This window comes from Girardinichthys multiradiatus, chromosome 22, assembly GCF_021462225.1.
Source record: "Girardinichthys multiradiatus isolate DD_20200921_A chromosome 22, DD_fGirMul_XY1, whole genome shotgun sequence".
Lineage (NCBI taxonomy): Eukaryota > Metazoa > Chordata > Actinopteri > Cyprinodontiformes > Goodeidae > Girardinichthys > Girardinichthys multiradiatus.
Genome location: NC_061814.1, coordinates 266,766 through 410,944, shown reverse-complemented (window position 1 = coordinate 410,944; position 144,179 = coordinate 266,766). Strand labels below are relative to the sequence as shown.

At 41.6% G+C, this 144,179-nt stretch overlaps 1 protein-coding gene and 1 long non-coding RNA gene across 6 annotated transcripts; one reads left to right on the top strand and one right to left on the bottom strand.

Annotated features, from left to right (window-relative positions):
• Positions 1-24,100: 24,100 nt before the first annotated feature.
• Positions 24,101-35,108, bottom strand: LOC124859419. Of its 2 annotated transcripts, none has more exons than XR_007036085.1 (5): positions 35,061-35,108; positions 25,520-25,593; positions 25,034-25,065; positions 24,836-24,935; positions 24,101-24,736 (listed from the first exon to the last, which is right to left on the bottom strand). It is a non-coding gene; the product is annotated as an uncharacterized LOC124859419 (long non-coding RNA). The 2 variants fall into 2 exon arrangements; XR_007036086.1 differs by having other exon boundaries at positions 25,052-25,065; positions 35,061-35,090.
• Positions 35,109-57,061: 21,953 nt separating this feature from the next.
• slc2a15a (solute carrier family 2 member 15a) lies at positions 57,062-130,426 on the top strand. Of its 4 annotated transcripts, XR_007036098.1 has the most exons (13): positions 57,137-57,814; positions 66,270-66,368; positions 76,442-76,602; positions 86,010-86,134; positions 91,756-91,901; positions 101,621-101,753; positions 102,736-102,923; positions 103,975-104,085; positions 104,625-104,726; positions 106,818-106,893; positions 108,328-108,455; positions 110,947-111,481; positions 130,410-130,426. XR_007036098.1 is itself a non-coding variant. In XM_047352209.1 (12 exons), the coding sequence occupies exons 1-12, from the start codon at positions 57,770-57,772 to the stop codon at positions 111,199-111,201; spliced, it is 1,569 nt and encodes a 522-aa protein (XP_047208165.1). In that variant the 5' UTR covers positions 57,137-57,769; the 3' UTR covers positions 111,202-111,842. The 4 variants fall into 4 exon arrangements, 3 of the variants coding, with proteins under 3 accessions (XP_047208168.1, XP_047208165.1, XP_047208167.1); XM_047352209.1 differs by lacking the exon at positions 130,410-130,426 and having other exon boundaries at positions 110,947-111,842; XM_047352212.1 differs by lacking the exons at positions 108,328-108,455; positions 110,947-111,481; positions 130,410-130,426 and adding an exon at positions 108,456-109,000 and having other exon boundaries at positions 57,062-57,814.
• Positions 130,427-144,179: the final 13,753 nt, after the last annotated feature.

Sequence of the window (144,179 nt, the reverse complement as noted above, 5' to 3'; positions counted from 1 at the left end):
TTTAACCTCATTTTTACACAACTGAAGTTTCTTTTTACTGACTTTGTGTCCCTCTTCGGCTAAATGTTTTAATAATGCTATTGTGTCATTTTTACAGGTCTCCTCATTAGGAGATGCTAATAGCACATCATCAACATATAATAAACCCTGACTACCTCCTGGAGGGTTAAACTTGGCCATACTTGCACTCATTTCCTGAAAGTATATAGTTGGACTTTCACAGTAGCCTTGAGGTAGTCTGGTATAAGTATATCTTTGTCCCTCAAAGGTAAATGCAAACCAGAACTGCCTCTCATTCCTGTTGATGGAGCTTGTTTTTTTAATTGGAAAAATGGGGGTGTTACATGGTGAATCCTCACATTTTATTATCACCCCTGCAGTTATTAAATCCTTTATTACTGGTTTTATTCCTTCACGAGCATCATATTTCAAAGTGTATTATTTTACTCTGGGCCTGTATTCTGTTTTTGATCTAATTTGAACAGGTAACACTCCTTTTATTAAACCCACATCAGTAGGGTCTGTTGACCATAACTTATCAGGGACTTCATTCAAAAACTGTTTCTCCTGTTCAGTAAGGAATATTTCTCATTGTTGTTTTGTATGCAAATGTATCCCTTCCTGCACTGTCACTGTCCAAAATAATAATTTTCTAATTAATCCTGTGGATGCACTAGTTTCTGTATTCATTGTTGTTACAAACCAGTCTGTGGCATCTTTTCCCCTCTGCACTATTCTTCCTATATCATGCCACTTGAGTTATTTATCCTTGAATAAAGATATGTGTGGAGGTGTCCACATGTTGCGGAGCTTCCTAGTGTCTTCCTCTAACACTATTTCAGCAACTGACGTACTCTTCCTATCTGTATAAACATAAGTTATCATGACTTTTATAGGGGTTACTTTAGTTAATTCTTCTTCATAAGTTTTATCTGGTCCAGGAGTATTTTTATACCACATGGTAATATGTAGATCATCTGGTGTCATCTGATCTTGTAGTCGAGTTATGACATTTCTTCCTTCTGTTAATAAAGCTGTCCCTACGTCTAGGGGTGGCTTATTCGGAACATCCAGTGAATAGTGGTAATATGGTGGTCTCACTCCTTTCAACACGAAATAATCTCCTTGGCTGAGTTCTGCTTTTCTCTTTACTACAAAATGTCCTTCTGAGGTCGGAATTAATGCTAACCCCAGATGTAATAATCCATCTCGTCCCAATAGATTCACCGGACACTCAGGGAACATTAGAATAGATAGCTGACATGACTGTCCATTGGGATCTCTTATCCAAACTGGTTCAGACTCACAGACTTGTGTCAATTTCCCACTAGCTGACCTTACTGTTATTTGCTGATCACTAAGTCTGTAATTTGGGATTGTTTCTCTACAGGTGGTCCTGCATGCTCCGGTATCACAAAGAAAAGTAATTGATTTTCCATTCAATAGTAAGGTAACTTCAGGTTTAATGCTATCTAGGGAGAGAAGGTCCTGGAAATTTAGGAGGACATCCTGCCCCTGTGTTTTTGTATTTTTGATTTTATCATTGTCTGAGGTACTAGGAACAATTTCACTTGTTTTCTGTCCAAGTCATGCTGAATTATTATTTCTTCGTTCAGGACAGTCTCTGGCCAGATGTCCTTCTCTCCCACAACACCAACACCCTGAGGTGTATTGTCGGTAATTTCCTCTACTCATTCCTCCTCTCTGACCCCAGCGGTTTTGTCCTCTGCCTCTAAATCTTCCTCTTCCTCTGTTGTTCTGATAATAAATCTGTTCTTCTTCTTCTTGCTGGAAAAAGGTGTTGACTATCTTTTTTTTGTTTTTTATCCTTCATAACCTTTTCTGCATGGAGGGCATGATTAACATAGTCTTCTAGATTTGCTGTGGGGAACCCTATAAAATGTCTCCCAGGTATTAATTGCATCCCTGGAACCAGCATGTAGTGCATTTTTTACCTGCTGTCAATAAGCTCCTTGCTCGTCTTCATCTTCTTGTAGACCACTATGTATGTTAAACACTTTTGTCAGTCTAATTCTATATTCTTCAAAAGGTTATTCCTCTTTTTGTTTCACTCTGGCTATTTCTGTGTAGTCAGCTCTGCGTCTGAACCTGACTCTAAGCCTATTGATTAATCCCCTCACTCTGTTTGTTAGTTCCTGATCATTATGTGCAAGTACTGCGTCATTGTGTATAGGGTTCCAATTTCCCTTAACGTGATGCCAGTCAGTACCTGTGACTGTCATCCATACTTGTTGAACTTCCTCACCATTCAAATGATAAGATCTCCTAAGACTCTCTAAATCTTCTCCACACTGGATGGGATCCTCTCTGGGGGAAGTTACTCCCTCCACAGCCTTTTTAACATCCTCCATTGTCCATGTTCTATATACCAAAATGGCAGGAGGTTGATTATCTCCAACGTTTGGATTGGCCACCTGTATCATGGGATATGTTTCTGCTAGACGAGGGTTTTTGTCATGAGATAATTTAGGAGCTGTGGGGACTACTCTTGGGAGTGAGTAAAGTTGGAGAAAAGGTTCTCCCATGCTGTCTAGACCATCTTAGGGAGATCTTATTTGATCTAGTCTGCGGTGGAGTGGGGTATTCAGGTGGTGGATCTTGTAGGGGCAAACCTGGATAAGTAGATGAGGTTACAGCTGTTGCATGTACCTGTGGTTGCTCATCTATCTGTTCATCCTGCTCTTGTGCTCCTTGTGGTTGTATAGCTGCATTTCCTGGTTGTCCCCGTCGAGCCCCAATACACCCAGTCTCATTATCTTCTGCTCTATGAAACAATAATTGTTTCCTACAATTTTCTTCTTCCTTTTCTTTCTCTTCCTCCTTACGCTTCTTTACTCCTTCCTCTCTCCTTTTAGCTAATTTTAACCAATAATCTACATCCTCATAACCTTCTTTTTCAATTTTTCTTGGGTCACGTTTTGTTCTTTTAATTATTGCATCCTGTAGATTGACAAATGTTTGAGAGTTTAATCGACCATCATAATTATATGTGGTTATCCATTTATCTAAATATTTTAATTTACTCGGATCTTGTGCTTCTATGAACTTCCAATCTTTGCATTGTAGTTCGTTTTTCAATTTATATTTACTCGCCCTTTTCCCATGTTTTTTTTTTTTTTTTTTTTAATTTGGTCCAGCATATAAATACCTAGGGTATTCTAAATACTGGATTTTTCTCTTCAGTAGGGTGACAGAAAAATCTCCGTTTGTGGTAATTCTCACTTCAACTCTTTCGAGTGGAGAATTCTTGCCTTTGCTTCCACAAAAGTTAGTCACTTACAATCCTACTGCTTTGGTATGAGGCAAAACCTAGTGGTTTAAATCCTCCATTTATTTCTCACATGCACACATTTAAAACGCGGAATATTCTTAGTATTTTTGTTGTTTAAAATACTTAAATGCGGACTCCGCCGTCCTGGAAACACGGAATTTTCAGTATTACACCTTAATACTTTAAGCAGAACTCCGGCGCACTGCTGTTACCTGTTAGTGCCTAAGAAATACAGGGTTTTGTTTTATTTCATGCAATTACCCCCAGTCATTCGTCACACTTTTGTTTTAAATCCAGATTCAACTCACCACTTTGTCCTCTCCTCTCTCTCAGAGTTCCGTCAGCCGTCAGATCCCAGCGGGCGGGCCGAAATCCAGCCCCGGAAAGGGTCTGTGTGTCTGTTGAAGACAGCCGTGCGCACGGTCTTTTCCTGGAGTCTACCGACCCGCTGGAACCATCAGGCGTAGTTGGAATCCGGCTCTCGAAGGACCAAATTAATGTCAGGTTTAAACAACCTAAAATACTTATAACATCACAAAAAGAAGAGAGAGAGACAAAGAATTAATTATATACTCGAGTCGAGGAGAACGGTCAAGATGTGTTCAGTTACAAATCTCGCACCGCTCTGAACAGCATCTGCCTGTACCTCTCTTTTTATTATCTTTGGGGGTCCCTATTTACAAAAACATTGTTCTCTAAAGGATGGGAAACAACAGCTGCATCGTAAACAGGTCATACATTCCTTTATCTTTTAACAACTCACTTCCACAGTCTCTCCATCTTCCAGGATCAGTGCATCTTCTGTTCAGCACAATCAGCCTTCATCTTTATGACCTCCTCAACTGGACCGCTTCCTTCCCGGCTCCATTTATGACCTTTGCCTGCAGACAACTCACACATCCTCACACAAACATCATGAATGGTTATAAAATCAAATAGTCAAATGAAAGAAAAGGAAAAGAATATAAGATAAAAATAAAAACAATATACAATTTTTCCAACACTAACGTTAATTTCAAAGACGAACATTTGCCATTTGCTACAACTCCATTTCCTAACAAAGTCATCACTAACAGTGTGGCAAGCATAGAATTCGAGACAGAAAGTAACCAAAACAATTTCTTAAATTAAATGAACTAAATCAAAATTATTTTTAAGAGAAATTTTGCTCTGCTTTCTTTAGCCATGGTTTTTTAGACCTCAGAAATGCCCTTTTTATCCCTTCTCCTGTAAACGCTATCCAGCATTTCTTGAAATTGTTTAGCCACACTTCTGTTTGTGACTGGAGAAAGTTGTAAGAGAAGCCCATATTCCATAATTTTTTCACAAAACAAGTTGGAGAACACACAGCTGGCTTTGCTCCTTTACTCCCTTCGAAAGACTATTAGCTTCAAAATTATTTTTTTGTCTCAACTGACAAATAATACATGATGAGCAGCTTTAGAGTTATACAATTGATTGTTTCCTTCCATTACTCCTTAAGTTTACATTGGATACATAAACAGGGAAAGCCTAAATAATTATTTCGAAAATTATTTTTTACCAACCTGCATCGGGCCAGAGTTGTTGTTCATTTACAATAACTACTAAACACAGATTCAGATACATAATATTTTCAGGAAAAATTTCATTTTGTAGAATAAAAATAACAAACAAACAGATAATCAGTTGGCAGGTACAGGGAATTGATACAATTACTGTCTAATCAAAAGCAAATATTTATAGAATGTAAACGAAAATGATGAGACTATGGCAGGACATGACGATGAAGAGGATCACTGGCTTTTGGAAAACCAAATCCAAAACTGGAACTGTGGTCTCCCCTCCTGCAGAGCTGTCTGCATAAAACCATGAAAAATAGAAAATTATAGAGTTCACACTACACTAAATAAGATTTCCATGAAAAGGCAATCTTAGGAAAATGTGTATGTTTTATATATAAGGAAAATTGAAGGGGTACTCTATTAAAATACTTTTCTCAATATAAATTTACATACAAAAAAGTGTTTACAAAGGCAATTAAAATTAATTTTAATTGGAAAAACTGTGGCGACACAGTTTATAAAATACCTACTTTTATCACGTTCTGGGTTTGGATCGGACCAAAGTGCAGATAAGAGCTTGGCAGCCGCATGATGAGAGGAAGACTTTTCTTTAATTAAAGGTCTCCAAAATGTAACATAATCCAACAAGTACAAACATGAGTCGAGCCAAAAAAACAGAGTTCAGGCGGGCGACCGGACCTGCACCACAGAGTTCTGCGGCGAAGTAGCTAGCGAAGAGGCCGATGATCAGGAGGCCAGCGGCGGAGAAGCCAGCAACGAAGAAGTTGAAGGTCAGGAGTTCGGCGACGTGGCCAGAGGAACCCAAGACGTGAGGTCTTCAGAGGTCTGCGGCGAGGATGCAGACGCCTCGGAGGTCTGCGGCGAGGATGCAGGCTGCCTGGAGGCCGGCAGCAGAGATGCCCGGAAGCCCACGAAGCGAGGCGTCAGGCGGTCTGTGACGTGGCGAGATCCTCAGAAACTTGAACCTGGCGTCCGGTGTGGACCCAGGCTTAGAGTCGTCAGGTGCATTGTCAGGTGCATTGTCAGGCGTACGGTCAGTCAAAAAGTCAGTCATCACATAGTCGGGCTGTGGTGTATCAGGCAAAGGGTCAGGCCCTGAGTCAGTTGTGGTGTCAGACTGCCCAGGAGCACAGTCGGTGAGTCCTAGAGCCAAGATCTGAGGCAGTCCGTCCTCAGACCCCTCAGGAAACCCAGGAACTAGGATGAGAGGCGGTCCGTCCTCAGACCCCTCAGGAAACTCAGAAACTAGGATCTGAGGCTCTGTGGACCCGGCGGCGGCCGGCTGAGGCTCTGTAGACTCGGCGGCAGCCGGCTGAGGCTCTGTAGACCCGGCTGCATGCTGTGAGTCCAGCGGCTTGGCTGCATGATGAGAGGAAGACTTTTTTTTAATTAAAGGTCTCCAAAACGTAACATAATCCAGCAAGTACAAACGAGCCAAAAACTTACATGTGTACATAGTTCTGTAACGTAGCAAAACTGAGCATAAACAGGGGTAGTGAACGAGGAATAGTGACGGAGGAACCAGCAGGGAACAAAGAACACAGACCAACTAATATACAGGGAGAAAACAAAGGCAGGTAATCACAGGAACTAAGAACAGGTGTGGCAAGGAGACATGGAGGCATAAGGGACAGGTAGAACTAATTAACAATAAAGGAAAACATAGACCTAAGCACAGTTAACACAAAAACACAAACCAAGTCCAAGGATGTCATACCATGACAACTTTAAATGAAAATGTCAAACATTTCAGGAGAAAAATGTAATGATCTGGTTGCAGTTGTTCACCACTTCTGCTAAGCACTTTATATCCACTTTCAGCTGCCCAAAACAGCAAGTAGCGTAAAATGACAATGTGAAATGCTGAGATCAGGCTCCGGTTAGAGAGGAAAACACACCCCCACAGCATGCTAAGCCTGTAATCGAGCGAAGCACTCCTGCTCCAAAAACTCCGTAGTACATTTTAAAATGTAGGCACATTCTTGATTAACTGACTGCATAGATTAAGTTTTGAGGCCTACTTTCTAACTTCCTTAAAGACATCTTAAACTACTTTTTGTGAGAAATTAATTTAACATTTTAACCATATTCTAGGAATATCAGCACAGAAATGCAAAAGCGACTTATATTAAGTCACAGATATATGAATATGTGATTACTTCTGAATAGTAGTAATCCTGTAATCTGTTTATGTTTCTGAATTTGGCATTTGACTTTGATCCAAAGCAACTTACAAATGAGTACATAGCAATGCAGTAAATTTCAAAGCTAACCATGAGTTACTAGAAAGACCACTTCTCAGGTTCTATCAGAGGTGACTGTACAAATAGAAGGGAAATAGAGGGAAGGGCAGTAGAGGGGTTAGGAAAGGTCAGGGTAGGTTTTAGGGTAGGAAAATTACTTTAGAAATAGTGGTACCTTTTGACTGTTTGATTAGACTTAATCCAATATATTTGTCTTCAAATTACATTTTTGTAAGCAATTGGGATGCACAATAGTGGTTTTATTGTCTAAATTCTATAAAATCTGATCCAAACCCTGTTTAAAACCATGGACAGAGTCAGAGAAGGACACAGAGGTTACCTGTTTTTTTTCTTCTTACACTGCTCTGCAGGCTTTTTGATGCACAAAATGGATTCATGAACAAAAAAAGCAAGATATGAACACAAAGTTCTAAAAACACAATGGCAGAGAAACTGAAATACACGTAGCTCTCAGCCAGCTTCTGATCATCCTCTGACCTTCTAAACTTTGGGTGAATTCATATCTTCTCTTCTTCTGCCTTTGTTTTGGGAGATGCTTCAAAGACAAGAAAAGTATGAAGTGGCAGACAGGCCTTACACCCTACGGAAGTTGAAAGGGAAGTGTATGCTTCTGTCCATACATCTATAAATGTGCCATTTTCACTTTATTTATGTCTGACAAAACCACCTTCTCTTACTCACTCATCTGTGCACCACCAATTCATTGTTACTATGAGCCAGCGTGAGCTCCCATGGTAGTAACTTAGCAACCCAAGTCTTTGTTGTTTTCTGGCAGTTTGCATACAACTATGTTGTATTACTTCCACAAGCTGGCTTGGAATTTGGACCAGAATGTAGCTGACTCACATAGCTTCCTGTCGGGTCTGTTCAAAAGTCAGACTCCGGCAACCAGCAGGAATAAAATGTCTATAGCGACATAATAAATAAGAAAATACTTTGCGGTCCGGAAAAATGCTCTCTGGGTCTGGAATTGGACTGCAGTCCGGGGTTTGGGGACTCCTGATCTAATGGATTGCACATCTTCAGTTTTAAAATTACAGGCCTGAAGCAGACCCACGGTGGACCGTTGAAGCAGAGCAGAGCTGTGGGTCCACAGTTACCTAATATTTATTCCCATTGTTATTATAAGCCTGATTATGATTCCACATTTGCGGCTAATGATTTTACTACTAAACAGAAGAGGGAAGGAGGGATCATTTCATGGCTTTGCCTTTTAGTAGCTGATGGTTATATTTCTGCGTTAATTCATACCCACAGTAGAATGGAGCATTGGGCTGTGCGAACTGCAAAATGATGGGGGAGTACAGATTAAAAACACCATTGCGATGAGGTTATCTACAAGTAACTAATAATTAAGCCAATAATGTTAGTTTATGTTGTGTGAGAGGTTTACTACTTAACGTTTGCAGATACAGGAGCTTTACTGACCGTTTTAGGTTGCTCTCATACATCAGATGTTTTGGTCATGAGCATTAGCACAGCTAACTTCTAGTGTCCTTCTGCATTTCGGCTTTTCCTGCTCATCAACCTTATAGGCAGAGTACCTCCCAACATTTGCATTTGCCTCAGAAAAAGGTCTCAGAGGCTCTACTTTCTATGTTAGCAAACTTTTAAACTTCCTGCTGCAGCTCACTGTTTTATACTCAACCATGAATGTTCAAGTGAGCTGCTGCAGGTAAGGGAGTAGCTATGTGTCTTTTATTGCAGGGCTGCTGTCTAAAGAAGGGTGTTGGGACCCCAGCCATGAATTACAACATGGATGAACATGGACTCTGAATTATACAAAAAGTGGCAGTATGAACATTTCTACACTTTTCAGTATCACACTTACCTATGCCTAACCCAGCCCAGTAAGAGGAGGAGACATAGCTGGACTTTCTGTGACATCAGTCTAAAATAAAAGAGCCTTGTTCCAACATGGCTGCCTCAATCTGGTTGCAGCCCCGAAGCTAATAGAGAGAAACGCATCAGCTGAAGGTGTTTAACCTCTCAGGCGAGTATAAGACTTCTACTTTGCAAAATCCTTGGATCCAATGTAACTGCAATCCAACAGTCAAATACCCGCCGATTGGAAGCAACTGCAAAGTTAAGGATTGATCTGGTGCTCACACAATCCAGCGTTCATACGAAAAGGGAGTGAATAATACAAGCAATGCTTGACTTCTCTTCTAAGTCCTATAGAAGTAACCTGTGTCCAGAGAGCTCTTGGCAGAGACCCTTTCTAATTGAAGCGGTTTTTTCCCCCACGGCCTGGAGAAGAAAGCATTGGGACCGCAGGATCACATGCCTCCCTACATGCATGTCCAGTTAGAGTAAGCTACCCACATAGCTGCTACGAAGCAGCCGTAAAAGTCTGCGGTTCAGTCCACACTTGAAAGACCGGGACAACTTCGCTCCTCAAACCGCTAACGTAAGAGGTGGTGTTTTGGGCAGAGAAATTAGTTTAGGATGAAATAATCTGAATAATGTTTATGTTTGTGTTGAGAAAACACAGCTATCTAAGTGCTAGCAGGCTATCTGCTCAGCTAATGTGAACAGGCCTCTCAAGAGTCCATAGGCTTCCTCATCACCAAGTGAGGGCCATTAACAATCATTTATCCAGAAAGGTAGTTAGTTTTCAAACTAGAAAATAATATTTCCCTAAATATTTTACTAAATGTGATAGCTAATTAAACACCATTAGGAATCATTTATCCAAAATGATTCCTAATGCCATTCAAAACAATATTTCCTTAAATGTCATTTTACTTAGACTACTAATTAAACAATACTACGAAGTTATCCAGAAGGTTGGGTTTTATTCAGCAAATCATTCTTTGAAATATTATTTTATTAAAATGTTTTATCTGATGTTGCATTATGATTGGTGGTTTGAAGGTATAACAATTATTGTTTAACTTTGTTCTAAGATTAACGCAACCTCATTTCTAGATTCCTCAAGATAATCCTTGCTTCTCAAACACGAATAACATTCAATGGTAATGTTGCATCACTCTATTGGCCATGGTTTTTAACCCTCTTTGATTCCCTTGTTCATATTGTATATAGTTCATGGTTTTCCTTATTCTTTCATTTTGCTTGGTAGTGTTGGTTGAATTGTTGGCGGTCTGTTGTGGTGAAGAAAAAGCTGAGCCGAAATAAAAAGTGAAGCCTACCCTGGGAGGTGTTCCAGGCACATCCCATCAGAAGGAGTCCCAGGGTACAGCCCAGGACACGCTGGAGGGACTATATCTCTTGGCTGGCCTGGGAATGCCTTGGGCTCCCCTGGAGAAGCTGGAAGCGGTGTCTGGTGAGAGGAAAGTCTGGGCGTCTCTACTAAGTCTGCTGCCCCCACGATAAAGTGGAAGATGACGAGTACGAGTACAAGCCTTGAAGTAACAAATGCATGGTATAGTTTTTCGGCCTCAGTCCTGGACAGGATAATTCTAATTTTGGTAATATTCTGGAGGTGAATGAAGGAAATCATAGAAACCTGTTTGATATGGGATTTAAATGACATGTTAAATGACATACTACCAGAGGCCAATTTAATGCCATCCAGATTAATTGATTGACTAAGCAGTTTCTTTTTCAAAGACTCTGGTCTAAAGACAACAATTCCTGTGTTTTTTTAATTTAAAAGCAGAAAATTTAATGTCATGTTCTGGACATCCCTGTAATCAACCTAACTAGTTGGATTAATCAGGTTCTATGGATAAATATAGCTGAGTATCATCAGCAGGTGACAATGGCTTCCATGCCAAGAAGAAGCATGTTGAGTCCCTCAAACTTTTAATTTACGTAAAAGGCTTGTTTTAAAAATTGACAGCATGGCCCTTAATTTTGACCCTATTGTCTTGTGAACAAAACAGAGGAACAAAAACAGAAATAATATACTGCTGAGCTGGAATTAGCTGGAAGGCCTATAAAACTGACAAACTAGTGTGAAACCAGAGGCTACATTTGGGCAGTGTACAGTGCAAACACTTTTATAATGGACAGCACAGAATTTGCTGTAGACAACACTACAGGTGTCAAAGACTGCACCACATGATGTCTGAAAACAGGAAAAACAATCATACAAGTCACATCAGTCAAGCCATTAATAATTGTTTGTTCATTTCTAAGCATGTGTGTGAGTGTATGTGCATCACATGTGACCATTTACAACAGGGTGTGTGCTCCAGGGTGTTAATTTCAAATGACTGGATGAGTCCTTGGCATCCCATCGTGATTCATATTAAAAGTCAATTGGCCTTAAAATTTGGCCGGACCCCCGAAGCCTGAGGCAGCAAGAAATATTTGTCAGATAATGGTGGAGCAGCACACAGTCATACTGGCTGAAATTGAATCTGACCACAGAGGCCAATGAACCAGAGACAGAGTATCACAATAACTGACCATTAGGCTGATGACAACATCTCTGCTAACTGACTCATAGTTTCAGTTTGGCCTCTCCAAGTACGTGCACACTATGAGTCTGTATCCATGTGTTAGATCTTAACTCTTTGTATAGTAATGATATAAGAATGTGCCTGCATAATGTACGAAGACTGTGTTTCTTAACTTTAGCAACAGCTATCAAAGATTCCTCACACTTCATTTCTCGCCTGTGTGCTTGTGTGGTGAGGTATGTCAGTGCTGACTGGGAAACAGAAAGAGAAGATGGAAGGAGGCCATCACCCTCCTGCTGCTGCTTTGATTTAACTGACACTATAATTACTACACACACTTTAGGTTCCAGCACCAAACTTTAACGCTTAGGACTAAAACGACAATTACTGTTTCTTTTGAGTTCTGGATAAAACAAAGTGTATGTTTCCCAAACTTTAAACCCACCATGATTTGATTTTAAATAATTAAATGGAAGTTAAAGAAACTATGGTCTTTACTAAAGATATTATCGTCTGTATTTCTAATACAGACGATAATATGCCCTCCCAATCTCGAGTCTTAATACCACCGCCATATTGGGCTGGTATTACCAGGACAATACATGATAGACCGAATGGTTAATTAAATAATAAATAATACAAGCATCCTGATAGCACAAAAGTTTGTCGAAAAGCACAGACTCATGAGGCTCCCTGATGATTGAAACGAGCCCACTGGGGTCTCCGTAGCCCACTCCCATGTCCTGTAAACATTGGACCCCAGAAGAGGCAGCTTAAAGTGGTCCTGGCGGGCATGATCAATACTTTGCATTGGGGACTTCTTGAATGACTTATCTTTTTTGTTTTCATTTCACGCAAAAACATTTGTCATATGAAAGCTTGGTACCGTTGAAAAGGTTTCGACTGAGATTGAAATGAGCCCACCTTTTGTAGCCCACTCCTATATCCCACAAACAATCAGAAAGTGCCCCCAGGGTTGTTACGATTAGAGCAAAAAGTGGGAGCGGATGGGCACCTCCAATACCTTTGTATGGAGAGTCATGAGGGGAAAGAAGGCCTATTGAATCAATGCCCTTAATTTTACAGGTTCTTCCCAGTGGAGCATTCTCACTAAATTAACAGAGGCACATCTCCTGGTCGTTCTTAACAAAACCCTGTCGACAGGTGAACACTTGCAATGTTGCTGAAATTAAGAAGTAAATGAAGTGGTTTTCCCTAAATACCACTTTATGCCCTTCCACTTGGTGTTCGTTAGGTGCCAGTTCATGCCCCCTGATGGACAAAGAGTGGTACCTAAGGGGTATGAAGTGGAAAGGCATAAAGTGGTATTGAGGGGCACAACCAATTCTTTGCATTGGTTTTCCCTCAGGTGAAGGAAAAACCAATGTAAAGTATTGTCGATATCTCTCCTGATCCAGGAGAGGGAGCAGCAACCTGACACAAAAACAGGCACACACAGTCACAATCACACATTCCAGGCCTCATGCGTACACATAAAAGCACTCACACCCACACACCCAACGTAAAGACACACAACAATGGATGTCGTACACTCACTCACACTCCTCATACATACTCTATACTCCCAGGTCCAGGTGCCAATAACCCATAGGGGCAACCAGCTTCCTGACCCAGGAGGTGGTCCTCTTCCATCCGGGGTGAAGACAGGCAGACTGCCCCAGCACCAGCCCAGACTAGTGCTGGCCCCGCCCAAACCCGAGCGACCCTGGCCCGAATCCCAGTCCCCAACAACTCCCATCCCCGTCCGGAGAGGGGGCCATGTACAAAAGAGTGGTCTGCCTGGTGCAAAGCAGCCCACTAACCAGAGATGCCACAGGATAAAACAGTCCCAACCCACCAACGAATTCCGATCTAAACCCCATGAGCCCCCCAACCCCATGAACCCAGCCATGAATTTCCTCACAGGGCCACCCGTAACCAGGACACAGATTCCGAACACATGCCCCTGAACCCAAACGCCACGAATCCCTTCCTCACAGGGGCAAACCCCCACAGATGAGCTCCATCCCTGAAAAGCCAACAAAGATACACCCACACAGCGCAAGCTCCACACAGACCTGCTTCAAGTACCCTCGCCACATCCTACCCTCCACCACACAGCGCGCCGCAATGGCAAGGCAAGGGCCCTGTGCATTGCCACCCCAGAGAAGGCACCACCGAGCACTGTGCTCACAATGGAACTGTTGAAGCACCCCCTCCGAGAGGTCTTCGGCGTGTTCGTTTATTCACCGTGAGCTGAAAGAATTCACACCCATTGAAATAATACACTCAGACACCGTTGTATTGAAGTCAAAGTACCTGGCCCAGGAGAAGCTCTCATGTGATCTGACCACACACCAAGACGACTTCGGAGCTTCTCACTGGGCTCATTGCTTTTATTAAAACACACATGAAAATGGGCTGCGCCCTGTTTACAGTTTTTTCTCACATATAGTCACGTACACACTTTTCCTGCCTACCATATTAGGACATGTTCCTGTCTCCCAGCTGCATCCCGTATCTACTGATATAAGCAGGGAGTAAGTCAGTCTCTACTTTTTCACACACTCCTTCAGCTCTCAGTATTTTCTGCTTCATCACACTCAAGGCCAGGTTTGTGCAATAACAATTCTGCAGGCCACAATGTCTTATACTAACACGGGTTATACATTTTATTTCCCACACTGGTTATGAACATAATAATAATAATGATGCACACACATAATATATCTCCACAATTTCCCCCTTTTTGAAGTCTCCTAAGACTGCACCACTAATTGGAGATACTGCGTAAAAGATTTGAACAGTCATTACAACCTGTGGAGCAGAAGGAAATGTTTGTCATCATGCTTTTTGACCCTGCCTCCAATGCCACGCCATGTGCCCAGGGACTATTTGCCTGTCCGGCCTTTGTAGTCCCAAGGATGCTTACAACCTTCTAAGTCTTGACAGGGAGTATTGACCCCTCTAACTGGAGGGTGTCTATCCGTAATTTATTCCATAGTCTGTCCAAATATGCCAATATAATATTCTACCAACCTTCTGCTCCCTAGACAGCAATACATATCAGATGCCCTGCCCTGTAAATTACACTTACGGGTTAATCTTCATCCTCCTCCTCGTTAGCATCCACCGCAAGCAAAGGCGGGGAGGAGGTGCGGTTTTCCCTTCAATGGTAATCAACCCTTTCCAGTGTACTGGAAGTTCACAAAACAATCCAAAAATCAATGTAACAATGAAGAATGCTAAAACACCTATACCTACCATGACCCAACCCTTAAGGGGCCTGGGTCCTAGATTTTCACCTCCCATTCGTTTCGAAGGTACCTGCAAAGGAAGATGAGGATTAACAATATGGTGAAACACAAAATACCTTTTTTTTTTTTTAAGTTCAGAGTGTTCAGTTCAGTTCTCGGTGGGAGAGCAGCTACGACCACCAGTGAAAGAGAGGAAAACTCAGTCACATCCGCCTCTTCTGTGTGATGTCCTGGTCTTCACTCACAGGTATAGACTGACCTGGAGCAAAGTGGTCTCACCAGGGGATTATTCTGCCCCTATTGGTGGGACCACTGATCTGACAGTGCACCTAAGATGTAGACTAACCTTTAGGTGTAAATGAACGCTTTCTCACCCTAGGGGATTATTCTGCCCCTTGAATTGGGTGAGAAGGTCTTCTGGTGGGCTGGTGTTGTCCCTCAGGTTCTGCTGGACCTCTGGCAGCGATCTCAGTGGTGCCTCTGCTGCTGCACACTGGCTCCAATGATACCACGTGTCTCCTTTGCCCTTGACCCTCACCGCATGTGAGGTTCTCTCTGTGACCTGGAATGGACCCGTCCACCTGGGCTCTGACCACTTCCGTTTGATGACTTTCAGAAGGATCCACTCAGCTTCGGACGTGGTTGGCTGAGGTCCCTCAGTTGGTTTCTCTGGAACCTGTTTTGAGAACTCTGTAACCAAAATTAAGTTGGTGACTGAGGTGTCCTGCCAGTCCCCAGCTGCCAGAGAGCGCTTTACCACTCCTCTCAATTCCTTAGCTTGATACTCGGGATGCAAAGAAAGAGAAACATGAGGAACAGCTTCATCTGACAATAAATACCATTCTGCTTCGTCAGGTGTTAAATCAACTGTTGCAGCCACAGCCTCAGGAGCCACATAAATATTTTTGGATGAAATAAACCATGTCCTACCTTCTACTGTTTCATTAAACAAATCTGGTACCATTCAGTGTGACAACGGTCGTAGAACAGAGTGACACGGGGCGGGTCAGGCGGAGAAGTGCAGGGGCAGAGACTTTGAATCCAGGATTTCCACAGCTGATACACCGAGAAGATGCTGCTTGGAGGTTTGGTCAACAGTGTCCAGTAGATGTCAGCATATTCCTCTTTAACTGGCTGTAAAAATATTGTCCATGCTGAAGCATTTGTCCACATGCCAAAGAGGAACCATCTGGAAAAGTTACCGTTAACCCATCAGTACCACACAACACTGATGCTCCCAGCTTCACTAATAAGTCTCTGCCCAGCAAATGAACAGGTGTGCTGGGTGAACACACAAAAGGGTGAGTTATTCTCTGAGTCCCAATCTGAACAGGAAGAATTTATGCAGCCCCTGAGAAGCCCATCACAGAAACAGTCTTGGTAGAGAGCAGTGGTTTAGGAGGTTGCTGTGTTATGGTGGAATAAGTAGCTCCAGTGTCCACTAAAAAAATTCAGACAGTTCTCTCCCACCTTTGCAGGCAACATGGGATCTGCTGTGCCCACGCTGCACAGTTGTAGCACACATCTCCCAGTGCCCTGCTGGCTCCACCCCTTCCTCTGGGTGCTCCACACCATTCACCACGACCAGCCGACCACCAACATGCCATCCGCCTCCACGACCGGGGACATTGTACCTGTAATTATTAAAATAAATAGGGTGGAGGAGGGAGTACCCCCCTTCTTGCCACTGATCAGTCATAGACATAGGGGTGTGTGCTGCTGGAGGAACAGGTTGAGCTGCAGCTAACATTACATTTTCAGTTAAATCATTTTTCTCTTATTTAATTTGTCTTTGGCCTCTTGCAGCTGTAATTTAAGGAGCTGATTCTGTAGCTGCTCTTTCTCCTCTTTTCTTTTTCTCTGCCTCCTGAGCTGTATGTAAAAGGTGAATCAAATGTTTTTCCCACTTTGTGAAGTCTGTTCCCTGCAAATCAGGATTATTTTTCATCTTTTGACACATGTCAACAGGAACTCCTTTTAATATGGCTTTTTAAACAGCTGTCCCATTCCTGTTGTGCTTTCTCTATTTCATTCATGTCAGAGGGCAGAGAAAACGGTCTGCCATGTACTATTTCTTTGAGAATACGAAGTTACATCAGTGACTTGGTGTCACGTGATCTCAGACTCAGAATATAGTGGGTGGAGTTATACAATGATGTACAGTAGGTGGCAAATGGAGTAAGACCAGTTTGATTTGGAGTTATTCTCATCCATAATTAACCAGGGATAGGCATTCAGGCCATGGCCTCCCTGTTTCTTCCATTGTTTTCCTTAATCTTTAACTGAAACCCTAATGCTCTAGAACTTAGTTCTATTAATTTATTTATAAAATGAGTTACATTATCTGACCTTATAATCTGTGGGATACCATATGTGGGGAAGAAATGTGTCACTAGGTTCATCTATTACAACTAGGCAATATTTCTTCCCCCGTGTTTGCAACAAATTATGCATGATCTGCAAAAATGATTTGCATTTATAGTGTAGGATTAATGTTTTACCAGATGTGACATATTCCCCCCTTTGACACATGGGTCTTCCCAATGTGTCACTGTAGCCGCTGTCCTTATTACATTTAAAAATGAGATCACTATTTTTGGTAGTTGCTATTATTATAAATAATGCTTGGTTTAGTTCTTATTAAAAATAAAAAATAAAAACTCACTCACTGATGAACACAAAAAATGAAGGGCATATTATATCTTATAATCTTAGTTTATCTTACCCAGTTTTATAGATACAACATACAGTTTCAGTCAGCTTTGTATTTAGTTCAAGTAACTAAAGTCTGTTTCAATTAACTCAAGTTTTCTCTATTTCAGTCCAGTCCAGTAATTATGTTAAGGTTCATTTCATCTTATGTTAAGTTTGAGTCTAATCTGATCATTTTGAACCTGACTGGAAAAAGTCTAAACGTCTGTTAAAATCTTTTTATTTTACCATAGAGAACTGACCTAATATTATTATGGTAATGTTGAGGACTCTAATTTTTACATAACATGAAACAGACATTTATTTCACAAAAACAGAAAGTCAAACACAGACATTTGGCCACATGAACGTTTAAATAACCTGTTTGTAAAAGAATTAGGAAAAATTGAAGACGGATCTATGAACTTTCTTATGGTTATCAGTATTTTTAATACAGGTAGAACCTTTTCTATCTTTATAGGATTTTTCAGAAAAGATTCTGGAAACCTTATTAAGATATAAATTTGGCAAAGATCATCAGAACATCAGACCTTTATTAGCGCTTTTAAAGTCCCTCAAAGATGCATTACAATGAAATCAGTCATTCCCATTCACACACATTCACACACTACTTACTTATTTCTCTGTCAGAGTCATTTTATTTGCAAAAATTTGAACATAATTTGACTTCTATTATTCTTAAAATGCACATTGTTTCCTCATAACCCCTTTTGTTTCCACTAGGTCTGTTTTGAACGCTTCAATTCTTTTTTATTCACCAAGAATCAATAAGGTGGTCTTAGTGGGTCCACCTTAAAGGTGTTATCTGTTGGGTGTCATGTTATCATTGTCAGGTCAGTGAGGTTCATAAGTCAGTCAGAACCTTGGTCATTTGGTCTGTGCTCATAATGTTTCATAGATCCAGCCTATGATTAGTCAGCAAAACCTCCACCTATAGGAGAAAAATTGATTGTTAATGAATGAGCTGCATTTCCTAGGAACACTGTCTTCCTCCTGGATGAGCATCACCTGTTGAAAAACTTTCATCATTGTTTGTTTCACATATTCAATCAGATCTTTATATTATACCAGTAGGTGAAGTTGTTAGTATCTCATGTAGACTGACATATACTGTTGCATTTGGAGAAGATCTCAGATTAAATAAACATAGTTAGAGCTTCAATCCAGGTTCATTTTGTGTCTGCAGACTTTAGCCAATTTTTCTTTTTTTTTTTTTATACATAAAGATCAAGATTCAAAACATTTTCAAAAGGCAGATTGTGGCAGAATGTAGACAAAACTGCTTATTGATTGACAAAATAACATTCAAGCACACAATCACCATATTAAAAGGCTCTACTTCTAGAGAATCACTAAACTTCTGGGGTCCGGTTTTGGCCCGCGGACCTTGAGTTTGACACATGCAGGGTAGAGTTACAATCCCCATCTCTCAGCAGAGACAGGCTTCTGCCTTTTGTGCAGAAGTTTTATCTCTGTTCTCAGGCAGCTGCATCTCTTTGTCAAGGTCGCCTCACAGAGCTGAAATTTAACTTCTCTCAAAGAGGAAAAATCAAGAATGCACAAAATCTGAGCCAAATATGGAAATATTTCTCTGTAAAATGAATCTTTTGCATTTTATCTTGGTGTTGTTGGTAGTATAACATTTAGCACCCTAAAGAATTTTCACACCTTACAAAAGTATTCACACTTTCAAACGTTTTCGCACCCAAACAAGTTTTCACACTCAAAAAAGTATTGGCATATCTTGAACTGTCAGTTAGTTTAATGGCACCAGGGAAAACTTTCAATCTAATAAATCACCGATGATTCTGTATGTAAAACTAATTCTTCAAACCAGTTTAAACTATTTCATTAACCTTTTAATAGTAAAACACATAAATCTAAAAGTCATGCTACATCCTTAATTATTATACAAAAAACATGTTATTAAGGCAACAATCACTACAAGCATTTTGATTCTATTGTCTCTTAAACAGTGTTAGAACTCAGGAAGGGAGGTACTGAGCGTTACCATGACAACAAAGGCATGAACCAACCTGGTAGGTGGGCGGAGTCAGGCAGAACTAACCTCTGATTGACAGCCTATGGGCGGACCCACAGTTTCTTCATTCCAACCCATCTTAATGAACCTTAAACTACAAAACTGTTAACATGAACCTACCTCAGAAACAAGCTGCTTCTTAACTCTCCTGAAAACTCAAAGTTTTAATCAATCTAGGATTTAGAAACATTATTCTAAACATGGATTATTGTTTCATGCAACATATAAACAAACATTCATTCCAACAAAACAAAGACAAAACATCAAAGACAAACAAATGGCCAAATTTGAAGCTTCAAGGATTAAAATAAATTTTTAACAATCTCTTTTCAGAATATGTTTTCTCAGCCATATCTTTTAATGCTGTAATTGATCAATGTTGTTATGACAATCTTCAGGATGCTTTTTAAGATGAGTGCACATAGTCCAAAAAGATCTCAAAGTATTTAGAAGCACAGCAACAGTTTTCTCTTAAATGAATCCAAATTCAATTATGCTGAAACCTTTTGCTAATTCTTTGTACTGGAACTCTGTAATAATAATTACTACAGTTATTGTTATAATTCTCTTTTTGTTTTGCTCAATTTGATCACAGCTGCATTCAAGAATTTCTCTGCTCAGGTTAAATGTAAAGAAGTATTTTAAACCGGCGTTGACATTTTTATGGTATATCCAAACTAAACAAAAACTGCAGTGTTTGACTTAATCAGAAATTAAAATAAGAAACTTGACTCCAAACTGGACTTTTTTCCACATGTTTTAAAAGGAAGACACATAATTTTCCTTAATTTGGCTATTTAAATTTTGAGAGTTGGGGAGAAAATCATTACTAACTAATATTACTAACTCCTCTTTAATAATCTAAACGCTGATAAATGTTCCAATATTTTATGATTTAGTAATCTGAAATTACCTTGTGTACCTTTCTACTCCTATGTATTCTTTTAATCTTTAAACCTTAAGAAATCAAACAAGGAGACTGGAGTTTGAGACGACCATCCTCTTTAGTATTGAGAGAGCCTTTATTTCTTTTTCTTTTCCTAAAATGAACAATGATGTTAACTTTCTGCAGATTGAAGAGAGGATTGGCTAAATATATTGTTTCTGCTTGGACAATAATCAGATTTAAAATTATTAGTTCACAGCTCCTAATTTACCTCAGATCATATTTGCTCCTAACCCAGTTCATAAGAAGCTTCAGACAAACATTATGCTAAAAAAACAAGAACAAAACAAAAACACAGATCTGTTTTAAAATAAAGAAAAAGCATGCTTAAAAACTTGGTACTGTGGTGGAAAATAACTACGGTTCTGAAGGCCTTTTCATGCAGAGTCTTTTAGGGAACATGAGATTAGTTTAATTTTTGTGTGGTACCACTGTCCAATCAGATTCTTTCTTACCTTCAAAAATAACCCAATTTGTCCAGTAAAGGTTTGTTTTGCCAAGGTAAATGTGTTTGACAAAACCAATTACTCTCAAACGTTTTAAAAGTTTTTCAAATCTGTATTTTATTTTATTTTTCTATCGTTTACATATTTCTTCGGCCCCCTTCACAGAATTTTCCATAAACTTCACATCTTCTTTTAAATCAGAGCTTTTGCTCGGTCCCTTCCATGTTGTTTAAAATACTGTGAAATAAATGTTCAATGAACTCTTCACAATATGCGCACAAAATCCGCTTATCACTGTATTGTCTTTGTTAACAACACAGTGCATTTATTCATCCGCAATGGTAAAGCTGCTCTCCGCTGGCTTTACCCACACACACACACACATACGCAGTCAGCGTTTTCCCACAGTCACTACTGTTTAATATCAGCAAAAACACTTAATATTCACATTTATTCTATAATCCGCCACACAGATAGTTATATCTAGTACTTTGTCTTTTTATTTTACCCCAAATAATCATCCAGCGTCAGTCGGAAACACACACATTCCAGCTCGTATTTCCTCAATACAACACAACAGTCAGTGACAGACACTCGCACACAGGAAATATGCACAAATATGCGGAAACAACAAGGAAGTAAAATAAAAAATAACTCTATGTTTGCAGACAGTTGGGCACAGATATGTCTGCTGTAAGGAAAGTGCTGGTATTATAAAAATAATGATAATTTTTTTTGCAAAAAGCCACTTCACCCTATATTCAATAAATGCATTTCATTTTTGCTCAAGTAATTAAAAATCCAACTGCATTTTTAAGTCAGAATGTGTGTTCAAAGATTTATATTCGACTGCACTCCCAGTCAGTTGTGTAATTCCTCTGTGTGACCACTAGATGGGAATCTAACCCTTTAGAACAGCCTCTAACTCTTTTCTGTGAGGACGTTTAACCTCTCAGTTTTTATAAACTTTATAGCTTGCCAAACTATAGGACCTGAACCTAGCTTTTCTTATTAATTCGTCAATTAATAAGTGGAGACGCCACGCTCAGCAATATAAGGACTTTAACCTTATTAAAGGACTTTACCCTTTGACCTTTGACCTAAAAGGACTTTAACCTTTGGCCTTTGACCTAAAAGGACTTTAACCTTTGGCCTTATTTCAGCTTTTCATATCTGACTCCATTTAAACACGTTCACTTAATGCACACTCTTTTACAGTTTTGCAGAGTAATAACATTCAGAACCACTGACATCCTAAAGATAATTTGGCCTATACATAAATTCAATCGGCAGAATTTAATACAATAGGCTCTGCATTCCTTTTTGATGTGGGCGCCCCTGGATGTCAGGAGGTTCGTCTGTCACACTCTCTCTTTGTCCGAATTCCCTGAATCAGCCATGAATCACGTCGGAGGTCACCAATTGTTGAAGCACCCCCTCCGAGAGGTCTTCGGCATGTTCGTTTATTCACCGTGAGCTGAAAGAATTCACACCCATTGAAATAATACACTCAGACACCGTTGTATTGAAGTCAAAGTACCTGGCCCAGGAGAAGCTCTCATGTGATCTGACCACACACCAAGACGACTTCGGAGCTTCTCACTGGGCTCATTGCTTTTATTAAAACACACATGAAAATGGGCAGCGCCCTGTTTACAGTTTTTTCTCACATATAGTCACGTACACACTTTTCCTGCCTACCATATTAGGACATGTTCCTGTCTCCCAGCTGCATCCCGTATCTACTGATATAAGCACGGAGTAAGTCAGTCTCTACTTTTTCACACACTCCTTCAGCTCTCAGTATTTTCTGCTTCATCACACTCAAGGCCAGGTTTGTGCAATAACAATTCTGCAGGCCACAATGTCTTATACTAACACGGGTTATACATTTTATTTCCCACACTGGTTATGAACATAATAATAATAATGATGCACACACATAATATATCTCCACAGAACCCGACCCCCCAACCCCAAACCAAGATGGGACAAACTCACCTAGCAAGAGATCCTGGGCCAATGGCATGCACCACTGCCCCGCAACCTCACAAACACACCAACAAGCACAACACGCCAGCCGCACCAGTGCAGGCACAAAACATGCTCCACCGCCCCACCCACTCGACCGCCGCTGAGTGCCTGGCCATGAGCCAGATCCACAGAAAGAAGCATCAGAGGAAGGCCACCACAACACGTAAAAGACCAGGTACCCTGCCAATCCCACCCCCAACCCCAGACGTGCCCAAGTCCCAAGACCCAAGTCCTTAAATTTAAATTTACGACCACCCAAGATTTCACTTGAGGATATGATATTTACTGGAACTCATCATGAATCCAATACTTTGGGGATATGTATACCAAGGGACCTTTCCTGTCTTTTTGCTGGCAACTGTAACCACTCTATCGCAGTTACTGCAGTTTATTCCAGGCAAAGAGCTTCTGCTTTCCCTTTTTAATTTTTAATAAGATACTACAATTCCATAAGTAAGTTTGAATTATTTTATGTAATTAGAGTAGAAAAATAGTACAACCCAGTCCTTCTCCTCTTGTGGATTAAGTAGGTGGAAACCCAAAACAACGAACATTCTTCATTATATACTCTAGGTTCAATTTAGATTTTGTTTGGGCAGTGCTTCTATTTTATAACAAAAGTAATCGCAATATAGCTATTTTAAACATTAGAGCAAAGCCGTCCAGAGTGCACCACTGTTTAAACAGTGTGGCTATTTCACTCTCCTGCTATTTCTTCAACTATATCCTTCAGGTGCTTCTGATATCTTTTAGGTTTCTATCTGTGGGAGGTTTTCCTTTCCTACAGTGTGATTTGTGTCAATATCCACTGACCTTTTTCAGCGCGTCATCCAGCTACACTCTCAGTCCGTAGGTAGTGGAACTTACCACTTTAAAGGGACCTATCTACCTTGGTTCATTCCACATCCGATGGAACAACTAACTGGAAATGCATTCTCCTTGGTTCTTTTATAATGAGGTCCTGAATATTATGGGACAAAACCTTCACAGCAGACTGGAACTGTTGAATATAATCTGACATCTCCTCTCTTTGCGAGTCGAAAGTAGGCTTGCAACTACTAAGTCGAGCAGCGAATGGACAGGGCATTCTCCTTCCTGTCAGTAGTTCATGTGGGGTCAAACCTATTTGTTCATTTGGTGAGGACCAAATAAAGAGCATCACCAAGGGCAGAGCATCTATCCATTTTATTTTTGTTTGTTCACAAACTTTAGCCAGCTGCTGTTTAATGGTACTATTTGCCCTCTCCAGAAGGCCCTGCAAAGCAGGGTGATAGGCTGCCCCTAACCAATGTTTGATCTTAAACCCACTGCGCAAAGAGACGTCGAAACGACATCCCTCCCAAGTCATTTTTGCACATCCCATTTTGGTTCCCTGAAGGTGTGGAATGTGACGCCAGACGACTTCTTTTACTAACGTTTACTGGACATCTAGTTTTAAGTCCACAGGACTTGGTTTCATCTTCAAAGGCTGAAACAAGGACACAAGGTTATTTTATTTTCACATGAATAGAGATCCTGTGTAGAGTGCAGTGAAATTACATGGAAAACATGAATCTGTAACTATCATGTTGTGTACACAGAACATACCACCATGTCTCATAAGTACAAACATTGTGTAATATGTTGGTGTCGTGAATGGATTGAAGCTTTTTTGGTGCTGCAGGGTAGTTGGTCAGCTTGACAGGTAATTTAAAGTAACAATAAGCATTTGTCAAAAAAGTGATCATATAAAGAATTTGATTACTTATCAAATTGTTGAAAACCCATTACCCCTGATGCTCTCTTCGTCATCCAGAGATGTTAATTCTGCAACAAAAGTTCACAAACATTTATGTCTAAGATCTGAGGCCCTATTTCTGCTACTAGAGTACAAATGCATGAATTACTTGAGAGTGACAAACATACCACTTCTTACAAAACCCTCCGGTGTTCCTTTTAGATCTAGTCGCCACATAGAACTCTGCCTGACTGGTCAGGTTGTAGTTCTCGCATTCACGAGGCTTAGCTAAAATTTTAGACAATTCAGCTTTACAAACAACATTTCAACCATATTTTGACTTGAGTATGCATTTAATTTTCAAAATAAACTGTCAGGAACTTCACCCTCCTCCTCCGGTTCACCTTCTTTCCTGGATCTGGAAAGGACAGCATATACATGTTTCTTTATGACAACTGCTTAAATAGACAATCATATGCAAATGTGCAATAGCAAAAAATGAAAAACCATTTTAAACAAATCACCAATTAACAAGTTAGAAGAGGAAACTAGTTGTAGGTGGCAGAAATGATTGTGACAACTCTAATTAGCTGTTACAAGATCATTAATGACTACATTAGAAGGTCAGCCCAAGTTAAATTGCGGGAATAAAGCTAGTTAGTTGAGATTGAGGAGTTTAGGATATGTGCAAAAGGAGGATGAGGGTTTCATTGGGAGAAGTATATTGTATTAAGATGGAAAGACCAAGGAATGTTTATGTATGCAATAAGAAAGGATATGCAGGTGGTGTGACACACCTAGAAAGATGCAGAAATAAAATTAATGGGAAAGGGTTCTGCTAGGATCTAACTGAAAGAATAAAAAACCCCAACCTTTATTTATGTTCCAGACCATAGCGAAGGGGCATGAGGACAGAACCACCAGTTTCTTGTGGGAGGCAGGCCACCTTGCAGAACAGATCCCTTTAGTTAGTTAGTTATGGTTAGTTAAATAATGGTGAAGTGTGATGCTGGTGCAAGATTTCGCAAGCAAAGGTAGCGTCAGCATTTTTATATTTGATTTCTGACAACGCCTGGTTACTTGTTCATGGGATTCTCCCATTTCTCACGTGTTTCTTGATTTGCAGCGCAGCACATGACAGTGTTTCATTTATTCTTGAGCATATTGGAGGTAGGCATTTCAAATCTTATTATCTGACTCCAGCATTATCGACATGGCTACTGTCAAGGACAAGAAATGTTTGTATCTCTCAGGGGATAACACACTTTTTAATACCACATGTTCTTTGTATAGCAAAAACTGGTGCAGTTCAATGGCTTTCCACCTGTCCATTTCATGCAAACCCCGTGGTTACCGTGAAAATTTGCTTGGCATCTTCCCTTTCAGTCTAATCCATTTTTTGGAAATTGCATCCTTTTGCCTCACAGATAAGTGACAGATTTTTGGGCCATAGGTCAGGAAAAACAACAAGATGCAACTATTCCCAACCAGACAATATGCATATAATCTAATGCAAAAGAGCTAACACAAGGAATTCCTACAGCATTTAAGGGGCTTACATCAGTTTGGTGGTCCCTGTTCTCCACTCATGGAGAAATTGTCATCTGTTCGAGAAGTGCACTCCTGCTCACTGAAAAATAGTCTTCCCTCAACACAAACTCTGATTAGACAGCTTTTACAGCTCTCTTAGGAAGTATGTTAATACATTTTAGATATGCCCTTGCTGGCGCCTCACAGATCAGAGCATTAATATTCACAGTGTAAGTCTGCCCTTTGTAAATTATACCATTCTCTCTGATATGTTTGTACGTGGCCACAAAGTAATTGAGATACTCCTCGAGAGGATTTGGTTTACTTTGTAAGGGATAATAATTATTGATTATATCAAAAAATATAATTTAAAATCTTAATTTAAAAGACATAAAGTCTAACCAAAAATCATTTCTAATGAATCTAAAGATAAGAAATATACTCTGGTGGTGTGACTACTGGACTTACAGCATTTAATAATTACAATTAGTTCATTAATAATTGATACTTATTAACCAAACCCGCACCAAATAGCACTGTGTTATCAACCGTTATCAACACTAACCTTATTTTGACAGATAATCACACTTACACAAAATAAACACAGAATGCTGTCTCTTTATCAATGTGAAAATTTATTAAACCAATTGTCCCTCTTACAACCAACTATTCTGGTCAACAACTTCCACCTAAATAACCAAACACTATTTTCCAAAGGGGTACATTAATAATCAAAAATGAGGATGTGTGCTGAGCAGAGATGGAGATCAAACCAGCAGTTTATGGGCAAATGAGAATAACACAAAAATTTGAATTAACTTGGAAAGACAAACAGAACCACTATGCTGTGAAGCTTTCCTGTGTCACGACAGGGTCTGTCAGCTGGTAAACGGTAGGGCCATGCCCCAGACATAGAGCATCTAGCTGCCGGCCCCTTAGCCACTAACAGCTAATAGCCCAAATCTCGAACAAAGGGTAGTAAAACTCTGAGGCAGGAGCTCAGTGGAAAAACCCCAAGGGTAATAAAATGATGGAACAAACAATGAAGTGGCCAGGCCACGAGGTCCAGACTGCAGACTGTAGTCTGCTTTGAATGGAGAACTTCTAAAAGTTCAACTTTAACTCCTGGCTGATTCGCAATCAGCAGGATGAAAAACGCAGTTCAACAGTATTCAGACAGCAAATCAAAACAGTTCAGCATAAAACACCTCAACCAATATTTCATGCAACAAGTTAATACCTTGGATTAACTAATGGTGATCCTAATTCACCTTAACAACACCTCACACTGACCAGATCTCTAAATGAGTGTCACGTGCCTTTGGTCAGCTCAAAAGGGTCAACTTCTCTTCTGTCCAAAATGGGGAAAATATGATGAACCGTTGCAGTCTACTGAAAAACAAGGAGGAAACTTGTCTCCTTGGAAACAAAACCTCTCTGGGTTTCACCTGCGCCTGGGTCACGTCTGATATGGCCGGGATATGGATCTTCTGATCTTCTTGTATCAGACAGATTTCCAGCTTTCAAGCTTTTCCGGGAATGGCCAGTGTGGAGAAAAAGTAAACCCGCCCGCGAACTTCTATTTCTCACTAGGTGCCTCTGAATGTAGTCACGTGACAGACACTATGGCTAGAAAGCAGTTAAACGTTTGTTTCCCTGGCTTTTTATAAGCTCTGATGACGTCAGAGCTGTGACGCCTGTTGAGCTGCGACGTCCGTTGCTGCGACGCATGCTGAGCCATGTAGAGCAGTCGTTTACCTGACCAAAATGACGGGTGACCCAACAACTTCGTCCACTAAACATAGCAACAATAAATATATCCCAGTGGCCACACTTCACCAGTATTGGCCAGAATTGGACACCACTACTCTTGAAAAGTGGGACACCATCAATGTTTACACTAAGGTGCATATCATTGCTCTTTATCTGACCTAAATAATGACAGATTCCCCTTTGTGGCCTATAGTACATGTACTGCCCACCACATTTAGTCTATGTGATGTTAAATTGTGGTGTAGCAAGGAGTGTCCGGCAATCCACGGGCAATATGTGCCCTTGCTTTCTTAATATGAGCAATAAACCGCTCTGTGTGTCAATTTGTGCTCTGAGACCCACCGTCTCAGGTCACCTCAGTATCATCATTTTCTTCCTCTTCTGAGTCAGTGGACCAATAGTCCACACCAGTTTCAAAACTATCTAAAGTACCAGTAACACTGTCACTGATAAAACTATGTGGCGTCACAGGCACATTTTCACTGCTACAACTACTACTTTTATTATTATTTTCATTGCATCGATGTTCATCCTCTCTGTGAGAGGAAAGTAGACTGAGGTCTCTTTTATCATGAGAAGCCGGTAGTGTTGGGGAGGCATGGTACTCCTCTCAGTGCTAACCAGAACTCTGATAATGATTCCACCCCGAAACGTCTTGAAGTCGTGTGGGAAACAATTCTTAATTAAATGAAGTATTGTATCTCTGTTTATTTGATGTTGTTGCTGGGGAGACATCCACAGATAGAATGATTGTGTATGTAACTGGAAAAAGGTGCTGCACAACAACGTGGGGTATATGACGGAGTGAAGTGCAGCCCTAGTCAGACAACACACAGAGGTTTCCAGGTAGCAGTGTAAGTGTGATGTCTCCCTCTTTGAATTCAGATTGGTTTTAATAAACTTGTGGAAACTACAACTGATCTCTGACTGAGGATTGTCCTTTGGGGTGCCAAATAAAAAGAGTCGATGAGAGGTGAGGAGTAATGTGAGAGTTAACGGACGGGACGGCCAGTAAAAGTTTCCTACCTCGACAACTGATGACCTCTTTTATGGGCATCTTCACATATTAATATCAAAAGATTCGGTGAGGCCACAACTCTACTGTCATGTGACCTCATCATTCCACATTGCATTTTGTATCCCCTTTTTCTATCCAAGTTTGCTTTTGATGGGGTGTGGCTGCTGCCTGCATATCCATAAGTTCAGAATTTGCTTTGTCCTGTTGCCTGTCCTCAGGGGGGGAACCCATTACTTTTTGCATTATTTGGTATGCATTAGTTTCTTTACATTGATACCCTGCTACCTTTTTTGTAGCCTTATCAGCAGCATTGTTCTCCAAAGCTATTTTTCCTGTACCTGTTTGATAAGGTAAGGTAAGGTAAGTTTATTTATATAGCGCTTTTCAGTAACAAGACATTCAAAGCGCTGTACATGAGGAAGAAAAACAAATCAAATGACACTCATAATCCTTGGGAGTAATAATAATTAATAATCCTTCCAAGTTTACTGGTAGAAATTGGTTCCAAGCCACTCTTGATAATAAAGCATCTTATGCTAAAAAAAGATGATAATATTGATAGTCTCATCATTCCACTGAATTCTAACTAGTGAAGCTGAGACACTGATACAAAACAGCTTTAATCCACATTTTCAGGTGCTAATGATATATTGCTTTTACTGGTACGGAAGTTGAACTAAGTAATAACAGTCCATTGTAGTCTAACTAAGAAAGCTGGGTCATTGGTGTAAGAGCAGCTAAAGTCCAAATTATTAATAATAATTGGCTTTTGCTGGTAATCCTTCTGAGAAATATGAAAATCTATGAAAAGTAATAAAATCACACATTTAGATAAAGTAAGAGGAGGAAAAAAAAATCATATTTCAGACTCGATTCTGAGCAGAATCGAGTCTGAAATACTACAAAAAACCTCAGCAGGGGTAAACAACACACACATAAGTAAAGATTTAGCAAGGGTACGGTGGAATCTTGAGGGTACGAAAATATATAAGTCTGAGTGTGTTTGCAAGAATTAGATTATCAACACTGATAGAAGCGCCATGGTCCTTGAGAAGAGAGGTGGACGTTTTATTAATCGGCCGCATAGTCCTATCAGCACACAGCTGGTAGGGGAGTGCTGGGGAAGAGCGTCGTTTTCATATAACATCCAGGAAATATTTTGTCGATAGCCAGTTAGCAGAAGTTGCCAAGGCCACATTGGGGCGCCAGATTTAGAAAAACAATAAATGTTGTGGTTCAGGCAGTTGTGAATTTCCAACTACCTTAAGAGTTTTACTGGTATGTGTCACGGTTCTGTCACGGTTTACTTGGAATTGGACCCCAGAATGCAGACGAGCAGGCAGCGTGATGGTGAGAAAAAAAAAGGTTTAACAACAAAACCTCACACTCAGCAGGAGGCAGGAACAAAACAAACGGGCAGGCAAGACAGGCATGGCATGATCAAAAAAAAACAAGACTTGGTTTTAGAACAAGACATGAGAGCTAGACATGAGCATGAGAGTGAAAGATGTTTCCGCGCTGATTAACTGAACAGGTGTGTATAAATGGAGCATGGTACAGGTGGAGCAAGGAGACAGATTAACTTGGACAGGTGAACCGAATAAACTTAATTGAAAGGCAGAACAAAACGTGGCTGCGGCAAAAACAGAGACTCTAATAAACAAACTAGAAAAAGAATGAAGCTAAAGCATAACCAGGAAAATAATTTAAAAGTTTGGAGGATATGCAATGCGAGGCTCTGAGAAAAATACAGACAAAAAGCAGAAGCAAGGATCAGCAGGAAGGGAGGGAGAGAAAACGCGTGTCTTCCACCGAGAGCAAGAGAAAAGATTTGCTTGATGTCCAGAACATTGAAGTATACAGGTTTAGTGAGAGCATCTTTTAATTTTACCATTTGGGACATGTGTTTAACAGGTTTGCCAGTGGTTGTTAGGAAATCTGTTCTACCCCAATATTTTAGATCAACATGCACTGCTTTTACAGCATAAGCTGAGTCTGTGTAAATATTATTTTTTCTCCCTCGTGTAGTTCACAAGCTCTGTTAATAGCAGTTATTTCAGCCAATTGTGCAGACGCTGGAGGTGGTATTATGACAGCCTCTAGAGTTTCCTAGACATTTTTTACTATGGGGCTAGGTTTCCTATGCTCCACATCATACGATGCTATTATCTTCCTCCTGGGATGGCATGACTGTGGCCATCAGTGAAAATATCCTTCGCATATTTATGGGTTCAGTTTGGACATTTAGGAAAACATTTAATTTCTTCTCTGACTAAAGCCTCACATTCATGTTGAGTGTCACTAGCTATTGGTGCCATTTTAGTGTCTGTGCTGGTGTAATGAACATTAGGTTGTAGCAGGATTTCTTGCAGTTTATAAGTTCTTCGTTTACTAAGGGTAAATTTATTACTGCAGATGTAACTAGCCACAGCATAATTGGTATGCCCATCTACATCTTGACCTTAATGCTTTTGTGCAGGTTGGGTGCCCTTTTCTACAGGTTCTAGATGGTACAATAGTAACATACTCTTCTCCCTAGTGCCCCTGGGACTATTTTTCTTTAACATCTAATTGGAACATTTCTCTTAAGTCTGGTGAGGCTAATTCAGATGCTTGATTTAACAACAGTTTTACAGATATGAATGCTTCTGCTTCTGTAGTCCATTGTAAATTTTCTATGTGACTATGTCCTGCTTCTGTAACTTAACTTCCTGAGGGGGCACAATATCAGTGTAGTCAGGTAAATAGTTTTTAGTAATTTGCCATGCCCAGGAAAGACTTTATTTCTTGTACTGTCATGGGTTTGGGATGACTTGAAATACTTTGTGGTTTTCTATTATTACCACACTTTTTGCTGTGATAACGTTTCCTAGAAATACCACTCTGGGTCTGCAACATTGGAGTTAATCTTTAAAGACCTTTAAACATTTTTCATTGTAAGATTGTTTACAGGGCTGCACGGTGGTGCAGTTGGTAGCACTGTTGCCTTGCAGCAAGAAGGTCCTGGGTTCAATTCCTGACCAGGGGTCTTTCTGCATGGAGTCTGTGGGTTCTCACTGGGTACTATAGCTTCCTCCCACAGTCCAAAGACATGCCTATTAGGTTAATTGGTCACTCTAAATTGCCCTTAGGGGAATGAGTGTGTGTGTGGTTGTTTGTGTGTTGCCCTGCAATGGACTGGCAACCTGTCCAGGGTGTATCTTGCCCATAGACTGCTGGAGATAGGCACCAGCTCCCCCATGACCCACTATGGAATAAGCAGTAGAAAATGACTGACTGAAGATTGTTTGCATCAGCTTGAACAATGAGTATGTCATCAACATACTGGAGCATACAACATCTCTCCAATAGTTGACTTTTAAAGGATTTCATCAATGTTGGTACCCAGCCATGAATTTCAACTTTAAACTCCGGTACGAACTCTTCTGGAACTTTTCAAAATAAAGTGCATTAACCTTCTTCCAGCACAGCCAGGAAACGGGATAACTGCAGACCTCCTGTGACGCCACTACCCAAATAAAAGCACAGCTGTTGTTACATCCGCCCTCTTCCACACCGGTGTTCATCGGGATAGGAGGGGTACAAAGCGCGCTAATGTCTTTTGCTGGCAAAAAGACATAAACTCTTCAAACTGGATCCAAGAGTGTCATAAGATAACGCGATCATATGCACAGGTTAAGTATGAGTGAAGCACTGTTTGTGTACCCGTTGATTTTATTCATAAAGAAGGAAAATTAAGGTATGAGCATTGCTTGGCTTTCTCTCCGAGCCCTGCAGAAGCAAACGGTGTTCCAGAGAAGCCCCTGCAAAGACGCGGTCTCCCAGTCTGGAAGGAAAACATCAGAGACCGCATCATCATGTTAACCCATGTGGTCAGCGGACAGGCTGCCCAGCTACAGCTCCGGAGCTAACCCTTTTGTTCACAGAGCGAATGCACCTTCAATGCCCCGCGAAGATACCGAGGTAACCGCTTGTTGACTGTGGACGTTTCTTCAAACTTTGCCCCTTGGACAACATTTCCTCACCATGGTCAGAGGTTAGGTCTGGGCAGATTAACAGTTTGGATGAAATGATCTGAACGTTTTCATTCTATGAAGTTTGGTTTTGTTTGTTTGAAACTCAACTATCTTAGTGCTAGCAGGCTATCTGCAGCACACATGCCCTGTTTGTGTTCTGTGTTTGTGTGTTTTTAAGTTAAATCAAACTTTACTTGAAGGGTGATTTTAAACACAGAAGATTGATCATAACATCCGCGCTTATGTATTTTAACCCTTTTATCAATGGTATTTTTAAAGGTGTGTGTTTGATTCTGGTGCTAAATAATATTTATCCAGAAAGTTACTTCAGAGCTCTGGCAGTGCTCCTCCTGTTCCTCCTTGCACAAAGGTGGAAGTAGCGGTCCTGCTGCTGGGTTGTTGCCCTCCTACGGCCTCCTCCACATCTCCTGGTGTACCGGCCTGTCTCCTGGTAGCGCCTCCAGGCTCTGGACACTACGCTGACAGACACAGCAAACCTTCTTGCCACAGCTCGCATTGATGTGCCATCCTGGATGAGCTGCACTACCTGAGCCACTTGTGTGGGTTGTAGAGTCCGTCTCATGCTACCACGAGTGTGAAAGCACCACCAACATTCAAAAGTGACCAAAACATCAGTCAGAAAGCATCGGTACTGAGAAGTGGTCTGTGGTCCCCACCTGCAGAACCACTCCTTTATTGAGTGTCTTGCTAATCGCCAAAGATTTCATCCTGTTGTCTTTTCCATTTGAACAACAAGATGTGAAATTGATTGTCAATCAGTGTTTCTTCCTAAGTGGACAGTTTGATTTCACAGAGGTTTGATTTATTTGGAGTTATATTGTGTTGTTTAAGTGTTCCCTTTATTTATTTTCAGCAGTGTATATATATATATATATATACACCACCAGAACATGACTACTGTATGCAGGCGAGTATAATATTATAGATGTGATTAATGTTTGAGGGGTATAACTAATTGTCATATTTTGTGAGCACCATCTTCTTTTCTGCATATTCCTGATTACATTCCTGATTACTGATGTGGTCCAGCCAGTCCTTTAAACTTGATGACGTGGAAAGAGGCATCACAAACATCTGCAGACCACCTGTGTGATGCTTCGCTCACCATCCAGAAAGACTAACCACAGGTCTCAGTTGCAGCATCCATCCAAGTCTCTGACCTTGTGAGAGATTTAGCCACATCTCCAGAGACTTTCTGTTCAGAAAGACATCAGCCTCTTTGTTCTGTTGAAGAGGTTTTTCCAGGAACTGGTCACTCAGGTTGATCCTGCTGCCTCCATTGTAAATATTTATACATAGTTTTATTTTATGCCTTTTGTCTTGTAATCTTGATCTGTTTGAACGTTTTTTTCCACATTCTGTTTAAAATGTTATTTGTAATTTTCAAAATAAACTGTTTAGAAATTTAAATGAAGTTGATGTATTTTTGGATCAAATGGAAATAAAATACATTGGTGACAAAAACAATATTGAAATTTATTAGAACAACTTAAAACTTTAAGAAACTATCTGAACAAAACTTAATATTATTTCTTATATAGCACCTTATTTCAGTACCATTCTTTCTAAGATGGAAAACAGTCTGTCCATTCTCTGTAGCCTCATGTCCTCCCTGATCAACTCCATCATATCTGTCCCTCTTTCTTTTCTGACTCCTTCCTGATGGCTCTCTGTCTTCCTTCATCTGGTTGTCCACCGCTCCGCTTGGCCCTGGAGTGTCCTCAGGGATGGAGGCAATTAGGACAGGAGGTGTTGTGGAAGACCTCTGTCCCACCATCTCATCCATAAGGACAAACCAGGGCCAAGTAGCAGCAGTGGGCTTTTCACTGACTCCCTCTCCTGACCCTGGATACTTACAATCCTAAAGTTAGAAGGTGGGAGCAGTTACTACGGTGGGAGCGGAAAACTCCGAACACGTCGGAGCACGTTTGAAATTAAGCGATGTCTTGATGAATCAAGCAGATTTTTCACGTCTACATAGTTATATTCCCGCACTAAAACATTGTAAAAGTTCATTTGTGTCACAGAAAGTGTAATTTTTCACAGTTTACTCACAGCTTTTGCCAGTGTGGTCCGCCATGGCTGCCCCTGTTTGACCAAAACGCTTTGACCCGCAATGAATCATGGGAAAAGATGGACCGCGAAGGATACTCACAAGTCATCCTTCAAATCGGGCAAAAGAAGAACACATTTGTCGGCAGCATCTGACAGACCTTACGCGCCGCGCTTTGATGTAATCAGCCCACAACTACGCACTTGGAAGGATCCAGCCCCTGAATTGGGACACACCCTCGGCCTGCACATGGATCCTCCTCCTTCCTGTATATTGACCAATAGGAGAGGAGCTGGAGAGAAGAAGGCAGACCTCCTCATTTGCATAATGAAGCAGAAATGCATATGGCTTAAAACTTTAAGAAACTATCTGAACAAAACTTAATATTATTTCTTATATAGCACCTTATTTCAGTACCATTCTTTCTAAGATGGAAAACAGTCTGTCCATTCTCTGTGCCCTCATGTCCTCCCTGATCAACTCCATCATCTCTGTCCCTCTTTCTTTTCTGACCCCTTCCTGCTGGCTCACTGTCTTCCTTCTCCATCTGGTTGACCACCGCTCCGCTTGGCCCTGGAGTGTCCTCAGGGATGGAGACAATTAGGACAGGAGGTGTTGTGGAAGACCTCTGTCCCAACATCTCATCCATAAGGACAAACCAGGGCCAAGTAGCAGCAGTGGGCTTTTCACTGACTCCCTCTCCTGACCCTGGATACTTACAATCCTAAAGTTAGAGGGAATAAAAAAAAAGAGTTGACTAAACAGAGAAACCAACAAGACTTTTAGAAATATTTTTTATTTGTGTGTGACATGAGAACTTCTGAACAAACTTTATATTTCTTTTTCATATTGTCCCACTTTTTCTTTGGCCTGCAAGGGGGTGACCTTCCCCTGTTGGACCATCTTCTCCAGAATTGTCCTAAACAAGCAAAAAGAAAGAGGGAAAACCAAAAGAAGTATGTTAATCACTGGATGGATATTTATGAAAGTTAGAAAGATAGAAGTTATTGAAACTGGACAGAAACTGATTGCAAAGAATGTAGTTATTGTACCTCCAAGCCACGGTGGCTGAGTTTTTAGCTCCAGTAAAAAGGTGGTGGTTCTCACCCCTGAGTTTAATAAACTGTCCCATCTGCTCCTCTGTCCCTAAATAACAAAATCAACAAAAAAAACCATCTTAGTGTAAAACAAGTCTTTTTTTTAATTTTACATTTGTCTTAAATTGCAGAACATATTAAAATATTTCTATGCAAATGCCTAAAAGAAGCTCTTTCAAACTTTTCACTTCTTTACTGAGATTTGCTTGCATATTTCTCTTCAGCTGTACCTGGAATCACGAATTATAATGCTAGCTGGATTATAAATATACTTTTCACCTGTAATGTCAAATCGACTTACATGAACAAATGACACAATACATTAAAATAATAATAACATATACTGTTAGAAATCACTTGAGTTTAACGTTCACTGTGATGACTGGCAGCAGGAGCTCAGTGCCGATAGTCCGGTCAGATCTCTACCGGGTCTAGCTCGCCCCACCGCCGGTAGGGCTGGCGAGGCAAGCCGGCAGTTACTACGGTGGGAGCGGAAAACTCCGAACACGTCGGAGCACGTTTGAAATTAAGCGATGTCTTGATAAATCAAGCAGATTTTTCACGTCTACATAGTTATATTCCCGCACTAAAAACATTGTAAAAGTTCATTTGTGTCACAGAAAGTGTAATTTTTCACAGTTTACTCACAGCTTTTGCTGCTGTGGTCCGCCATGGCTGTCCCTGTTTGACCAAAACGCTTCTACCCGCAATGAATCATGGGAAAAGATGGACCATGAAGGATACTCACAAGTCATCCTTCAAATCGGTCAAAAGAAGGACACATCTGACAGACCTTACGCGCCGCGCTTTGACGTAATTAGCCCACAAGTACGCACTTGGAAGGATCCAGCCCCTGAATTGGGACACACCCTCGGCCTGCACATGGATCCTCCTCCTTCCTGTATATTGACCAATAGGAGAGGAGCTGGAGAGAAGAAGGCAGACCTCCTCATTTGCATAATGAAGCAGAAATGCATACGGTAAAAGAAAAAGAGAGGCGAGGAAATGTCAAAAGAACAAAGGCATGTGTAAGGAAAAGGAAAAACAAAATATATATATTTCTGCTTTTATTTTTAATTTTGTCAGGATCGGTCCTCCATATTACAGAACATCCCAAGGTAAACTTGTGATTACTCTCTGCCGCACATGTGCTGAAATAAATAACCAGTCAGGTCCCTCCAGGCATAATAATGAGGACAGAGCTCTGACAGGTGTGTGGGTGAGTGTAGAGTTTTGTAAAGCGTTGCAGTGTGGTTATCGCCTCGCCAAAATCACTGAAGGCATTTTGAGAAGACCAGTGACACAATCTTTAAAGGTTACATTCACTGCTTTTTAAAGGGTAAGCAGGAGGCTTCAAGCTACCCTTCTGAAGCGGTGGATGAGGAGAGCAGGTCTAAGTATGTAGCAGACTACAAACTTCACCAGGGTATCCAATTAGACGCAGGCAAAATCGAGGTGAACCCTGCCAAAAGACAGGTAGCAAAACTGTGCTTAAACAGCTTTTGGGGAAAGCTTGCGCAGCGAAGTGATCTGTCTCAGACCACAGTCATCACTAACCCTGATGTGTTTTTCAGCCTCATGTTCTCGAATAAATACAGGGTTAACTACTTCCATTTCTTCAACCCTGAAATGTGTGTAGTGCAGCGGAACCACAGCAAACGTGTCATCTCTCCTCCAAGCAAGGTAAACAATGGGTTTATTGCTGCATTCACCACCGCTTATGCACGTTTAAAACTTCTCAGCAGCATGGAGCAATTGCAGGACAGTTTGATTTATGTGAGAAAAAGTGGTGAAGCTCCCTTAGAACTGGGGAATTATCTGGGTGATCTTACAGACAAGCTAGGGGGAGACAGCATTTTGGAGTTTGCATCAACATGACCCAAGAGCTATGCATATCATACCAGAAACTAGAAAAAGCTAGTGATACGTGCTAAAGGTATCACTCAGATGCATGAATGCAGCGAGAGGGTCAATTTGGACAGCATCAAAGGGCTGGTCCAGGGCTACTTACAGAGGTCAACTGAGGGTGTCATTGAAATTCCTCAGCACACAATCAGGAGGGATGAAAAGAGATTCCTCTTAAGAAATGCTGCATTTGTTAAAAGGTTTCGGTTGGTGTATGACAAGAGATGCCTTTTTTCTGACGGGACAACTCTGCCTTTTGGTTATTAGAGCATAAGAAGAAGAAGAAGAAAGATTTAAAAAAATAAAAAAAAATTTTTACATTCCATGGATTTACAGGTAATTGATTTTGATCCAAGATTTAGAACGCCTTTCTCGTGTATGATAATAGGACCCTGCAGGTTTAAATTCCATAACAATCCTGAAACATCTCCAAGGAGCATGCACTGTGAGTGAAAAGTGTAGAACTTTGATTAATTACACATTTCTGGTATTTTTTTACAAAGTTAGATACCATTAAATCATTCTTAAACACATCTCCGGTGTATTTAGACAACACTTGCTGCAGTGATAGACCGCATGCTCTATGACAGGTAATAAATGCAATGGTGACCGCACACTTTGGACAGAGTGTTTTGAAGCTGGTTATTCTGATACAATATTTTTGATGATCTGTCTTTTATAAATGTTACGATGCTTGACGGGTAGAAATAAAAATTCGGAGGGAACCCATAAGAGTCAAAAAAGCTGGATTGACCATTCTCTTCCAGAGTCAGAGCTAACCAGTGTTCTCCAGGCATGTGTGAAGGATGTATGTTCACAATAAAGTATGCGGGCCCTGTGAATGTGTCAGCAAGCAGCGGTAGCTGGTCGCACGGCCACACACCGTAAAACAAATCTCCCAGCAGTTGATACAGTAGATCCTCAATTTCATGATTATTCATGTCTGATTAGATTAATAATAATCCACCAGCACACGCCTCTTTGAATCAATCTCTGAAATAGAGTCATAACAAGCGAAGATGATCAGCGTGGTGGTATGAGGCAACAGGTTTCTGAAGCGCATTTCCAATCTTAAATTCCCATTGGAAACTGGAGATAGAGCATCTGTGTCCTCGCCCGGGTTAAGATTAAATGTGAATAGAGAGTATCCTTGATTAAATTCCTGACGTGTTATACTCAGCGGAAGATCTCTTAGATGTCGTCCTGTAGCCGTAAACAAGTTGTAATATTCTCTCACTGAATGACCTTGGTTAAAATTGGGCTGGAAGGCCTTAGCTGGAATTCGTCTGCCGTCCTTACACAAAGCTAAATATTCCATATCAAAATGATTAAAGTCAAACGGATTGAGATCGCGTGTTCCTGTAAAAGCGTCATGATCCAGTAACGCAATCACCACATACTTGGGAAAGACGCCTAAGAAAAGATTCTCTTGGTTGCATACCCTTGAATTTTCAGGGATGTAATATGTTTTTACATTCACACATGAAAGTGGATAGAGAACATTTGCTTTCATTAAAGCTGAAGCGTGCCCCAGTCGTACAGCTGGAGAGACAGTAACTTTTTTGATGAAAAGAGATGCTCCTAATATCCTGAGTTTGTAAGTGGAGTCTCTTGCTGCCATGAGACAAAAGGCATCGTTGGCTCTTGTAAGTTTAATTTTAAGGTCAACAGAGTTTAAAAGAAGTCTCTCGCAGAAAAATATGTCTGCATGCAGGGGGCCTAGGAGATGTACCTCCCTGGAATTTTCCGTAAAGCCTGCTCTGCTGTTAAGACCTTGGTTAGGGCCGTTAGTTGTAACAATAGAGTTCAGAGCCCCTGCAGTGTCTTTATAAAAAAGACCAGAGCTAAACTGGGTTTTTAAAGAATCCTCAGAAAAGTTTAACAATGTCTCAATCATGGCTCTATATGGATGTGTAGCGCTGGATTGTGAAATCATTCGATCTCCAAGAGTGACGTCACACTGACTGAAGATGGTGTTTAACAGGTAGTTGATGAGCCCTACAGGTGCATCATCTGGCAGGTTTGTTCCATCCTCGTTAGTAATTTTCCCTCTGAGATGCAACAGCGTATCGTTGAGATCTAGATACTTTTCTCCGTCTCCCGGAATGAAAAACTTGATCGGGCCTCCATCAGTGATTGCTGATAAAGGCTGGATCTCGGTGTAAATTTTATCTTCGATCGATAGCTGCGTCATCGGGGCAGAAAATAAGTCCAACTCTGCCAGTGTGCACTCTGATGATTTGTTATGTAAAAGAGCCATTATTTAAATATATCAAAACTTGCGGATGACTTCCTTCCTCTTCGTTTGTCAGCTCCAACTGATCTCCTTTTTCGCGTTTGTCGTTGTTTTTTAACTGTCCTTAAACGATCACCAGGGGGTCTTGTTCTGGGTCTTTTGGATAAAACCATAATTCCTGAACCTTCTTGACCTTCGGTGTGTGTAGAACCACTCATTTTACTCACGGCTCTACCGATGACATCCGAAGCGATATTTGATGCAGCCGTTTTAAGATGGGGTTTTGCAATAGCAAATCTTTTTTTAACCAGAGGGGATACGAGGGGCCCCATAAAACCCTGACAGATTACGGCCTGATTGACTTACATAGTAATTTATAAAGCGATTTGGATCACGCCTCAGACTTAGATGTGCCATGTTCTCTCTTGCCTGCTTGATGCAGTGTTGAATGACCAGCGTAATATGAAGGATAATCAATCAGTCTTAGAGGTTATATATATCTCTGTTTATACAAATAAAATTTATCTCAGGCTACGTTGTGATATCACCGGTTTGAAGTGTAGTCTTACGATGGTCTTTCCATAGACGGAATTTACAGGAACATTTGGTCCGATTTAATTTCTATATGAATATTTTCAATATCTCTTCTGGAAACTGGAAGGTAGTGGGCAGGGTTAAACGTCAGAGTAACCATATCACTGAAGTTGCCTTGTACTTTGACGGTCCGCAGTACAGGTGCAAAAGTGTCGCCTACTATTTGCGGGCTGACCACGTTGCTGTAACAGTATAGGTGATAGAAACCAGCCTTTATATCTGCCGGAAAAGGAGCCAGTTTTGGTTCAGATACATGAATCCATTCCCCTGGTTTCACGCCCATCATATAAGCTAGTGTTGAAGAAGCGTATTTCATACGGACCGCTTGCTTGAAATGCAAATCTCTTTTGAACTTTGCTGAATTTAATGCGGATACCCGAGTTCATTTTTTTGAAAAGCAGTTCCATCTCTGTCTCGAGTTGAATAACGCTGTTATAGTAGCCACTTCTGATCCTTTATTTTATACGTTTTGTAGTTCATCAAACTTGATCCAACTGTTGAATTTCTCAGGCCAATTTTTCCAGCGTACAAAAACCTGTTTGACACCCTTGACGGTGCGTTGATTTAATATTTTCTCCACTTGATACATCTTGTCATTAAATATTTTTACTTTTTGAAGTTCCTCAGCGTAAAAAGAACCCTCAATAGGTTCTCCATCCAAATCTTTGAGTTTGTATACAGGAGGAGATCGGGGTATCCGCTCATACACTGTAAACACTTCATCTGTAAAACTCTGTTTGTATTTTTTGTCAAACACTCCACGTACCTTGGATATTCTGACAAGATCCCCCTGTTTAAACATTGTCACTGAGGCCCTGCAATATCTGTTGGAGGTAACATCGTGCAGATTCTGAAACACTTGAAAGGCATTTTCTGAGGTCACTTCCATTGGGCTCATCTTAATGCTGGTGTGGTAGGTATGGTTGTAGCTTCTAGTTAAATTTTGCAGGACGTCAATGTACCGCCGGGTGTTGTTAGCAGTAAAATATCTCCACATCCTTGTTTTTAACATGCGGTTACTCAACCACAGAGGCTTTTGCTTCACTCATTGTGGCAAAATGTTCAATACCGTGTTTCTCCATTAGAAGCTTAAATTTCTTGTTAAAAAATTCTTTACCTGCATCAGTCTGAAGTTTTTTTTGGGACCTGACTTTCTTTAAAAACTGATTCAAAAGCCTTTAGCACCTCTGCAGCAGTTTTCCTCTTCAAAACACGTACATATGACCTCTTTGAAAATATATCAATGACTGTTAATAAATAATTGTAACCGTCATTTTCCTTGGCCAGAGCTTGCATGTCACAGAGATCGGCTTGGAACTGTCTCAATGGTCTGGTGACAAAAACTCTGTTTCTCGGGAACTTTATTCTTGCAGGTTTATGTAGAGTATAGGTATCTTCTCCCGATAAAAAATCTTTAACTTTTTCAACCGCTACCTTCTTCCCCGTTTCATCTTGTATAACCCTCCTCAACCTTTCTAAACTCCCTAAACTTCCCGGGTTTGATGGGTTGTAATATACATTTTTCATGATCCTTCTTTCAGACATCCCAGTTTTATGCTCACTCTGACGACTACTTGTTAAATAATGAATAAAACAAAACACCTGAGGGTATATTTATACTTCTTTTTTTATTTTGTACCCGTATTTAATAGAGAAACAGAAAAAAAAAACACATTCAGATAATAAAGATCAATTCAAACACTGCAATCTTTAAAAAACAAAACTGTTATATATATGTATACCAGTAGAAAGCCGAGAGAGAATACAGAAAAGACAAAACAAGTCATCAATCATCTGAGATCGGATCGTAGCACTCTGAGACAGAGTTAAGCTGCTTGAGACAGTCATTACCGCTCATCTTATCGTACATATCAGTGATTGCACTATGGAAGCCTTGTACCGATTTCAGTTCATATAAAACCGTCTCTGCAATCGTTTTCACTCTGAAGTCATCTGCTTGTATGCGTCGAAGTGTCAGAAGTTTCCGAATAGCAGGAAGGAGATTGGGGTTTATGAGTCGTTGCACGATACGTTGAAAGTTGATTTGGTAATACTCCTCCTCCAATATCTCCAGGCATTGATGCTTTCGTTGACTCGGGTGGTTCGTTATGCACCCGTAACAGGTTTCTTTGACATAGTTCAAACAGGTTATGTTGAATAAATGAAGTATCACTGTTTTCACCGTATTGATGAGAGCGGTTGAGATCCAGCTGCAATTTCATCACCCTGATTACTCTCCTCCTCCTCCGGTGAAGGCTGAGGGGCAGGTATCGGGTCTGGAGTTGGTGGGGAGGGTGAGTAGCTGATGGTTGCCTCGTCCTCCACGATCACCCTCTTGTCTTCAGGTTGGATATCTGTGTGTACAGACTCAGCCACGCATAGCGGTGAATAGAGGTCGGGAGAAAGCGGATGATACGATCTGAGGTTGTATCCTGTCGGTGTCCCTGGACTGAATAGGGACTCAAAGAGCTGCGACGATGAGGTGGCTGGTGAGTAGAGGTCTGAAGAAGGTGGATGATATGGTGTTGAAGCTTTCATCATGCTCAGGAGAGAAGAGGGTCTCTTCTTGCTGGTTGTAGAGGTCCCTGTATGGTGTTTTCCCATACACCATACATTCTCAAGGTTTGCTGCCCTCCGTTGTGAAGAAGAGTCTGTGAGCTCGCAGTTAAACCTTGATATATAGCATAGGAAGAGGGGGGGTCCTCAAAAAGGGGGGTGGGTCCTCAAAAGAGGGTGGACTTTAGATCCACAACAGGGAACGTCAGCATTTTTTTCACTGACATAACATCCATCCAGCAGTGTGAGTTTCGGAAAAGGTTGGAAAGACGCTGTCCAATTTCATTCATCTTCTCAACCCAAGCATCATATGGTAGAGCCAGCACAGTCTTGAATACACCGCAGTTCTGATTGAATGCCTCCAACACAAACAGATCTGAGGGGATCGTCTGGTTGTTCTTGCGTTGGCTTGCCTGAAAAGACCATTGACCATTTGCTGTGGTTTTTGATACCATACCATACCAACTTTTTTTATAAAGCACTTCATACACCAACAGGACCATAGTGCTGTACACAATCATAAAAACAATGCAAAATGGAAAAAGATTGAATATAAAATATATATTAATGTACAGACACAATAAAACAAGTAAAAACATCTCAGATTTTGCCAAATGTCAAAGAAAAAAGATGGGTCTTAACATCGGAAGGATGAGGACACATTCTCATTCTTTTTGCTGGTCGAGGAGAGGGTTCATCTTCATCCTCCCTCACGTACACTGAGACTGATTCAGGGTTATCATTCAGGCGTGGGATTGCCAGCCGTAACACAGCCCAGTCGTTGTGGGTGAGAGTACACAGAGCCAATGATCCATTAAATACCTCGTCTTGATCCAATTGATACAGGCAGAGCTCTCCTATTTCGTACATGAAAATATATCCCCAGCTACCTCTCAGTCCATATGGTTCCAAAGACCACTCTTCCTGCAGAGTGTCGAACGGAGGCCTTTGTACCTTGCATAGGTAATATGTTGATTTCTTCGGGGCATCCATTTCACGGCACGTATGCCTGTAGACGGTTACTGGGGTTTCACACAGAAGAGACATACGTCTTAGCAGAACTGAGTCCTGTTTTTCATCCATTGTTGTTGGTGAAGTTGGATCATCATCTGCAGAGTATGTTACGATAGGAATTCCGATAGGTATCTCAGACAAGGAAATAGGTGATGTAGATGGTTGTTCATCATCTAGGCATGCCTTGCTTTTCTCCCCGGTTTGATGAAAAACTCTCTTAATTCTAAACATTGTTCAATGAGTGTTCTTTTCTAGCGAATGTTGCAAGTAAATTGCAGCGTTTTCTGCTAGTATTTAAAACAAACACTGAAGCATGCCCCTCTGTTTTTAATTCATTGATTCTAGATTCGCCCCCCTAATGACGACATATGCAGCTGATTCTTGTGGATTGTCTGAGACAATGCTCGACACTCTGGGCCAGGAAGGAGCACGGTCGTTTTAATTACTTTGACTACAGTCGGTGTGAAGACTTTGTCTGAGACAATCCACAATAAACAGTGACATGTCTGAGAACTTTTTAACTTTTTTTTTATTTTTCAGTTTCTTGTGATGTTTAACATAGACCACACCTACAGGATACAACCTCCGCCTCCCATGTTGGATGAGAAGAAGACTTTGAATCAGAAGGACGAGGCAGCAGTTACAGGATGACTGTTTTCTTGAAATCCTCAATAACTATTGCTCTAAGATGAAAAAAGAAAAGCGTAAGGTAACTAAAACTATCATCCATTTTACCAAATGGAGTCTTTCATGATTCCAAACAAAGACCTTTAGCTGTAGAATACATTTTAGGATCCGTCACCTCGTGATGACAACATCCGGTTAATGACGATATCTCGTTACGCCACCGGACGTCCCGCCACCGGAAGTTCCGCCCACCTGTCAACATTTTCACACCTCGTTTGATTGAAGGATGTCCATTTAGTCTCTTCTCTCAAACCACCTGTCATTCATGGCAGCTGGACCCTCACACTGAGCCTGGTTCTGCATGTTTTGCTTTTCAAATATATAAATTATTTATACACTGCTCAAAAAAATAAAGGGAACACTCAAATAACACATCCTAGATCTGAATAAATGAAATATTCTCATTGAATACTTTGTTCTGTACAAAGTTGAATGTGCTGACAACAAAATCACACAAAAATCATCAATGGAAATCAAATTTATTAACCAATGGAGGCCTGGATTTACAGTCGCACACAAAATTAAAGTGGAAAAACACACTACAGGCTGATCCAACTTTGATGTAATGTCCTTAAAACAAGTCAAAATGAGGCTCAGTATTGTGTGTGGCCTCCATGTGCCTGTATGACCTCCCTACAACGCCTGGGCATGCTCCTGATGAGATGGCGGATGGTCTCCTGAGGGATCTCCTCCAAGACCTGGACTAAAGCATCCGTCAACTCCTGGACAGTCTGTGGTGCAACGTGACGTTGGTGGATGGAGCGAGACATGATGTTCCAGATGTGCTCAATCAGATTCAGGTCTGGGGAATGGGCGGGCCAGTCCATAGCTTCAATGTCTTCATCTTGCAGGAACTGCTGACACACTCCAGCCACATGAGGTCTAGCATTGTCCTGCATTAGGAGGAACCCAGGGCCAACCGCACCAGCATATGGTCTCACAAGGGGTCTGAGGATCTCATCTCGGTACCTAATGGCAGTCAGGCTACCTCTGGCGAGTACATGGAGGGCTTTGCAGCCCTCCAAAGAAATGCCATCCCACACCATTACTGACCCACTGCCAAACCAGTCATGCTGAAGGATGTTGCAGGCAGCAGATCTCTCTCCACGGTGTCTCCAGACTCTGTCACGTCTGTCACATGTGCTCAGTGTGAACCTGCTTTCATCTGTGAAGACCACAAGGTGCCAGTGGCAAATTTGCCAATCCTGGTGTTCTCTGGCAAACGCCAAGCTTCCTGCACGGTGTTGGGCTGTGAGCACAACCCCCATTTGTGGACGTCGGGCCCTCATACCATCCTCATGGAGTCGGTTTCTAACCGTTTGTGCAGACACATGCACATTTGTGGCCTGCTGGAGGTCATTTTGCGGGGCTCTGGCAGTGCACCTCCTGTTCCTCCTTGCACAAAGATGGAGGTAGCGGTCCTGCTGCTGGGTTGTTGCCCTCCTACGGCCTCCTCCACGTCTCCTGGTGTACTGGCCTGTCTCCTGGTAGCGCCTCCAGGCTCTGGACACTACGCTGACAGACACAGCAAACCTTCTTACTACAGCTTGCATTGATGTGCCATCCTGGATGAGCTGCACTACCTGAGCCACTTGTGTGGGTTGTAGAGTCCGTCTCATGCTACCACGAGTGTGAAAGCACCACCAAAACATCAAGTGACCAAAACATCAGCCAGAAAGCATAGGTACTGAGAAGTTGTTGGACCACTTGTTTGCTTAATATTGGACCATTTGCACGTTGCTGGACGTCACCAGGCCTCCTGGCGTTTTCGGCCATTTTGTATCCATGACAGTCTGTGCCTACAGATCCCGTCGGACATTGCGACTGATATGACGAGGCGCCCCAAGTCTGACGTCACAGGACGCTATATAGGAAGACGCCCATTTTGACCATTCTCCTTCAGCTGGAGACCGTGACACGGTTACCATTTAAACATGCAATTTGTATATTACAAATTTGCATGTGGAAAAACAATAAAGACAAAAAGAACCACAGCACTCTTTGGCATGAAAGTGTCAGGCTTAAACTACAACAATGAAGCATTGCAAGCATTGTTGTAAACCAAAATATTTTGGGTGACCCACCTGCTTGACATGAAGGGGTGTAGAGGATATTTTCACATATATTTTTTATATGTTTTGTTTTATATTTTTTTTCATAACACTTTCACAACAACTTCAGGGAAGACATCACAGTTGCTCTTTATCTAAGAGCATTTTGTGCAGAGTTCATCACCCAATTAGGCTACAGTCCGGAATATGCTTTTATCTACCTTTAAAAAAACATCGAATTGAATGGGGCCATGCAGAATGCTTGCGATTCTCCGTGGCAGCGCCTCCGATAATCCGACCAAAATAAACCTGACACCCTTCTTACAAAGACAACAGCCGGAAGAAAAAAAGCATGAATGAAGATAGCACAAGTTTTGGGAATTAGTGTTAAATGTTATTTAGATGGTCATTATCATTATTCACTCAAGTGAATACTTGATTTCGCGAATCTTGTGGTTCGCCGACAGACCCTCTAGTCAGATCCCATATGTTTTAAAGAAATCTAATCAGAGTGTGGAGTCAGTCTCAAGCTGTGTTTTTGGGGTGACCCTGACATAAGAGAACAAACCAAAAGGGACAGAGGAAAGAACACAAGAAATAAGTAAGAAATTAAACACAAAGGAATTAAACTTTATGGCAAAACATTACTGACAATGACAACTTTATATGGCAAGACCTAATCGGCAATAATTAACCCAAAACTGTTTAGAAAGGAAAAAACCAAAACACAAACAACCGTGGCAGGGTTAAGGTTATACACCCTATGTCGCCAGTCCATCACAAGGATACACAGAGACACAGAATTTACAACCATGCACACACACACACACACACACACACACACACTCATATTTGAGAGCAATTTAAAGAGACCAACTGATCAACAATGAATGTTTTTGGACTTCAGCAGCAAGCTAGATTGCCCAGAGAGAACCCATGCCTACATGGGAAGAACATATAAACTACAGCTGGGATCTGAATCTGGGACCTTCTTGCTGCAAGGAAACAGTGCTAGCAATGTTATATCACACTGTTTTAAAAGTGGTTTACATGTCAAATTGAACTAAATCATACTTGACGTTTTTGTCCTTATACTGTATATTTTAGGCAAATTAATAATAGGAATACAATTCCATTATTAGCTCAGATTGATTTTCTCAGGGGTTTTGGATGACATCTCCTCATGACTGATTGATAATAAGAATAATACAGGAAACTCCATGTGTTTTTTAATGTTATATTAGAATCGGTCAATAGTAGGTTGAGAAATTGTCACTTCAATTAATTTTGATTGATGGGTTGTACGATAATATGATTCAAAGCTGTGTTATTATCTGTCACATTAAAACCCTAACACCGGTAAAACACACGATGCCTGGAGTACTATCACTGTGCCTAAAACCCACTCTGTAGATAAAATGCTGATTATATGATATGATGATAATAGTCTATGTCCTTTTTGCTAATATCCCTGTTATTAGAAAATGTTTATATGCTCTTTGTCATTGTCTGAAAATTGCAGGGATACTGTGAAGCCACCATGGAGCTTTGCAGCCTCTTATTAACTCACACATACACAGACGGCCTCCCAGCATAACTAATGGGAATGTTCCGTGGTGATGACAGCTAGCGGCTTGTGTGTGTTTGTCTGAGCATTATGGCTGTGGGGAAAATAATGAGAACAAATGAGAGTCATCTATTTCCTGCCTGGCTTCTCATTGGTCCTGATGGCGAGGATGACACTGGTTAATCCATCTTCAAGCTCCTCCCTTAAACAAGTGCCTGGCTTCCCTCTGGGAGAGCTTTAGCCATTGGACCTAGGAGGTTATGAAGCCAATTCAAGCAGAGCTTGGGGCAAGTATGAGCATATTTTAGGAAAATTACAAATATCTATGAATATTATCACAAAGCTATTATAGATAGAAATACAACCAGTGTAAATTTCATTATTTAAATCTCAATTATCTATCACTATTATCTTAGTTTTAAAACATGATGTATATATATAGATATATATATATATCTATATATATACAGGGGTTGGACAATGAAACTGAAACACCTGGTTTTAGACCACAATAATTTATTAGTATGGTGTAGGGCCTCCTTTTGCGGCCAATGCAGCGTCAATTCATCTGGGGAATGACATATACAGGTCCTTCTCAAAAAATTTGCATATTGTGATAAAGTTCATTATTTTCCATAATGTCATGATGAAAATTTAACATTCATATATTTTAGATTCATTGCACACTAACTGAAATATTTCAGGTCTTTTATTGTCTTAATACGGATGATTTTGGCATACAGCTCATGAAAACCCAAAATTCCTATCTCACAAAATTAGCATATCATTAAAAGGGTCTCTAAATGAGCTATGAACCTAATCATCTGAATCAATGAGTTAACTCTAAACACCTGCAAAAGATTCCTGAGGCCTTTAAAACTCCCAGCCTGGTTCATCACTCAAAACCCCAATCATGGGTAAGACTGCCGACCTGACTGCTGTCCAGAAGGACACTATTGACACCCTCAAGCAAGAGGGTAAGACACAGAAAGACATTTCTGAACAAATAGGCTGTTCCCAGAGTGCTGTATCAAGGCACCTCAGTGGGAAGTCTGTGGGAAGGAAAAAGTGTGGCAGAAAACGCTGCACAACGAGAAGAGGTGACTGGACCCTGAGGAAGATTGTGGAGAAGGGCCGATTCCAGACCTTGGGGGACCTGCGGAAGCAGTGGACTGAGTCTGGAGTAGAAACATCCAGAGCCACCGTGCACAGGCGTGTGCAGGAAATGGGCTACAGGTGCCGCATTCCCCAGACCTGGGCTACAGAGAAGCAGCACTGGACTGTTGCTCAGTCGTCCAAAGTACTTTTTTCGGATGAAAGCAAATTCTGCATGTCATTCGGAAATCAAGGTGCCAGAGTCTGGAGGAAGACTGGGGAGAAGGAAATGCCAAAATGCCAGAAGTCCAGTGTCAAGTACCCACAGTCAGTGATGGTCTGGGGTGCCGTGTCAGCTGCTGGTGTTGGTCCACTGTGTTTTATCAAGGGCAGGGTCAATGCAGCTAGCTATCAGGAGATTTTGGAGCACTTCATGCTTCCATCGGCTGAAAAGCTTTATGGAGATGAAGATTTCATTTTTCAGCACGACCTGGCACCTGCTCACAGTGCCAAAACCACTGGTAAATGGTTTACTGACCATGGTATCACTGTGCTCAATTGGCCTGCCAACTCTCCTGACCTGAACCCCATAGAGAATCTGTGGGATATTGTGAAGAGAACATTGAGAGACTCAAGACCCAACACTTCGGATGAGCTAAAGGCCGCTATCGAAGCATCCTGGGCCTCCATAAGACCTCAGCAGTGCCACAGGCTGATTGCCTCCATGCCACGCTGCATTGAAGCAGTCATTTCTGCAAAAGGATTCCCGACCAAGTATTGAGTGCATAACTGTACATGATTATTTGAAGATTGACGTTTTTTGTATTAAAAACACTTTTCTTTTATTGGTCGGATGAAATATGCTAATTTTGTGAGACAGTAATTTTGGGTTTTCATGAGCTGTATGCCAAAATCATCCGTATTAAGACAATAAAGGACCTGAAATATTTCAGTTAATGTGCAATGAATCTAAAATATATGAATATTAAATTGTCATCATTACATTATAGAAAATAATGAACTTTATCACAATATGCTAATTTTTTGAGAAGGACCTGTACAAGTCCTGCACAGTGGTCAGAGGGATTTTAAGCCATTCTTCTTGCAGGATAGTGGCCAGGTCACTACGTGATACTGGTGGAGGAAAACGTTTCCTGACTCGCTCCTCCAAAACACCCCAAAGTGGCTCAATAATATTTAGATCTGGTGACTGTGCAGGCCATGGGAGATGTTCAACTTCACTTTCATGTTCATCAAACCAATCTTTCACCAGTCTTGCTGTGTGTATTGGTGCATTGTCATCCTGATACACGGCACCGCCTTCAGGATACAATGTTTGAACCATTGGATGCACATGGTCCTCAAGAATGGTTCGGTAGTCCTTGGCAGTGACGCGCCCATCTAGCACAAGTATTGGGCCAAGGGAATGCCATGATATGGCAGCCCAAACCATCACTGAGCCACCCCCATGCTTCACTCTGGGCATGCAACAGTCTGGGTGGTACGCTTCCTTGGGGCTTCTCCACACCGTAACTCTCCCGGATGTGGGGAAAACAGTAAAGGTGGACTCATCAGAGAACAATACATGTTTCACATTGTCCACAGCCCAAGATTTGCGCTCCTTGCACCATTGAAACCAACGTTTGGCATTGGCATGAGTGACCAAAGGTTTGGCTATAGCAGCCCGGCCGTGTATATTGACCCTGTGGAGCTCCCGACGGACAGTTCTGGTGGAAACAGGAGAGTTGAGGTGCACATTTAATTCTGCCATGATTTTGGCAGCCGTGGTTTTATGTTTTTTGGATACAATCCGGGTTAACACCCGAACATCCCTTTCAGACAGCTTCCTCTTGCGTCCACAGTTAATCCTGTTGGATGTGGTTCGTCCTTCTTGGTGGTATGCTGACATTACCCTGGATACCGTGGCTCTTCATACATCACAAAGACTTGCTGTCTTGGTCACAGATGCGCCAGCAAGACGTGCACCAACAATTTGTCCTCTTTTGAACTCTGGTATGTCACCCATAATGTTGTGTGCATTTCAATATTTTGAGCAAAACTGTGCTCTTACCCTGCTAATTGAACCTCCACACTCTGCTCTTACTGGTGCAATGTGCAATCAATGAAGACTGGCTACCAGGCTGGTCCAATTTAGCCATGAAACCTCCTACACTAAAATGACAGGTGTTTCAGTTTCATTGTCCAACCCCTGTACATAGTACCACATAGCAGTTAGAGTTTATAACTTAAATCACCAGGTTTTGTCAACCACTTTTCTACCAAAGGAAGCTTAAAGCCAGCATTTACAAAACATTCAGTTCAGTTTGTAGCAGGCCTGGAGGTAGCGCACGTGCGTTTGCTTTTTCCCTTACCCGAGGAACATCCCTTGAAATGGATATCCAAACCCTGACAGCATCGGCAGAAATCCTCTTCACAGCAACCAGTCCAGTTCTGTCAAACTTCCTCCCTCCAGGTCCGTTAATCCGTGCCTCAGACCTTGTCTACACGTAGGTGGATATCTGGGAAAACTAATAACTTTTTATGCGTTTTGGCCTTTCATCCACTCATTCAATTCAATTCAATTCAATTCAAAGATACTTTATTGATTCCCGAGGGGAAATTAGAACATTCATAAACTCCGTTTTACATCAATAAAAACGAATAATTCTGAAAACTCCAGCCAAAGTGGAGATTTATAAAAGCTCAGTTTTTGAGCCTAGTGTGTATATAATCAAACTGACTTTTATGGTTCAGTGCTTCACTGTTTGCGACAAATATTGCGGTGCTGACATCAAACGTGCAACCATTGTTTATAGACTCAGCCGTACAGTGGAGTAAAAATGAATGATGAACGATTCCCAATCGACACGATCTTGTGTTTTATCAGCTTTATATTCTAAAACTGTGTTTAAAAGAAGTTCAACTTGTTTTTCTGTCCACACAAACGAACCTCCTGTTATAACTGTTTAATTATTGTGGGAGACTTCAACATTCACATGGACAATCCTGAAGACAGAAGTCCAATAGATCTATGTGACACTCTTAGAAATGTTGGTTTGACTCAACATGTTAAACAGCAAACACACAAACAGGGACATATTTTGGACTTGATCATCACTAAGGGTCTAAACATTTCCAAGGTGTCTGTAACTGATGTTGCTCTATCTGACCACTTTTCTGTTATTTTTGAAAGCATCATCTGCAATGACTCAGTTTGTCAAAGAGACATGATAAGAAAACACATCTTTAAGGACGGTGCTGCTGAAACCTTTAACCAGATTTACTCTTCTACCTCCACTTTGCCCTGTAACACTGTAGATGAGCTGGTAGATAACTTTCATTCTAAAATCTCAGACATCATTGATTCAATTGCTCCAATTAAAGTGAAAGTCGTTTCTGGGAAGAAAATGTCTCCATGGAGAAGTGCTCCACCAGTCAGAAGTGAATAAAATGAGTGTCGAAAAGCTGAACGCAGGTGGAGAAAGACTGGACTCCAGGTTTACTATATTATCTATCAAGAGAGACTATAACCTACAACTGAAAAATGCAAGGGAATCCTTCTTTTCTGAGATCATCAGCAAAAACATTAACAATGCTGGTGCATTATTTGCCACGGTCGACAGGTTAACAAACCCTCCTGTAACTGTAGCATCTGAACTCCACTCTACCAGGGCCTGCAATGAATTTGCTAACTTCTTCATTGAAAAAACCCAAAAGATCAGAGGGGCAGTCAGCACATCCACATCAACTCCAGTACCAAAGTTGTCTCCAACTAGAACTGATTTTGACAAAATTTCCCAATTTCACCAAATAAACTGCAAAATCTTAGAAGAAATCGTACAGCAACTAAGCTCTTCTTCCTGCTGTCTCGATCTTTTACCCACAACTTTCCTTAACAAAGCTTTGCCTGTAATAACATCTGATTTAACACAAATAATAAACACATCCCTTTGTCGGAGGAGGATCTTGGGTCGGACCAAAACACAGACAAGAGCTCGGTAGCCGCATCATAGTTTATTCTTAAAAAAGGTTGAAACGTAACAAAAGCACTGCAGGTATGAATCCAGAGACAAAATCCAAAACTTTCAAAACACTGCAGGTACTTTGGCAAAACGTAGCATAAGTGAAGCATAAGCGAAGCAAAAACAAAACATAGTCATGGTAGGGAAAGGGGTAATCAACAGAATAACAGAATGAACCAGCCTGGAACAGAGACACCAAACCAACTAATATACTGGGGAAATAACAAAAGCAGATAATCAACGGAACAGGGAACAGGTGCGACAAAGGGGCAGGGAAGGAGCAGGAACAGGTGAAACAAATACAAAGGCTGAGGAAGAGTGAAAGGACAGAAAACACAAACTAAGCAAGAGAATGAATCAGAGGAGGAAATAAAGAACTAGAATAACTTTGAACTAAAGTAAACAGAGAAACTAGAGGGGAACATAGAAACAATAACCTAAGCAATAAACAAAGAGCCATAAGGAAAATCTAAATTACAAAATAAACCATCAAAGAACCCACAAAGTCCTAAATGTCACTCCATGACACCCTTTTGTCAGGTGTTTTCCTCCAGGCCCTAAAAATAGCAATTATCAAACCTCTATTGAAAAAGAGCAACTTGGACAAGCTGCTACTACAGACCTACAGGCCTATATCAAACCTCCCCTTCATCAGTAAGATTATTGAAAACAGTTAAACAACTTCCTAACAATGACCAACCACTTCGATGTCTTCCAGTCAGGCTTCCTGCTCACCACAGTACAGAGACTGCTCTTGTCAAGGTGTTCAATGACATCCGTATAAATGCAGACTGTGGAAGAACCACAGTGCTGGTATTATTGGACCTTAGTGCAGCATTCGGCACTGTTGATCACTCCATTTTATTAGAGCGCCTGGAAAACTGGGTCAGCCTTTCTGGTACAGCACTCAACTGGTTTAAATCCTACTTGAAGAACAGGGACGTTTTTGTGTCAGTAGCCAACTTTACATCAGAGACACAAAAATCCCATGTGGCGTTCCCCAAGGGTCCATCTTAGGGCCCTTCCTATTCAATATCTACATGCTCCCCCTAACTCAGATTTTAATAAACAACAACGTAAGTTATCATAACTATGCAGACGACACACAGCTATACGTTACGATGTCACCAGGTGACCATGAACCCATTCAAGCTCTGGGTAAATGCTTAGAAGAAATCAATGCATGGATGGGCTAGAATCTTCTTCTGCTGAATCAAAACAAAACTGAAGTAATAATCTTTGGACCAAAGGAAGAGCGTTTAAAAGTTAGCACACAGCTTCAGTTAATACAGCTAGAAACCACCAGTCAGGCTCCAAACCTGGGTGTAGTGATGGACTCAGACCTGAACCTTCAGAGGAACATAAAGACAGTAACAAGGTCGGCCTTCTATCATCTAAAGAACATCTCCAGAATTAAAGGACTAATGTCTCAGCAGGACCTTGAAAAACTAATTCATGCGTTCATCTTTAGTAGAATTGATTACTGCAACGGTGTCTTCACAGGTCTGCCTAAAAAGTCAATCAGACAGCTGCAGTTGATCCAGAACGCTGCTGCCCACGTCCTCACTAGAACTAAGAACGTGGAGCACATCGGCCCGGTTCTAAAGTCCCTACACTGGCTCCCTGTAGCTCAGAGAATAGACTTTAAAATACTTCTGTTAGTCTATAAATCACTGAATGGCTTAGCACCAAAATACATTACAGACTTGTTGTCAGTGGATCAACCACCCAGACCTCTCAGGTCTTCTGGCTCAAATCTACTCTGCAGAACCAGAACCAGAACCAAACATGGAGAAGCAGCTTTTAGTTCTTATGCTCCACTAATCTGGAATAAACTGCCAGAAAACTGTAAAAGCGCCGAAACCCTAAGTTGCTTTAAATCAAGATTAAAAACTTATTTGTTTAGAGTGGCCTTTGACTGGGCCATTTAGGCATGATTAGTTGCGTTTTCAGTCCAATTTAAATCCTTTAAATCTCTTTTTATTCGCCAAATAAACTAATTTTTTTTCTTTTTTTACCTATTTATTCTTCTTAACCTATTTATTGATAACCAACTATGAACCATTAGAATTATAAATCCCAAATTCCAAGGGGTTACATGTCCTTAATTGTTGCCTGCACAAGGATCTCAAACCTAACCAACATCACACCCTTTAGAGGTTTATCAGGCACATCCTACTTGTGAAGAACCTGATGTAAACCCAGAAGCTGCAGTCTCTAGCTGGGGAGGTCTTGATTCTCTGCAAGAGAGGTGAGAGCAAGTAAAGAGTTGTTGGGGAGAACCCAATCTTGTGGGACAGACTCTTGTTATGTAGGTCATAGAAATGTTGATCAGATGAAACTAGACACAGGACATGCACACCATTTATGGGCCTTATTTTTTGTCTGTTGCTCATTCTTATGTTGTTGATAACTATCTGACATTATTCCACACTGACACATTGTGTGGTACAGTAAAACCCATCCATGACCACCCAGACAGAAACTTGCAGCACTCCTACAACAGGGAGGTTTACGTTTAATTTAGAAAATTCTAGTTGGTGTTTCATCTTTGAGCCTTTGAGCCGTCTTACCCAAACAATATTACCTGCATAATGTCATCGGTTTTCAGTTCAGCTGGTGGAATCTACAAATATCTAGGTGTGGAATAAGTGAAGATAATGTTTGTGCCGAAGAACAAGATTAAACGAACAAAACCAGCCTTTCATGCTGAAGCACTTAAAGTAAGTCATAGGATTAGGAAGTGCATAATGCCAGGCGGGTGGTTCTAACTCAGTGACCAGCCACAACAAACACAGCTACTTCTCTATCAACTGTAACTAAAATTATGAGCACATGACAACTGAAAGGGGGTGACTATAAAGCAATTTCAAATTAAACTCACATTGTATATGTTGAAACCAGACTTTCTGAAAAATAGAAACAAGATGTTTAATCAGGTCAAAGTACAAATCAAGCAACAAGCATATGATAAAATAGATTTATTATTTATTGTCCTTCCAACTGCATCAGCAGCAAAGTGGAAAGGCAACGGGTGGGAGGGCAACAAGCAATATTAATAATAATAATAATAAGACAAGGAAACCACATTATGTGAAACATACAACCACATAAAACTACACAGATAAGAAAACTAGCAGATGCATTTTCCAGGTAATGTGCAAGTTACACATACACATATACGTTTGTGTGTGAGTGATGATTCAAATGCATCAGAATTTAACAATTTAAAACAAAGCAAAGATTTCCAGGCATTTGAACAGTCCTGTTACTTGGTGAGTTCCACATTTGGTTCAGTCCTAATCTCCTCTAATATCTGCTCTTTTGCTCCATTTTTCACTTTCATCTTCTGTTTCTTTGTTGCTGTGTTAATTCTTCAAACTCTTCTCTTTAGACCGTCCTTTCCTCACATGTACTTGTTTGGTTTCTCTTTTCCTTGGAGCTGATCTCTCCTTTATTTCACTTTCTTTTTTCTGCCCCACCACAGTTTTCTCTTTGACTTTCTCCTTTTGTATCACTTTTTCAGCTCAAACTTTAACTTCGAATTTTTTCACTTTTACTTCTTATTCTTATCCCTCGGTCTTTCTCTTTACCCTCTATGCATCTTGTATCCCCTAACCTCTAAACTTTTGTTAGAGCTAATTGCTCTCAGCAGGCTTTTCTCTTCATCCGTCACGCTGCTCTCTATCATGTGATGAAACTGTGGGAGCTTGTTATTAAGGGCATGTGGACTACTGCTCAACACACTGCACACTAACTATTCCCACCTCCTAAATGTAATATTTTGTAGCCAGTGTGATCATGCCTGCTACTACAGTTATGACTGTCCTGTAGACTGGATCTTTTTTTACTGTTTGCTGCTTTGCACCTGATACCAGAGCTCTTAAATGGCTGAAGAGATTTTAGTTCCATCATCAGGGAAAATCACTTCGGTAAGTTCAGGATTCAGGTCATTTGAGAAGCCTAGATAAATAGTTTACTGATGTTGTTTTAGACCGCCTCAGGTCTAAGTAGACTGTGGAACAAGATTAAAGCTCTGTCCTTGAGAAAAAACATGCCAGTTTGTGTCTTTGGATGGATTTAATTTAAGAAAAAACTGTTGGATAGCATCAACTATGAATTGATGTGGGAAACAACCTGTTGGTCTGATAGCATTAGAGCACAAAAATAGAGCACAAAAATACATACAGTAAGTCAGAGGGATTCTCACAGTAGTTTTTATATGAATGCCTTGTGGACAATGAATCATTTGATTGTAAATGTCCCATGGTTGATCACTTTGGACCGGTATCGCCATTTCTTTAAGATAGCAGTTGCCAAATTTAAATGAAATCTTATAGAATAGAATAAACAGAAAAGCTACTGAGAAAAGAATTTCGGGAGGGTGGATTTCTTATCAATACATTCTGCTTTCTATTGCCTACACAACATATTGGACTGTCTCCGGAAACGTTGGAAATTTTAAAAGCTTCCTTCAGTGTGAATGCAGTCATAACTATCTTAGGACACTTTCACGCCACAGCTGTTTGGTAGTTTAAACAGATCAGCGTTTATTTGCTCTGACAGTCTGCTTCCTTTGGGCAGGTCTGAAAGCTCATCAGAACTATCCAAATATTTGCTCATCTGCATTCACATACATGAACTTTAGTGTTATCCCATTTTAAACCACAGTGTTTAGAATGACATCTATCTGCCATTTGCTGCAATAACAGCTTAAACTCTTCTGGGAAGGCTTTCCACAAAGTATAGGAGTGTTTTTGAAAATGTTTTGGCCATTCTTCAGAATTGCAGTTTTGAGGTCAGACACTGATGTTAGACATATCACAGTCTCCACTATAATTAATCTGCCGACCAGCAGGTCCTAAACGTGCAAAAAACTAAACGTAAACTTAGAGTTATGGTTGTCACGATACTAAAATTTCAAGCTCAATATCAATTCCCTGGAGAATATTCGATAATTTATATCATTTTCGATACCATGGGGATAAAAAAATGACAAATAATTAAAGGCATAAAAAACATTTTTATTAACTTGAAAACTCACCTTTTTCAATCTTAAAATGGAACTGTTGGGATCTGCCATTTGTTCTTTGTTTTTGTTTACTTTGCTGTTAAAGGTTTTCCTTATTCCTTTGATTACTTGTTTACTTGGTTTGGTTAATATTTGCTTAGACTGTTGTGCTTGTTTACATGTCCTTAGATTTAGTTTTTCTAGAGTTACTATTTATGTTTAGCTTATGTTTAGTGTTTCTATTGGTTTAATAGCTATGTTTATTGATTCCTTCTGTTTACTTTGTTCTGCCTTTCCTCTTTGTGGTTCCCCTAGTAGTTCTTCCTCTTGTCCTTAGATCCCCTTCAGTTATTATTTACTCAGTGTTCATTTCCCTTTTATATTAGTAGTTCACCTCATCCTTATTTCTATTATAGTTCTCTGTATTAGTCTCTACTGTTTAAGTTCCTTCCAACAGGTTATAGTTTATAATTATTTGTTTCCTCACTAGACTTAGTTCCACTAACTGTTTACGTTTTAGTTTATAGTAATTCTAGGTCTTCGCTTCCCTGCTCTTCCTTATCAGATAGTTTTATCCTTAGATTCTAGTTTCCCTTTGGTTTTCTTATAGTTTAGTTCCCTTGTGTCCCTGTGTTTCCTAGTTCTTGTCACCATAGTAACCATTTATTCCCTCAGTCTCCACAGCCAGTTCCTGCACTTGTTTCCACTTCTCCTCTGATTAACCTCGTGTCTCCCTCATTGGTCTACTCTCCTTCTCTCCCTGTTTATATACCCGGTTCCTCTAATTATTCTTCGCTGGTTCCTCATTTCATGCTTGTCATGTTGTCACATCTGTCATTTTGGTTGTGCTACCTGAGATATCCTACCTGTGAATGTCCTATGACTTTGTAAGTGCTTTTCATTAAGCCTGAATTAAAGAGATCTGTTTTCAATATGCTGAGCCCAAGCGACTGTTTGCATCTTGGTCCAAAACAAACTCAGACTGTGACAGGAATATGCTTTCTCAACAGAATCACAGATACTAGTTACAAAATGGGCAAATAAATGCCACATAAATAACCCAAATATAACACAATTTGACAATATTTTAAGGTTGTCTGAGGCATTATTCTTTTAATCTGCAAATAATCCAGAAATCTAAAATTAATAATAGCAAAACTATGCAAACAACACTTGTCTGAGGTAGTGCAAACTGCAAGAACAAAATTAGCAACAATGAGAACATTTTTGATTGTCTGAGGTAACAACACACAAAATAAACCACAATTAAAACAATATTTTGAGATATTAAACAGGTAGACAACAACCAGTTAAAATAAACATCACGCAATTGAAATGCTGTTTTCTCAGCTACATTTAAAAGGACTGAAATTGAAAAGTGCACGAGTCAGTGACTTGTAGCAGTCAATCCTCCAGGATGAGCATGTAGCATTGACTTTGCAGCAATCCCTCATACTGAGCATGCATGTTGCGACAGTGGAGAGGAAAAACTCCCTTTTAACAGGAAGAAACCTCCAGCAGAACCAGAACCAGGCTCAGTGTGAGCGGCCATCTGCTACGACCGACTGGGGGTTTGAGAGAACAGAGCAGAGACACAAAGAGAACAAAGAAGCACTGATCCAGGAGTACTTTCTATGGGAAGGGAAAGTAAATGTTAATAGATGTACAGTAGCTCCTTTAGTGGTTTTATCTAGGAAGAAAAAATAGATGAACTCTGAGCCAGTTTTCAAGTTTAGAGTATGAGAGAGAGCACATACAGTTAGTCACAGTAAAAGCTCAGTCAGTAGCTATGTCTAGGAGAAAAATAGGGTTAAACACTGAAAGACAGGGCCAAGTGTATCATCGGTAGAAGGTGAGCATTAAGTTGTTGGCAACAGAAGCTTGGACAATGCCCCCCTCCAGGAAGGTGTCACAGGTAGATACAGAGTCAGGCCAGGTGTAGCTTCTAGGAAGCAAAAAGAGAGAGAACAAAGTTAAAGCTGAAATAACAGCAAATATTGCAAAATTGGAGAGTAGTATGAGAATTTAGCAGAGGGAGTGAAAGTGGTCATTATGTCCTCCAGCAGCCTAAGCCTATAGCAGCATAACTACAGAGATAGCTCAGGATAAACTAAGCCACTCTAACTATAAGCTTTATCAAAAAGGAAAGTTTTAAGCCTAGCCTTAAAAGTAGACAGGGTGTCTGCCTCACGGACTAAAACTGGGAGCTGGTTCCACAGGAGAGGAGCCTGATAACTAAATGATCTGCTTCCCATTCTACTTCTAGAGTAATATATATCATCTCCATGTTTTTTTTTTCTCTCCCTGAATGTTTGACAAAAGTCCCTTTAGATCTGTTTTTGATCTCTTTGAAGGCTGGGTTGAAGGTGATGTTTGCAAACAATTCAATTCAATTCAAAAATACTTTATTAATCCCAAAGGGAAATTAAATAAACCTGGGACTCTGAGTCTGCAGACTCTGTGCATTGTCCACAAGATGTTTGCTATTTATCAATTTAGTTACTTTCAATTAGCTTTACCACAATTAGTTTCAAATATGTTTTACCACGCATTTTACCACACATTTTTACAGTGATGATATGTTGGTATTTATCATTGTATACAGCCAATATAAAGCATATTTAATGAATCCCACTAATAGGAAGGATATTATTCCTATTTTTCAATCAGCTGCCAAAAAGGATGAACCCATATACCCTCTAAAACTGGTTGCTAAACGCTCTCCACTACCATACGGTGGTGGAGAGCATGTATGGTATGAGGTATGAGGTGTTTGTGCTATAATGTGTGTCGGTTTCTCTAAACATGATGCTGTGCAATATGCTGAAATGTCTCTACTTTGTTCTCATCTGACCAAAGGACATTATTTCACAAGTCTTGCGTTTACTAAAGATGCAGCTTTGCAAAACCTGCTGCCATACTGTTTATAAAGAAAGCAGACATTTTCCTGTCAACCCTTCCAAACAGCCATACTTGCTCAGATGCTTCATAATACTATTGCAGTTACCTTGAATTACCATGTTAACTGAAGCATGTAGAGTCTGAGGTGTAATAATATCTCAGAGTATTAAGTGGTCTTACTTTGAGGGGAATTTACTGAGATCTCCACTCTTGGAAACTGTCCTAAATGTTTTGCACCCATGAATCTTTCTCATGGTAGCATGAATTCTAGAATTGCGCCGCTCAAGGTGGCAGCAGGTTGGAGTAGCTCTGTTACTTTTGATTCTGATTTATTCTTTGTTGGGAACTATTCCAGTGTTGGATGCTGTGCAGCTAGGAGGATGTTTCTTAATACTTTCTATTTTTGGACATTTGTTATGATGCATTGCCATGGCAACGGGGTTGTTTCTTACAACTGGGAGGGGGTGATTAATATCTCAAAAGCTCAAATAATACTTCAGCTACAACTCCAAATCCCTGATGAGTTGAAAAGGAGACGCCGTGGATGCAGAGCAGGAGCTAAGAGAAGAGAGAGAAGGAGGAAGTTCAAACCATCTCTTCCATCGATTTTGATGGGCAATGTGAGATCGTTGGAAAACAAGTTGGATGAACTCCAAGCCCTACAAAGGACCCAGCCAGAGTACCAGGCATGCAGTATCATGTGTTTTACTGAGACATGGCTGCAGGATCATATCCCCAACTCCAGCGTCTCTCTGCCGGGCTTTTTAACCATACGAGCAGACAGAGATTTAAAGAGGAGCGGCAAATGTAAAGGACGTGGACTGGCAGTACTTGTGAACAACAGATGGTGTAATCCAGGACATGTTACTGTGAAGTGTCATCTCTGCAGTCCAGATATTGAACTGTTGGCAGTAAGTTTTCGTCCATATTATTTACCCAGAGAGTTCACCAGTGTTATTTTGGCAACAGTTTACATTCCACCTTCCGCTGTTGCCGACACTGCATGTGATGCCATCAGCTCAGTTGTTGCTAAGCTACAGACACAAAACCCCAATGCTTTTGTGGCAATTTCTGATGATTTTAACCATGATTCACTCTCTGCTACACTTCCAACGTTCCAACAGTTTGTCAGCTGCTCTACCAGAGAAAACAAACATTGGATTTGTTTTATGCAAATGTCAAGGACACATACATCTCTACAGCAAGACCTCCTCTAGGCAAATCAGATCACAATCTTGTTTTTCTCTGCTCGAAATATAAGCCCCTTGTTCAGAGGCAACCTGTCATAAAGAGGACTGTAACAAAATGGTCACAGGAAGCTGAAGAAGCTCTGCAAGGTTGCTTTGAGGCTACAGACTGGGACGCACTGTGCCAACCACATGGAGAGGACATCAATGCCATGACTGAGTGTGTAACCAACTATAAACTTCTGTGTGGATAACATCATCTCCACCAGAACCGTGAGATGCTTCCCCAATAACAAACCTTGGATCACCAGTGACCTGAAGAACCTGCTTAACAAGAAAAAAACAGCCTTCAGAGAGGGAGACAGAAAATTATTGAGGAGCTTACAGAAGCAACTTAAAGTCAAGATAAGAGACAGCAAGGAGGTATACAAGAAGAAGCTGGAGAGCAAGCTCCAGCAAAACAATATCAGAGATGTGTGGACAGGGATGAAGAAGATCACAGGCTTCAAGCAGAAGGATGATAAGACCAATGGAGGTCTGGACAGAGCCAATGAACTGAACACATTCTTCAATAGGTTCAGTTCAGAAACAAGCTTCGCATCCTCCTCTCCTGCTCACAGCCAAACAGACATTTCGCCCTCCTTTGACCCACAGGACCCACAGCTGTCCAGTAACACCTCACAGTTTTTATCTTCCACCTCAGCCCTAGACCCTTCTGCTTCTACATGTTTGCCTTCAACCATATCAGAAGATGCTGATATTTCCTTTGCTTCCCCCTTCCACCTGTGTGTCTCAAGAAGTTAACTGAAGATGCAACTGGAGAGACTGAATAGGAATAAGGCTGCAGGTACAGATCATGTCAGTCCTAGAGTCCTGAAGGCCTGTGAAGTGCAGCTCTGTGGGATTCTGCAGCACCTCTTCAACCTTGGCCTGGCCCAGAAGAAGGTTCCGGTGTTGTGGAAGACCTCCTGTCTTGTTCCGGTACCAAAGAAAACTCACCCATCAGTCCTCAATTACTATAGACCTGTTGCCCTGACATCTCACATCATGAAGGTCCTAGAGAGACTCCTGTTGGCACACCTGAGTAAGCAAACAGTAAAACATCAGGACCCCCTTCAGTTTGCTTATCGCTGTGAAGTTGGAGTTGAAGATCCCATCATACACCTGCTTCAACAAACCCACTGTCATCTGGACAAAGCCAGCAGCACTGTGAGGATCATGTTCTTTGATTTCTCCAGTGCATTTAATACAATCCAACCTGATTTGCTTTGTCAAAAACTCCAGAAGACTCAGGTGGAGGCCTCAACAATCTCCTGGATCAAAGACTACCTGACAAACAGACCACAGTTTGTGAGACTGAAGGGTTGTGAGTCTAACCAGGTAGTCAGCAGCACAGGAGCACCACAGGGGACTGTACTCTCACCATTCCTTTTCACTCTGTACACCTCAGACTTCCAGTACAAGACAGACTCCTGTCATCTGCAGAAATACTCGGATGATTCTGCAGTCGTGGGGTGGATCAGAGATGGACAAGAAGCTGAGTACAGGAAGGTGGTGGACCGCTTTGTGGCATGGTGTGGAAACAATCATCTCATTTTGAACGTGACTAAAACAAAGGAGATGATTGTAGATTTTAAGAGAAACAGGAATAAGTCAAAAACTATTTCTATCATGGTAGAAGAAGTGGAGGTGGTGGAGGAGTATAAATACCTCGGTGTTCACCTGGACAACAGACTAGAGTGGAGATGCAACTGTGAAGCCATCTACAAGAAGGGACAGAGCAGACTGTACTTCTTGAGGAAGCTTAGGTCCTTTGGTGTTTGCAGCAAGATGCTGCATATCTTCTATAAGTCTGTTGTGGAGAGTTTGCCGTCTTCTGCCATCATCTGCTGGGTAGCAGCATCAGAGCCAGGGACTTAAAAAAGCTCAACAAGCTGATAAAGAAGGCTGGTTCTTTTCTGGGGACTCCTCTGGAACCTCTGGAGATCATTGTGGAAAGACGGATTCTTCATAAATTGAAGAACATTATGGAGAACCCTGAGCATCCTCTTCATGAGACTGTCCTACAACAACAGAGTGTCTTCAGTCAGAGGCTTCTTCAGATTTGCTGTAAGACGGAGCGCTACAGGAGATCCTTCCTGCCACAGCCATCAGCATCTACAACGGCTCTTTGAGGAAACCTTCATAATATCAGAATCAGAATCAGAATCAGAAAAGCTTTATTGCCAAGTACGTTTTTGGACATACAAGGAATTTGTGAGCTATAACAACATTTAATTTCCCTTTGGGATTAATAAAGTATTTTTGAATTGAATTTAATTGAATTGATGGACTTCACCGTTAAGCCTGAAACTATTCATACCCTGGTAGATTTCAATTTAAAGTAAACTTTTAAAATGATCAAACTTTTTTTGTCTATTTGGAAGTAAGCAGTTAGAAGAACGGTTTATTGATAATATATATTTTCCACTGATTGTTGACAAGGCAATACATTACTTTTAACATGCCATTTTTAATAAAATGTAAATAAAAACTTGTCTTCCCTAATTAATAGGTTTTTTTTATATATCTTTTGAGAGCAGCCTGTTACATTTTGTTCTTGGAGGGGTAAAAATGACTTTACAACCCTTCCGCGATTGATAAGGAGCATCAGTTACTTCTTTAGGGTCATTGCTGATGTTTTTCCTTCTTGTCATTTTGTAAACATACACCTGTGCAAATTGTGAAAGTTCCTGCTTTAATAAAGATGGTCACTTTGTCAAGTACATCTGATCAGCAGTGCCTTGCTACTGTTATTGGAAACAGCAATAGGGTGGTTGGTGAAGATTAATAAATAAGGACAGTTGCGTGATATTGTTCACTTAAGGTTTAATTTAAAGAACATTAGAACCTGATGAATATCAGATTATTTTTTTAATATGTTATGAAAGATGAACTTTACTTTTTATGATTACTGTACTTAATGATACGGGGTTTTACGTAACTCATTTCAATGGTTTGAATACAAAATCAGAAGTGTTTTTTGGCCCATTGTGGTCATGTGCTTATGCCTGTTCAAGAAAATAAAGAAACTTCATAAAGTGACTTTTGGCTGGAAGCGTTAGCATAACAACCCCTGGTGCACATCACTTTAGGTAGCTGTCAGTGTTTCAATTATTTTGCAGAAATATTAAATCTAAAAATAATACCTATGTACAATGCTCTTTGGACATTAGAGTAATGAATTACTTTTTTCCACTATTTATTGATGTGGTTCACTTGAACACTTGTATCCTCTTCTGTTTGCAGCACTTGACTGGCTCTCTGTTAGCAGTGGCATTCTTGACTTCCTTTGGGAGCTCTATGCTGTATGGCTACAACCTGGCTGTGGTCAACTCCCCTGCTGCAGTAAGACGCACACACCCAGAAAGTCCACTCACATTCAGAATGTAAACCAGAGGTTTTGACCACAACTGTTGAGGATATTGCATGTCACACAATGACGCTAGCTAAAGCAGCCACTGTTGTGTTAAACTCAAGATGCATGATGTTACACCTAGCTTAAAAGTGTTTCAGCAGCAGATCACAAATCCAATGGAATGTGCTAATTAAGTTACCCAGTGACCAGACTGTGACCAATAATTGACAATAACACTATACTCATTAGCATTATCCACATTTAAACACAGCAAAGAGTTTAAGCAGTTTTAAAGTGTGATTTCCAGTTATCTAACTGATCTGTTTTGAGTTGCAATTAATTTTCCATGTATAACTGGAATGCAGAGTTAGATTGTCAACACTTCTATTGTTTATTGGTGCTTCTCCATGCAGTGTTTCTTAAACCCTGGTCCTCAGGGCCCACTGTTCTTTGTTTCAGTTGTGTCTCTGCTCCAGCACACCTGATCCAAACGTTTGCTTGACCTTCTCAGCTGCCATCAAGAATATTACAGAAAGAAAGAAATACAGACAAAAGAAGACAGACACTTAAATGAAAACATTCTGTCCTTAGCAAATGTAATAATTAACACAGAGAAATGAACTTAATATGGCAAGAACTGAAGAACATAAATACACAACAAAAAAATGGTGAGCACACAAACACCAAAGAAAACCAAAACCTCAAAACAGATTAAAGTGAATCAGGTCACAGCAAACTACATGGTCTATTCTATATATTAACCAGTATTCTGTTCCTTGAGGCCCCCTGGTCGGCATGTTTCAGATGTTTTCTGATGTTACTCGTTTATTACAAGAACTGGAGAATGGGGCCACTGCAGAACTTCTCACAAGATGTCCAGTAGTCTGAAGATGTGTTGAAACAGGGATATATTTAATCATTAACGCAAAGCATGTAAGCACCAAGGACCATGGTGGGAAAATGGTCCCTTGGGTCTTGGTGGAAATGCAACAGGGAAGGCTGAGATTATATTGAAGGTCCTACGGCAGGGGTTGCCAACTAAAATAGTAGGATGTCCACTACCTCCATCATCCAAACACTTTTGGGGTCTGAACATTTTAAGCAGTGAACACTCATATGCTTGCTGTTGTGCTGTAACAGACTGTGCTATCAGCCATGTAGCTCGCTCATATTGTCCTTTCAGTTGTATATTCTCCTTGTTCTACCGTCAGACCCAGGTGTATAGCTTTGGTTGAAGATTCTTTCCCTGTACAGGGAAGAATCCATTATATTTTTGGGGTGATCTGGATCACAATCCAGATGAAGGACTCCTTTAAAAGATTCTTTACATTAAGGGATAGGGCCATTTTTTACATTTTTGTATCTAACTCCACAAAGACAAGGGATTAACTTTATTTATTACTCATGTGTCCTATCATATGTCAAAGTTTCTTGATGATTGCAGCAGAATTCCATCTTGTGATTAAGCCTATGGAAAAATATAGGGCCAATAGAAAATTTGTTTTGCAAGGTAACAAATAAACCTAGAGATGTACAACTAACCCCAAACTCTAGATGAAGCTCTTCTGGTTCTGTGTTAACTTTTGACTTAATAGTGAGATAAATGTAAATCTAAGTGCTGGTAGTATGTTTTCCTGGTCAAAGAAATCAAATATCATACAAGCGCCAGAAAGTGTAGAGTTGAACATTTTTGTTCTTTCACTGAGTAGCTCACTTCACCAGTAAGAATCTGTTTTGTCCGTGATCTTACGTTGGGTGGCAGACATATGCAATCTCTGACTATCTTGTTGTTGAAAAGGTCTTGCCATATTATTTCATCCCTTCAGGTTTAGCTGCTTACTTATGTTTTGTTCCCTGTATATTTTAGTTTATTCCCCTTAATACTTTGCTCTGTCACTAGAGGCACTGGGGTAAAACCACTAGCCTTCACTAAGGCTACGTTCACACTGCAGCTCTTAATGCTCAATTCCGATTTTTTTATAAAATCCAATTTTTTTGCATGGTCGTTCTCATTTCCAAATATATATGACTTGTAGTGATCTCCTGTGTGAACTGCATTCACACAACTTAAGTGTCCCGCATACGCAGTAGACGATGCAATGACGTCACAGGTAGCGAGCATGCTTAGTGTTTGCGGAAGTAAATTTGGATGGAAATGTGGGACTGTATCTTGCGATTTTTAAGTACATTAACAATGCAATATTTTTAAGAAGATCGAAAAGAAAGTGAGCCACGTCCGCCATGGTTGTTCAATGACATACAGGTCGGATGAATGCGACCTGGCAGGACAGACGCAGGTTGCATTTGAAAAGACCAGATACATATCGGATTTAGGACCACATATACAAGTGGCATGGCACGCATTTGAAAAAATCGGATCTGTGTCGTTCAGACTGTCATGAAAAGTTTGGATACAGGTCGCATAAGGGCAAAAACATCTGATTTGGGTCACTTCAAACTGCAGTGTGTCGTCAGAAGGCACTTTACAAAGTCAATATAATCAAATCATACAGATTTCAAGTTTGGTACATACATTCCAAAGAATCCTATCAAACAATTCAGTTTTATTTATAAGGCACCAATTCACCACACATGTCGTCTCAAGGCACTTTATAAAGTCAATTCAGTCAAATCTGCATTAGGTAAGCATTAAGTTGTTGGCAGCAGCAACTCCGCCAATGTCACCCGTCAGGAAGGTGCCACAGCTATACACAGACCCAGGCCAGATGCAGCTTCTAGAAAGAGAAAAAACTCAGGGAGAACATAGAGTTAAAAGCTGAAGCAACAGCAAATAATGCAAAATTAGAGAGTAGTATGAGAATGTAGCAGAGAAAGTGAAAGTGGTCAATATGTCCTCCAGCAGTCTAAGCCTATAGCAGCATAACTACAGAGATAGCTCAGGATAACCTAAGCCACTAACTATAAGCTTTATCAAAAGGAAAGTTTTAAGCCTAGCCTTAAAAGTAGACAGGGTGTCTGCCTCACGGACCAAAACCGGGAGCTGGTTCCACAGGAGAGGAGCCTGATAACTAAAGGATCTGCCTCCCATTCTACTTCTAGAGACTCTAGGAACCACCAGTAAACCTGCAGTCTGAGAACGAAGTGCTCTGTTAGTAATATATGGAACAATCAGATCTCTGATGTATGATGGAGCTAGATCATTAAGGGCTTTATATGTGAGAAGGAGAATTTTAAATTCTACTCTGGATTTAACAGGGACCCAATAAAGCACAGGTCATTAACTGGCGGACCGCGGTCCGGGGCTGGACCCAGAAGCTGTCCCATCCGGACCCATACCTACAGAAAATCAAAGGGGTAATATTTAAAACTTGACGGGCGCTTTTATTTTAACTTGCGTCGCTTTTATAGACTTCACGGTAGCGTCTTAGTGTGTACGGAAAAGGACAGACCAATTGCATGACAGTTAAGCCACACCACGTGATAGCTCTCAGCCAAACAAGTCTGTGCATTCCTGGCGGTAAATATTGTGACTGCAGGAAGTGCAGAGAAGTCAGATGAGAAGGAGGCAAAGTGACACACGACAGTTGAGGAGATACAGACAGCCACGTCTTAGAAAGTAGAGAAAGAGACACAACAGCACTGGAGAGAGTTGAACGAGACTGGTGAGAAAAAAGAAAGGGAGAGTAATGAGTGCCCCAGAGAAAGGAAGTCAGGACAGTGCTACAGAGAGCTGAACGAGACGGGTGGGGCAGAGAAACGGAAAGATAAGGAACAGATGGCGCTTTCTAAAAAAGAAAAGTGGACAGTGAAAATAGGATCTTTAATCCGGAATGGACAGACTCATTTTTATTCATCCTTCCCGCTGGAAGCACTAAACCAGTGTGTCTCATATGTTCAGAAACCGTAGCACTTGTTAAAAGTGCCAATGTGAAACGTCATTATGAGACAAAACATAAATGTTTTGAACATACACACCCAGTCAAATCTGAAGTAAGAGCACAAAAAATAAGTTATCTGAGAGCCCAGTATGAGCAGTCCACCAGGATCCTGAGCCACACTTTCACTGCCCAACAACGAGTTCATGAATGTTCCCTCAGAGTTGCTTGGATTTTGGGTCAACACAAAAAAGCATTTACTGAGGCAGGGGTCAAAGAATGCATGAGTGCAGTAGCTGAAACACTACTTGAAGGGAAACAAAAACAAGAGCTGTGTGATAAAATAAAGCAAATACCTCTATCAGCCTCATCTGCAACAAAAAGAGGTGAAATATTGACCCAGTATGTGCTATCTCAGTTAGATGAAGCCATGCGCAAAGCGCCATGTGTAGGTTTAGCTGTGGATGAGTCCACTTGACATTTGTGACAACGCTCAGCTGTTAATTTATGTCAGGTTTTTCAACATAGACCAGAAAATATTCTGTGAAGACTTGCTAGGTGTCACTCCCCTTCAGACCAGTACAAGAGGAGAGGACATCTACCTGACCATTAAGAAGATGTTAACTGAAAGAGGAATGGAGCCAAAGAAAATAGTTTCCATAACCACAGATGGAGCTCCTGCTATGATAGGGAGAGAAAAAGGAGCTGTTGCAAGACTGAAAGAGGCCAATCCAGATCTAGTAACATACCATTGCATCATTCACCAGTCTGTCCTCTACACATCCCTGTCAGATGAGTATGCTGAGGTGATGAATATAAAGATGAAAATGATACATTTTCTCAGGGCATCCTCATCCTACCAGCATCGCATGCTAAGAGAATTCCTCAAAGAAGTTAATGCTGATGCTGATGATCATTTGCTCCACAATAATGTGAGATATCTCAGCAAAGGAAGGGTATTAGCACGCTTTTGGTCCTTTAGGAAGGAAGTTGCATCTTTTTTGGCAGAGCTTAGAAGTCACAAGGCAAAACAGTTTTCTCACTTTTTAGAAAATAAGAAATACATGGACAATGTGGCCTTTTTGGTTGATGTTACCTCCCATCTGAATGAACTAAATTTGAGACTACAGAGCAAGGACAATTCTGTCTCTGAGCTGATGACAGCCGTCCGCTCCTTTCAGAGGAAGCTTGAGGTGTTCAAGGAAGACCTGCAGGGAGAGTGTGCCCACTTCCCAGCACTACAAGAACAGGTTCAGGGGGAGCGAGAAGTGTCTTTCTTTGTTGATTTTATTGATAAGCTGATTATAAACTTCAGAAACCGTTTTGACAGCTTCAACTTTGGACCACAGCTCAACTTGTTCATTCAGAACCCATTTCTCATCACAGATGTCAAGAGGTTCTCGAAGGAAGTGGCACAGCTCCTTAAATGGGTAGATCATGGGCCTCTCCAGATGCAGTTGATTAATCTCCAAGCAGATGTGGCCCTGAAAGAACAGTTTGAAAGAACTGACCCTCCCTCTTTCTGGCTTCAAATGGTCCCTGAAACAACCTTCTCAGGTCTAAAGAAAGTAGCCATATACATCCTGACCATGTTTGGCTCCACACACAACTGTGAAGCAGCTTTTTCTGCAATGGACATTATCAAAACTAAATGCCGTTCAAGACTCACTAATGAACACCTCCATATGTGCATGAGAATGGCTTTGACTCCATTCAAGCCTAGGTTTAAAGTTCTAGCAGGGGAAGCTCGAGCTCAGTTTTCTCACTGAGCAAAAAAGTGGGAAACTCAACACAAAAGATGAAGAAAATAAGCTTCTAAAGTTGTTGAAATTTCTTATCTGTAAATCTGTTGAGATTGTTGATGTAACACAAAAAGAGAAAATGCCAGCTCTTTGTTTTAGTTTTTTTTTTCATATTCTGAATTTAACACTTAAAATGAAGTTATCATGTCATTAATATTGTCTTATTTGCAAATGTAGCTCAAATTTATTTAGCTAATGAAAGAAAATTGCACATATGGGCAGTTATACATATGTTCAGTTCCATGATATGTCACAATATAACAATAAATACTGAAAACATTCTATGAGTCGGAGTGAATTGAGTGTAAGGTATTGATCATATACAGATGATGAGACAGCTACAAGGATACTTAAATATATATTATATTGAATAGTTAAATTATATAATCTTCCGGACCCTTTCTTAAACAAATTTTCTCTAACTGGACCTTTTCAGGTTTTAGTTGAATACCCCTGCAATAAGGGGAAGCCAAAATGGGAGAAATAAGATCTCTCTTTTTCATTTTCATCAGAACTCTTGCTGCAGCATTTTGAATCAGCTGAAGACTTTTAACTGCATTTTGTGGACATTCTGATAGTAAAGAATTACAATAGTCCAGCCTTCAAGTAACAAATGCATGGACTAGTTTTTCAGCGTCACTCCTGGACAGGATATTTCTAATTTTGGCAATGTACCAGTGAAAGAAGGAAATCCTAGAGTTGAACTAACAGCTGTGTTGTTCAAATGGATAGTCAAAGACCTGGTTTTCAAGAACCAATGTTTCATTTTCTTGTGAAAACGTGGTGCCCTTCTGTGGTGAGCTGGTACACACTGGCGGTTTTCTCAATTGCCAAGACACATTTCTTGAAACCATCCATTGTCTCCGTGGTCAGGAAGCTTGGGAAATACTCCTGGTATGCCGAATCCATGCTTCGCATGCCCTTTCGCGTATATATTACAGGCCAGTTCCATGGCCTAAAGGAGATTTTCAGGTTAAAGGGTATAGTTGCTTCCTCCGCATTCTGTTGCATTTTAGGACAATGGTGGAAAGGCTGGCTCTTGATGCCTTCATAATTCACACTGGTCTTCAATGATTTTCTGTTCTATTTCAATCAGTTTTGTTACATTATTCTAACAAACCATATATATGTATATATATATATATATATATATATATATATATATTGAGGCACGGGACGTCACCTGGTACGGTGGAGCCATGGCCCCAGCCTGGAGCCAGGCCTGGGGTCGGGACTCATCGGAGAGCGCCTGGTGGCCGGGTTGCTCCTCGCAGGACCTGGCGGGGCCAAGCCCGAACGGGAGATGCGAGGCCATCCCCCAGTGGACCCACCACCTCCAGGGAGAACTATGAGGGACCGGTGGAAAGAGGACTGTGCAGCCGATGAAGGTGGAGACCTTGACGGCCTGATCTCCGGATGCTTCGGCTGTGCTCTAGGGACGTGGAATGTCAGCTCACTGGGGGGTAAGGAGCCTGAGCTTGTTCGGGAGGTCGAGAGATATCGACTAGAAATAGCCGGGCTCACGTCCACGCACAGCATGGGCTCTGGAACCTAGCTCCTCGAGAGAGGCTGGACTCTCTTCTACTCAGGAGGGGCTTGCGGGGAGAGGCGGCGAGCTGGGGTGGGTTTGCTTGTTGCCCCCCAGCTCAGCTGTCTCACGTTGGGGTTTACCCCAGTGGATGAGAGGGTTGCATCCCTGCGCCTTCGGGTTGGGGACAGGTCTCTGACTGTGGTTTTGGCCTACGTGCCTAGCGGTAGTGCGAAGTACCCTGCCTTCCTGGTGTCCCTGTCGAGGGTGCTACATAGTGCCTCTCTTAGGGACTCTGTTTTTCTGCTGGGGGATTTTAAGGCCCAATTGGGAAACGACAGTGACATCTGGAGAGGTGTGATTGGGAGGAATGGCCTACCCGATCTGAATCCGAGTGGTGTTTTATTATTGGACTTCTGTGCTAGTCACGGATTGTCCATAATGAACACCATGTTCAAGTATAAGGGTGTTTATGAGCGCACTTGGCACCAGGACACCTTAGGCAGGAGGTCGATAATCGACTTTGTTGTCGTGTCTTCAGACCTCCAGCGGCATGTTTTGGACACTGATGAAGAGAGGGGCTAAGCTGTCCACTGATCGCCACCTGGTGGTGAGTTGGATCCGCTGGAAAAGGAGAAAGCCGGACCGACTTGGCAGGCCCAAGCATATAGTGAGGGTCTGCTGGGAACGTCTGGCGGAGCCCTCAGCCAGAGATGTATTCTGGGAGAGCTTTGAGTGGACAGAGTCAGGGGTCCTTTATTAGGGGCCATCCGGTCTCTGTACAAGCGCAGCAGGAGTTTGGTCCGCATTGCCGGCACTAAGTCGAACCTGTTCCCTGTGCATGTTGGACTCTGGCAGGGCTGCCCTTTCTCACTGGATTTGTTCATAACTTTTATTAACCGGATTTCTAGGTGCAGCCAAGGGCCGGAGGGGGTCTGGTTTGGGGACCGGTGGATTTCGCCATGGTTCTCGACCGGAAAAGGGTGGCTTGTCCTCTTCAGAGAGGAGTTCCTACCTCAAGTGGAGGAGTTCAAGTGTCTTGGGGTCTTGTTCATGAGTGAGGGGGGAATGGAGCGGGAGATTGACAGACGGATCGGTGCGGCTGCGGCAGTAATGAGAAGGCTGTGCTGGTCCGTTGTGGTGAAGAGAGAGCTCAGCCGAAAAGCGAAGCTGTCGATTTACCGGTCGATCTACGTTCCTACCCCCACCTTTGGCCATGAACTTTGGGTCATGACTGAAAAAACGAGATCCTGGATAGAAGCGGCTAAAACCAGCTTCCTTCTTATGGTGGCTGGGCACTCCCTTAGAGATAAGGTCAGGAGATCGGCCATCCAGGAGGAGCTCGGAGTAGAACCACTGCTCCTCCACATCGAGAGGAGCCAGTTGAGGTGGCTCAGGCATCTACACCGGATGCCTCTTGGACGCCTCCCTCGAGAGGGGTTTCAGGCACATCCCACCGGGTGAAGGCCCAGGGGACGAGCCAGGACATGCTGGCGGGACTATGTCTCTCGGCTGGCCTGGGAACGCCCTGGGCTCATATATATATATACATATATATATATATATATATATACATATATATAAATATATATATATATATATATATATATATATATAAAAGATAATTAATAATGATAATTAGAACCGTGTCTTAGGAGTGTGTGACCTTGGATGGTTGCTGACTTTCATTATATTTTGTGCTCTTTTCTTGCATCATTGTATGAATATGGAGTACAATGTTGCAAGATCTGTTCTAATGATCTTCTCTGCGGTCTTAACAACTCTCTGGAGAGCCTTCTTCTCTGCCTGGGTGATGTTTCCATACCTGACCCTGATGCCCGTTGTAAGTATGTTCTCCACCTGCCTTCCTGAGCAATCTGAAGTAGTTAAGCCACTGGCGTGCCTTTTTCAATGTGGGTGTGGTATTCATAGCCCAGCTTAGGGTTGATGTTGGATGCAAGCCACGAAACTTGTGGCAATTACCTCTTCTCACCTCATTCCCTTTGATGTATAGAGGCCGCAGGCAGGGGGCATGTTTACTGAAGTCTATTATTAGTTCACAAGCTTGATCTGTGTTGAGGATGAGGTTGTTGACTTCTCTCTAGACCACAATATTTTGTACCAGTTCCATGTACCCTAACTCATCAATGCCATTTATGAGACCCAAGACCCTATCCTGGGAGAATAAAATCTCCCAGGACGATGAAAGCATAATCCAGATCGTCTATTCCTCCAGTGTCTGTTGTGTCCTCTCCCAGCCACGTTTCACAGAAACACAAAATTAGGCAGTCCTGGACATACCTCTCCATGATTAACCCAGCGTGCAGGTCATCCATTTAATTCTTCAAAGAATGGACGTTAGCAAGCAGTATAACTGGTAGAGTCAGCCTTCTTTGGCTGACCAAGCAGTGGAACCTCTTCTCGGCTCCTCCTTGCGTTCCGTGTTTCCTCTTCAGTTTATTGTTGACAGAAATATCCCCTGCCATGACCCCACATGACATCACCAATATCTCAGAGTGGAGTTTTTGACATCAGTGTTGTGAACGCTTTTCCTGACTGAGTTCTTCTAGCTGAAATAGGGTAGCCCGGTCATAGAAGATAAAGAACTCTCGCTGCTGCCCATAGAGTTAGATGTAACAAGAGACATTAAAACACTAGCAACAAAGCAATACAAACTCAATCAAACAAAATAGCAACATTTCACTTGTTTTGCTAAAATATTCTTACTAACAATAAAATCACCGTACATTTTATACATGCACTTCGTCAACATTATAAGGAGAATATTACTTTTTCAACCATTTTCTTGTTGTGAACAATATTTTTGTTGTCTTTTGTAATCTGTCATTTCATTTTAACCACTAACCTTCCACTTTAATGCCACTTTGCTCTTTCAGTACATAAAGGACTTTTACAACCAAACTGTTTTGAATCGCAATGGAACAGGACTCAGTGGGGAAACCCTGACGCTTATGTACTCTCTCACGGTGTCGGTCTTTGCTATTGGAGGTCTACTGGGCTCCCTCATTGTGGGTATGCTGGTTACTCGCTTTGGCAGGTAAGATTAGTTTGTTTAACAGCATATATTGAAATACAAATTCAATTCAATTCAGTTTTATTTATATAGCGCCAATTCACAACACATGTTGTCTCAAGGCTCTTCATAACAGTCAGGTACATACATTCCAATTAATCGTAACCATTGAACAGTGCAGTCAAAGTTAGTTATTTATTCAAATTGGATAAAAGGTTTTTCGGTCTAAGGAAACCCAGCAGATTGCATCCAGTCAGTGACCTGCAACATTCACTCCTCCCGGATGAGCATGTAGAGACAGTGGACAGTCACTGGCGTTGACTTTGCAGCAATCCCTCATACTGAGCATGCATGTAGCGACAGTGGAGAGGAAAAACTCCCTTTTAACAGGAAGAAACCCCCAGCAGAACCAGAACCAGGCTCAGTGTGAGCGGCCATCTGCCTGGGGGTTTGAGAGAACAGAGCAGAGACACAAAGAGAACAAAGAAGCACTGATCCAGGAGTACTTTCTATGGGAAGGAAAAGTAAATGTTAATGGATGTAGCTCCTTTAGTCGTTTCACCTAGAAAGAAAGAACAGATAAACTCTGAGCCAGTTTTCAAGGTTAGAGTATGAAAGAGAGCACATAGAGTTAGTTACAGTAGAAGCTCAGTCAGTAGCCATGTCTAGGAGAGAGAAAGGGTTAAACACTGAAAGACAGGGCCATGTGGATCATCGGTAAAGGGTGAGCATTAAGTTGTTGCCAGCAGAAGCTCGGACGATTCCCCTCTCCAGAAAGGTGTCACAGGTAGACACAGAGCCATACCAGGTGTAGCTTCTAGGAAGAGAATAGAGAGAACAAAGTTAAAAACTGAAATAACAGCAAATAATGCAAAATTGGAGAGTAGTGTGAGAATGTAGCAAAGAGGGTGAAAGTGGTCGTTATGTCCTCCAGCAGCCTAAGCCTATAGCAGCATAACTACACAGATAGTTTCAGTTCAGATTATTTAGTTAAACGGCACTTATTTACAACAATGTCATCTCAAGGCACCCCACAAAGTGTCCCACTGATGGTCATTGTTATACTAAAAACCACAGGGATTGGGATACCTCTCTCTGTCAGACTAATTATAACCATTGGAAAAGAGAAGGGGTCATACAGGTAGCAGAAATGGAGGGTGTGTTTGCACCTCAACCATAACTGAGCTGGTTTAGGCTAAACCTGACTCCCCATTACTCCAACCAACAGGGAGGGTGGAAGGCTCCCTCCCTGATAACCTAAGCCACTCTAACTATAAGCTTTATCAAAAAGGAAAGTTTTAAGCCTAGCCTTAAAAGTAGACAGGGTGTCTGCCTCACGGACCAAAATCGGGAGCTGGTTCCACAGGAGAGGAGCCTGATAACTAAAGGATCTGCCTCCCATTCTACTTCTAGAGACTCTAGGAACCACCAGTAAACCTGCAGTCTGAGAACGAAGTGCTCTGTTAGGAACGTATGGAACCATCATATCTCTGATGTATGATGGAGCTAGATCATTAAGGGCTTTATATGTGAGGAGGAGAATTGTAAGTTATATTCTGGATTTAACAGGCAGACAATGAAGGGAAGCTAAAATAGGAGAAATATAATCTCTCTTTTTAATTTTCATCATAACTCTTGCTGCAGCATTTTGAATCAGCTGAAGGCTTTTAACTGCATTTTGTGGACATCCTGATAGTAAAGAATTACAATAGTCCAGCCTTGAAGTAACAAATGCATGGACTAGTTTTTCAGCATCACTCCTGGACAGGATATTTCTAATTTTGGCAATGTTCCGGAGATGAAAGAAGGAAATCCTAGAAACCTGTTTAATATTGGATTTAAATGACATGTCCTGGTCAAAAATAACACCAAGGTTTTTTACTTTATTATCAGAGGTCAATTTAATGCCATCCAGGTTAAGTGATTGACTAAGCAGTTTCTTTTTCAAAGACTCTGGTCCAAAGAAGACAACGTCTGTCTTGTCTGAATTTAGAAGCAGAATATTTAAAGTCATCCAAGTTTTTATATCTTCAAGACATGCTTGTAGTCTATCTAACTGGTTGGGTTCATCAGGATTTATGGATAAGTAAAGCTGAGTATCATCAGCGTAACGGGGAAAATTTATCCTATGCTGCCTGATAATTTGACCTATTGGAAGCATATATATAGTAAAGAGAATTGACCCAAGTACTGAACCCTGTGGTACTCCACAATTAACCCTGGAGTTTAAAGATGATTTATCATTTACATGAACAAACTGGAATCTGTCAGACAGATAAGATTTAAACCAGCCTATTGCTGTTCCCCTGATCCCTACAGCGTATTCCAGCCTTTTTAAGAGAATATTATGGTCAACTGTATCAAATGCAGCACTGAGATCTAACAGAACCAGAACAGACACAAGTCCATTATCTGAGGCCACAAGAATATCATTAGTGACTTTCAGCAGAGCTGTTTCAGTGCTATGATGAGCTCTGAAGCCTGACTGAAACTCTTCAAACAGGTCATTGCTGTATAAATGCTCACACATTTGATTAGCAACTATTTTCTCAAGAATTTTAGATAAGAATCGAAGATTGGATACAGGTCTGTAATTTTTCAAGTCATCTCGATCAAGCGGAGGTTTCTTAAGTAAAGGTTTAATTGCAGCTACCTTAAAAGCCTGTGGTACATATCCATTTACTAAGGATAGGTTAATCATACCTAAAATGGGGCTGGTAATCAGAGGGAACACTTCCTTAAATAATTTGGTTGGGATTGGGTCTAACATACAAGTTGAAGGTTTAGATGAAGCTAATATTTCTGATAACTCAGGAAGCTTCACAGGATCAAAACAGTCCAAACACAAATCAGGTTCTGCAGTTATTTCCAATGTTGTCTCACTTGCTGAGTATGAAGTAATCATCTTAGGGAGTATGTCAAAGATTTTCTTTTTCATAGAATCAATTTTATTTAAGAAGAATCCCATAAAGTCATGACTGCTGAGAGCTAAGGGAATGGATGGCTCAACAGAGCTATGACTCTGTGTAAGTTTAGCAACTGTACTAAAGAGAAACCTAGGATTATTCTTGTTCTCTTCTATTAATGATGAGAAATAAGCTGTTCTAGCTTGGCAAAGTGTCTTTTTATACAACAGTAGGCTATTTTTCCAGATTAAGTAGGAATCCTCTAGGTGTGTAGAGTACCATTTTCTCTCCAATTTTCTAACATTGTGCTTTAAAGTACGCAGCTCCGAATTAAACCAGGGAGCTAGCCTCCTATGAATAATTACCTTCTTTTTCAAGGGGGCTGCATTGTCTAATGCATCACGCAATGATGAAGAAACACTATGAACAAAAGAATCAATTTGTGAAGGGGCAGAAACAAAATTATTGCCCTCCATTGTGCTTTTCAGTGGTAAGGAGGAAATTGAAAGTGGAACAGATTCTTTAAAGGTTGTTACAGCATCGCCTGATAATGATCTATTGTAATGACATTTTCTTTCAGGTGTGGAGTACTCGGTTAAATTAAACTCAAAAGTTATTAAGAAATGGTCAGACAGGACAGGGTTATGAGAGAATATTGTTATGTCTTTACACTCAATGCCATATGTCAGCACAAGGTCCAGAGAATGAAGACAAAGGTGGGTAGGTTTGTTAATGTTTTGATCAAAGCCAATTGAGTCTAAGATAGCATTAAACGCTATATTTAGGCTATCACTTTCAGTGTCAACATGAATGTTAAAATCCCCCACTATAATAATTTTATCTGTATTTAACACTAAATCAGATAAAAGGTCTGAAAACTGATCTAAAAATTGAGAGTAAGGGCCTGGTGGACGGTACAAAACAACAAACAGAAGTGGTTTTAGTGCTTTGCAATTTGGTTGAGGAAATCTAAGGATTAAATATTCAAAAGAGTTGTAGCTATTGATTGATCTGGGACTAATCAATAAATCGGACTGAAAGATGGTTGCTACTCCTCCTCCTCGTCCAGTATTTCGAGGAATGTGAAAATTTAAATAATTAGTAGGAGTTATAGTAAAATAATCCTCTTGCTGCAGCCAGGTTTCTGTGAGGCAAAATAAATCAATCTGATTGTCACAAATTAGGTCACTAACTAGCAATGTCTTTGAAGAGAGAGATCTTATGTTCAGTAAGCCACATTTAATTGTTTTATTTTTCTTTTCGGTCTGAGTTGTATTTATTTTTATGAGATGTTTATGGTTTCCTCCTTTTAGAATATTTTTTAATCTATTCAGTTTTGGTCGTCGGCGAGACACTGTCTTAATAGGGTAATGGGTGGGTAGCAGTACAGAAACTGCTGAGAGGAGTGTTAAACTACGACCCTGCTTCCTGGTCTGAACCCTGGGTTGTCAGAGTTTTGGAGAACTAATAAATTCCGCCAAATTCCTAGAAAGAAGAGCTGCTCCATCCAAAGTGGGATGGATGTCGTCTCTCTGGATCAGACCAGGTTTTCCCCAAAATGTTGTGTTGGAATTATGATTATTGATTAATTAATATTTATCAATAATTATAATAAAAAAATCACAATTTGACAAAATTAATTTCTTAACAAAAAATCCTCATTTACGAATCGAGACCAGAGATGTCTTCTGGTGTTGTAATTGTGGCACAACGCCTTTGATAATTACAACCGTTAAATACTCAGTAATAATTAATAACTATTACCAGAGATGTCACTCTTTAATCGACCGTTTCTGCGGAAACGTGTGGAACTTTAACCTTATTTTGACTCTTGCACAAAATAAACACTCACTACTTCTCTTTATCTATGTGAACATTTATTAAATCGATCAGCCTGATACACTCGCTCTTCCGATTCAATGATCTTCACCTACTCAAACATGCAAAGTTCTACACAAAAGGTGTAAAATATCTAACCAAACAAAATAAAGCAAAACAGCAGTATGGGATCAAACCAGCAGTTATGGCAAAAATGATAATATGACAAAGGGGTGTGGTGGTGAGCAGAGGTTGGGAGCGTAGCCCAAACTGTAACTCGGTTAAACTCAGTCATAAAACATCCCCCGACTCTGGGCGAGGTGAGCACACAAAGAGTTATAAAACGTTTGGCGGCAAGCTAGTAAGCAGTAAAGTTGAAGACAAAGAAAATGGTGAATTTCTCCATGAGGTTATTATAACAGTCCAGTTCCACAGCGCACCTGCGCTTGCTCTCAGATGTTAAAGAACCCCGCAAAGCACACACAAAGATGGGTAGCACAGCGGGTTCCAGACATCCAACACAGCACATCAAAGTTTCAATAAAAGGTTGCTTGCACATACAATTCAGAACACATGAGATTAAAAGGCGAATCTAATCGCACTAAAAATCCTACTCTACCCTGCCCACACTATTCCTAATGAAGAAATAAAAATAAAGGATGGGTTTTACTTGTTGATGTCTCCTCTCAGCAGAGGGAGAGAGAAGGAGGGGGAAAGTTGAAAGTTAACGTGCGTCCACAGTTAACTTCGGGAAGAGCAGTCAATCTTCGTCCTTTGGACTCGGCAAAAAGGAAAAATATGATCTGACCGTCAGCAGTCGACTAGAACCAAACAAGGAGGGAAAGTTGCGTCTCCTTGAAACTCCGTGGTTTTGGTTACATGTTAAACTCACGCCAGGTATTTCTGGCCTTCTCATTCCAGAAACCTCTTTCATTAATTTTTTGTTGGCCAACGAAGGAGAATAAATGAAGGCTCCACGTGCGACGTCTTCTTCTCCAGAGAGAGATGCTTCAGATGTTGGTCCGGTATCCAACGTGAAAGCGCTTCTTTCAAACGTTCGCCTTCCTATATTGCCTCCTGTGACGTCAGACCTGGGACGGCCCCGTCATATCAGCCACAGTGGCCGCTGGGTTTTGTAGGACAGACTGTCTTGCGGTACAAAATGGCCGATGACGTTGGAAAGGCATAGTGGCGTCCAACAACGTGCAAATGGTCCAATATTCAGCAAACAAGTGGTCCAACACCAGTTATCAATCTAAACCACATTGTTTTTTGGACACCACCTAGACAGCCAGAAGTTGAATGACAGCGTGCGGCTAAACATGTCGTCATTGGTCAGATCGGGGAGGGGACCAGAGAAGATTATGGAGTCCGACATTGTTTTGGCAAACTTACACATCAAAGCAACACTAACTTTGGTGACCTCCGATTGACGTAACCGGGTGTCTTTACCACCAGCATGAATAACAATCTTACTGTATTTACGCTGATCCTTAGCCAGCAGTTTCATGTATGATTTGTTGTCGCCCGTTCTGGCCCCTGGCAGACATTTGACTATGGTCGCTGGTGTCTCTAGTGTCACGTTTCTGACTATGGAGCTGCCGATTACCAGAGTTGGCTTCTCAGCGGGTGTGTCGCTGAGTGGGGAAAATCTGTTAGAAATGCAGACGGGTTGGTGGTGACCTGTGGGCTGGGATCTAGGACTATGCTTTCTACATACCATCACCCAGCTGACATGAGGCCCCGGCTGCGCGGGCTCTGCTGGAGGACTGCTACGGGGAGCTACCCTTGGTGGCTCCGCGCTGGCTAAGGGGCCTCGGCTATCTGCTGGTTTTTCAACAGCGCAGAGCCAGGCCTCCAATTCCGACACCCTCGCCTCCAAAGCTACAAAAATGCTACATTTATTACACGTACCATTATCACTAAAGGAGGCAGAGGAGTAACTGAACATCTGACAAAGAGAGCAGGAGAGAGGAGGAGACTCAGAGAGAGAAACAGCAGAACGGGTAGCCATGGTGGAGCTAAAGCTAACACTAAGCTAGCAACCCCTTACCACTACTAGACAAACCATGTAAGACACGGAGAGTCCCCAAACGTTAAATACAGCAACAGAAAGTATGTGTTTTAACATCAGTCAGTCATGTCATTTTTTCTACCGCTCATTCCATAGTGGGTCATGGGGAAGCTGGTGCCTATCTCCAGCAGTCTATGGGCGAAAGGCAGGGTACACCCTGGACAGGTCGCCAGTCCATCACAGGGCAATAGACATACAACCATGCACACACTCATTCATACACCTAAGGGCAATTTAGAGAGACCAATTAACCTAACAGGCATGTCTTTGGACTGTGGGAAGAAGCCGGAGTACCCGGTGAAAACCCACGCATGCACGGGGAGAACATGCAAACTCCATGCAGAAAGACCCCTGGCTGGGAATTGAACCCAGGACCTTCTTGCTACAAGGCAACAGTGCTACCAACTGCACCACCGTGCAGCCCCCAATGTGTTTTAACGTGCTTATGTATTATAACAAGTAAGAGATATCACAGTAGAGAAATCAGATCAAACAAGAGAGCCTTCACACACCAAACAATTCACCAAGTGCAACAGCGAAAACAGGAAGTGACATTACCCAGAGCTCCAGCCGACCAGCTGGTGCAGGACAAATGAAACTCAAACGTTAGTATGTGCTGTCATGATTTGCCAGACATGGTTATGGAATGCCTTGTGGGACATAAAACCATAAGAAATGAAAGGTTTTACCAATTAAAATGAAACTGTAACATTCCATTAACACAATAATAGTGTTTAAGGAAGTGTGCATTGAGGAGCCAAATGCAGATTGATACTGGAGGTGAAAACAAAAACAAACACAACATATCCGCACAAACATCTCATATCAACTGCCAAGCATAGTGGTGGAGGGCTCATGATTTGGGCTTGTCTTGCAGGCACTGAGCAATGGTCACACAGCTAGTCAATGACTCAACCATGAACTCCTCTCGATACTAAATATGAGTCAAATGTGAGGTCATTTGTTCCACAACAGAAGCTTGATTCAAACTCAGTCATCAAAGGACAATGACCCCAAACACAACAGCAATCTACAAAACAATGAAGGTGTGGCAAACACCTAGTCAAAGTCCGGACCACTAATTGATTGCACCATTGAAATGCTGTGGTACGACATTTAGAAACTGTATAAAAAATGTCTGCAAACATCAATGAACTAAAATAATACAAAGAAGAGAGTAGCACTCATAAACATTCAGAAAATGACTGCTTCATGCTTTATGGCTGTTAAAGACGTTTCTACAGTCATTTTATATTGTGATGTCTACTTCATTTTTCTCATTACTTTACCAACAGTCATGGCAATGTTCTTATCTCATGACTGTGAATAACCGTTTAAACTAATACACTTCTGATCTTTAAGAAAGACTGAGTTTAACAAACTATCCATTGCTCACACTGCAGCCTCACCATATATATGTGGATGTTTTCATCAAACATTTCTTTAGGAAAACTTTGGTCAGTCTTCTAAATATTGAGAGTATAAGACAATAAGAGAAAAAATAAGAAAATTTACCTGGCCCCCAAAAAAATAAACTGGATTGATTTAGATGTTCTTTATTCAATATTTCAAAATAAGAAAGCTTGACAGTTTCTAAACTTTTCTAGATGCTGTCTTTCACTGTCCACATATCATTGCCAACCTTCTCTTCAGACAACTTTAAATAATTTTAACGATTTATATATTTTTTCAAAACTATCCTATATAAATCCGGTTTTAATATAACACACCATGTTAATGACTTCCAATACATTTTATAAACTATAAACAACAAACTGTGGCTCTGTCTTACATTTCATAAGTCTCTGTTTCATGTGCTTCACGTACACTCACCAACCACTTCCTTGATAGTTTTTTAGGACAACTCTGCCAATCACATGGCAGCTACTCCAAGAATTTAGACAAGTCAAGGCATTAAGGCCTCCAGACTGCATGAAGATGATATCCTAAGTTCCAAATTGAGTTTCAGAATGAAGAAAGGGAATGTAAGTGATTTTAAATGTAGCGTGGTTGTTTGTACCAGATTTGTGTTGTGGATTGGTGCTGTACAAATAAAACTACATTGAAAACTGAATTGAAAAGTCCTGAAAAAGAGAAAATATCCAGTGAGTGTGGAGTAAATGCCTTGTTGATGTCGGAGGACAGAGGAGAAGGAGCAGACAGGTTCAAGGTGTTAGAAAAGGTAATAGAAGATCAATTAATGCACACAGATAAACATCCATTGTCATTATAGCATCACACAGTGATTATTAGAAAACAGAGATCTCATTGTTGTGTTCAAGAAACAAGTTTGAAATGATTTGATGTTTTTATCATGGTGGATTATCCAAGACAGAATGGATCCATGCTTTAATGTTGTTTACACCAAATTCTGACCCAACCATCCACATGTCGCAGCTTAAAATGAAACTCATCACACCAAATAAGTTTTGGTAAGTCTGTATGGATTGTTGTCTCAGTTTCCTGTTCTTAGCCTACAAGAGTGGCTCTGGTGTGGCCCTGCTGATGTAGCCATGCCAAAAGGAATTTATGGTCAAAAAAGGTTCAACTGGATATTAACAAGTTGTTCCTTATAAACGTTGCTGATGAGTATTCAGAATGATTGTTTTTTATATTTGGGGGTTTGTTTTCAGGAAGGGGACAGTGGTAAAAACAACAGTGCTGGTGTTTATTGCTGGCTCACTCATGGGCTTTAGCAGAATTTGTGGTTCACCTGAAATGGTCATCTTTGGTCGCTTCATCACAGGAATACATTCAGGTATGTACAAACACACACAGACACAACTGTCTTATTAAACTTCTCAACTCACCGTGCTGCTTCTGCCAGCCTGTCTGCATTTGGGTCACACTCCATAAAACCTTCCTGACACACACAGCATAAGCATCACAGCTTCCAACAACCTCAATAAGAATCTATACTGCTTTTATTTGCACAGTTTTTAAATTTCTTGTAAATAGCCTCTTATTGTTTTTAATGCACAAATATATATGAACATTTTGTACATTCTTTAAATTACCCTACTCAGTTGCACATTTATTTGAATCTGAGTATGCAATTTTTAATAAATATACTATTTGCTTATGCTGTAAATTTGCCCTTACTGTACAGTCTCTTATTTTTACTTTTGTTTTTATATTTTTACCTTTGTGTGAATCTACATGCTTCCATTTGCCTTTCGATTTACTGCCGGTGCACCTGAATACTCTCACCGAGGGACAAAAAGGATATTTCAACTTCTATACATCTATGGTTCTGATGCAACACAAACGTCCACATGTTTGTCAACTCACCATGTTGACCTTCACAATATGCTGTTATGGAGTTTAAACAAAAATTCAACATGGAAGACTCACCATCACCTCCAGCTTTGTCTAATTACTCCTCCATGCGGCTCTGCTCCACCAATCAGCGTCAAGTCTGCATTTCTCCCTGGCCAATCATCCTTCAAGGCTCTGCTTGAAAAGATATTCATCCATGGAACCCTCCGTTCTGCAGCTGAACTTTGATATTCAGCCACGTCATGTTTGACTTCCGTCTGACGATCTGGCCGCTCCTCGCATTGTTCGCGACTGATCTTCGCCCTCCTTCCTCCTTACTTCCTCGCAGAACCATTCGCCTGGCCTCCCGCTTTGGCGTCCATTCTCAGTCATTTCCAGTCAAGACCGTGCTGCATGTCTCCTGGCTCCGATCTGGATGTATCCCACCTCACTCAGCTCTACGCACTTGTGTCGCAGCATGATTCTCTCCTTCCACCTCCTACCTCCTCCGGAAGCACCCTAAAATCCTCCTGCCAAGCGTCGCCAAGGTTGACCTCCTCCACCCCGGCTCCCGCTGCACATTCCTGCCTGTCTTCTGCACGCAGCTTCTCCTCTGATCTTCGTCTCTCAAACAAATTCTCCCGCACTTCAAGCTTTGACGTCTTCTTCTACTCCAGTCATCGCTCAATCTTCTCTGCATATCGTCCATGGATTCTCTCCAGCGCTCCGTTCATCTCATTCTCATCTCCGGAGTTCGGCTCCAACTGGGCCACATCAGCTTCCTCTTCTCAGCTCCACTGGCGCCCAGCCTGCTCCTTGGCCCCTCCCACCGGCGTTCACCTCCCTAGTGCCCGGCCTTGCTTGTCTCTAGGTGAGATGCATCACTCCATTTTTTTTTCCATTCCTATTTTCAAACATCATCTACCTTTCAGGCATTCAGTGTTTCTCACCTCTCTTTTGCGCTCAGGCAGATTCTATGCTCCCACACATTCTAACATCCCACCTAGGCTCTGTTCCTAGATTCTGCAAGGGCAGCGCATTGATCCAGTCTCCAGAATAAGAATCACCGTTCACATTGTCAACAAAGGTGATTAATCTTTAACACTCATCAAAGTTTGCCGCTCTCTCAGTTGTTTAAAGAAGGGCTTCATCTTTATATTTTTGGAGTTCTACTCCAACAAAATATTTGGAGATATTTAAAGTTGTCGGACTGCTTGGACAAGTCCGTTTTCTCAGTCCAAATCTAAGGAACTGGACAAGAGAGTGTCTAATTTAAGGGTCCACTCATCGTTGGCCCACACAGTAAACCTGTTTGGACTTTTGTTCATACAGCTTTCAGAGTTCCTCAAGGTTCGATCTCTGCACAAAGCTCTTAGTGTGACTGAAGAGTCACATAATGCAAGGCTTTAGTAGCGTGAAGATATAACCATCAGTTTTTTCAAATATTATTTTCTCCACTCAATCCGCATAAGACACACTGATTTCGGATTGATTAGTTATTTTTCCTGGCTGAATTCCTCATTCATATTCATAACATTGGCAGGTTTTAACTTTAACAACTCATTTATGTTGGGAATCTGCTACAGTGTAGGAAGCCATATTTGCTCAGTAGAGCAGATCTATCTGCGTGTCTTTTAGAAATGGTGGCACTTGCAAGATTAGGTTTGCACATTTAGCAGCTGCTGACAGCGTTGTGCATCTGCCCCTCAGAGAGTCAGAGGTATGGAAGAAACAATAACTTTTCATGAAATTCATATAAAGGTAAGAGTAACCAATACAACTCACAACATTTAATTAAAATCTTTCAGGTGTATGTCAGGCACAGCTATTTATTTTCCCTCTCGCACCCCTTCATACAAACCGACACCTCACTCGTTACCTTGTCAGTTACAGTCAGGCCTCCACGCCTTATCAGGATTACATCATTTCCCTTCCACGCCTTGTCAGGCTTGTCCAAGTCTTCTTGCTCACCTCGTCAGGTTCTGCAAGTTCTCATCCTCTTGCCTAGTCAGGTTTTCATTATTTTTCCGTCTATTCCGTGTCAGGCTTGCTCAGGTCCGATCCCCTCTATTCCTAGTCAGGTTTGTCTCATATCCCCTCCACGCCTTGCCAGGTTTGACAGGTCTCACTCTCTGTTCTCCTCATCAGGCTCAGCTGATTCTACGTCCTCCATGCCAATCAGGTTGTACAATTCCCTCTCCAAGCTCAGTCAGCTTCGTCCTTTTTGCTCCACAATCTCTTGCACTCATCTTCTTGTTATGTTTCCTTTTCCCTCGTCCCTTAGCCAGTTTCTCATCCTTCCTCTTCTGTGCCTGTCAGGCTCACGTCATCCACTCTTCTCGCCTCCCTTCTTCACCTTCATTCGTATATCTTTCAGCTCGGTCTTGCTCGGCATTTTTGGGGGAAGACATATCTAATCTTATCTCTATGATGTTCAAGCCTTCTTCGGGCTTCTCAGTTTAGGTGAATTTACTTCCCCTATCGATTTGTTAGTTCCATCTAGAAATGTTGCCTTCTGAGACCTCAAGTTTTATCCTGATAATTTCAAACTCAACCCTAACATACCAAAGGGAAAGGCCCATGTTTCATCTCTATTGTTCGCCTCGATGGCCCGTTCTGCCCATCTCTAGCATGCTTGAATCCACTCTTAAAACAATGCAAACTTAGCTCACCCAGCATGCCCTTCTTTCTCACTCTAGAAGGAGCCCCCATGTCTGCCTCCTGGTTCTTTACGTTTTGAGGCATCTTTAGACTAGTACAGCGCACCTCCTAGTCAGGTCTCAAGTCACTTACTTAGAATTGGAGCTACCTCTACAGCAGCAACCCAAGCATTTATACAGCTTCCCTCCATCAACTTGGCCAGTGGCCTTCTTCAGCCACAGTCGCCAGACTTCCACTCTGTGCTAGCTCTTCAACGATCTCCCAGCTCTTAGGTATGAGCTTCCTGCACTAACTGGTGGTGGTTGGCCTTAGATCCTCATCCCCCAACATCCTTCAGCTGCAGATCCGTTCTATCTTCACGCCTATTCTTCTCAGTCTCCGCCTAATTTTTCTCCTCTACAGGCACCATCGTTAATTAATTATTTTATTTTATTAGATTTTCAGCGCCTTATTAGGCACTGCCCCATCTACGCCATGTTAGGCATTGCCCCATCTACGCCTTGTCAGGCACAGCCCCATCGACGCCTTGTCAGGCACAGCCCCATCTACGCCTTGTCAGGCACAGCCCCATCGATGCCTTGTCAGGCACAGCCCCATCTACGCCTTGTCAAGCACAACCCCGACTACGCCTTGTCAAGCACAACCCCGACTACGCCTTGTCAAGCACAACCCCGACTACGCCTTGTCAGGCACAGCCCCGTCTACGCCTTGTCAAGCACAACCCCGACTACGCCTTGTCAAGCACAACCCCGACTACGCCTTGTCAGGCACAGCCCCGTCTACGCCTTGTCAAGCACAACCCCGACTACGCCTTGTCAAGCACAACCCCGACTACGCCTTGTCAGGCACAGCCCCATCTACGCCTTGTCAAGCACAACCCCGACTACGCCTTGTCAGGCACAGCCCCATCTACGCCTTGTCAAGCACAACCCCGACTACGCCTTGTCAGGCACTGCCCCATCGATGCCTTGTCAGGCACAGCCCCATCTACGCCTTGTCAGGCACTGCCCCATCTACGCCTTTCTCAGGCACAGCCCCATCTTCGCCTTTTCAGGCACAGCCCCATCTACACCTTGTCAGGCACATTAACCTATTCCTTCTCTCTAGGCTCAAATCATCCCTTCTTCATGCCCGTTATTCGAATCTTTTTAAACCTCAACAACTTTTTTGGGGGAGAAGACATCTCTAAATCTAACCCTAAGATGTTCATTCAAGCGCATGTCATTCTCAGGATTCACATCTTCCACTGGGGTCCGAGCACCAAAGAAATAAACTTTCACTAATAAACTTTTCTAATTGCATCCCTGTCTTCTCTTTGTGAGTCTTTCCAGGTTGAAATGGAGTTTAAACAAAAATTCAACATGGAAGACTCACCATCACCTCCAGCTTTGTCTAATTACTCCTACATGCGGCTCTGCTCCACCAATCAGCTTCAAGTCTTCATTTCTCCATAGCCAATCATCCTTCAAGGCTCCACTTTAAAAGATCTTCATCCATGGAACCCTCCATTCTGCAGTTGAACTTTGACTCTCCTCCACCCTATCTCCACCATTTGACTTCCAAACACCTTCCAAATCTCCCCAGGCCTCCACTCCACCACTAAGATCGGATCCCATTGGGGAAGACATCTCTAAATCTAACCCTAAGATGTTCATTCAAGCACTTGTCATTCTCAACATTCACGTCTTCCACTGGGGTCCGAGCGCCAAAGAAATAAACATTAACTAATAAACTTTTCAAATTGCATCCCTGTCTTCTCTTTGTGAGTCTTTCCGGGTTGAAATGGCAGTTCATCATTGAAACTGACCAAACCGACTATCTGGCATGCTTTATGAAAATGACCATAAAGGAGAGGTGATTTATAACTAAAGCAATGCCACCCTAAAGTTTGGGAGACAGAGGTACACAAGTAGCTGAGACAAATATGTTCTGAGAAAAATATGTTCCTACAAACATTCCAGTTTCTGCAATTTAAATGAGATTTTCTCTTTAGAGTTAAAGTTCTTTATATTACAGATATTCCATTTGTTGTGTTTGTGTTGGTGTAAGAGCTGCAGGGGGCTGCTTTTCCATCTGTACTGTTTATAATGTTTGCTATTGGACAAAAAGAGAACAAAGTTGAAGCACTTCGTCAATGGCTAAGAAATCTTATTTGTCAGAACTGAACAGTTACAGAACGTGTTACTGTGTATCTATAAAGAAAGTGGCCTGTCATTTGTGCTCAATTCTATTTCTAAAGTTATCTACAGTCTTGTTTTATTGGGAAACATTGTTTTTATGTCAAGCTTACTGACTAAGTCAATAAGTAAAAATGTCCTGTTGTCCTACTGAAAATACCATGTTGAAGTGACATAAATTAGTAACTCAACACTTAATTAGAAGTGATTTAAATGTGGATGAGCAAAATAGTCTTCTCTCTGCAGGAGTAACACATTATTTCCTCTGCTCGTGTCCCTGTAGGGATCTCGCTCAGTGTAGTACCAATGTACCTTGGTGAGATTGCACCGAAGAACCTAAGAGGATTCCTGGGTCTGGTTCCAAGCATCTTTATAGGCACCGGAGTCTTTGCTGCCCAGATCCTTAGCCTCCATGAGCTTCTGGGAAAGGTAGCCAAACTCTGCTTTTGACAGCAGTCACTGTCTAGCTGGAATTGTACCGAATAAAATCGGAACTCAAACTGTAAAATTGTCAGTGTTTTTAGATTTTATAGTCAACAACTGTTTCCACATGACTTAAATAAGACAGAGACTAGTTTGTTCTCTATCAACAAACTAGGACTAGTTTTAATAATTTGCTGCTTCAGTGTCTCTTTTACAAAGCAAACACTGATAATGAAATGCTAGAGCAAACAGGCCCATCAGCTTCAGCAGGTTTAAGTAATCCTTTTAAATCTCCTTCATTTATTTTTGTTGTCTGTCATAAAATCCTAAATTTATGCTGTAAGAATTTAACAGAGGTTACTAACCCTGTAATAACTATAAGTTACAGAATCAGTGAAAAGTTTTAGAAACACTTTCTCATTTCTTTTCATTCTTTAATGATTTTCTTCATGTTTATTACTATTTACAATGTATGTAGATTCTCACTGAAGGCATCAAAACTGTGATTGAACACATATGGAATTATGTAGCCAATAAAAAAAAGGAATCTAAAAGATTCCTTAAAGCAGCCGCCCTTTGCTGTATGACTGAAATATTAACCTTTGGCCGTCTCTTAATGAACCTCTGGGAAGTTCTTTCAAGACTCTTTGGAAAATCATTTCTGGTTCCCCTCATGAAGCTCATGGAGAGAATGCTAAGATAGCAAAGCAGTCATCAAAGCCAATGGTGGATAGTTTGAAGAATCTAAAATATAAAAATATTCTGTCATAATGTTAACTGCCGACCTGACCCACATGCAGAGAACAACCAGAAACAGATAAGTTCAGATGAATATTTATTTAAACAATTGGTCCAGGAAATGGGAAACAAGACAGGAAGTGACCTTGAATAACCGTTTCTTAACAAAATTGCAGGCAGAGTAAATCTAGGGGCTTCTTGTTTAGCAGGCTGGCCCGTCGGCCGCTTCTTTATGACCGACGGACCTTCCCTTTTGGCCGAACAGGACAGGACGAAATGAAATTATCTGGGGATCCGCAGTAAAAGCACTGGTTAGCCTTCCGCCGCCGCCTCTGCTCACTGGGCGAGAGTCTGGCCCTTCCCACCTGCATGGGCTCGGCGGGAGCACCCAGCTGAGGCTGCTGCCCAGGTAACACAGAGTGAGCCGCTAGCGGAGGTCGGCATGCAGCTCTGTCAAAGCGGGCTCGCCTTCTCTCCCTGAGACGGGAATCAAGGCGGACTGCTAGGTCAATATAATCATCTAGTTCTTTAGGTTCCTCTACTAGGGCTAACTCGTCCTTTAAAGCTTCATCCAAAGACTGACAAAATGCTGTCTTTAATGCACTGGTGTTCCAGCCAGAAGCCGCAGCTAAAGTGCGGAAATCTATAAAAAACTCGGCCACTGGGCGGCCTCACTGTTTTAATGTCCAAAACCTGCGAACAAGACTGGTCTGATCAAAACCTAACTCAAAAGTTATTCTAAACTCTGACTCAAAGTCATCATATGATATTTGGAAACTACTACTGGACGAAAACCTCGCCTCTGCCCACTGGAGTGCCCTTCCGGTTCATAAACCCAGAATGTAAGAGATCTTTCCCTCATCATGTGGGAAAGAGTGAGGTGACCTATTAAAAACAAGAGAGCACTGGAGCAAAAAGCCGCGACAATCTCCCACTTCCCCTGAGTATCTTTCGGGATTGGGGGAGGCTACTTCGCAGAAGTGCAGGTGTTGCTGAGGCACTGGGTATGCGGCTGCGCCCCATACAGGGGTGGAGGGCTCAGGCGCCGAGGTGGTCTGGTGACAAGCCTGCTGGAGGAGCGAGGCCAGTTGATCTACCTGCTGACTAGTCTGCCGCTGCTGATCCAGAATCTCCTGGAGGGTAGAGTCATGTGAACGGATCTGTTGGCTGTGCTCGGCTAGGGTCCTTTGGAGGTTCTCCACGGGGTCCGGCTGGCCTGAGCGTTCTGTCATAATGTTAACTGCCGACCTGACCCACATGCAGAGAACAACCAGAGACAGATAAGTTCAGATGAATATTTATTTAAACAATAGGTCCAGGAAACGGGAAACAAGACTGGAAACCTCTGGCTGCGGGAGAAGAGCAGAGTTACAAACTGGATCCCAGAAAACGCTCCAGAATAGATTATGTGGCTTACAGGTAAGTGCGGAGAAATCCGCCAGGGGGGATGGTCACAGAACCTGAGGTGTGAGAGTGAGTGATCAGCTTCTACCGCCGTGGCTAGCGAGGCGGTGCCGGGCAGATGGTGCTGGGAGGGTGGACAGGATTCACTCGGCTGGAGGCTCACAGATGAGGCAGCCCAAAGGTTCGATCTGGGACTCGGTTCAGACTGATTCTCTAAGTCTCTGGTCCACTCCGTCGGATCCAGTGGGAAAGCACCTGGAGGTATCAGGACAGGTAGAAATTAGTACAAAGTCTCAAAAAATCAGAACTTGCTTTCAACAAAACAATAGCAGATTCCAAGGATGGCCGGTAGCTGTACCGCAAGGGCAAAATGCTCAGGCAATGAAGTGCAGGCGGAGTGTCTTCATATACTGCCCAGCTGATGAGCCTGATGAGCTACACCTGTCAGCAGCAGGTAGATCACACCACGGATTCTGACATATTCAGAGTTATTTCACATGTTTTGTTTACTATATAATTCCATGTGTGTTCATTCAGTTATGTTGCCTCTTGTCAGAATGTACAATGTAACTAGTAGTGTTGTGACGTTTATGAATGAATTGATTCTTTTGAAAGGCTCCTTACCTTGAACGATAGGACTCAAGTCTTGGTTAATGAGAGCCGTTCTTAGTTTTTTGTTTGCTTATAATGCTACTGTTTCAATTTAATTAAAATTAAAATCATATTACTTAGGCAATGAAATACGAATGCCGAAAGTGGGGGTAGATATGAGCATACAGCGAGCATACTCATTGCTCACTGTTTGTCTTCGTCACTTGTCAAGGTGGCAGGGGGTGCAGCGCTGTGTGCGACCTGGTTGCGATGCCTTAAAAGTTATATTTAATGGTGCAGTTGATTTTTATTTCTGCCAAAGCAACTCAAGAACACTTTTTTCCCTATTTTGTTTTATTTTGCTTTCTTTATTGTGTGTCTATAGTACATATAATATGAATCTTCCTTAATACAGATGATCCAGCTTCTGATGTAAATTTCACCCACACAGCAGGTTTCCCAAAAATGAAAATATATATTCAACACTATAATAAAGGTAAATTGCTTGTTCTTCGAAATATGCACAGTTTTAAAAACATAATTTCAACGGCTCTTTGAAGTGAATGGATCCTGAAAATTTGGTTCCCTACAAAGAGCAATAACTCCAATCACTAGTAAATAGTCGTGAAAATAAAAAGACCCACTAAGTGAGAAAGTGAAACTTTTGACCGGTAGTGTAGTCAAATATCACCCTATATAGTTGCCCCTATAAAGTTGTGTGGTATGCATAATCTCAAGTAAAATCTAAATTCTTATTTTAACCATGAGGCATCTTGTATTATAGAGTATTTCCCCCATATTTCAAAAATTTTATATATCATGCCCTAGTGTGAAAAATGTCTCTATGAAATAATTTTTTGTTGTCATCAAAATTCCACTTTATTTTTCCCCAAATTGTTTGTTGTTTTTTTTACTTTAGAACATACACAATCGGCTTTCATGTAAAATTTCCTCAGTTCTATAAAAAAATAAACCACGTACAGCCCAAATAGTTTTTGCAATTCTTCTAAAAATCCACCTTTGAATTATTTGAAAGCATTTTGTAATAAAATAATTGGCTAGAATGTTTTATTTGAATGTTAAGAACGAGTCCTTTAAGTGACATAAAAACTTTTCAGATATGAACTTAAATTCTCCCTTTTTTGTAACTGTGTTCTACCTGAATCACTCCATAATGCTGAGAATAGTTATATTTTCATGATATATTCCTCTCATTCCGTTGCTAATATGGCTATTTTAGGTCCTCTGACAATGTATTTATCCTTCAGACGGAGAGATGTTTGATAGATTTGAGACTAATAAAAATAGCCTCCAGCTCCTAGTTCATCCGCTCGACTTGGCCGTTAGTCTGCGGATAGTGTTTAGAGGTCAGCGAGACCTTAGCCCCCAATGCTGCACAGAACTCCCGCCACAACCTAGCGGTGGACTGGGGCCGCCGCTCAGAAAGTACATCTGACGGGATCCCATGGAGGCGGAAAACATGCTTGACTAGAAGCTGGGCGGGCTGTAGCGCGGATGGTAGTCTTCTGAGGGCCACTAGATGACAGGCCTTGGAAAACCGGTCAATGACTGTCATAATCGTGGTCATGCCGTGTGAATTATGCAGACCGGTAACAAAGTCCAACGCGATATAGGACCACGGTCGCGGGGGTACTTCAAGCGGTTGTAATAAACCAGCGGGTGGGCGGTTTGATGGCTTATTCCGTGCACAAAAAGGGCAGGCGTTAACATAGTCCTTGATGTCCTTATGAAGAGAGGGCCACTAAAACCGTCTAGTGACAGGCGCCTGGGTGGATGGAGAACTTCAATGCGTGGAACCACCCGATGAGCTGGGAGCGTACACCGGGTGGTACATAGGTTCGATTTGTTGGTCCAGTGCCGGGCCCCGGATCAGCGAGAAGGACCCTCCGCACACTATCCTCAATCTCCCAGGTTATGTCCCCCCACTCTGCAGCTCGGTGGCAGGATAGGGGCGGCCTCCCTCTCCGATTCATCTGGGGCATACTGACATGACAAAGCATTAGGTTTAATGTTCTTAGTCCCGGGCCTATAAGAGATGGACAGGTTAAAACGAGAAAAAAATAATAACCAACGTGATGGACGGTAATTTAGGCGTGTAGCGGACTAGATGTAAGACAAATTCTTATGGTCAGTCCATACCAGCCAGTGCCGCCACTCCTCTAAGGCCAGCTTGATGGCGAGGAGCTCCCGGTCCCCAGTGTCATAGTTTCTTTCAGCCGGAGACAGGCACCGGGAGAAAAAGGCACACGGATGGAGCCTCCCATCCTGGTCCTGACGCTGAGACAGAACGGCCCCCACTTGGGAATCAGAGGCTTCCACCTCCAGGGTGAACTGCTTGTTGAAGTTAGGATGGACGAGCACCGGAGCCTGGGAAAGCTTCTTCTTGAGAGCAGCGAATGCGACCTTGGCCTCCGGGCTCCAACTGAACGTGGTCTTAGTTGAGGTCAGAGCGGTAATGGGGCTGGTAGTCCAGCTGTAGTCCTGGATGAACTTCCGATAAAAGTTTGCGAAGCCAAGGAACTGCTGCAGTTGCTTCCTCGTCTCTGGAGTGGGCCAGTCCTCCACTGCTCTAACTTTCTGAGGGTCAGCGCGAACCTGTCCACCCTCAAGGATGAAGCCAAGGAAGCTGATGGAATTCACACTTCTCCGCTTTCACGTAAAGTTGGTTCTCCATGAGGCGCTGCAGCACCAGGCGGATGTGACAATGATGCTCAGAAAGGTCTCTGGAGTAAATTAAAATGTCATCCAAATATACAAACACAAATAAGTTCAAAAAATCTGTCAAAACGTCATTGACGAGGTTCTGTAACACTACTGGAGCGTTACATGAGCCAAACGGCATAACCAGATATTCAAAATGTCCTAATGGTGACTTAAAAGCCGTCTTCCACTCATCTCCCTGGCGGATTCGAACTAGGTGGTACCCATTACGTAGGTCTAACTTGGTGAAAACTGTTCCACTATGAACTGGCTTGAGCGCCGAGGAGAGGAGTGGCAGGGGATACTTGTTCTTAACTGTTATAGCGTTTAGACCCCTATAGTCGATGCACGGCTGCAGCGAGCCATCTTTCTTACCAACGAAGAAGAAACAGGCCCCAAGAGGTGACGAAGATGGCCGAATTATTCCGCCGGCTAACGACTCAGTTATGAATTTCTCCATTACCATCCTCTCAGGCCAAGAGATCTTATATAGCCGACTGGATGGTAATGGAGCTCCTGGCAGCAGGTCTATGGCGCAATCATACGGACGGGGAGCAGGTAAGGACATGGCTAATGACTTACTGAAAACCCGTCTTAAATCATGATACTTGGGGGGGAACTAGATGGAGATCCAGAGGTTCGACCTCCCTCTCCTCCTCGGCAGCGGACCTGGGGGAAATGGCAGACTGGAGACAGGTAGACAGGTGGACCAAGCCTCCACCCTGAGTTCAGACCAATTAAGTTGGGAATTATGGGCCTGTAGCCACGGGAACCCCAGAACCAGTGAGTTTTCGGACATGGGGAAAACAAAGAGGGAAACCAGTTCTCTGTGATTACCGGAAAGCACTAACTGTAGGAGCTCAGTTCTGTGAGTAATCTGGCGGAGAGACTGACCATCCAACGCCGAAACTCAACATGGGGTGGCCAGCGGCTCCGTCCCTATCTGTTTTAGCTCCACCAGGGCTTGATCGATTAAACTGAGTTCACACCATGAGTCAATGAGGGCAGTAAGGCAAATAGTGCGCTGATTAACAAGAATGGTGGCAGGCAAGGCAAGTCGTGGGGCTTTGGAGGCGGGGTGCAGGCCCCTCGGTTGCCCCATCACAACTGACGGACCTCCTCTTTTGGCCGGACAGGACAGGCTGACACAAAGTGATCTGGGTTGCCACAATGAAAACATCTATGTGTCTCCCTGCGGCGCTGCCTCTCGTCAGTTGAAAGCCGTGCCCTACCCAACTGCATGGGCTCTGGCTCGACCGGGCCGGAAACTGGAACGGATGATGCTGGAAACTGACGTGTAGAGGCGAACGGCACCCTGGGTGCCACTCGCTCGGCCTGGTTCTGCCTTCTCTCCCTCATACGTGTGTCCAGCCGGACAGCCAGATTGGTAAACTCATCTAAGCCTTCTGGCTCGTTTAACAGCGCCAGCTCGTCTTTAACAACTTCGTCCAAACACTGAAAAAAGGCAGATTTTAGGGTGCTGGCATTCCAGCCAAAAGCTACTGCTAGGGTATGAAACTCTATGGTAAAGTCAGTTAATGGCCACTTACGTTGCTTTAGTGTCCGAAGGCGGGGAGCCACACTGGACGGATCAGTATCCAGGTCAAAAGTAAGCCTGAAATCCTTAACAAACTCTTCAAAAGTACATCCGAACTGGCTACAGTTGTAAAATTTTGCCTCACCCCAACGAAGTGCCCTGCCAGTCAGTAATCCTAAAATGTAGGAAATCTTCCCATTATCATGGGGAAAGCTCTGTGGTGATTGATTAAAAACTAAGGTACACTGCAAAAGGAACCCCCGACAACTTCCGATCTCCCCCGAAAACCTTTCAGGGCTGGGGGAAGTGACGTCCTGGCTAAACGGAAGCTGCTGCGTGACGACGGGCTCAGCAGGGCCTCCCGAGGGCTAGAAGGCCTCTGTACCAAGTGTCCGCTGAAACAGTGCTGCCATATGCTCCAGCTGCTGGTTAGTCTGCCGCTGTTGCTCGAGGAGGGTTCGGAGGGTCACGCTGTGGGAGTGGATCTGGTGACTATGTTCAGAAACAGCTCTCTGGAGTGCCTCTGCTGGGTCCGGCTGGCCTGAGTGTTCTGTCATGATTTTTGAGGCCGACTTGACCCACATGCAGAAAAACACCCAGAGAACTGAGACCGTTTAGGAAGTTTATTAAACTGAAGGTAAATGGTGAGAATGGGACATCGATCAGGAGCGGGTGCTCTGTAATAAAAAACAACAGACCAGAATGATCTGCCCCTCGACAGCTGATTGAATTAAATATGGTCGGCTTACAGTTGGAGCGATGTTCAATCCACCAAGAAGATGGCAACAGAGTCTGGACCTAGGGATGGCTTCACCGGGGACCGCCTGGAGCCTCGATGACCAGAGCGAGTTAACCGTCGGAGGGTGGACAGAGTTCGGCTAGGCAGACCTGGGGGTAAGTTTGAACAAACTACCAGCTGAAGACTTGATCCTGGGGTTTACTGGTTTCAGTTCAGCTGTGTGGTTTCTCCGTGAGGAGCTTGGCTTGGTCAGTACCTGGATCAAAACAAGAGAGTTAGTCTTTTCAAAGTTGCAAGGTTCATAGCAAGAATAAACAGCTAAATGGCCAGATAGTTGTACCGCAGTTGGCAAAACACTCAGGCAAAGACGTGCTGGCAATCCGTCCTCTTATACTGCTCCAGCTGATCACCGAAAACAAGCCGCACCTGTCACACCCACAAAGAACAGACACCGGCGGCACCTAGTGGTGGAAGATGGTTAGTAGCAGCCAAACTCAGTCCAGATCCTGACACCTGGCTATAGGACTTTTTTATTATTGTTCTTTTGACTCCTTTTACGAGAGGAACTTGGCTCTGGATGGTTTTAGGAAAATTTTGTTCTATTTCCAGATTATTTGCTAACTAATTTGGGTTGATTTTTTTTTTGTGTATGTGTGGATTTGTTGGGTTGTTATCAACATCTGGTGTAGACATGTCGAGGTGTTCCATACTTATTTTACCCGCTGTATGTAATGACCTTGGTAACATTTCGCTACTTGTTGGAGAAAGCTAGCTTTGTTATGACGTATGCTTCATGTTTCCAAATATATATTCTTCTCCTTAAAATGTTATGGTCATGTAATTTTGATTTATATAACAAAGCTGTTTTCACCAGAGCAAAAGATAGAACATAATGCCAAATACTTTTTGAATTACTGAAATATATGTAAAATATGTTTGTTTTATGTCCTCCAGAAAATGTTATAACAGTAATTACAATTAGGGTTACAAGGTTTATGAACTGAATATTGTTTTAGGTTCTTGATTCCTTGTTGCTGTTGCAGACCTCTTAGTGCTTTCCATGACAGCATGAGGTCTTATGAAATAAGTACAATCTAGTTTGCCTATGAAGGCTTCTGTTGAGTTTCTCATGTCCCGTTTTCAGCTATGTGTGTTTATAAAGTCCTTTTTGGAGACGATCCAAAGTCTAACTGTGGATGAATTGGTCCAGTGAAAAAATGCCACGGAATCACATGGCTGTGGTTTGAAGTTTGACTTTGTCATTCTCTTCATCAGATACCATGAAAGCTCTACCAGTAAAGGCATGCTGGTTCAAATTACCTCTTTCAGCTGCGCTGAAGCCTCACACAGGATTGAAAAAATTTTTTAAACCAAACACTAAAACAGAGATGGACAGTGACAGTATATCCTTGTGTGTATCTTGGACCACATTTGAATAAGCAAACAGAAAATAACCAGCTTGCCTTGAGTTAAGATGTGTTTGGTTTGTTTTGGCAAATATTGAATATTGTACTGCAACAGTCAAATGACACACATTGTACTACTAATCCTTATTACTTATACTTATACTTAAAGAAAATCACATAATTATAATTAACTGTCACAGAGAAGCTTTTTACCTTGTTAATCTTATTATTTATTATATTTTTAATGACCTTGACTTCATCACTAATAAAAACAGTGCCAGAGTTTTAAGACCAGCTGTTATATGTATCTCCTCCAGGTTTAGACTAAATATCTACTTTTAAAACAAGTATATATCAATTTTATACTAGATGTCTAATAACGATTTTAACACTGGGTGATTTTTTTTTTTTTTTTTGTTAATTGGGTTTTATTTTTTTTCTTCTGAAGCATCTAACATATTTGTACATTTTAAGTTAAAGTGTGGTGCAACCTTTATGTTTTACTTTTTGCAACATGTCATTTGATGACATCATCTCTTGATATGATACATTGATCCCTCTCTGATCAGCTGTGTTGCTGCTCTGACAGGAGGAGTATTGGCCACTCTTTCTTTCAGTAGTGGTGGTACCAACATTCATCCAGCTGCTGCTGCTGCCATGGTTCCCTGAGAGCCCTAGGTACTTGCTAATTGAGAAGAATAATGTCCATGCCACAATCACAGGTCAGTACTGTTAGTTCAATTTTCTGTTGGGACTCTTGTAATGTCAGAAATGCAGAGGTTTCAATATTATACTCAAAGTTACAGGAAAATAAATGTCTGGCATCAACATACTACGCCTTTGACTCTGTAGCACAATCTGATCAGTTAGCTCACCAGATACACCAGGCTGCAACAGGATGGGCTAAGAAATTCACACCATGAGTGATTCAGCTCCCACATACCATGTATACTGCACATGTGCACCACTGCTACAGAATCCATGTCACTGGAACTTAAATATAACAAAAATTGCTCAATAACAATATAATTTTATTTTAAGCTAAAAGAGGGTTGAAAGATACCTTAATTACAAATGCAGGATTTTTCAGCCAGAATTCTCAGAATTGAAAACTTTGTTCAGAATGTCATCATCGATTTTATGCATCAACATGAAACCCAGCTGAACTTCATTTAGAACTAGTCCTTATTTATTGGGACAGCACTGCCAATTGTACTATTCAGAATAGGAGAGCATCAAAAGCTGAGCATAAAAGTCAAATACATGACAGGACTTGATGTTCCTTTCCTCATGTTCAGACCCATATAAAACTGAATTTACAGCAGTTTAAGTATTATAACAATCACCAATAATAAAGACTGAGTGAAAGAACAGTCAACAAACCAGATTTGTACAGTAATAACCTAATCAATTAAGATCATGTGAAGATTTTTTTTTACAGTTACACTTTAAGACATTACACGTTTTAGTACCACAGGAGAAACAGGCACAGGGAAACAAGATTAGACTAGGAATACAACTCCCTATGCTTCATCAAATGTTAACATGATGATCACTAAGCCAGGAGAAGGTGTCAGCAGAAGAAAAGCTATTTTATTACAGATAGCTAGTGGGATTTTTTAAGTTTCAAGTGAGTTATGTGTGTTCCTGGTGTTAACTCATCTCACAGTGTTGTGATTCAGCTCTCTGTCTGATGCCTTTCAGCTCTGAAATGGTACAGAGCCAAGTGTGACATCCAGGATGAAATTGAGGAGATGCAGGATGAACAGCGCTCCCTGTCATCCGTTGAAACGCTGTCCGTTTGGAACCTGTTGCAGGATGATTCAGTCCGCTGGCAGGTGTTGAGCGTGGTGGTCATCAACATTGGCATGCAGCTGTCTGGGATTGATGCTGTAAGTACCCTAAGCGATCTAAGGAACTCTGAATGGGTCTGGATTTTCCAGGAATTTTAATCTGTAAAGTGTTTAGTCACAATGGAAACAATTCCTATCAAAGCTTGATGTGTCAAAGAATAAATCTGAGATATTGATGCAACTCTGGATAGAAAAAGATGACGTGACACCACAAAGGCTTGAAATGAGGTCATTCTGTAATCCAAGTAAAAGCTGCTTCACTATATGTTGGTGTGTAGGACTTTAGTATAAATGGTTGTTGGAGAGGTATAACACCTGAGGTAGGAGCCCAGCGGGTATCAGTAAAATACTGTTTTTTATATTTACTAAAAACTAAATCTCTGTGCACATAGCATAAGAAACTCAACCAAAAGAACAGAAACCAAATGGGATTAACAGGAAAGATGACAAAATGATACCATTGACTGGCCCCACTCTCCCCTGACCTAAATCCAGTAGAACACCTCTGGGACATCATGTTTAGGTCCATCTGATGCTGCCGGGTTCCACTGCCCAGGAGCTCAGAGATGGAACGGGCAGGATCTTGGAGGAGATACTGCAGGACACCATCCGTCATTTCATAAGGAGCATGTTGTCAGGCGTGCATACAAGCATGTGGGGGTCATACGAACTACTGATGACCTGAGTTGCTGCAATGACCTTTCAGTAAACTAGCCTAGCCTGCTGCGTCAGTTTTCTCGATGACTTTGGATTATGTCCTCTGTGGTCATTTTGTTAATCATTTTCATCAGATGATGTGACATCCTGTTGTTCCTAACACATAACCCATTCCATATCAGTATTAAATCCAGCATAGCTTTTTCCAGTTGAGATCTGATGTGTTTTCAAAGTGTTCCTTTAATTTTTTGAGCAGTGTATAATAGTTTATCAGTTTGACATTCATAAAAAATCTTTCTGTCTGAAATTTTTCAAAGAATTATGGGTTTGTGATCCTGTTGAAGCAATATTTCAATATGTAAAATAAAAACAGCAATCTGCTAATCATTAATCCAAAAACTCAGAGATTAAGTCCTTATTTTTTGTCCTGCAGATCTGGTTTTATACAAATGACATCTTTGAGAACGCCGGCATTCCAGCCCCGGAGATCCAGTATACTACAGCAGGAACAGGAATCATAGAGATCATCGCTGGACTCATTGGGGTAAACATATAATACGAGACATACTTTGATTTTAAAAAAAAAGGGGGAAAATGAAAAAAACAAAATGGAGAAAATGCACACAAAAAAACAACATTTGCTACGACAGAGCTGGTATTTTCTCTTTATTTTGTGTTGTGCCTGAAAGAACTGATTTTATTAGATAAGTCAGGAACACAGTTGTGCTGTTTTACATTCATTACAAATGTTCTGTCATTTTTATAGGACATAATGAATTTCTCAGGAATAAATTGTGTTGGCAAAATGATGACTAAACTTAGAAGGACATATTTTAGTTTATATCTGAGTTATGTATAGACTTAATGTTTAGTAACATCTAAATGAGGTCTAAAAGGCCTCGATGTTGCCATATGTTGCTAAGTTGGTGTTTACACAAAGAATTTGGCAATTAGATAGTAACTAGGTATAATAATAATAATAATATTAATAATAATAATGGATACATTTAATCTGACTACACTCTAAGTGGTTTTATATGTAATGCATATTTATGGCACACATGAGATTTGTATTTCCCTTAGTGTTTCACTATAGAGAAGCTGGGCAGGAGGCATCTCATGATTGGGGGCTTTACCATGATGGGGATCTGCAGCGCTGGAATCACATTAGCCCTCATTTTACAGGTGTGTGCATAGAACAGCCGGGATTGTTCCTTTAATTCCATCCCTCACAGCTGTGACCATTCTGCTTTTGTGGTTGTGCTTTAATGGACATCATGAAGACAAATGTAAATCTGGGCACACATTTTGACAGTAATTATTGGTGAGGTAAATACAGACAGGTTAACTGTGATGCAGAGGTAATAGACAACAACAGTCAACACAATGAGTTGTTTAAGCACATTGATCTTTACTTTACTTTGTCAGCAGTAGTGTTTTCATCCCCCTAGAATGGTGGGGCACTGCAGCTTTAAACTCTTCCCATTGACTTGCTATATGTTTAAAACAAACAGAAACCCCTAAAATTGCATGTGTTACGATAAAAGATTAAAGAGGATATGGATTAAGTTAAGTATAATGTTCTGCCATACAACACACCCTCCTCAGATAATTTAAATAGAGACCATAGTGGCATTAAATAGAAATTACATTTGAGCGTTCACAGGTACCTTTGTTGGTACAGATCCTAATACGGTTTTGCGAAAAGCCACCTGACCAAAGATCCCATTTCAATTCTGAAAATCTCTCACTACTTTCTATGTGTCATTCTGTCTTAGCAATGCAACTTTATTAACTTTGTAATACAAATATTTGTCATAAACAGGTGAAAAAAATCTACTGACGGTAGGGAATATAATTGTACCCAAAAATCATAGTTTAATACGTGTTTGAGTTTTAAAGTCAGGGTTTGGTACATTTTTGGTATGCTCCAATTAAGAATAATAATTAAAATTTTCTATTTCTAAAATTAATTTGATTTAATTTATTATGAAACTTAAAAACACAGAAATGATACAACAGATTGGAGATTTGGTTTGATTGTTTTCAATAAATACAGTAGTATAGGCAGGCATAGCCAATGCCTTAATAGATAGATTATACAACAATAGAATCACAGTCAATATTGATGTTTAGACATTTTTAAGTGAGACTGTGCCCATATTTGTGAATAAAACATGGTGAATAAAGTTGGAGTTGTCTTGATATTTCGTGTCACTGCTGTGCCTGAAAGCAGCATGGGAGCTGTTGGGAAAATCCTCTCTCATCAACAGAGATTACTCCGACTTGATCTTATGTGATGTAAGGAGTTTGGGCTGATTGGATGTCAGTTGAGTTTTCTCCATAACCAGTGTGTTTAGATCCTGGATGTAAAAGAAATCCTAAAAACAGCTGAGTAGTGGTCAGAACACACATGAACATTAAAACCTGGTTAGAACCCTGGAACAAGGAGGAAAATGCCTTGGGTCAGCTTGGTTCGGATAGCCTTTTTTCCTTTAATACATGAAATCATAATTTAAGAACTGTTTTTTGTCTTTACTCAGATTATCTTTGGGTGACATAAACATTTGTTTGATCTGAAACATTTAAGTGGGACAAATAGCAAAGACACAATAAATCTTTGAGCAGATAAATACCTTTTTACATCAATAAGTGACAAATATTCATCATTATAGTACATCAGTGTTGTATGATCTCTGATGGCTGTGACTATTGCATGTGAAGTCAATGAGTGGTGACATGGCGTCACCACTCATTCAGTAAAAAGAAGTGCACAGAATCCATTTGGGAGATGAAAGTGAGACTGAGAATTTAACTGTACAGTGTGAACAACCATCATTTTTATATCAACAATAGGACTCACTGCCCAGGGTGCCATTCTATCAAGGGGCAGCAGAAGAACTCGGCATAAAAAAGAAAAACATATTTGAGAGTTACGGGGCCAATGGGATTTCTGTTGATTATGTACATGACTTGTTACAGTGTAAAAACACTGTGAGAAAATGGTTATCTTTGGTTTAGAATGTAGTATGCTTATACTGAAGTGGGTCATTTAGCACCGGACATGGATTCTCTAAAACAGTTTGACTTTTATGAAACCTTTATTCTATTTGTGAAAACACATTCAAGAGTATGTTCAGTTATTTTTGGGCATTAGGAGCTCATTATGTTAAGACAAGCATGGAGACTAAGACATAAAAACAGCTCACGCCTGGACTGAATTATTATACACGGATCACAGATATATTTGTGACATGTTTTATGTTCTCCTCACAGGTTAAGTTACTGTTCATGCGCTATGTCAGTGTCTGCTGTGTGGTTGGCATCATTGCTGGCTTCTGCATTGGTCCGGGTAAGTTCATACTTCATTCATACATACTAATAAAACAAATTCAGCTCAGAGTGAGCTTCAGGGTCTTGCATACAGACAATTTGAGATGTCGGGTAGAAAATCTGGGATTGAACCAACAACAATCTGAGTGAGTGGACATCTCGTTTTCCTAATGTCCCACACCACAGTTGGACAGTACATGTTCCATGTTTAACATTTGAAAAAGAACATCTTGTACTGTTGTTAGGTAGCAGCACCCAACTGAGGGAAACCTATGAGCAATAACTAGGTTAACCAGACTTTAGGAACTACACCTCTTTCACTGTGTTCTTTCGGTGGGGTTTAAGGAAGTAGTATTTAAAAGTGCTATACCGCCTCCCAGTGGGCAAATGCATGAGTGACATTATAAGTTGAAGTGTCAAACCAAACTTTTGAAACAGAGATGTCTGAATTGATTAATCATTCACCAGAATAGGAGCATTTACATTTTTACTTTTAAGTTTTCATGTGAAGGAAATATTCCGTAACTTGTGGAGGCTTTAATAAAAAGTCCTTTCTTAACATTAATAAATCATCACTTTAGTTAGTCAAATAAGCTCCGAGCCAATACATGTACATTTCTTCTTGGCTTCTGGTTTTACCTGTAAGAGGAGATTTATTAAGAAGATGATTGCCAAGATGTTTCATTCGTTGAGCACTGAGGCTTCAGTGTTATACCAGTCATGAGCACCACTCATCCACATTCTTTCTAATCTTCAGCCCAAAGCTTTATTTCAGGAATGGCCACCACCCAGAGCTCTTCCATGGTAGATCATAATGTCCTACACTGTATCATACAGAAACATGTCAACTCCTACTCATTTTTCTGACCTTTGGTAGTTCACATTATGGTTTCATTGTTGTACACTGGGCCATTCCAGTGTTTGTCTCTGTGAATGTTCCACTTTTGTCTGTATTTCTAGTAACTGACTGGAAGACTGTGACATGTAGCAAAAACGGTTTATGAAATCTGATTTTTTCCATGTTCAAGCAGAGACATAAAATGAGTTATGTATGATAACACACCATTTAACTCCTATGGGATTTTAAATGACTTATCTTGTGGAAGAACAGATCACTCCATCAAGACAGAATATGCAAGAGATTTTATTCCACATGCAGCAACAGTGCCAAGCTTTCAGTAGCCTGTGCAGTATTTTACTCATCAAGCCTAAAGAAACACTGTTTTATCCCAGTAGAAATGACAAACCATAAACTTTCACTGTGCCTCTGTTATGCTCAGATTCTCTAAACACTATTAGGTTCTATTAAATTAGTATAACCCTGTTTAGTTTTTTGTATATAACCCATTTAAGAGACACATAAGTCCACAGTAGATGACTTGTTCTGAAACGGACTCCTAGAAGGTAAATATTCTTTTATGGATCACTCTTAAACAATTTCTCTTTTTTGCAGCTGGGGTTCCCTTCCTCATCACAGCAGAACTGTTTAAACAATCCCATCGTCCTGCAGCCTATATCATAGGAGGCTCATTAAATTGGCTGTCTAATTTCACCGTGGGCTTTGTCTTCCCCTTCCTACAGGTGAGCACCCTACACCATGCAACCCCGCATCCCCGAGTGCTAAACGTGCCTGGAGCAAATTGATGCTGGTTTGTTTCACGTGCAGTGACAAACAGAGACTGTGAGCACATTAGCATTACTTTAAAGGACACTTGAAAACCAACCTACTTTTCAGTTAAAATCTCCTAAAGATAGTTTAAAAAGTTATCACTCCTTTTGAACTTTTTACCATTTTATCACATTTTAAAATCAATTCAATGTGTTGTGTTGGAGGTTTATGTGACAGAACAACATGGCGTAGTGCACAGTTGTAAAATAAATGGAAATGGGTTTTCAACTTTTAAACAAATAAAACTCTGAAAAGTGTGGTGTGCATTTACATTCAGCCCCCCTGAGCCAACAGATTGTAGAACCACCTTTGGCTGAAGGTCTTTTGGGTTTTGTCTCTACCAGCTTTAAACATCTATCGATTGAAATGTTTGCCCATTCTTCTTTCTAAAACACCCTGAGCTGAGTTAGATTGGGTAGAAAACATTTTTGAACTCCAGTTCTCAAGCCTTGCCAAGTTGGATTAAGGTCTGGACTTTGACTAGGGCATATTTAATACATAAATATGTTTCGATCTAAACCATTCCATTGTACCTCTGACTGTATGTTTAGGGTTGCTGTCCTTCTGGAAGGTCACTTAGTTACACTTAGTTACACCTGTTACATATGCTGATGACATACAAATATATCAGCCATTACATTGTCACAAGGATGAAGCAATTACTACTTTAATTTGTCTGTATCTCAGATATTAAGAAGTGGCTGGCTTAATGTTTTACATTTAAATGAGAACAAAACTGAATCTATTGTATTTGGGAACAGTACAGCATCTGGCATTGATTCATCTTTCAGCTATACCTCTACTCTTAGAAATCTAGGTGTGCTCTTTGACTCAAAATTTAAACTTGACAAACAAATAAACACTGTAGTACTAGAGTACTAGGAGATATTTAAAAGCGATATATTTAAAGATAAAAAACACAAGACAAGAAGTATAATCAACCAAAAGACCGAATCAATGAAATGTTTAAAAATATATGCACCTGGAGGTGTTCAGAGGCGGAGTGTTCTACAACTCCAATTCCAATAAAGTTATGACAAATCCTGCTCTACCTATATGCAAGTGAATACACAACAAAGACAATAAAGATAGAATACAAATTTTTGTATTCTGTCTTTATTCACTTTTTACACAACGTCCCAACTTCATTGGATTTGGGGTTATATGGTATGTGAAGACCGACACAGACACTGTCAATGTGAAAAAACGCTGGGTCTACTGCAACAAGAAGACCTGGATGAACAGGGAGGTCTACTAACTGCTTAAGGAGAGAAAGAACACACAGCACGGCCCATGCAAAGCTGAAGAGAGGAATCAGAAACGTCAAAAGGGACTATAGGAGGAGAATCGAGGACCACCTGGACAGCAACAACAGCAGGCGGGTATGGGATCAGGCAGCTCACCAACTAAATGACCAACCTCAGTGTTGCTAAAGATGATGCCTCGCTGGCAGCTGAACTGAACCTCTTCTTTGCTGGGATTTGAGGTTGTGCACCACAGACAGCATCACTACACCCTACAGAATACAGCAGTTTTGCCCTCTCTGCGAGGTGCATGCTGCAGGCCTTCAAGCTGTTAAGCTGAGGAAGGCTGCTCAACCCAACAGTACCCCAGGACAGGTGATGAGGGACTGCACTGACCAACTGGCAGGAGCCCTCACCTGGATTTTTTGACCTTTCTCTGTCCCAGTCTATTGTTCCACCATGTTTGAAATCCTCTATCATTGTCCCCGTGCCCAAAAAGACCCAAATTTCCAGCCTTAGTGAGTAACGGGCAGTTGCACTGTCATCAGTGGACATGAGCGTTTGAACATCTGGTAAGGACTCACATCACATCACTCCTCCCCAAAAATGTCTACTCCCATGATTTTGCCTACTGGGCTAATAGATCCACTATGGGGGATTCAACTTACACAGGCAGACACAAAATATCAATTGAAGCAAGGACAAGCAGATTCAAAAACTGTTTCTATCCAACAGCAATAGCTAAACTGGTTTAAACAACACAGTGGCGCAGTTGGTACCACTGATGCCTTGCAGCAAGAAGGTCCTTGGTTCTACTCCCTGCCGGGGGTTTTTCTGCATGGAATTTGCATGTTCTCACCAGGTACACCAGCTTCCTCCCACAGTCCAAAAACATGACTGTTAGGTTAATTGGTCTCTCTTAATTGCCCTTAGGTGTGAATGAGTGTGTGCATAGTTTTTGTCCTGTGTATGTCTGTGTTGCCTTGCGATGGACTGGTGACCTGTCCAGGGTGCACCCTGCCCATAGACTGCTGCACAACATAATGTATGGTTTTTGAAAGACTGATTTTTTGTAGTTTTGATTCTCTTAAAAGTCTTGTTTCTGCTCTCTCTCCTCTCTCCAATCGTCCTCCATCCATCTGCCACATCCGACCATCAGATGTCTGCTGGATCATACTGCTACTTGGTGTTCTCCACAGTTTGTTTTTCTGTCGCTGTCTATGTTTATATTGTAATCCCAGAGACTAAAAACAAGACCTTCATGGAGATCAGCAGGTTGTTCTCCAAGAAGGAGGCAATCCTAGAGTCCCAAGGTTTGTTCCACGTCGACCAGCTAAAGCTAAGGAAGATGAATGGGTATGGTGGTTTGGAACATGCGTCGCTGGAGTTTGATAGCTCCTCCTCTGTGCCTTAACTAAGGTTTAGAATCTGTGACTAGAAGACCATTGAAGACTACAATCTGCTCACCAAACCACCAAACCAGACCTCAGTGGCTTTTAGCTGGGTGAAGCTTGCTTCTTCTCTGCAGCACTCAGGTTCAACACGTTGCTTTGTATGGAGTTCCTTAACAGTTTCTCTGTTCTGTTATATGTACAAAGCTCAGGAGCTTTCACATTGTACCAGTGTTTATTTCCTGTATGCTAGCTGATCTGATGTATGTGTGTGTGTGTGTGTGTGTGTGTGTGTGTGTGTGTGTGCGCTCTGTTGACAGCTTTGAAAGCATCTTTCTTTAAACATTGTGAAATAATGTAAGCAATAATAAGACATAATAAGTATGTCTGAATATTTGGTATTAGTTGTAAAGATAAAGTACTTATTAACAGTGACTTGACTAAAATAAAAAGAGAGAAGCTACAATTTTTATTGACATAAGTGAATAACAGTGTGGTCATCTGTCTTTTAGTCTATTTAGGATGTGATTTATTCGCTGTGTTGTGCAGAGGCTTTTGATTGCAAAATGTAAACTTCATCTGTAAATGCATTGGAGTATGTGCATAGATCTTCATGAATTGTTGAAATGCAACAATCCGAATTAAATAATATACTGGTACTGTAGTAGTTGTGTTTATTGTTGCATTGCAGGAGTCTAAATCTGTCTTTCCAGGTAGCTCACACAAACAAGTATCTCAGGTAAAATATGTTTTATTACATTTGATTGGTATCAGACCTATGATACCATGTGTTTCCTTTAAGTGTTGAGGTAACTACATTTACCTAAATAAAGGGAGATCCGTTCACCTCCAATATAGACGCCACCCAATCTGGAATTTATACTGAAGATGACAAAATGATTCACAGAATAAACTGAGTCTCTTGACATACTACAGCTACACACCACATAAAAAAATCATACATTTCTTCCTTGAAAACTGAAAATAAGCCATATCAAAATCTCTGCAAATAAAATCTTTGACACAGTTTGTAGCTGCAACTGAAATGATCAGTTTGGGAAACTTACATTGTTAGTTATTGTTTGCAAGATGACAGTTTGGAACAAATTAGGCAGCAATAACCAGAAATGCTCTGTGTAGTGATCGTCTACTGTAGGAGTATGGGTCTGGCTCATCTTGAATTAGAGTCTAATTGACTCTGAGACCAGTGTAACCCTAACCCTAAGGTAGTAATATCACACCATGTCCTCGCTTACAAGAAGCTGCACTTTTGAAAGACGCCAGATGAAAATTATACAAAGCATAATGGCTAAACAAAAAAACTTCCACTTAGCCTAAATTAATGGTTCTTTTACCTATTATTGTTATTTTAAATAATTGTTTCAGTAACTTCATTACTAAGTGAAACATATTATATACCGTAGATTAAATTCCGCACAGACAGATAATTTCAAGACTTTATTTACCGTATTTTCCGCACTATAAGGCGCACCGGATTATAAGGCGCACCTTCAATGAATGGCCTATTTTAGAACTTTTTTCATATATAGGGCGCACCGGATTATAAGGCGCATAGAATAGAAGCTACTGCAGTCAAACGTTTGACTGGGGTTGCGTTATGCATCCACTAGATGGAGCTGTGCTAAAGAGAATGTCAACAAAACAGTCAGATAAGTCAGTCAGTCAAACTTTATTAATACACTACAAACCAGCGTTCTGATAACTCCATTCACTCTCATGGTAAGGTCTCCTCTACATAGAATTATATTGAATAGAACCAACCGCACGTTAGGAATGCATTGGAGTCTATGAAGTTGAAGTTGAAATCAAACGTTAGTTAAAACGTGAAATTCAGTAAACACGTAAAAGAAACAGTTTGATGCACTAAATCAAACGTTAGTACTATTAATCTTTCCTGTTTCTGTCCCCTGACCGTAGTCTGATGACACAGGGGAGACGCTTTCTCCAGGGCCGAAGTTACTAGTTTCCTCGGGGTTAACTCCCTCACTCATACGTTGCTGAGTTGAGCATGAAGAAACAGCATCAAAACACTGAGTTGTTGACGAGATTCGGGGTTCTTTTTAATGACTTTGCAGCACGTAAAAACACAGGGCTTACAGACTCATACACCGCTGCTCCGGTCGCCGTCTCTACCCACCCCACACACACAATAATACCGACGTCACTCCTTCACTCTTGATTCTCAGCTACGGCAGCACACAGCGCCACCTCTGTCCGGAGGAGTAATGTCAACATCTTCCATACACACACGAAACATACACCCCACACACTGAGCTTCTAATCACATATAGTTCAGGCAATTCCTGCAACATCGACTACTGAGGCTGAATCAGATATCCAAGGCGGATTTGTACGGCTTGAAGCTCATTCACACCCGAGTGTGCAGTTCACATTTTGTAGTCTGTCAAGACCGTGAGCTGATCAGTTGATTCTGAGCTTGGTGGCAGCACTCAGAACTGCCACCCAGCACTCATCGCTGTGACCTACTTCTGTAAGCTGCGCTCTCACACCTTGACCAGCTAGATGTAGGCTGCAATTTACATTTACTCTTATACTGTAAATGTATTATCTAGTAATATACCTATTATGTAATTATCAAATAAAATGCAATATTGAACTTACCATAGATTTTTGCCTGATGTGGCTATGAAAAAATAGTTCTGCCGCCAATCGTCCAGATTTGCGTTTAACAAACCAACAGGCAGTACAAATGAATCCACCTTTTGGATCATCGCAATTTTCTTGAGGTACATGGCCTTATCAGGAGGCTGTAACAACTCTAGATACTTATCCAGTGCAGTGTTGTGAAAATGGTGAAGCGATACGGAGACACCCAAGATGGCGGACCAGAAGTGAGGCTGCGACTTTGGTGACGTCAATGAAAACCGCGATTAGTGTCCTCAGTTCCCAAAAGCTTACTTAGTGTTGTTGAAAGGAAATGTGATGTAACACAGTGGTTAACATGTCTGTGTCCCAGATTTTTAGGAACATGTTATAAGCATCAAATTCAAAATGAGTGAATAGTTTGGATGTGTGTGTGTAAATGAAAACAGATGTACATTAAATTGTATTTGAAAATTCAACACAAAATGTCCCTGTTTTTGAAACTACAACCACACGTCAGGTAGTTAAGGGAATATGATCCTCAGCAAATATGCATTCATACTACAGGAACCATGAAGTTGCAAAGCAGAGATGTAAAAGCTACATGCAGAGGAACACTTTGACACTGATTACTACACAGAAGATCATTTGGCATATTCAGGTATCTGTAAAATATTCACAGCTATTCACTTTCACTTTTTCCACAGTTTATGTTACAGCCTTTTTTCAACATGGATTAAATCAATTTTAACCATAAAGCTCCACATACTATATCTCACAAAGACAAATTGAAAAAAAAAAAATTTCAGAGGAAATCAAAACGAAATCAGAGGAATATACAGCATAATGAAACCCCCCACCCAGAGAAGAGCAGGGCAGAGTTCTAGGGGAACCACCCAGCAGCCACAGTGCCGAAGGCCCAGGGAGCTGCAGTGACGAGCCCATAGGTGGCATTGACAGCCGTCTACACTGGAGCAGATCCAGCCGTGGACCCAGAGACCCGAGAACCCAGGGCACATCACCACCCAAGCAGAGGCCAGATGGAACCAGCCACACTCCCAGCCACTGACAGGGAGTGTGGCAGCACCCTGTCAGCTCCATCAGCTCAGTGGATTGAGAATCTTTGCACATTAGGTCAACTTGATCCCAAGGTTGCCTCTCCACGGAGGGAATGACTGTTTTCATCTTGGCAAATGTCTTGAAGGTTCAGCAGTATGTCGCTTTTGAAATCAGAACTGAATTGTAAGCGAAAATCTATCTTGCTGACAGATCAAATAATATTACAGTGAATAAAAACAATGGAATCAAATTTTATCCAAAAAGCTTGGTCTTTTTGGGCACGACTTCTTGGTTCTGTGTGTCAGCCGGACAGTCCTTCATTGTCTTTAGTCTCTTTTCTTCCTCCATCTCTTTTGCACTCTTCATAACTTACCAGTACACAGACGTGACCCTACATGATGTCAACAACTTATTACTTTTACTCATTGTATTTGGAGCACAGTCTGAATAATAGAAGATTATTAGTACAGTGTCATATCAGTTCTCATCTGTGTATGAATATGTAATTCAAGGTAAGCTTTTGCATGTTTTTTAATGCTAATATAGCCTTCTGCTCTTTTGGAATGTCTTTACTATCTAGTGACACCTGTTCTGGGGATTTTTTTTCCATACCTCCCTGCAGATCCTCTCAGTCTAAGTCAGTTTAGATGGGTAGCATCAGTCTCAAGTCACATTTAGGTCTTCCCAGTTGGATTAAGCCCTGACTGGATCATTCAGGGACATTCACAGACTGCTTTTGAAGCCACTCATTTGTTATTTTGGCCATGTGCTTCCTGTCGTTGTGTTGAAAGATAAATTTTCATTGTAGTCTGAGGTCCAGTATGCTTGGGGCCATTCTTTTTGAAGAATCTTTCTAAATTTGGTTTCTATTATTTTACCTCCTATGCAGACTAGACGTCATGTACCAATTGCATGATGCTGTCACTTAAGGGATGGTGTTAGTGTTGTTTTTGTCCGACCAGGGAAGTTTGTTTCTCCTGGTCTTTTCAGGAGTATTTATTTCTAAGGTGTATTTCTGTATAAGTGGGCTGCCATGCCAACTTGACCACTATAAAGGCCTTAATGGTGAAATGCATTAGCAATGTTTGACCTTCTGCATGGTTCTCCTAAAGGAACAGGCCTCAGTAGAAACATTTTATAAATGATGAGTTGAAACAGAAAGCACCGGAGCCTAATTTTGAATGTTATATGGATATGTGAGTTATTTCTTAATAAACTTTGTTCACTTTGTTGTTGTGGTATAATTATGTGAATATTGTCATAAAAAGTTATTGAATTCATTTTACTTTCCAGAAGGGTACAGCTCAGAATCCGTACTTTGCAGAAACTGCCACTAGAGGTCCCTTCTCACGCACTGAAGAGCGCCAGCTGTCCCAACTACAAAAATGTAGTCTGTGAGTCTGTTAAATCTGACACTATGAGCCAGGCCTCAGTATAACCTCTCCAGATGGGATCACATTATTGCTCCATGGGGTACAAAGGATCACCCATGATCTCTTCTATTCACTCTTTTCAATAGAAAACATAGCACAGACGTGCTCTTAGCTTGTTTTTTTTAATTATTTTCAAAAACTAGAAAACAGCAAACAACCAATACACAGCTCAATACACAACAGGGTCTGTGCCTTTCTTTAGTGCAGAGGGAGTTTACCATGAAACTTATTTGAAGTCATTGTGCCATTCAGCAGCTCATTGTATACAAGGCCTCATCGCAACAAGCCGCAGCAGTTCGCAACTATCTGTAATGGTGGATCTCAAATAAAGACTCAAAAGAAATAACCAAGAGTCCGCCCCTATGAATAATAACAGTTGAGACCTGGGGTTCCACAGTAAGTCTATTGGCCTTTGGTAGGCTCTTTATGGTACGAATACACAAAAACAACAAAAGCAGTTTCTCCAGATTCTACAAATGGTTGGCTGAGCTGCAACTTGAGTCAGGATGTTAAGGTACTGAGCTGAATGACACTATGATTGTAAATAGGTTTATTACTCTTCATAGTGTTAACAGAGGTAAGGTTACTGGAAGGTAAATGTTTAAAATAGAAACATTTTATCAGCTCTTTTTTTGGCTAGAAGACTTGTTTTGAAGTATTATTTTATTCCGGAAAGTCATCAGATGCACTTTTGTTCAATTTAAAAAGTGATCCTAAAGGGAAGCTACATGTTCCAGTAACTATCATAATCCAAGTTTCTTCAAAGACCTCATAGGTGCAGATGGCTGTGGGCAGGGAGGATCTCCTGTAGAGGTCAGTATTACAGCAGTTTTGAAGAAGCCTCTGACTGAAGATACTCTGTTGTTGTTGTTTTACAGTCCCATAAGGTGGATCCTCAGGGTTCTCCATAATGTTATTCATGTTATCAAGAATCCTTTGCACAATGGTCTCCAGAGATTCCAGAGCAGTCTCTCGAACAGAATACACAAATACGCTGTGCTTTGGTTTCAGACTTCAGCATTGTTTTCCAATCAAATAAATTCACCATGCAAATAAACCAAAGTTTAATAGTGCCAAGCAGATCTAAGAGTGTTCCCTTCCATCTCCATGCTCAATTTGTTTGGACAGGAAGTCTTGTTCTCATTTCTCTTTGTTACAGCTTTGAGACAGCAGCAGGTGCAGCCTAGACAATAGCAGTAGCAAAGAACAGTGGGAAACGGTTGTTAGGAAATACATTACTCTCAAATGATGCTGGGATTTCAAGAAATAAAAAGAGGTATACATTTTCTCTACTGACGACTCACTTTGTAAACTGGAGGAATCTGAACCTCAAAGGCGTGTTGTGTTTTGAGCCGACTGGGAAACCCAAACCACTAAGTACAGCTGATGTAGCTGTATCTGTAACTGAACCTGAGGCTGAAGAGGTACCACCTCAAGGCAGGATGACAACATACACCGTCTTATAGTCCTAAAGTCGACATTTATAGTCCATTCAGAAGACGTCCTATAAATACTGAAATATATAAAGCCTGATACTTTTATCACAAATTAATATTAATCTGTAATTCTAGACCTCAGCTGTGAAAACAAACAGCTTTTGTTGGCTTGGCCAATGGATCCAGAGGTGTGTTCAGCTTAGCTTGGTGCAGCTCAGTTTAAGTAGAGGCCAATGCACAGTGGCCATGTGTAACCTGTGATTTCAGTGGCAGCCACATTCTGGATCTGGCCTGGAAGATACAGCTGTAAGGCTATGAGGTTGACAAAGGTCAAACTGGAATCCAACAGCCTGTCATAGACATTTGTGTTGATTTAAGATTTCCCATTCAACTATGTGAAAATGTGCAACACCAGAGACATCACCTGGCCAAGGCTTCAGAGCTCACAGTAAGGAAGATGCAAGGTTCGGTTAGTTTTAGATTTTAGTGCTTGATTTATTAACTCAAGTTTAATAATTGTAAGCTTAGTAATTATGTTTGAATTTTTTAAACTTTAATTTAGGACTAAGGATTTCCAGAACCATGCCCCCTCCAAGAATATTTAACCCTCCTGCAGTCCTGGCAAAGCGCTAGTACAGAGCAAGGCAGATGTCATGGGACGCGCCAGAAAGAACTGCACGCCAGGTTGCTCTAACACCTGCAGGACCAAAAATCTATGGCAGTGCTCAAAAATGTGATGTGGAGGGCTCCCTGCGAAACAGCGTGTGGGAAAACCACGAAAGAGACAAGGCTGAGTCAGTATGCCTCTCCAGAGAAGTTGTGTATTCACAACTTCACCAAATCTCATTAACAATAGGTGAAATTATTTTCTGCAATAAACAAAATCTGTAGGAGTTTAGCAGAGATGCAGACATTTCATCTACAGAATCTACATTTTCTTTCCAGTGTGGACATTGTCTTCAAAATGGCCTTTTCTATTACACTGATATGAGTTTTTATTTAATACCACTGTAATACCATTCATCCATCCATCCATCCATTGCATGCTCAACCGTGTCCTTCCCTTTTTTCTCTAGACCACGTTCTTTTTTCCTGATCCAGCTCAATGTGTCTCAACTAGTGTTTTCCCCTCAGAGAAGCAAAGACATCTCATCACACTTTGTCTAAATCACAGCGCAACCCTAGCATAATGAGCAGTCCACCACAGTTATGCTGATTATAGTACCAGGGATGGCTCGTCGGCCACAAAAATAACTGCTGGAAGCTGGGACAGCGGGTAGGAAGACAGTAAGACGGTGTGTAGAGAAACACAAAAAAAATATGCTGCAGGAATTTTTCTTAACAGGTTAATAGAAAAATTAATTGATGTGTAAATATTATTTACCACTACGTGGTTATGTTATTTGTTATTTGGATTGATCATTACCAAACCCTAAGGGATTTTAGAAGTCACTCATTTTTGTGATCAAATTTTTATGATGAAATATATTTTATAGTGATAGTGGATTCCTCTTTGTTCAAATAGTAAAAATGTAAGTTTATGCATTCAGAACCTAAGCAGTTAACGGTTTCAGTTTTTATATCATAATGTTGGTTGGTTATTCCTAGTAACACACCTTAAAATATAAAAAACACATAATGTAATTCCTAAAAGAAGAACTTTATTGTCTACACCAAGGGTGGGCAAACGTTTTGGATCAGGGGACACCTTGACTTTAAAAAAGCAAGAGGTGGGTCAGGCCAGCATTAGATGGATGGAACATGTTTTATTGATGCAAAATCTCTCCAATAAATATCAGTTCACACACACAAGATTTGCCCATTGTGTGGATTTTATTATTTCACACACTGGGGAAATTCACATGCCCTGCATACAAAAAGCATTAAAATATCACTTACATTCCCATTTAGTAGGAAGAACTTTGTTGAGCCAAACAACACCAGCACCTTTTTTGCCACCTTCTGTGTGTTTGGAAATTTGGCTTCATTTAATAAAGCATAAAACTCACCCAGTTTACCCAGCTGAACTCTTCCTTTAAGATGGGGTCCCAGTGAAGATCGATCAGTTCCAACTAAACCTCTTACAGTGCTGTTTTAGGATCTTGTGAGAAGGGACATGGCACTAGCTGAAGTGACGTCTCAATTTTTTCAAAATCAGAGAACCAAGGGCGGGATTGTCTATGCAGATTGTCCAGTAATTTCCGTTATATTTTTCCACATGTCGGAGGGTCTCATTCAGCATAGTGAGCATAGGGAAATGAGTGAAAGATTTATGTGACATTTGTCCTGAAAATAGACTCAGCTTTGCTTTGTAGTCTGTGACTATATGGTTGTAAAACTTGCAAACTTTGAGTTTACACATTTTTACAACCATGTAGCGAAGCCACTTGTAAAATATGTAAACTTTAAAAGTTTACATCCGAATGCTGCAGCTCAAGTTTTAACACAAACAAAAAACATGAACATATCTTCCCAGTGCTCGCTTCCCTTCACTGGCAACCTGTTTGTTTCAGAATTGATTTTAAAGTTTTATTGATTATCTTATAGAGCCTGAAAGGGCAGGCTCCTGTATACCTGTCTGACCCCTGAAGGCCTTATGTGCCCCCTAGATCAACTCTTTTTGTTTCAAAGTCTCTTCTTAAAACACAATTGTATTCACTGGCCACTACAGCATGAAGATTGGCTTATGAACTGTTGTTGTATTTAGTTGTTTTGGGTGTTGTTTAGGCCAGTGACAGCTGTTTTTATATGTGCTTTATAAATAAATTTAACTTGATTTGATTTAAATTATACTAAAAGGTAGCTTGAGCCTCTAGATGAGCCTCTGATAAAAATTAAAAGCTGAGCAGTGCCCTCTAAGTTGTTACTTCTGTCCGGTTCCAGTGAATATAATGTAAATGAGTCAGCTTTTTGTTTAGCTTGAAAACTAAGTATTCATCAATTAGCACAACAAGGTGAGTCACTCTCCTGCATCATAAACAACATTTTTCAAATTTATTCTTGCTCTTGAGGCACAAGATACCTGTCGTCTTTGTCATGCACTCTTTCAACAGCTCCACTTTGGGGAAAAGCTTGCCGGTCTTCGCTACTTTAAATGCCAGCTAATAACTTGCCTTGGTGCTGCACTCTCGGATGGTAGCTTGTCGACTTTTCTTTTCTTTGGTACACTCATCTTTGCAATTTGGCTGGCTGGCTGTTGTTGCCATGACCTGGATGACTGAGAATCTGCACAGTCATCTGGCTGACTAACTTAAGGATTCACCCTTGCCACCAGGTGACTGTTAATAGAAGAAGACAACAAAGTGTTACGCAGTAGTGCATTGTATTATTTCAGCTCCATGAAAACAAAAGAAGGAATGACCTGAAGGAGAGATTGCAGTGAGGAGATGCCCAACAGCAGTCTCAGCTATGATTTGGACAATTTTGTACCAATATTTGGCTGGCCAGATTAAAAATCCATGGTTTGCCCATACCTGGTCTACACTCTGATTAAGTTTTGCTGCATGACACCTCGTGCTCATGGGTAGTTGGTTGATTTACATTTGATTTAAACAATGTGTCTGCTTTCATTACTCTTTTATTCCCTCTTGATTACCGGGCCTAATGTTTAGGGATTTATGCTGGAAACGTCCAACGGTTCTTTGAACAGCCAACACTAAAAATAGATTGAAAGATATTTGTGAGCTTACAAATACCTTATATTGATCTGATTGGAAGAATGATTATTTTAATAAATGCAGATGAGCTTGTGCTTATTGTGTTAAAGTCCTTGTGTTAGCAATGATTATATCTAAAGAAAAGCATGTAGCCAGTACCGTGGCAAAATGGCCTCAGATGCAGCAAACTGTTGCTGAAAAAAGAATGGTTTTCTGGATCATCAACTAATTCAAGTTGAGAAGATCATTTGCAGTGAAGAAGGTTTCAGGATGTCCAGCAAGCACCAGGACAGCCTCATATCTAGGAGTCCATTACAGAATTGTTTTACCACCAGTGCACAGCTTCCTCAAATTGTACATGGACTGAATTAAAATGGTAAATGGCCTAAACTTGTATAACTTTATCAAGTCCCCAGAGACCCCAAAGTGCTTCACACTACATTCTGTCATCCACCCATTCATACACACATTCACACACTGACACTACAGAGCTACATTGTAAGCAACAGCTGCCCTGGAGCAGACTGACAGAAGTGAGGCTGCCATACACAGGCACCACCGAGCCCTCTGACCACCATCAGCAGGTAAGTCAGGTGAAGTGTCTTGCCCAAGGACAAAGTGACTGAGACAGACAGAGCGAGGGTTTGAACTGGCAACCCATCAGTTACAGGATGAACTTCTACCATCTGAGCCGCAGCCACAAAATAGTACTGTACAAGTCACCCTAAGCACTTAGAGCATTTTACCCTAGTTGCACTCACATACACAAACAAATTTATTTACCCAACACCTGTAGGATTTGTAGGAACTGAACTGAACCTAAAACATTCTGATTGCAAGACATATTCACAACCAATGTCATCTCAAGGTTTAATTTAAAAGGTTTAATTGAATGCGCTATTTTTTTTGTTTTATTAATGAACATTTTTGTGTAAAGTCCCTAGCCTAGTTTATGTTAGCTTGTTCTTTCAGTTTGTATCGAAACAGATGCTATCTTAGAATCTGAAGTGTTAAATTTGAAACTCCAGTGTGATAATTATTGACTCAATTGATTTGGCTGTAGATTCAAGAGGTGGACTGTAGCACAGCAATCAGCTGCTGATACACAGTTGTGGTGCAGAGACTTATTGGTCACCAGGTAAAATGAGCTGAGATAGAAAAGCACTTTCACTCTCCCCAGCAACACCAAGTTGAGTGGAACCCGCAAATACCAGGAGAACAGTCCTGCAGATCGTCCTCTACACATCCTGAGATGGAGTTATTTTAACCTATTTAAATGGCCTAGCTTGGGTTATAGGGTTAAACCAATTTTATGATATTTATGTCAGTCATTAATTTTCTATACCGCTTCTTCCATAGTGGGTCGCATCTCCAGCAGTCTATGGGCGAGAGGCGGGGTACACCCTGGACAGGTCGCCAGTCCATGGCAGGGCAACACACAAACAATCATGTACACACCCATTCACACACCTAAGGGCAATTTAGAGAGACCAATTAACCTAACAGTCATGTCTTTGGACTGGGAGCAAGCTGGAGTACTCAGAGAGAACCCACACATGCACGGGATGAACATGCAAACTCCATGCAGAAAGACTCCCAGCCAGGAGTCAGACCCAGGACTTTCTTGCTGTAAGGCAACAGTGCTACCAACTGCACCACCGTGCAGCCTGATATTTATGTTTTTATTGAAATAAATTATCATCTGTTTTAACCTTGTGTAGCGTCTGCTCTCTTTCTTCCTAGTTGCTGGCTCGCCCTTGTATAAGGAGCATGAAGTATTGTGACCAAATTGGCCACATATGTACCCTGTTACAATTAAATACACTGTAGCTGAAAAACAGGAGGAGAAACCAAAAGGAGACAAACAAGCGTGTGACACAGAACAGAAGATAGGACGAGGAGGAGAAGAGAAGGAGGAGGAAGATGGAGTGCTGAAAGGAAAGAGGAGGAAAATCTACAGACACAGACAGGGCCAGACAGCAGACAGTGGCTGTGCCTGAACAAAAACACATCACCACACACATTTACCCCTACTGTCACTTACTGTCAAACACACAAACAAATTGACATCAGCTATTTTAACTATGTATGCTATGCTCCAACAATCCTCCCTCTCATTCACACGAAACAAAGACACAAACCTTCTCCGTAAATCAAAACCAGACAAATTTCATTTTGCTTTCACTGTGCTGAGGCCATGTAGCATTGTGTACTTTGAGGTTGAATTATGTCATTCATTACATTTTGCTCATTCCCAAAGTACAGCAAATTTATACACAATTTGTGTGCATTTCTGAAATTAACCCCACTGGCTGAATTTTTCTAAACTTTAAACCACACCAGCCATGTTCAGCAGAACCAGCTTAATTTTGAAAATTGCTCCTAAACCGTCAAGGTAGAAGTCTAACTAACCTTTACAGTTACACTCACTTAATAAATAAATTCATAGAAACAACTTATTATGAGCTACTTGGCTTTACTCAGTTAAGGCTGTTGCCCACAGGGGAGTTCTGATGGATTACCTACAGATAGATACTTCTAAGCCAAATTCATAATACAAAAAAAAGGTATATGATGAACAGAATAGTCATTTCTAAATATTATTCTAACAGAACTGTAAGTGTTTCTGCAACAGTAATACTAACAGTGGATGAAAAGAAGAAGTATGACATGGAATTTACTGTACATCTACATTAGATCTTTAAAGTGCACATACAACTTATTACAATGACATGGTTTTTGACATAAACAAATCAGCCTATGATAAAATACTACAAACCTTTTTTTATCTATAATGTGTCATTTATTATGTACAGCTCAACTAAATGATAAATCAGTTAAAATGAAACTTAATCAAATAATTGATTAATTAACTAGATGCAAAATCCCAATTGCACAAATATGCACACCCTTAAAGTAATACTTTAGTGAATTACCTATGCATTTAATTACAACATTCAGTCTTCTTCGGTAGGCCACATCTTGGCTTTGCAATATTTGCCCACTTGCTTTCTCCAAATCCCTCAGATTGTGAGGACATCTCTTGTCCACATCTCTGTTCAGGTGATGCCAAGGATTTTCTGTCAAATTTAGTTATTGATTTCGCCTAGACCATTCTAAAATAAATACATTTTCTTCAATTGAAGTCATTATATTGTAGATTTGGATGTGTGTTTGAAATCACTCTGATGTAAATTAAACCCCTCTTCATTTTTAACTTTCTAGCAGACCCCTGAAGGTTGTCCAAGGGTCAAAATTACCTTCTATTTAGATCTATTTATCCACCTCACCAGCCCAAGTTACAGCCAAGGAAAAGTAATTCCAGTACATGATGCTGCCACCACCATGTTTTACTGCAGACATGGTGCTCTTTCGGTGATGAGAAGTCTTTTTTCTTGGGTCACACTTACCTGCTGGATCTGTGGTATAAAGGTTGAAGTTTGTTTTCATCACATAACATTCTCCCACAAGGTTTTGGGAGCCTTTAGAAAGTCTTGGATGTTTCTTTGGAAACCAAGACCCTTGTCTTTCAACAATACTTCTTAGTCCAGTATTTTAGTATATAATAGATTGTTGTCACATGTAGAACACAACTAGTCTTTATTGGAAACTTCTATAGCTCTTACAGTTATATAGTCAGCGTCCTGGCAGCCATTTCTAGCGGCGTCTGGTTAAGTCCTTGTCAATAATTTTTGACAAACAAATAATTTTTGAAGTGTCCTTGTTGTCCCATGGTTTCTTCAAATATTGATGATTGTATTGTGGCGTGGCATACTGTATAAATTTAGCTCCTGTATTATCAAGTGATTGATTCAATTTTTTAAATTTTTTGCAGCTTTTGTGCACCTTAAAGGGTTTCTGCTGTCACTTCTTTACCTTTGGCCATTTGTTATGATGCAAAACCATAGCAACAAGAAGGAGCAGCTAATCAGCATTTCTCTTTGTAAAGAGTTAATTTTATTTTATTTCATTTTATTTTTAAGTGATGTTTTTTTCAGATTTTTTGTGTCGATTAAAACACCCATGTTTTAATCGTATTTTTGTCCTGTGCGAGTCGTGTTTTATTTTCAACTCTTTACGGCAATTTGGTTCGCTAAGGTGTTTTATAGTGCTCTACAAATGAAGTTGGATTGGATTGGCTCAAATTATATCCATCGCAACATAAAATACAAAATGAGCTAAAGAGAGTGTGTTGTGAATGCAGAGCAGTAGTGCGCAGGGTGATATCCCCAACCCCTGTGTCTCTCTTCTGGGCTTTCTGAATTTACAGACAGACAGATTTGAACAGAAGCAGCAAAAAGTTGGGATAGTAGTGCTTGTCAACAACAAATGGTGTGATCCAGGACTTTACTGTGATATATTGTGTCTGCAGCCTTAATGTTGTTAGTTGTACATTTTCATCCATAATATTTATCAAGGGCGTTCACCAATGTTATCTCAGCAACCGTATACATTCCACCATCAGCTGGTGCCAATACCGCATGCAATGTCATCAGCACAGTTGTTAAGCTACAGGCACAACACCTGAATGCATTTGTGTATTTGTGGCAATTTCTGGGGACTTTTACCATGCCTCACTTTCTGCTACACTTAGTGTAATGTGGTGTGGAGCACAGCAATCTTCATCTACTGAGTCAGGCCTCGGCTGCAGCCATAGATGAGGTGGTTGTCTGCTCGGCTCTTATCAATACTAGTTCTCTAGAAAACAAAACTTTAAATACTGAATGACTAAACTTTTGTTACTTCAAGAGCGTTGGATTTTGGGTTCCCGACTGAGACATGGCTTCGAGCTGGTGTGTTTAACCCATTCTCACACTTCTTTCTCCTGATTATGGATTCTGTAGCTCCCCTCAAACTGCAGGTAAAGGTGGAGTCGCTGTTGTGTTCCAATGCTTTTTTTATGTTGGCAGCATTCATCTGACAGTTTTTCCTGCTTTGTGGAGATAAAATGTGAATCCCGCTGCTCTGCGTGGTTGTATACCGGCTGCCTATTTAATTATGACTTTCTTCAGGACTTTGCAGACTTATTGTCAGCAATTATTTCAGATTATGAATGGATTTTGATTGTTGGAAATTTTAACATTCATGTGTGATGCGAGACCAAGTGACTAACGAAAGACTTTTTGAACTTAATCGGCTCATTCAATTTGAATCAGTTAGTGAGTGGTCCAACACACAAAAAAGATACACACCCAGGCTTGGTGTTTACTTTTGGTTTTCATGGAGATGTTCAGGAGAATACTGATTCTGGCATTTCTGATCATCTGCCTGTTTTATTTGAGTTCAATCTTTTAATGTCTGTGCCTGGCTCGCGTGCCTCTGTGCACTCCGGTCACCAGTTCAGATCACAGAAAGCGTCACAGTTCTAAGCTGCTTTAACAGACTGAGCTTCCCTCTCTGGAGTTTCACCAGCATGCAAATGTTGATCAACTCCTGGAAGGTTTTAACTCTATTAGTACGAACATCATAGACGCCATTGCTCCTTTTAAGACTATACGCTGAAACCAGCTACATAGCCGTGGCTCATTGAGCACACTTGTGCGCTTAGATGCACCTGTTGGCATGGATAGAAAAAATGGAAGAAGAACAGGCTTTACATTTCTTTGGAAATGTAAAAGAAAAACTGTTTAACTGGGTATCAGGCTGCTGTCAAAACTGCTAAGACTCAGTTTATTTCAAATTTTGTGTCTGTGAATATCTGCAAGCCGCAAACTCTCTTTTAAATCTTATGATTCTTTTTGCCTAAATGCTCCTGTTTCACTTTGTGAATGGTGTTCAAAATGCTGTTGTGTGCCAGCGTCTTTCAAACATGCTGTTATACAACCTCTTCATTTAAAAGAGCCACTTTAACCCCAATGTTCTCTCAAAATTTTCCATTGTCAAAGCTGTCTTTCCTTTCTAAAATTTTAGAGAAGGTGATTTTTCTTCAGTTACAGGACCATGTAGAGTTATATGGCATTTATGAGAAGTGTCAGACTGGTTTTAAGTCATGTCACAGCAATGAAACAGCTTCTGTCAGGCAGTAGAAAGATTTGCTTTTAATTGTTGATATCATTCATGCTTCTCCCACCCTCCTGTATGGATTGGAGGTGGGAATCTTTACAAGCTGCACCATCTCATTCATCATGTTTGCACTAGTTATGAACATGTTGGTGAAATCTGTCGAACCAAAATGCCGAGGTCCTATGTCCAAGTTTTAAATCCGCCAATCCGGGCATTCATGAATGACCTGACAGTGACCACTAAGTTAGTTCCTGGAGGCAGATGGATTCTGACAGGACTGAAAAGGCTCATTGGGCTGCTAATCTCTGAGGGGTATAAATAATTCTGAGCTTAACAGTACCAGTTGTTTTTTTTTTTTTCAGGCTGTCTTCATCTGATCAAACCTGTTAAAGTACTGATTCAGATCCTTCATCCACCCTAATTCTCCTACAGCCTGAGAGTTTATATACAGGCTGAAGTTTAACCAGGTTGTGATCTGAGCCCTCCTGAGAGCCACCCTGAGAATTTGTTTGTGACCTGAAATTGTTTTCAGGCTCTTGCAAACCCCACTGATGTTATTCTGGTGTAGCTGGTCCTCCGTCTTCTTTCTGTAGGTGTTTTTTCATCCCTGATCTTTCTTCTCAGTTTTCCTTGGTACAGCTCTCAGATCCTCATTGTTTCCAAACATAGAGCTCACCTTTTGTCCTTGAGGAGAACCTTTATTTCACAGTTAACCCAGAGCTTGGTATTGGAGAAACACTGTACCTTATGAGGGGCACAGTGTTGTCCGTACAGAGCTTAATGTAGTCCATGATGTAGTCTGTGATGCTGTCAATGTCCTCCCCATGAGGAGCACAGAGCTTTTCCACACCATTTGTCTTTCAGTGTGCATATCACAGCTGGTTCTCTGTGTACAAGCCGTTTATATACAGGCTGATGTTTAACCAGGTTGTGATCTGAGCCCTCCTGAGGAGGAAGAGGTGATGAGCTGTATGCCTCCTGTTTGTTTTTACCAAGACAGAGACCGATGATTGTCACTCAGAGTCAGCTTTATTATAATCTTGCAAGAGAGAAAGATTTTTTACAGCATTGGAGATGCGCTCAGTAGAGCTTCCAAATCGTTCTGACCAGACAAAGCAAAAGTTCTATAAGCTACAACAGTTTTCAAGGTGACTCTCATGAGACCTGTTGTCCTAGACATAATCTTAACAGTGTGGCATACATATCATCTCACACAGCTGCAAGCAGAAGGCTGAGAAACCATTACTCTAAGACTATATAAGAGAAGAATGGAACAACACTGAGGGGTTCTAATACTTTTGTCAGTTCCTGTAGAGTATCAAGGAGCAAATCAAGCAAGGCACTAAAAATTTCCATAACACTCCTTGTTATTGGCATTCAAAAAGTCCAGTTTTCTATTGTTGCTGGTGCAGCAAGTTACATACTAGTTGTAGGTGGGGAGAGTGAAGGACAAGGAGCCATGGTTAAAGTCCCTGGAGATCAGGAAAAGGGCCTGGGGATGCTATGTTTGCAGTCTGCTGTTAACAGTGTGGATGACATCACAGGCAGCTGGCGAATTAGCAGAGGGGGGATATACACCATTATCACAATAACATCAGTAAACCTCCATGGCAGATAATATGGACTCATGCCAACAGCTGTCCTTTCTGCAGGACATCTCATTAATAGTTAAATGCCCAGAGTTGCACAATCTATCATTCACAAACACAGCCAGACCTCCTCCTCTGTTCTTACCGCTCTCCTTGGTTCTGTCAGACCGAATTAAAAGAAAACCATCCATGTTTAAGCATGTGTATGGAGTGAGTGTGCACGTCTCAGTCAGCATGACCAAGCTCCCCCTTCTATAGACTCTCTGAAGCTGGGTTAGTGCTGCCAATTACTCTTAGTGGATTACTTTTAGTGGATCACTCGCAACCCGCCCAATTAATGCATGTGCATTTCTTTTTTGCATAAGCAATTTAGCACTCCTTATCTGGGATCTTAGTAGATCAGGCCCTCAGATTGCACAAACATGAACTACATTTTACTTATAATTTGACTTTCGAAGGTAATTGGTTGAACCAGAACTTTTCACAGACTTCATTACAAAGAATACATATGTACATGCCAGAAATATCAGTTTTTTTCTTTTTTAATTCTTTTTAGTATGCATTTCTCATTTCACTTCATTAACTTAAACAATTTTGTGCAGATCCATCACCTAAAATAAAATTAAAAAACATTTTAATTACAGGTTTGATTGTAGCAAAAAACTTTTGCAAGGCACTGTTAGTCTGCTAGTGGTATGAACAATTTCAAGCTTACCTGCACCAGTTGGTTTTTTGAGGCTGCCTTCCTCTGCCACTCATAAAGTTCTTCACGTATCTGTCTGTGTACACAAGCATCTTGATCCTAGTGTTCCTGCATGCAGTTTTCACTGCAGTCTCTGAAGTGGAGATAATGTCTGGGTTATACACTGTCAACTCAGAGGAGAAAAGGAAGCAAACTGAAAAGAAAGAATAAAGTCAGGTTCTGACTTGCTGTTTTCTTCAACTGCAGCGTGTCTGACGCGACCCTCTGACTGAGGTTATTGTTGTACCTGCTGGCGGACACGGTCAACATGGTCACTAGACCTGGGCAGAGTGGACCCTAGCGGGTGGGTAAAGAAGACAAAATTTATGTTACACAGCCTTTGTGGATAAGCGGACGGTAGACTTGAATTGAAGGTATAAATTGGGCCCTCAGCAATTACCATTCCTAATACTTATTACCCTATGTACTCTTTACTCTCTGTCAGATCAATCTGTTACCAGACAGCCTCTGTTGAATTTTGTCACCTGTTTTTGCATGCCTTTAAACTTTTAGTTATTTTCCCATTCTAACTCCCTGTCCCTGCCTGTACTGAGGTCATTCCCCAATATCCATAAATAAAAACTACTTTACCAAATAACTTGTGATACCTGTATGACAACATCATTTTCCTGAATAACTAAATTAAAGTTTACACCCTAGCTTTTTGTCACCAAAAACATCTTAGCAGGTGTGTGTGTGTGTGTGTGTGTGTGTGTGTGTGGAAGGGGAGTGTATGTGCGTTTCTCAGCAGCAACGCAGTGACACTTCTCATTAGCATAAGGCCTTAGCCAGAGATGGATTGCCTCTCAGTTGGTCCCATCCTACATGTGATTGATCTGTTAACAGCTATTTCCCTTACAGACCTTGGATTAAGTGCTGGTTGTCTTTGCCTAAATGGACCAGTGTCTCTGTGTGTGTGTGGCTGGGTGTGTGTGTGTGACTGAAGGCCAGCCCTCATCTAGGGGGTCTTTCAACTCTCTATTTAGCTGTGTTCTTTACATATTCATTCTACCACTGTTAGAAAACCACATGCTGCCATGCTTTACTGGTGACAGTAGAGCACTATGTGTGTGTGAGTGTTTGCATTATTGTAAGCACCAGTGTTTGCTGATAAATGAAAAGAATAAAACAACATCCCTGTAAATGCTCATCCTTTCGCAATGTATTCTTTAAATGTGCATGATTGAAGTCAGCAAGCTATTTTAGAATACATTCTGCATCCTTTAAGGTGTTGGTTCAGTATTTTGTTCTGTGAACCCGTTATAAGTAACAGTTCCTTGGATATGTTTTTACTATGTAGTTTTCCATTCTTCTGTTTGTAAAACAGTTTGACTTAGGGTAATAGGTGGCCACACCAACCTCAGGCCTGCTAGGGCCAATGCTGGTCAGTAAAAGCATATTTTTTAAAATAAAGCCTAAGACCACTGCTTCACCCTTTGGCATGACAAATCAGCACGGAGGCATTTTTCTTGTCTCAACAAACTAGATTCACTCATAAATGTATCCCAGTCGTGCTGGTGGATAAATTAAACCAGAAAACTTCTATACTGTTGGCAGTACCCCACGTTTAATTTTGTACCAGATGCAAGTCAGCAAACCAGCTGAATTTAATAATGGTTGTGCTCAGGGACAAGACTAACCTCTGATAATGACACACACCAATGACAATGAATTTCTCTGCATTCTAGACATTCCAGCACAGTCGCAATTTATATATATCTACATATATATAGATATATATAAACATAAATATAAACATTGAGGAAATTACCCCTGCAGCGGGACAAATCCCTTCATCAAGGGAGCCTTTTGTTCAGGTCCTGTTCCATCTCTCTGTTGTTTGCATCTTTCTCCATGTTAGAGTGAGAGAAAAGTGACAGCTGTGTAGATAACAGAGTCTCGGTTGCTGTGTTCATGGCATTTGATTGGCAGCTGGGGGAAGGGTTGATTGATAAGTACCCCCCCCTGCTATTCCACTGACAGCTATTGTCAGAAAGGCAGCTTGTTTCACATCAGATGTATCAAGAGATACAGCCTCCTTCCCACCCACAGCCCACACACACACAAGTACTAAAAAACTCACATGCACACACACTCACTATTGGAAGAGCCAAAACGTTTAGTTAACTGTGATTTATTTATTTGGATTTCATTTATAACAGGATTTGGACTGAGATAACTGGAGTTACATATTTTATGGTTCACATAATCACATCAGATTGGTGTTTGCACGGAATGACTTTTAATTGTGTTGCTGTGGCCTTTGTAGTACTGTGTGTCAATGCCAGCTTGCTTGTTCGGATGATAAAAAAATTTACAATAGGGATCAGTAAAATATGTCAAGTATTCGAAACATTATACTGATGTAACAATGTCCATTTTTTGCAATGACTATGGAACGCTAAAGAATATTCATTCGTTCGTCGTCTTCCGCTTATCCAGGACCGGGTCGCGGGGGCAGCAGACTCAGCAGAGACGCCCAGACGTCCCTCTCTCCAGACACCTCCTCCGGCTCCTCCAGGGGGAGCCCAAGGCGTTCCCAGGCCAGCCGAGAGACATAGTCCCTCCAGCGTGTCCTGGGCCGTCCCCTGGGCCTCCTCCCGGTGGGACGTGCCTGGAACACCTCCCGAGGAAGGCGTCCAGGAGGCATCCGGTATAGATGCCCGAGCCACCTCAACTGGCTCCTCTCGATGTGGAGGAGCAGTGGCTCTACTCCGAGCTCCTCCCGGATGGCCGAGCTCCTCACCCTATCTCTAAGGGAGTGCCCGGCCACCCTACTGAGGAAGCTCATTTCAGCCGCTTGTATCCATGATCTCGTTCTTTCGGTCATGACCCAAAGTTCATGGCCATAGGTGAGGGTAGGAACGTAGACCGACCAGTAAATTGAGAGCTTTGCTTTTCGGCTCAGCTCTCTCTTCACCACAATGGACCGGCACAGCACCCCCATTACTGTGGCAGCCGCACCGATCCGTCTGTCAATCTCCCGCTCCATTCTTCCCTCACTCGTGAACAAGACCCCGAGATACTTAAACTCCTCCACTTGAGGCAGGAACTCCCCTCCAACCTGAAGAGGACAAGCCACCCTTTTCCGGTCGAGTACCATGGCCTCGGACTTGGAGGAGCAGATCCTCATCCCAGCCGCTTCACACTCGGCTGCGAACCGCCACAGCGCATGCTGTAGGTCTTGGCTAGAGGGGGCCAGCAGGACCACGTCATCCGCAAAAAGAAGAGACGAAATCCACTGGTCCCCAAACCAGACCCCCTCCGGCCCATGGCTGCGTCTAGAAATCCTGTCCATAAAAGTTATAAACAGGACCGGCGACAAAGGGCAGCCCTGCCGGAGTCCAACATGCACTGGGAACAGGTCCGACTTAGTGCCGGCAATGCGGACCAAACTCCTGCTCCGCTCGTACAGGGACCGGATGGCCCCTAATAAAGGGCCCCCGATTCCATACTCCTGGAGCACCCCCCACAGGGCATCACGAGGGACACAGTCGAATGCCTTCTCCAGGTCCACAAAAGACATGTGAACCGGTTGGGCAAACTCCCATGAACCCTCGAGCACCCTGTAGAGGGTATAGAGCTGGTCCAGTGTTCCACGGCTGGGACGAAAACCACACTGCTCCTCCTGAAGCCAAGGTTCGACTATCGGTCGGACTCTCCTCTCCAATACCCTGGCGTAGGCCTTACCAGGGAGGCTGAGGAGTGTGATCCCCCTGTAGTTGGAACACACCCTCCGGTCCCCCTTCTTATAAAGGGGTACCACCACCCCAGTCTGCCAGTCCAGAGGCACTGTCCCCGACCGCCACGCAATGTTGAAGAGGCGTGTCAACCATGACAGCCCTACAACATCCAGACACTTGAGGTACTCAGGGCGGATCTCATCCACCCCCGAAGCCTTGCCACCGCGGAGCTTTTTAACCACCTCGGTGACTTCAGCCTGGGTGATGAAAGAGTCCAACCCCGAGTCCCCAGCCTCTGTTTCCACCACGGAATGCGTGATGGCAGGATTGAGGAGATCCTCGAAGTACTCCTTCCACCGCCCGATAATGTCCTCAGTCGAGGTCAGCAGTCTCCTGCCCCCACTATAAACAGTGTTGGCAAAGCACTGCTTCCCCCTCTTGAGGCGCCGGACGGTTTGCCAGAATCGCTTCGAGGCCAACCGGTAGTCCTTCTCCATGGCCTCACCGAACTCTTCCCAGGCCCGAGTTTTTGCCTCTGCCACAGCCCGGGCCGCAGCACGCTTGGCCTCACGGTACCCATCAGCCGCCTCAGGAGTCCCACAAGCCAACCACAGCCGATAGGACTCCTTCTTCAGCTTAACAGCATCCCTTACTGCCGGTGTCCACCACCGGGTTCTGGGATTGCCGCCACGACAGGCACCGCAGACCTTACGGCCGCAGCTATGGGCAGCAGCATCGACAATAGATGCAGAGAACATGGTCCACTCGGACTCTATGTCTCCAACATCCCCCGGGATCTGGTCGAAGCTCTCCCGGAGGTGGGAGTTGAATACATCCCTGGCCGAGGGCTCCGCCAGGCGTTCCGAGCAGACCCTCACTATGCGCTTGGGCCTGCCAAGTCTGACTGGCTTTCTCCTCCTCCAGCGGATCCAACTCACCACCAGGTGGGGATCAGTGGACAGCTCAGCCCCTCTCTTCACCCGAGTATCCAAAACATGCGGCCGAAGGTCTGATGATCCGACAACAAAGTCGATCATCGACCTCCTGCCTAGGGTGTCCTGGTGCCAAGTGCACTGATGGACACCCTTATGTTTGAACATGGTGTTCGTTATGGACAATCCGTGACTAGCACAGAAGTCCAATAACAAAACACCACTCGGATTCAGATCGGGGAGGCCATTCCTCCCGATCATGCCTCTCCGGGTGTCACTGTCGTTCCCCACGTGGGCGTTGAAGTCCCCCAGCAGAATAATGGAGTCCCCGGGAGGGGCACTATCCAGCACCCCCGACAGGGACGCCAAGAAGGCAGGGTACTCTGCACTACCACTCGGCCCGTAGGCTGAAATGATAGTCAGAGACCTCTCCCCAACCCGAAGGTGCAGGGATACAACCCTCTCATCCACTGGGGTAAACCCCAACACGAGACGGCTGAGCTGGGGGGCAACAAGCAAACCCACACCAGCCCGCCGCCTCTCCCCGTGGGCCACTCCAGAGTAGAAGAGAGTCCAACCCCTCTCAAGGAGATGGGTTCCAGAGCCCACGCTGTGCGTAGAGGCGAGCCCGACTATTTCTAGTCGATATCTCTCGACCTCCCGCACAAGCTCAGGCTCCTTCCCCCCCAGCGAGGTGACATTCCACGTCCCTAGAGCCAGCCTAAGCATCCGGGGATCGGGCCGCTGAGGTCTCCACCTTCGTCCGCCACCCAATCCTCTTTGCACCGGTCCCTCACGGTTCCCCCTGCAGGTGGTGGGCCCACTGGGGGATGGCCTCGCGTCTCTCGTTCGGGCTTGGCCCGGCCGGGTCCCGCGAGGAGCAACCCGGCCACCAGGCGCTCTCCGACGAGTCCCGACCCCAGGCCTGGCTCCAGGGTGGGACCCCGGCTCCGCCGTACCGGGCGACGTCACGTGCCTCGATATTTGCTAAAGAATATTAACACATGTTAATCAAATGTAAGGGAGAGTAAAACTCAGTGTTTTACCATGCATTTCTTGCGTCCAGGAGGCGTCCGTTATAAATGCCCAAGCCACCTCAACTGGCTCCTCTCGATGTGAAGGAGCAGCGACTCTACTCCGAACCCCTCCCGGATGGCCGAGCTCCTCACCCTATCTCTAAGGGAGTGCCCGGCCACCTTACGGAGGAAGCTCCTTTCAGCCGCTTGTATCCGGGATCTCGTTCTTTCAGTCGTGACCCAAAGTTCATGGTGAGGGTAGGAATGTAGACGACCAGTAAATTGAGAGCTTCGCTTTTCAGCTCAGCTCTCTCTTCACCACAGCAGTCCGGCACAGCACCCCCATTACTGCAGCAGCCGCACCGATCTGTCCGTCGATCTCCCGCTCCATTCTTCCCTCACTTGTGAACAACACCCCGAGATACTTGAACTCCTCCACTTGAGGCAGGAACTCCCCTCCAACTTGGAGAGGACAAGCCACCCTTTCCTCGTGCAGAACCATGGCCTCGGACTTGGAGGAGCTGATCTTCATCCCAGCCGCGTCACACTCGGCTGCGAACTGCCTAAGCGCATGCTGTAGGTCTTGGCTAGAAGGGGCCAGCAGGACCACATCAACTGCAAAAAGAAGAGAGAGACGAAATCCACTGGTCCCCAAACCAGACCCCCAAATCCTGTCCATAAAGGTTATGAACAGGACCGGTGACAAAGGGCAGCCCTGCCGGAGTCCAACATGCACCGGGAACAGGTCCGACTTAGTGCAGGCAATGCGGACCAAACTCCTGCGCTGGATGACCCCTAATAAAGGGCCCCCGACTCCATACTCCTGGAGCACCCCCCACAGGTCACCACGGGGGACACAGTCGAATGCCTTCTCCAGGTCCACAAAACACATGTGGACCGGTTGGGCAAACTCCCGTGAACCCTTGAGTACCCTGTAGATGGTGTAGAGCTGGTTCAGTGTTCCCCGGCCAGGACGAAAACCACACTGCTCCTCCTGAAGCTGAGATTCGACTATCGCCCGGACTCTCCTCTCCAATACCCTGGTATAGACCTTGCGAGGAAGGCTGAGAAGTGTGATCCCCCTATAGTTATTTATAACTTATATAAGACACCCTCCGGTCACCCTTTTTATGAAGGGGGACCACCACCCCGGTCTGCCAGTCCAGAGGCACTGTCCCCAACCGCCATGCCAAGAGACGTGTCAACCATGACAGCCCCACAACATCCAGAGACTTGAGGTAACATTCTCTCATTTGGGCTTGGCTCAGCCAGGTCCCACGAGGAGCAATCCGGCCACCAGGCGCTCTCCGACGAGTCCTGACCCAAGGCCTGCCAACGCCACGTGCCTCGATTGTGTGGTCCTCGTGAAGGCATCTTGAACCGCTCTTCGTCTTACCCCTGACCCAGAGCCTGTTTGCCATGGGAGACACTACCAGGGCATTTAAGCCCCTGACAACATAGCCTCTACATAGCCACTAGGATTATTCGAGCACTCAAACCCCTCCACCACGTTAAGGTAGCGGTTCAGGGAGGGGACTTATTCTTTCTTTTAAATGATGTTATATTAAATTACAGCCACAGCAGCATGTGACCAAGTACACTGTATTTCACCAACCTGTGCATTAGACTTTTCAAAGCCAAGTTAAATAAACTAATCATTGTCTTTATTAGCTGTCCAGGATGCACTCTGTCCAGCACCCAGTGTCATTATGTTAAGGATGTTGGTTTATCTTATTACTTTGGTTTTGAATTTTGTATCTCTTTTGAAGCTTCAGTAGATCCTTATGTAGTGATTTTGAATCATTCTTGTGTTGTTTGCTTCGCAAGGTGAAGTCTGACTCATGCAGTGCTATCAACTTGCTGGCAGCATGTGACTGTTTGGTTGAGTAAGCTTAAGCAATTATTATGATCCATGGACATGAAGATAAGTGCTTTAAGTGTCACATCCCAGTGTGTCTAATTTGGAGGCTTATATTATTACTTAGCTTATTTTGAAATAAGAAAATGATTAGTTCCTGAAGCCTCTGCCAGTTTAAACAGTTTCTGTGGCAGCATTTTGGTTCTTGGTAGGAAAAAAGAAATAATGACAAGCTAGGAAGCACTGTGAGAATGCTGCAACTGGCTAACCGTGACAATGCTAAATTGGCATCCACAGATATGAATATGTCAATGTCACTTTCACTACTGTTGTTCGTTGGAACAGTGCATTAATGGAGATGACCTTGGTAAGGTAAACCTTACCAAGCAACTGACCTTAAAGCGTGGCACTATGTTGTAGTAAAGGGCTACCTAATAACAAATTCACTAACAGTTTCTGACAGATCTTTAAGAACCGTGATTTGTTACAAAAATCAGATATGAATTTCATGCAGAAAACATCTTAAAAAATTATTTAACTAGTAATGCTTAGCCCATTTGAACTTTATGATAATCTACTATTCTCCTAGCACACATACATACCAGAGATGATAAGTTTTTTAATTATATAATGCTTTATGTTGAAAACAGAGTACATACTGCTAAATGATCATTTTCTAAAAAAATATTAAATTCTGGTCATCAGTTTAATGAACTTGGGTCACAAAGAAAAACACACTCAAAGAGGTGAACCTGTTTAACGCTCATGAGAGCAAACAATCTGACGTCTGTTTTGGGGAACCAGGCCCTCTTTAAGCACCTCCTGATGAGCCTTGACAAGCTGCAGCTGAGGGATGCTGCACCTGCTGCTAACACCCTGGAAGAAGTAAGAGAGCAGAAACAACCCAAACAACTTGTGCACAGCATCTGATGACAACCGTGTACTTTTCAGTAACGTTGTTGTTATATATGTTTCTGCAGGTGTAGAAGCACTCTTCTAGGGTGATATATTGTACTCTCTATCCTTCTTTTCTCTATTCTTCTCTCCTTCTCTCCCTTTTATGTTTTTGCCCCACCTCTCTCCCTTTCTTTCTTCTTTTTTTCCCTTTCATTTCTGTCTCTATTTCCATTGCATTTGAAATAATCCCAAAGCAGTTTCTTTTTTTACAAAAAACAGGACACAAGCAAACAAAAAAGACAATATTATTGGCAGAAATAGGGGAGCCGAAAATCAAGTGTTGCTTCAGGCCCCATGGAGGCTTGGGCTGGTCATGCATGAGCACCAGGCATCGCATAGACCAAAATATTTCATATACTGCTTTAGTGAATTAACTGAATGCAAGTTACAAGTGCAAATTATTTCCTGAACCTGTCTAACTTTGTGTTCAGACTGAGGTAAAAATCTCCTCCCACCACTAGTGCACACTGTGATAAAAGTTGGGGTCATCCACATTTGGACCTTATACATTAGCGATACACCATTCGTTAACGTTTATGGATAAATTATTAATAATTCATATCTCCCTTCTGGATCTAACATGGTGTTTTTGCATCGAAATTGTATCCTTCCATTGAAAATTCAGCTTTGAATTTTGTGACCTAATTTTTAGAAACACAAAAAAGGAAGTGTGTACATGAACACGTGGTAAGGTAAGGTGCCTTTTTTAGTACCCTTTGTATATTTGTCTTGCAAGAGAGACAAGGATCCATTAAAATTTCTAAGTACAATCAAACACAAACATGAGATGCCAGAAAGACATATAAGACACCAAAATAGGCAAAAATTAAGGCATAGATCTTTAAAAAAAATACGGTGAGTACATAAATAAAGAAAAGTGGCTCTGAATCTAAGACCAAAGGAGAAAAAAATGACATAATTCAATAAAGACCTGTTTAAGAACAAAATTGTGGTAGGGACAAAACTGTTCCTACCATGTTTGGCCTTCATATTGGGGACCTTATATCAAGGACCAGACCAAAAGAGCATCAGGTCATCAAACATAGGATAAGTGTCATCATGGCAGATGGCCAGCTAGTCACTATAACCCCAGTCATTTAATGAGCTGGTTTAGTGAGTTCCTCTTCTTCAGGAGAAGGTTTCCAAAAGAAAAAGTTAAACCTGACTCAATATGTAAAACAGCGTTTTCAGTCAGTCAGTCAGTCATTTTCTACCGCTTATTCCATAGTGGGTCGCGGGGGAGCTGGTGCCTATCTCCAGCAGTCTATGGGCGAGAGGCAGGGTACACCCTGGACAGGTCGCCAGTCCATCATTGTTTTTTAAATTTGAAAATGGGACAACTCCCACTAGAACTTGATGTTCCTACCTGCACACATGCTCATACTTTTTTTAACAACAGTCAAGATTCAGTGATCGTTTGTAAGATTGTGCATGTTCAAAGGTTTGTCCATGAATTATGGTTGAATCTGGAGTATTAATGGCTTTTCTGACGTCCGTGACTCTTCACACCACCTAATGAAATAGTCAATAACTGGAGCACGGCCGGTACCATTGCCTTGATTGCATGCCGTGCATCCTGCACCCTCTGAATCTAGGTAAAAATTACTTGGACAGGAGCCACATAACTCTGTGGCAAACCAAAAAGAAATATTTTTCCTTGGTTTTCTTTGGATATAACCGTCCATCTTAAAGAAATTTAACTAAAAGGGCAACCTTCACGCACTACAGCGACAACACCAAAATAAAGTGATGGGATCATAAGTAGATAGGTTAGCTCTAACTTGTGATGCATGGACAGCATTTGCCTTGGAATCTTATGTCACTGTGGGGCGATGGTGGCTCAGGTGGGAGGGGTTTGTCGTGTAACCGGTAGGTTGCCGGTTCATACCCTGCTCTGTCTCAGTCATTGTGTCCTTGGGCAAGACACTTTGTTATGGCAGCCTCACTTCTGTCAGTCTGCCTGAGGGCAACTGTGGCTACAATGTAGCTTACCAGTGTGTGTGAATGGGTGGATGACTGATTGTATTGTAAAGTGCTTTGGGGTCCTCGGACTTAATAAAGTGCTATACAAGTGCAGGCCATTTATCATTTCAATGTGACTGCACACCTTCATTTACGGCGAGTGTATTGGGTGTGCCAAAGGACACCGGTTAATGAAGGTCGCACAGGTGACATGAATAGGCTTTAGACAAATATAACAGAGAAACAGAAGATCACTAAGAAGGATTTAGTTTTAGTTACAGGTGAACTGAACTCTCGAATTTCATAACTTCAGATCCCCCATGCCTTCTGAGCAAACTGACCACATTTGAAGTTCATAGATCAAATCAGATGGAGACAGAAATAACAAGAGACACTGAGCTAAAGTCAGCACAGGGAGGATGAGACAATGAGGAAAAAGAGAAAATAGACTGAGAAGAAAAAAGAAGAGGGAAAAATGAATTTTAGTTACCAGAAAACACAAACACACATAAAGAAGAGTTGGTGGTCAGTTAGCAGTGTCAGCAGGCTTTATTGTTTCTCATGGGGACATCTAACACTAAGGTAATATGTGTCAACAATTCACTTTTGTTGTCTGCAGTTCCGTGTTCACCTCCACTGTAAGTACAGAACATCCAGGCTGTTTTATTTATTATTTGGACCTTTATTACAGCACACTTAAAAGTTGTATTATATTATATTTTTAACAGTGTAATTGTTTAGAAGCAAAATAAATTAGGTAGTCTAGCTCTCTACTTTACATATTTTGCTCATATACAGGTTTGAATATCTCAATACTTTCTTATGATGAATGGGATCCTGCAGAATGAGATTCTGATCACAACAAACAAAACATATAATACACATATGTATGGTGTTGTGTTCCATGGTTTCCCCTAATTTGATTCAACTGTATATCCCAATGGCTACGTTTACATGCACACAATTTTACGATCGGATTAAAATGTATTCGGACTAAAAAGCAAAAAATAATCAGATTGTACCGTTTATATGGACATAAGTAATCGGAATAAAACGGCAGATCAGACTAAAAATGTGTCATGTCAAATTGCCGATCAGAATATTCTGTAGCATCTAGCCAGAGTAACTAGCCACTCAAAGCGGAAATACGTCACGTTGACATTGGGTGAACATGCGCACTCAGGTCAGTTTGCCTCATTCAGAATAACTTGATCTGGTCAAGTATTTACATACATGCTGATTGGATTGTCAATTGGCATAAACCACCCCTCTCAATCAGATTATAATTTCATTCCGATCCTGTCGAATCTGATCAGAATATTCCGACTTACATGACAAATATTTAGTCCGATCAGCCGTTCATTCTGCTTACCTTTGTCCATGTAAACATACCTATTGTTTACTATTTTGTAGTACATCATAGTATAATGGTATAATGCAAATAGTTCACCCCAGAATCTGTGTAAATGTGGCCTTTTCTTACTTAGAGCACCTGCCCCTTTAGTGGTCTCTGAACAGCCCTGGTATGGAGTTTGGGCTGATTGGATGAAACATGTTTGGATGTTAGCTAATTTTATTTTTATTTTTACATTTTTTTAGGTGAGTAAGTCAGTTAAGTGCGGAGGTAGCGCTGGGTGGCTCAGTTGCCAGAGTAGGCATATCATGTGCAGAGGCTACAGTCCTTGAAGCAGTTGTCCTGGGTTCAATTCCCATTCTTGGGCCATTTGCTGCCTGTCTTCCCCTTCTCCCTACACCTCTTTCCTGTCAGATTTCAATTCAATGAAAGGGAGCTACGTACTCATACTTTAAGTATGAGTATACATGCAGAGTATTATAAGGGCACGGTTGTATTTCTGAAGTTGTTTGCTGTTTGTTATTCAACAGATTCGAGTTAAAGATTCATCTTGATGAGATCTATACATATATATATATATATATATATATATACCTGCTGGAATCTATAATGCATGTGTGATGTGCATTTGTATGCAGCCACCTTGAGTCAAAGCTTTACTGAACACTCATTTGCTGAATGTAACGCTGCAAGACTTTGGTGGTTTGTCTCTGACTGATGTGCACTATTGAAATATTTGCCTATTTCTCTCTTGAAAGCATAAATATGCTTTTTCTTTACTTCGGCTGAATGTTTAGGTTTATGTTTGATGTCTGTCATTGGACAAGCTTTGGTGTTTTTGTGTGTGATGGGGGTGTTTGGGGGTTCGGGATGCGTGTATGTTGTGTGAATCGACAGTCAGAGATTTCACACATGCTGCTTCACTCAGGATCAGGCCCATTTGGTGGTGATTCTCCCAGGAATGCAGACTGACGTCAGCTAAATTTTTGTGTGGCAGTTACACTCATGATTGAAAAAAATAAGAAAACCTGTCCAAACTGGACCCATCCTGTCCGAACTGCAATTCATCATTCTGTTAGACTTAACTATACCCACTTAACTCTTTTCCTTACACTTAATACTTGTTGCTAATCTTCACATACTGTACAGAAGGGATGTGTTTTATTTAGTTAAGTAAGATTGTTGAATTTTTAAAAAGCTTTTGCCGAAACCAAAGATTTGGCAAAAGCTTTTTAAAAATTCAACAAAAACAAACCACTTTACCAGCAACTAACTGCTCAATAACTCATCCATAAATGAAATATGAAGAGAATATTATTAACTATTATCAACCTCTATCAACCACTTTTCCGTGATCTTTGCCATAAATGTTACATTGGAGTTTGACCTGTAGTTATTCATCAGGTCTTCCAGATTAGATTCCCTTAAGAGCCTGATCACCAGGAAAGCTACCAGAGTGCAGCGCAATATTTATTTCCTGCAAAGTTTCAAGTTCAACACAGCTTAAAACACCTGTGGGTGTCATATCAATGCATTTATATGTATCCTGCCATTTGACTGTTGCCAGATGGAAATGGGCACCAGCCCCATTGTGGGGTAAAACACCCAGTAAATAAAATAAGTAGATGGGTTATCAAAAGCTAGCACTGAGGCTTGTGAATGCAAAAGGTGAGGATTTGTCTAATTTAATCTGAACAGTCAAAAGCAAATGAGTTCACATTAGTATGCAACCTGTCTCTCTCACAATGAAGTAACCTGACAAGTATCTGGAGGAGGTTGCTAACTCTGAACTTTCTCCGCCTTTACTCAAATCCTCTACACTGTCTTTCTGCTTTTCACATTCATTCTGCAGTAACACCACCCACACAGACACAGAATGGTAATGCCTTTAAAACAGCTGGCCAACTGCCACCACTGCACCCTAACATACAGCAAGGAGTCACATAATTGGGAGAAGCACATGCTTACTCACACAGATGATGTATTTACAAAAATGATTAAAATTCAAAGAACATGTACATGTTTCAAAATGAGGGGTTGCACGGTGGAGCAGTTGATAGCACTGTTGACTTACAGCAAGAAGCTCCGAGTTCGACTCCTGGTCTGTGTGTGTGTGTGTGTGTGTGTGTGTTCTAGCATAGCATATGTTACAACGTAAGAACCACATCTCCAAAATATACAATTCTCAAATTGACAATTCTAGTCCTCTCAATAGTTACAATATATTGCTACATCTTTCCACAAAATTTAAGACTAAATTATTTTTGGGAGACAAAATTAAATGGGTGCTTTAGGATGAAGGAAACTATACTATAGTCCTTTTAACTACCAGAGATTATTTTTCCCCACTGCAGGACCTGTGAACGTCCATAGTATCCATTACATCTTCATAGTTTTAGCTGATACTGAGTTGAAACCCATGAATAAAGGAAGGGAGGTGATTTGTTCAGCTGGTGTTGATTGGTCGAGCAAGGTACGCTCATCCAGTACAGACTTAGTTTTGAATGCATTTACACTATAAATGACAGCTTCTTGCACATAGTGATTTGTGTAACATGGACTGTTGCCCAGGGCAGCATTAAAGGGGGGATGCTTGAATGCCAATATTTTACTTCTCAGTTGTGCCCTGTATGAGTTTTGCATTCTACTTTTTGGCTGTTGGCCTACCTTTGTGTTGAGAAGGCATATACAGGGGT

Excerpts from the sequence above, each read along its gene's own strand:
- slc2a15a (XM_047352209.1), top strand. The coding sequence starts at position 57,770 with ATGGCTGAAGAGATTTTAGTTCCATCATCAGGGAAAATCACTTCG. Across the intron at positions 104,086-104,624 it reads TCATCGCTGGACTCATTGGG|TGTTTCACTATAGAGAAGCT; the intron begins GTAAACATATAA and ends TATTTCCCTTAG. Across the intron at positions 108,456-110,946 it reads TTGTCTTCCCCTTCCTACAG|ATGTCTGCTGGATCATACTG; the intron begins GTGAGCACCCTA and ends TCCGACCATCAG.